This window comes from Passer domesticus, chromosome Z, assembly GCF_036417665.1.
Source record: "Passer domesticus isolate bPasDom1 chromosome Z, bPasDom1.hap1, whole genome shotgun sequence".
Taxonomy (NCBI): Eukaryota; Metazoa; Chordata; class Aves; order Passeriformes; family Passeridae; genus Passer; species Passer domesticus.
Window position 1 is genome coordinate 66092843 of NC_087512.1, and position 128558 is coordinate 66221400.

General features: G+C 39.1%; 1 protein-coding gene and 1 long non-coding RNA gene across 10 annotated transcripts; one reads left to right on the forward strand and one right to left on the reverse strand.

The window, feature by feature from the left end:
- Positions 1–34264: 34264 nt before the first annotated feature.
- On the forward strand, positions 34265–121492 carry SNCAIP (synuclein alpha interacting protein). 9 transcript variants are annotated; one of them, XR_010352203.1, is made up of 13 exons: positions 34265–34526; positions 69047–69149; positions 78820–78892; positions 89197–90059; positions 91700–91879; positions 93334–93447; positions 98645–98770; positions 104167–104336; positions 110853–110945; positions 113358–114426; positions 116259–116326; positions 119151–119351; positions 120548–121492. XR_010352203.1 is itself a non-coding variant. In XM_064403031.1 (13 exons), the coding sequence occupies exons 3-13, from the start codon at positions 69093–69095 to the stop codon at positions 120630–120632; spliced, it is 2898 nt and encodes a 965-aa protein (XP_064259101.1). In that variant the 5' UTR covers positions 34265–34526; positions 47084–47162; positions 69047–69092; the 3' UTR covers positions 120633–121492. The 9 variants fall into 9 exon arrangements, 8 of the variants coding, with proteins under 8 accessions (XP_064259101.1, XP_064259100.1, XP_064259108.1 ...); XM_064403031.1 differs by lacking the exon at positions 119151–119351 and adding an exon at positions 47084–47162; XM_064403030.1 differs by lacking the exon at positions 119151–119351.
- On the reverse strand, positions 69264–71099 carry LOC135289450 (uncharacterized). Its single transcript, XR_010352204.1, has 4 exons — positions 70915–71099; positions 70739–70802; positions 70353–70408; positions 69264–69285 (listed from the first exon to the last, which is right to left on the reverse strand). It is a non-coding gene; the product is annotated as an uncharacterized LOC135289450 (long non-coding RNA).
- Positions 121493–128558: the final 7066 nt, after the last annotated feature.

Here is a 128558-nt window from a genome sequence, read left to right on the forward strand (position 1 = left end):
TGATTTGTGGAGTAAGTGAAACAAGAAGCAATATCTTTGTTCTGTTATTAGAGAAACGCTCCTGGCTCCAGCCCTGGCGGGCTGTTAATTCAGACTGGAGAAGTACCAGCATTCTTTGGTGAAAATAATTTCCAAAACAATCAATGGTACCTCAGCAGCCCTTTCATCTTTGGAATGAGGATTGTATAGTCTGAAGATAGATATCTTCAGGAGTCAAAGGTTCAGTTTCTGTTCTACAGAACAAAGCTGTGTAAACCCTGCAGATCTGTTCTTAGTGTCTCCAGCTTAAGAAGAGGTGCTGTCAGAGCTGGACCAGTGCCACGCCTCCTCCTTTTGGCTGGAAGAAGGCATGTGGTCTGAGGACAGAAGAACAGGGGTGCTAGTTTGTGATTGCTAGACTGGCTCCTAGGAGCTGCTGGCTGGCAACATACACTGCGAGCCACTGAGGTTGTTCTAAGTCACACCAAATGCTGGCCCACTGACAAGTGGTTTGGTAATTGGAGGATTATGGATATCATACAATCTCACCTTTGTGATCTCTCTTCCTTTTCTTGGAATACTCTCTTTTCTTAGGCACAATAAGCATTTTTTCCTCATTGGGTCATTGAGATTCACTACATCCACTTCAAAAGCAAAATCATATTGTAAAGAAATTAAGCCTTTGCAGAGTCACTGCAGTGTTTGGCATTAAAAATTCAGCTCTGCCTCTTGGTGGAATTCATATATTGGAGTCCCTTAATGATCATTTTAAATCTGTCAAGAGATTTCACCCAGAACACATTTTCTGTGTTTCATTGTCAGCTCTACAGTTGTATATTTTTTGGTTTCTGGAATTTTTTCTCAAAAAGCAGTAAAATCTGTCTGATGAGCTGAATATTTATGAATGATAAAAAAGTACCAATATTAAGTGTATGTTGTGTCTTATCCAGAAATACTGTTGCAGGGGAACTCCTGAAGCCATAAACCTAGAGTATGTTTTCCACATCGCCTTTAAAAAGGGAAATGAGGATCTGTCAAATTAAGAGCTGTCTCTGCTAGCTGGTAATTGCTGCTGAGTTCTGAATTCAGTGTGGTATTTGAAAAATGGTGAGCCTTACCATTCACAGAGTAAAGTCATCATTGGGCTGTGAGGGCTGATGGTGAGACCAGAGCATGCAGAAACTCAGCTGGAGCCAACAGCCCTTGGAAAGATCTCAAGGGTTGTAGCATTCCCTTCCCTCCACAACTTCATGGAAACAATGATTTCGAAAATTTATAGAAATATAAAAATCACTGACAAAGGAGTGCATAATGTTTCATTTCAGACTGTCACTCACATCCTAAGGTTACTCTGTCACAAGCTTTACTGCTGTGCGCACCAGTGCTGGTGTGTTTGCCAACCTCATGATAGAGAAGTCAAAGCAAGCTCTCTTTACTGGGAGAAGCACTGAAAGTGCCTTCGTGGCTTGCTGTCAACAGAGTCAAAATGAGCTCTTATAAGCATTACAATTATTGCTTGGCATGTATAATTTTGACTTTTTTTACAGGAGGGGAAGAGGAAATGAGAAATTGAGCTACTTTGCTTCCTTTGTTTCTGTACTTTAGTGATTTGTCATTTAACCTTATGTCATCCACTGTTGGTTCAATGTTATTTCCAGCTGAATCCCATGTTTCCTACTGCCACAGCACATTTAAAGAGCTGAAAAATACCTTCTGGTACTTCAAAACCAGTGACATTCCCCCTAGTTTCCCACAATTGTGCTGATAACAGCTAAAAGTATTCCTGGACAAAATATACAGAAAGTCAGGACATGGACTGACAAGGACAATCACATTAAAAAAATGAGCATGCACTTTCTGATTATAAATAAAAGCCATGACTTATGTTTTAGTTCAGCCATTTGAACCTACCAATTTAAAATTTAAAAAAGATTGATCAGAAGATCATAGTCAAGCTAGAAGACTTTAACTGCAGACTTGAAAAATTGGGCATTATTGAAAGAATCCATAACTGTAGTTAAGTATTATATGTAAAGCATTATAATTTCTGGAGCTGGGAATGTCACAGTTACCATACAAACTTCAAAAGGTCCTGCATCTCTAAGGGCAGTACTTAAAAATTCCTGATAAGCTTGAACAAGACAGTTTCATGGACCCGTTTTCTTAAAGACTACTAGGAGTCAACAGACCACAACTTGCAGAACAAAAATGTTTGTAAATGTAATTTCAGTTTCTAATTAAAGATTGTGAGCACTTATATGCATCTGTGAATTCTCTTTGCAGGCCAGAGACCTAGAAAGCATATAGCTTTCTATGTAGAAATGATGTTTTCAGTATTGACTACTGACAATTTGAATGCCTAAGCTTTAGTCCAGGATTTGTAAGCATGATTTTTGATGCTGTTTCTGATTTTTGATACAGTTTCCGTACTGTATGTATGTATATACTGTACTGTATGAGTGCAGGATGATCAGATGCTGACACATGTATATGTCTTAATCCAATTAGGTTGTGCAGTTTTTTATGATGGCACACACGCTTTTAAAGCCTATGTTTGCTTAACAATAGAATTTCATATTTGAGAATTTTGGGTTTATTACCCAGTTCACGGAGCTGGTCCATGAAGAAAGAATTCTAGGTGGTCTTTTTTCTGAATTAGTATTTTCTTTGACGGTCCTGTGATTAGTTTTGCTTCACTGCCAGTGGGGATAAGGCTTCTGAATTCTGTATTTCTGAACTGTGTCTACCAGAGCAGGTACAGATTAGTTTGCTGTATCTGGAGACATGCCACCCCCAGCAACATGGTAGGACTGATTGTGCAAAAGCAGAATTCAAGAGGCGTGTGAAGTCCACCAAAAATCAAAACCTGCAAGCCTGGAAAACCCTCCAAGAGGTTGCCTGAGGGACTTGCATGCTGTTACTGTTTATTCCTTGGTCAATAACATAACTGAAATACACAGTATTTTTGACTCTGGAGCATGCAAGAATGTGGTACTCCTCCTAAATATATATTTCTTTAAAAAACTTCTGTCATTTTCAGTTGAAGAAAAATTTTTATAATCTTCATAGAGTTGAGAAGAAAGACTTGACAACAGAGGAGGAAAATGTTCCTGACAAGAGAGACTCCAAGAGGCCAGACTCTTTAACTTCTCCAAAAAACCCCATTAAGTGGCTTTCTGATAGCCTGTACATATCCAGATTAAAAAGACTTCTTTCCAAAAGAAAACAACTGAAAAATTTCCAAGCAGGAATTTGTTGCTAGTCAAACTCAGAAGTAAGAAACCCAGAACTTTCAAACTGTTTACTGAGATTTTCAGTAGATTGTCTGTGACAGGATTTTTACAAACAAAATCTAAAAAAAAAAAAAAAAAAAAAAAAAGTTATGCATAGGGATAATATTAATAAATTTAGGCCAGCCTTGTATTACTGTATACCTTTAGAACACTGGACTCCAAGATTTTTCCAGATGATCATGAAATATGATAACTGACATATATTTTTCAGAACAGAAAACAGTCTAAGAAAAATATTGCAAGTTGTGGAGACCCAAGGACCACTTAACTAAAATCATCCCTTGACCTAAGTAATACATCCCAAGGTTAGGGTTATAAAAGCCTCTTTCCCACAGGCTTCCCATTTGTTAATTCATATGTTAATTCTCTCAGAGCTCTGTTGTCCCATTGGCCTGTTGGCTCTGACTACACCTGGATCAGCTCCCATTTCTGTTTATGTATATCCTCTAGAATGTTCTCCCTTCCCTGAATCCCCATTGGTCCTGTTTTACTGCATTGCTCCACCCTGTCAATCCCCAATGGCTCTCCCTGAACCTAATACCTCTTTTGCCCTATGCCCACTGGGCCCTAACCCTCTGGGCTGCCCCTTCTTACCCCATAGATAATCCTGGGCCCTGAAGCCATCCTGGTTCTTGTCCCTGGACTATATTTGAAGCTGTATCCTGTTTTTCAATAAACTGGCATTTGGATTTTCAAACAAGAACCCATCCCAACACTGTCCTTTGTCAGCTTTCTAGTGGTTTCATGCTCCAGGTCTGAATGCATTATATGCCTGGGGACCTGTTCGTAGCATGTTGCTACAACTACAACTGAATATCTCTGGGGTAGATATTCAAGAACTCAAAGTTAGCAAATAGAAAGAAGAAACAGGAAGATGCATGTATTTTAAAAACAGTGCCATCTCTCCAAGAATGTATGCCCTCACCTGCGAAACCTGTATAGCAAGGCTTCTTAAGGTAAGAGTGTTTCAATTGAGTGAAAATTTCAATTTGTACCTGTATTTGGAAACTGAATCAGACTGCCAAGTCAGATTGTGATAAGGAGGTGTTTAGAGCACCAGTGAGAGATCTCTGGACAAAAAAAAATTTAAGACTTTAAGTTTTAAGGTAGCCTCAAATGGAAGATAAGCTAACAGTCTTGTCAGAAAGAGGAGATTGATTTCAAAACAATTAAGTGCTTTGCCTTCCTTGCTTTCTCTGGCACCTTAAAGGGAAAAAGATTTACCTAAGTTAGCTCATAGGACTTGTAAATCTAAATAGTTGGGAAACTGGCTGTTTCAGGTTAGTTTCACACTTTATTGTTGTAATACATCCAATTCAAAACAAGTAATACTTACTGCCGTCTATTTATATCTGGTTTAAAGGCTGGAAAGATGTAAAATAAGGGCTCTGCCAGATACAGCTTGTGACAAAAGCAGATTTCCAAGACCTCTTTCTCCAGTCTACTCCCTCTTTGTAACAAATGCTGGTTTGTGTTGTGGTGTAGTTTTGGAATTTTAACCTTTTAAACTGTAATATGTTAGATTTTCTTAGGTTATGAAATGGTTTGTTCTACACCCCCTTGTTCAGTTTCAAAAAAATAGTTCTTCCCACAGTTGTTTACCCCTATTTTCCCGCCCTTCCTTATGTCAATCCCCTTTATCCCTCCCATACTTGTAACTCCTCCCTTGTCAATCCTCTAAAGCCGTTCCCTGCGGCTTGTCAATGAGGGTCTTGCTGTACCCCTTTGCCCAGAAAGTTCTGTGTCACTTATGCTGTTTCGTCTCCCCCCATTTGTGCATGATGTATTCACATAATGCCTCCTTCTGCCTCATCGGTGTTATGTCAATGTAAGCCCACCCGATGCTCCTCCTTGCTAATCTCTAATTAGTTGTAGGCAGTCTCCTCCCGGGAGACTGCCCCCCTTTACAGACTGTTGTCGTCCCCTTCTCTAGGCTCTCTGCTGCGTGTGCTCCCTCCGAGATTGTTTCCTTGTATCATGCTGCCACTTCTCCCTCGGGAGAAGAATAAAGGTCTGGGAACTTTGCCACCAGAGGGTCCCTCTCTCCCTTTGTGTCACTCAGCGTCGAGGAGGAACCTCTCCGGGTGCCCACCTTCGGCCAGGCCAGGTGGAAGGGGAGGTTCCAGCCGAAAGGCCGAACCGCTACCCTGGGCCCCGGCTAAAGGAGCTGGAGGCGGGGAGCGGCCACTCGGTGGCGCCGCTCGGAGGAAAAGGGCTGGGCAGCTCGCCGCTTACGAGGCGCGCCCTCTCTGCCGGGATCCAGGCCGCGGCGACAGGTTTGTTAGCCACCATAGCTTTCCCTGTAGTTGTTTTCCTCCCTGTGTTCTCTGGTCTACCATTTAGACTTACTTGATGCATTCGGACAGAGGTATCTTCTCTGAAATCCTCTTGCAGAATAGTTTAACTTCTCGGTTTATTGCCATGAGGCTGCAAAATGTGTGCAGCATGGAAGAAGCCAGAGTCAGAAAGGTGGATCACGTGCTGCACTCCATGTTACAAACCCGTAATCTGAATACATTCAAATAATACAGCAGAGCCACATGGAGGGGTTTTAATCCCTTAATATGAAATATTTACATTTTATTATGTAGAAGATAAGATGCAGAAGAAGTATGCATCTTAAAAAACACAGTTGAGGCTACGAGAATAAAGAGGCTCAGTCTGTTCAGCTTCTCAAAGACAAGATAGGGAGGCTGTTTGATCTATCATGCATGCCATGTATCAGCTCTGAATTTTCATAAACCAAGTACAAGGGTGGAAGTGAGCACCCATAGAATTCCACTTTTGCATACTTAACCTTGACATGCCCAGGATCCCAAGAATGTTTTACAAACTTCATCTCACGTAGGTAACATAGCAGACTAGATACCAGATTCCTCATTGATGTGGCACTACAAACACCTGGTACAACTTCCAGAACATCAGCTTTAGCAACATTTAGACTTCGGAAAAGACAAGGGAGGACACCATAGTCATCTTGTCTTGGATCTTTGAAAAAGTCGGTGTTTTCCATTCAGTTTGGTCTGTGAAGCTGACCTGAATGCCAGAGAGAATAGAGAGTGATCCTCTCAAATATTAGTAGTCTGCTATTCTAAGGGAAAGTTTGTCTATGGAGAAGGGGAGTTGGTAACCCAAGTCCCAAGGTCCTTATTCAGTGACTACAGATTAGCTTCCTAGTCTAGGGGCCACACTAAATGTCAGTGTGTTCTAAGCAAGCCTAGGAGTTTCACAGCACTCCAAAAAAGATCAGGGAGGACAACTCTGACCCTTACAGTGAGTTCCAGCAATCCAGCCTGAAATAAATGGAAAGATAAACTGAGTTATTTGAAGTCAAAGTTTAATAAAACACAGCCCTTTTTCTGTTTTTCTGTTTCTTGAGAGTGTCCTTAATCCAGTTTATAGCCTCCATCTCCATTATCCACAGTTTGAATCTGCATTTTTTTCGTGCCCAAAACCTGTTTACAACACCTCTCTTTGTAGATTGTTGTTTTGCTTATGACATAATTGGCTTATTTATGGGGTAGATTTTTGTATTCTCTTTTCAAATTTATTTTCATTCTGTGTTTTCATTCATTTAAATAAAATCAGATAATAAAATATTGTATAGTAAAGTACGCTGATAGAAGTAATTAGTTTCAAACAGCCATATAAAGTAGCCATTCTTTTGTCATCCAAAAGCTGCAGTATCATCCTAGCAAACTGAACCAGCCCTTGCAAAACCATGTAGAGATATTTTCTATGGATAAAATCGACATGAAGGTATGTCAAAGTATCACTCCTCTCATTAGTGAAAATGGATGTGAAAACCCAGCTTAGCTGGTATTGGGAGTGTCAGTCTCCAATGCAAGCAAGATGTTTGTCATGAATAAAGAGCAGGAAAAGGATACCAGCTGTTGAGAGCAGAGTTACAGAACATACCCAGTGCTTTTCCACATTGTGGTGATACAGATGTTTCTGATCTGTTCTGCTTGGGTCAGTGAAGAGGTTTTTGCCTTTCTGAGAGGACAAACTGCAACTGAAGCTGTCCAACCACACTGCCATGCTGCAGCTGCAGCACTGCATGTAAACATCCAGCTAAGATCAGCTCGCCAGGTTCTGACCATGAAAGTATTCTAACCATGGTGATCCAAATAGTCTAACACATTGTATTCGCAGACAGATTTTGCAGCATGTGTGATGTCCCTTGTTCTGAGCTGCACATGTCTCAACTGCCTTAAAAAAACCCAGCTGAAAAAACCCAGTTATTTCCACTCATGTTGCATTTCTCAGAGTGCATCCCCTAAAGTCTAAGAGAAATAGAGGATTACAATCCTTTGATGAATCCCAAATATACATGTGAAGCACGTTTTTCAATCACATGTTTTGCAAGAAAAACTTGATTAAAGAGCCATAAATCCTCTGACCTGGAAGTGGACAGAATAAAGCAGATACACAGGTGAAAACCAAGCATTTTTAGGGTTGGGTCTTTTGCTAGTTTTAGGAAGTTGTTTGTCCCTGTTCAGTAGCATAGTGATCAAGGGACCAAAATCTGTTTAGGAGTAAAAGTAAAGGGCCAAACCACAACTTTAACTTTGATTTTGAATTTTTAAAAGTATTCTTCCCACCTCATTTTTATTTCATCCAAAGAATTTTTAGATTAAAAAATCCCCCAAATATTCTGTGTACTTAGAATCAGTTTCACTTGTTTTCTAAGATCTAGTTTTGTAGAAGAAAGAATATGTTTTTCACAGAATGTATGACTCTTAGTTTGCAAAGTCTCATATGCAGCAATTTTCTACTAATTCCCATTCTCTGACTTTTCTAAATCTAAAGAGAGAAAAGGTGTTCAGGAAGCACTTTTCTTGCTACAGACTTGCCACAAATTTGGGCCACCACTCACATTTATACCAGTTATGCTGCATCATCTTGTAGATGAACTGCATTGCATAAAACAGAACTAAACAATTGCTGCACTGACTCAGTTGACTACTGCTGGAACCTGATACAGTCTCACGGTAGCAGACACGGCCCTCTACAGTATTTGTACAACAACAGAAGCGACAAAAACAGCATAGAAGAGATGTAAATTACTCTATTTAAAAGGATTCAAATACTTACTGTTATGCTGTCTTTGTAGTAGATACCACATTGTAGCAAAACATCTCCCCTATTCAGTATGTCAAATATATTTTTGTCTTGTCTTGTAAACAGGTACATTCACATGTGGTAAGAGTGACCAAACATGGACCTTAAAAATGGATTGACTTGTATTTTAACAAAAACCAACTTGTATAGTTAGTTTTCTGAAGAGGGGTTTGGGGATTAGTGAGAAGTAGTCTGTTGGAACTGCAAGCACATTAATATTGATAAGTTTTTAAAATATTTTTTTTCTGTGACTCTCTTTGTTCATTCAACATTAAATTGTTGGAAACCCCATATCTGCAAGAGGCACTTGAGAAACAGTGTGCTTTCTGAGCTGTCTTGTGTGCTTGTGAAGCAATGAAGCCCAGCAGGTGGCAATATAAGCACTTCTCCTAATCTGAAATTGTTGAACTCTTGTAATCCAATAGTATTATGATTTAGTCTTTCATAGGTCTGACTTGCATGGAAAATAAGTCTCAGCACTGAAGGTGATTCTATTCACTAAAATAATGCAAATACCACGTGTGAGAGTCTGGTATTCTTTCCATCTCTTGATCCTTCTTGTGTCTTTGGAATTTACCAAGTACTATTGCAGTCATCTCAGACTGAACAGTGTCTTGTAGCTGTGACCAGATTACATGTACAAACACACCTCAGATATTTTCTTTATTTCTGTATGTTGAAAGAATGACGTCTGACCAGAAATTTCTCCTCAAGTGCTGTTCTAAGCAGGTTTTACATATGAGTCAACATGAAGTAAATATTCTCATATGGTTAAGGTTTCAAAAGGTCTGCTCTATCTGCAGTTAATCAGCTTCATTCAAAACTATGATCTCCTTCTGCAGTATGACTTCAAGATCATGTCTGCTGGTGTCTAACACTGATTTCCAGCTCTTTTTGTACATAAATGTACTGTTTAAAGAGGAGTGAAATTACTTGACATTGGACTAGAATAAAAGTCTTTCTAAAAAGACTCAAACAGAGAGTTTCTGTGAAAAGATATGTGAAGGGCACAAAGGATACATTGAGAGAAGATGTTCATAGCCATAAACTACTCTCATGAAGTGTCCTGATTATCTGTATATACATAGAGAAATATATTGAAAAAGTGAGTTGTAGTGGACATCAAGTTCTCTTCTGGGCTTCTGGGTACTGAAGTAACTGGAGAGTTCCCCAGGATGAAACTAAGAACCAAGAGAGCCACTAGGAACTCCACACAGACTGCTGAGGCACCTGGCAGCCCCTAAGAAGAATAATACTTTGCACTAGCACTGCACCTTCTCTTCAGGACTCTCCAAAACCAGACATTGGTTCAGGCTTAGAGCCTTTGCCAGGCAAGGCTCATTACCACCACTCTAAAGCCGATGAAACTGATTGCTGGAGTGCAACGCCACAGCTCAGTCCTGTTTTCCTCTGCTCACTCTAACCTCCAAGAAATGGTTCACTCCAACCTGACTCTGTGGTTTGCTAGGTACTTGAAGTTTGCAGGAAGCCTGATCTTCTGAACTATAGCAGACAATGTAGAAGCTGAAGTGAGTATTTAATGTTGCAAACCAGTTCTGGGAAAAGTCAGATGCAGATAGACCAATATGACTATGTACAATCTTCTGCATTTTTCTGTAATGCTGATGAGAATCAGCTCCTTGCAAATGCATTCCCAGGCAGGGATTGTGGAGAACATAACTGGTTGCTTCAGCAGCCTGCTCAATCCCAGGTCTTCTATTCCTCAATACTATTTATCTAATATCTGCTACTCACTCCTGTCACATGTTCAGAGAGAAAGATGCACCCACCACAGACCAATGTAGGAATAAATGTACGAAGGAGAAGACAGTTCACTCCCAGCATTCCTCCTGACTCCCAGAGGCCCCTGCTCAAGATCCTTATGCTGTATATATGTACAGGATCCTTATGGTGTATGAGAACAATTCAGAAAATGCTATAAACACATTCATCTGACATGCTGCACGGTATTTTCTTAACATTTAGAAACTTAGCTTTCTGGTATACTATTTGCACTTTTGGCTGTAATTATGTTTTTGGTTTTTGTTTCCTATGTTTCTCTTTTGTTTTCCAAAAATAATAAAATAAATAAATATTTAAAAGGAAAAAAGAAGGACATAAACCCCACAAAATGTGCTTTCTCAGGCCCAGTCACAGTCCTAGTCACACTCTAGGGGCTCAGGGGAAGTCACTGTCTGCCTTCTGACCAGGCTGTATCTCGAGAGGACTCATGATTTTCAAGTTAAGATTTGTTCCCAGAGGCAGCACCTTAGCAGGTTGCTTCTGCTGGCTGTGACAAGAGCTGAAGCACTGTCAGTGAGAGAGATGAAGACCATTTCCTTTTTAAGTCAGACTGTCTCACAGACTCTCTTGAGAAGAGACCACAGTCTGACAAGCAAATCTCAGTGCTGTGTCGCAGTGCTACTCATGGTCTGTGACTCCCTAGCCTGGGGGCCCAGACACAGACCCATGTGGAAAAAAAGCACCAGGACTGTGCTGTTTTCATCAAACCCATCTGGGTTTGATGAAAAGAACTGAGAGGCAAGGCCACCCGTTAAGCGTTGGGCACTGGTACCACCCTCTCCCCAGCTGTCCAACATTACATGCTGCCCTGTGCCTGGGAGGATGCATCTTGCCTGGCATGCTTCGACCTGGGGAAAGAGAGGTGGGAGGTGCTTGGGAGAAGGAGCAAATTTGGGAGTCGCTGGGTGGAACATGGGAACTGTCAGCAGCTTCCAGCCCTTTCCCATGTCACTCCTCCCCGCTGTGTACCACCCACAGGCTGCACAGAGGAGCTCATTGGCTTAGTGGCAGCTTCCCATGCCCAGAATTGCCACCACTGTGTCGCCACTTGGCTGCCCCTCTCACTGAGTAACGCACATGGTGACAGAAGCGATTTCTACTGCATGCTGGTCTCCCTGACAGCCCTGCCAGGTATCCACAGCCTTCTGCAGACCGGGCACACATGGGAGATTCACAGGGACCAGTCACAAAGGATTGGATGAACATCTCTAAGAGATTTGGATTCCCAAGTTTTGAAATATATTGAAGGACTATAATGGTCCTTAGGTTACTTTCCCTAAGAAGGGGAAATGCACATCATGCTCATCATTGTAGTGTCAAGAAGGCTCAAGTCTCTTGCTGCCCAGGCTACATTTGTTTAAAAACCTGGGTGTCAAAAATAAAAGACATACTAGTCATGAAGGTGAAAAGGTGAGCCTTTTGGATTCTAGCATTTTATTTTCTTCAAGCCCTCCCCTTTCATCTGTTTTTTCCCCTCCCTCCTATTTTTATTTATTGTCTATATATCTACCATGTTTATATTATCCTGCTTTAAGTTTCAGCAGATATACTTTAAATATTGTCAAATCTTGGTGGGTAGGATTTCATTGTGTATATCTGTGTATGCCACAGACTCAGAATTTCTGTGGATCAGAAACTTGGTGGAGTATCATGTTTTGGAGAGGAAAAAAAAGGAAAGAAACTAAAGCCTGAACTTTGGTCTTGTTTATATCAGAAAATGAAGTGAAATTGTTTTTGATTTCTGTGCATGTAATTTAGATCAGACTTTGGCTGAAGCCATGTATGTTGTCAAAGGCAGAAGACCACAGTCACCTTTGGGATATTGATTAATTATAACCACCAGGCTGTCTTTCCGGTGCAGGTGGTGCAGAGTTATAGCATGTGTTTTTTCTCCCTGAGTATCTAACTTACTAGATCTGCAGACTTCCCAGCCTTTATGAAGTGTTTTGTAACAAGGAAGAAATTAATGGCCAAAATCAGCAATGAGCCACAGAAGTCAAATCTAGACGGGATCTTTCTAAGAGCTGTGGCTGGGCTGGAAGGTATGGTTATAAGGTTTCATCTAATTACTATGGAGAATAATGGATTGGGGGAAGGTGTTAAGGATCTGCCAATGCCGGCAGGTGCTGAGCACCCGCTTAGGTAGGGCCCAGTGTGAGTACACACAAGTGTAAAAAGAAATTGGACTATTCCCCACACATGCATGTAGGATTACAGAGAACAGCAGGAATAGCATTTACAGAATCCTCCTGACCTAGAATTCACCTCATCCTTTTCAGTACATAAACTACTGTAAATATCTGATGTGACATACTGCAGCTTGATGCAAGCCAGTACAAAATTGCATTTAAAGAAGTACCTCCTTTTTTAGCAACTGGGTAGAATCAAAGATGACCCAATTTCTACTGTTTCTTACATGCACCAGTTATTTGCTTCTACAAGGTCTCAGTTGCTACTAGAAACACAGCACATTTTCTGCAGTAATGACAAAGAGAAAAGGCTTGCATTGTACAGGAGAGTACATATTTTTATCCTAGCAATACAGTTCACCTAAATACCTACAGGAAACCCCAAGCTGAGTATTATTTTAAAGGGTGGTGAAAAGATACTTTTAAAAGACAGCCTTCCTAATTTCTGCCCCATTTCCTTACTGAAGACAGGAGTGGGAGATGGGGTTCCTGTGGTGTATGAGAACACAGGTAGGGCCAGTGAAGGTCCCATAGATGCTGCTCCAAGAATATAGACTCAGATTTCTTAAAATGCTGAGCATGTACAAAGAGAACCCCTGAACCTGGTTGTGGAGAAGAACGCGCTAGATCCCAGATGATTATCTGCATTGATTATCTGATTGCTAAATGGTATGTTAGCAGTGATTCCCAGCAATCCCTCTGTATTTCCTTCCTCTGCAGTATCTCAGGATGCCAGGAGGAGCAGCTGCAGCTCTTGGAGGCGGACGTGTTAACCAACTCCACTTCTGAGATCCATCCCAGTTTTCAACAGCAAGAATGGCCAGCCTCTGTCTCTGTGCCAGAGTCTCCCTGAGGGAGATGATGTTTCCCTTGCTCACCAGGTGTCTGAAGAACTAACACCCTCCTTGATCTGCTACATCAGCCTCAGTTTCAGCTGGGTTTCTTTCCTCACCAGTCTCTGTCAGGAACAGTCTCCAGCAGTAACTCTCCATGTGTTACTGTGATGGCCCAGCATGGGAACAGAGCCTTTAGGTCAGGCTGAGAGGTGGAGACAAAAAAAAGGATTATAAAAGCTGAAAGTGATTTCATAAAATGCATCCTTTTCCTCCAAAAGAATTAACTATATGTGACTTAATCACTACAAAATACATTTGAGAACAAAACCTATTATCTGATGTGGAGAGGAATACTTCTAACTCAACTCATCAGAAGAATTCCTACAGAAAATCACAGCTAAACTATAATGGGCAATGTCAGGATTTTACAAGTGATAACCAGTTAAATATTTTACAAAGGATCAGCTGAGAGGGAGACCGGATATTAAGAATCTGAATTATGGGTTAGCTTTTGCCAAACACTTGTCTTTTATCTTTGTTCATATCACAAGCTCTGGATTCCAATCTCTGTATCTAAAAATTGTTCTAGGAACAATAATAAAAAAGTGCAAGTACTGTGCATCACTAATGTAATTGATGCCTGACAGGTATATGGAAAAAATAACATGCAAGTATTCATGCAAGTATTATTTTCTGTTCTATATTGCAGGCTTGAAAAATATTTAAAATTTTTAGTTTTACTAATTTTAAAAAAAATTATTTAATTAGTTACTAAATATTTAAAGAGAAAATCACCCAACTTCCAGACTCTGTAGTTATACGTCTGCAAACAAGCCAATATACAGTAGTAGTATGCCTCTGTGTGTTTGTGGAAAAAAATTAGGCAAAGAACAGGAGGAACCAAAGACTACTTCAGAAGTGCTCTAGGGAGATGAAATATGTATGCTAGGCTTTTTTTGTTTCAGCATGTCCAAGGCTGTTTGTTATGTAGCTCATTTGCTGCATTTTCACAAAGAGTGAATTTTTTTCACAATTCTGGGTGCAACGCAAACCTGTCATTGTTTAAAAGTTGATGTATAGTACCAGGAAACACTACAGGGATGGATTTTATCAAAAAATGGGCTGGGCAAACCTGGCAAGTTGAATGGTACCAGTAGCCAAAAGATTATCATTCCCTAGTGGTTTCATTTTTACAATACCAACTGCATTTTATCTTTGTTGGAGCATAAGCTATATGCTGTTGCTGGAAAGAGAGGCTCTGCTTTGAAAACGAGGACAAAATCTTGTGACAAGCAGCCAAAGACTATTTGCTGATGTCTGGAGCACTCCAGAGAGTCTGATCTCAGCTCTACCACTAGTGTGCCATGCAGAGCCATGGAGTGCTTCACTTCCCACGTGGGATACTGCTGCTTAGCCTTCCCAGTGATGTTATTTCTCTGTCTCAAGCATGCATTTCAATGAGGGGATTGCAGAAGTTCAGTTTACAGCGCTGCTCTTGTTAGTCACAAAGCATAACAAAATAGAGACTAACTGCTTTCTTGTGCCACTGAAATGACCTTTTCCTTTCTTTAGGGCCTTCGATTTTATCTTTGTGTCTGCTGTGCCTTTGTGTAAATTTGGGTAAAGTCTTTGTAGCAAGAAGCCCCTAAAGCTAAAATCCTGACCCTGGGAGCCAGAAACAAAAAACTGCTATTGATTTTGATGCTGGCAAAAGATTCTGGGACATTTACCTGACATAAATGAGTTGGAAGTATATTAATTGATTGTCCTCTGAATGGTAGAATTTTCTGTCTTTTTATCAGGAAAGTAGCCATTATTTTCTTCTGTGGCATGGAGTTGCAAAACAGTCTTGGTTCATTACACACACACAAAAAGTTATGATGTGTTAGCAATAAATGCTTAAGTGAAGCAACTCTAGATTTTCAAAACAATACCCATAATCTGCGTGGTTTTGAAAATTCTGCTTTTTCCTGTAGATCCAAATTCCTTACCATATCTTTTCACCTTTTAAAAAATTGCTGTAGTTACCTTACCTCTAGAAGACAATTTATTTATATTGATGGATGGCTTGCTGTAATTTTCTTTAAATCTAAGTGGACAATAATAATAAGTGAATAATTCATTCCTTTGAGCCATGATTTCAAATTTTAACAACATAAATTTGCTGATACTTTTCAAACCAAATCAAATCAAATCAAGTTTCATGTTTTTTTCTTTATTAGAAAATTATAAGTTCCACTAATTATTCACTGTCCTTTTATGCAAGAGGTTTTTCAGTATCTTTGATCATTCTTTATTTCTTGTCTTTATTGCCTAATGTGTTTAATGTCCATTAGTTTTCTCTCCTTCATGGCAGTGAAATAAAACTGGTGATGCTGCACAGTTATAATCCCTTAAGTGCTTTGTAGGAAAACACAAAAAAAAGAGTCACTGATGTGTGAAATAAATGTAAAATACTGGTCTGTATAAAAATTGTTTTGTGGCACAATAAGATGCTTCAAAAATAACATTTTTCAACAGCAAAACAAGAAAAGAAGTGGTGAAATATTATCTCACCATTCTCCTAATGCACCAGTGCCCTGCATAACTCATGCCAGCCTTTAAAATGAAGCTCTGATTTTATCCCTTTTATTGTTGTTTTTTTTTTTATATTCCTAATTTGCCAGTGTATATAGGAACTGCTTTCATTAAAGGTTTGGAAAAGAAAAGATGTTTTGTCTTGTTTTCTTTTTATGCTTATACAGTGTTTACACTGTCTTGGAATGTTTCTCCAAAGCATAGTTGTTTCCAAAGGATAATGGCACTAGGGCCTTCCCTTGGTGAGGTGGGCAAACTAAACAACATCATTTTTCAAGGAAGCAGCGTCAACAAAAATAAAAATACAAACATCTTATGGAAAGTACCCGATTTCACTGTTCAGTCCTCCTGACTAACTATTCCTTCCAATTTGAATTTGTGCCCACTGAGACCTCAGTTCTGCAGTCCTCTGCATGTTCAGACACCAGCCCATCAGCAAACATCACCACAGCAGAAGTCACAACATCCTTTTTCTCTATATGCAGTATTGTTCACCTATATTAAAGTGTCGCATTTTAAACACTTAATTTACAGTGTATGAATAGAGGGTTTTGCAATTGCAACTAATGTCTGCATGTTGAAAACTTTCAGTAAGAATGATATGGAAAATAATTCACAGAAATAAATTAAGGGTTTTTTCACTTGCACTTTGAAAGCAGTTCCAATACTGCTAGATGAGGATTTACATTATTGCTGTGATCCTCATTAAGCTACAAAACATAGGCAGCTACCTGCACCCAGCTATTGGCTTCTCCTTGAGTGGCAATGCCATTTTGTGTGAACAGAATCTGGCTTACTGTGTAACACAGTAAAACCTGTCCTGCAGCTTCTGTGTATCAAAATACTGACACAAAATGCCTCTAAAGATGCTATGGCTTATTAGAAATTTCTGATAGTTCAAAATAATAGTCAAGACTTGATCGTCACAGCCTGTATGAGCCTAAAATAAATACAACTAAAAAGAGGACATATATTGAGTTTTCTTGCAGTAAAACAAGCAAACAAAACCACCTTCATACTTGGCATTTTATATTTCAGAGCCTGTTTCATGCTTAAAACCAAATCAGAACATGCCAAAACTTACACTTGTCAGAAACAATGTACTTCCATTTTGGAGTTCTTTTAAAAAATAATAAAACAGGAAAAGACATGGCAGGCTGGGCAAGTTGACAGCAACCCTTTTTCATGGCAATTTGGTTATGAGAAAATACACCAAGACTTGCCAATTCCAGGATTCGGTCATGTTGTCTGCTTTTGGGGATATTAACAGTTCCCTTTCGTGTATTCCAGCCACCTTGCAATCCAACACCTGGGAAGTCTGGAAATGGGCTTGTGAACTGTTTTGTTTTAAAGCCTTTCACTTTGTATAATGAACAAAGTAGTTATTGGAAGACAAGCTTTTCGTCCCAAGAGAATGTCAAAGGCATTCATTGATGCAAAGAGCATCTACATCCTCCTCCACAAAAAAAAAAAAAAAAAAAAAAAAAAAAAAAAAAAAAAAAAAAAAAAAAAAAAATTCATTCTGCAACATGAATAATCTCTCTTAGAAGTAGAGAAGTAGAGGAACTTTCTTGTTTGCCTAATCCTTTCTGAAGTGACCCGAAGTTCAAATCTAGTGGGAGCCTGAATAGTGTCAAGCTGACCTTGTCAGTCATTTCAGTATGGGCTCTACCATATTTGTTGGAAAAGGATAGTACTGCTCACTTAATGCCACGCCATTTAGATTGTGACACTGCAACCACTGATGAAATCTTCCAAATTTGGCCTACTAGTCATTAACATCAGCAGGATGCTGGATGTTCATCAGCAGGACAGCTAACTTTGGAAATGGGGGGAGAAAAATGGGTAGCAAAATACTTTGCTTTTTTTTTCTTCTGATTGTGCATGAACTCAGACACAGTTGAAAATGTGTGTTTTTTCTTTTTAATTTTTATTATTAAATATACACTGACCAGAAAAAGTGGATGTTTAAAATCTTAAGGTCCGACTTGTCTTTCATTTCCTCAGTCCAGTGCTTCAGTAGGTCTAACATTAGAGCCAGAACATCAGCTTACTGCTTCTTTCAACACAAAGGAAAATATTTAGGGTCTTGATTAAGCCCTGCCTGCCAGTCATGCCCATTTGGGAGGCTGAATCACACCATGATTAGTGAGACAGCTGAAAGCCCTGGTGACAGACACAGAGCACAGCGCAGAGCTTCTGGGCAAGGCAAGAGCCAGAGCATCAGACAGAGCTGCACTGTGAAGCCTGAGCCCTCATTAAGTTGGTGGGACCAAGGAGCAGCTTCCACCCTTCCCTCCCTGCCAGTAACAACTGCAGCTGACAGAGCCAGAGAAGCCAGAACAAGTCTTCCTTGTGGCCTCCTCTACCTCGTTTTAGGAGGTAAGGGATCTTAGGGCAAAGGAATGTCTCAGTGTACCAGCAGCAGGAACTTGCTGCTGTTGTTGCATGCTTCCCATACCATCTGATACAAAGGATAATTGATGTAGGTTTTCCTTAATTTTAAACACTGCACATACAGTAAAAAAAGACAACTCTTATTGTCCTTGTATACCTTCCAAAATCCAAAAGGATCACTTGTACCCAGGAAGCAAAGCCTCTACTACTGACACTTGCCTGCAGCTTCTTTGAACCTGATACATTTGGATCTGACACATCTGTGGAGCCATTAGCAGTGAGTGAGTGCCTTTTATGAGACATTGCCTCTGATATTTTTATCATACTCCCCAGACATTGTATCATTACAGCACTGTCAGTGTGGTGCTCTGATACAGCGTGACACGAAGTTTTTCCATAATGTAGCTGAAACTGTCACAAGAATAGCTTAGCATGGGTGGTATGTGAGGGCATGCAGCTTGTGTGCTGGGGGAGTTGTTTAAAGTAGTGAAAAGCATAATTTTGTAGTAAGAACCAAGGGATTTAGTCTGAATTTCTTTTATTGTTGCCAATGGCTGCTTCTTTTATCCAAAGAGATTAAAATATGCTCTTAAGTGCCTGCAAAGCCCTGGAATGTGTGGTTTACAGCAGTATTAAGAACTGACCTATAATTACAAATAGACATGGCACTAGTAATTTATTTGGTAAGCTTCTGAAATGCTGACTGTTTCATTCCTTCTTACAGATTGAATTTAGGTTGTACAAAAGCAGGCAAAGCAGGAGGTCATGGTTTCCCCCCACGTCCCCTTTCCCCAGGAGCTCAAACAAAGCATGTTATTTCTGGATGTAGTCTGGATCTGAATGTTTTCTTTCCTTCAGAATCCATGGCACCAAAGCATCCATGGCTTCGTGTAACCCAAGCTAAAGCTGGTCCGTTGTTTCTTGTATGATACTCTTAGTGACAGGGGTTGTCCACTTTATAAGAGTGGTTTCTGCACATAAAGCAAGAGGTCAACAAGGAGACTTTACAGCAATTGGGAATAGCTTATAGACACCACCTTGCTGTAAAACCACCTTTTGCAAGCATCAAAGTCCAGGCACTCACTGCTTTCTCTGTGCCAAGTGAAAAGACTTTGGCAGAGACTAGTCAGCAGAAAATGGAGGCCTTTGTCTTTACAGCTCACTTGATGTACTTGTTGTGTTGCTCATGTAAGACTGAAATGTACCCAATCACCTATAGCCTCAAAATAAGGGAGTGAAACTGTGAATTCTGTCTGACATAGAAGAACTGGTGACTGACCTTGTGGCTATTGTTCTAAATCATCTCTTCAATTTTTTTAAAAGAAATAAGATTTTTGGTAGTATACTGGACATTAGTAAGTGAAATACACTGTTATTTTCATCTTGTATGTTGACCTACTTACTTCAGCAATGACATATGCCGAACTGGAATATCCAGAATTAAGTATTACAGCAATACAAGCAAACTAAGCTAACAGTGCAGCCCTGTGTCAAGAAAGAATAATTTGAGAATTTCAGGTTTAAGAGTTAAATAAGAATTCTCAATGTCAGTCCTAAATAATGAAATTATTTCAGGATCAACATTTTGGAAAGAATCAGTAATAGCTGGATCAGTTGCTTGCTCTTATGCTTTTCTGCCACTTCCTTCTTCATGGTCTTCATAATTAATGAAATTACATTAGCTGAAACTCTGACTGCTTCAAAAAAATTTGCTTTTAACATAAAAAATTATCTTTAATGAATATTATGACAGGAAACAAGGTTGTAAAATATGTTTTAAATGTTGTTTACTGTAAAGTAAGTGTAGTGATGCTGTACGCTAAAGAAGAATCTTCTAATGGAAGATGTCCCTAAAGCTTGCTGGAGAGAAGGCTGGAAGTGTGTCTTCCTACACAGGTGCAAGCCCCACTGCCTGTGCCCCAACAGGCAGGTGGTGATGGGCCTGTTCCCATCTCGAAGTGACCTCAGTAGTGCCAATCAAGTGCTGAAATTCAGTAGGACCTGCTGAGAGTTTTGCTGAAGGGCAAACCTCAGGCCCACTGCAATGCCAAGGCACTGTAGCTTCAGCTAGCCAATATCAGAGTCAAACTCAGAAACTGAGCTCTAATTTTGCTGTTCTTTTGATATATTTAAGAAATTCCAACTAATTCCATCACAGATTTTTCCCATGTATGGTTTTTATTATTATTAATGGGAAATTAAAGCAACAAAAAAGAGTTCAATTTTATGGTTATTTGTAATAAATAAATAATGGAGAGCATCCAGCAGCAGCAGAAGACAAACTTCATCATCTTTTCTTCATGGATATAAAGGAGGTAGCATGACAATCTTTACAGGAAAAAAATTGCAGTGTAAATAGGGAAGTAACACAAGAGATTTAACTTACAAATAAAACTTGTTGTCAAAGACTCCTAGAAGACAAAGTATATTGGTTCTGGTATATGGAAGAGCTTTACTCATTCTAGTTACAGGCATTAAGCAAAGCTAGGTCCCAGAAAAAGAGAATAAATGTCCATGCCTCAGTTAAGATTTATTTACCGTGCCAAAGGGTAGCACAGAAACAGCAATGTGGATATTTTTTATCTCCATACTGTCCAACCTTGGTTCAAGTTCTTCTATAATGCATTTCTAATTTGCTATCTTTTCCTTCATTTTGCTGCCCATTTTGTCTGTGGCCTGCTTTTTGGCTGGTTACTCCTTCAGTCTTCTCTACCATCCTGTGCAGAGTCCTTCTTTAGTCTAAAATAATCTACTTGTTACTGCTTTCTCCATGGATTTGTCACTTTGAATCAAATTTCTCTAAGAATATAATGAAAGATACGAGTGAGTTTTTGGATAATGTTGCTGGATATTTATAATTTCAGAAAAGGTGAATGCAAAGGACAGGTGAACTTTCCATGGTATTTTCATGATGTTTCTGTTTTCCTGAGGTAGACCAGTTTGCTGTGATTGCTCCAGCTGACCAGAAAGTGTGAAAATTCTGTGCTTGCAATCCCTTAATACACTGAGTTATATGATTTTGTCAGGAGGGAAGCTGGGAGAACAAGTAAGTACGTTCCTTTTGCTGTTTGTAGTCACCCCCAGTAACAACATATGCAGTGCACCCAACCATTAGGGTCTTCGAATTTTCAGCTCATTGTAGAGTACAGGTGCTTGCATTTGCTCTTCTAACATAAAAGCAAAAGTTATTGAAGTAAAGAGAAGATTGGTCTGATGTATTGTCCTTTATTTACCGCAAAAATTCCTTTTTAAAGCAAATGAATGTACTTGCATGTTCAAACATGAGCTGATAGATCTAACTCCTGCCCTACTTTTTAGACTGTTAATCTCCTTGACTGAAAATCTTATGTGATAAACTTTTCATGAATTAGACTTCAAGGATTATAACAGAAAAACGCTGACTTATAAAGGTGTTCTTTCATGTGTAAGGAGAAAGGTTTATCCAGCTTAATCCTCTCTTTGCACAGCTTATACTATTACCATGGCATGGGTCCTTAATACTTCTGTAGCTAAAAAAATCGGTCAGAATTTCTCCAACACTCACTTCATTGAACAGCACCCACCTATTCCTTTATGCCTCTTACATTTCATAAGGATATGTGTTTTAAATAATTTGCCTCAACTAAACAAGGCCCATAGGTATTTATACCTCTAGTTGTGTGGGACTGTACGCTGCTTTATGTAGATTGAAAATATGCACTAATGTCACAAACATGAAAAAAATAAAACCAAAACCAAACCAACCACAAAGCCACCACAGAAAACCAAAAAACCAGGGGTGATGAACTTATTCCTTGGTTATTAATAATGAAACATCGGTGGAATAAATATTCCCATCAACTATCTGCATTTTTTTGCCTTTTCACATAATTTCCTCCATAAATCTAAAAGAAAATAAACAAGCCTAGACTTATTCCACTCTGAAATAAAGCATTTTTAAGACTATCTGGATACCAGAACTGAGAGACCTGATACTACCAGAGTAACCTGAAATCTAACCCCATTACTACAAACCTGAATGCATCTTATTTTAAACAGTGGCAAAAGCTTAATTTCAGAAGTATAGAACTTTATCAAATAAACTTTTTTTTTAACTTTAGCAGGTTTTTTACACTCTGAATCCCTCAAAAAGAGCAGAATTTTATGGGTCTGTTTCACAGGATATGCAAAAAGCAAGCACAGATTAAGGGCCAAATGAGTTGACTTTTGCAATATGGAAACATGACATCTTTCAAAATGCTGACCCCATTGAAGCCAGTGGAAATGTTGTTTTTTTTCCTTTTCACTAGAGCCAGAATTACATTCTGTGTGGGATCTTTCAACACTTCTACCAATTACTTGTATGTAATCCTGTACGTCTTCTTAAAATATATTATATGAGAGAGAGAAGCATGATAAAAAGGATTATTTTAACTTAGTTAAGCCACTTCTTTTAGTCATGGATTTACTGACCGTGTGCTCTTTACTCTGAAGAACAATGTCAAAACAGCAAAACAAAACAAGAATTGGCAACATAAAATTACTAGTAGGTATTTCTTGAGACATTGAATTGCCACTATCCATTGTAGAAGTTGGAGCTGTTACTAGATGTTTCACCCATCAAAAAAAAAAAATCATTATTCCATTATCTTAAAGCACAAAAAATATTCCAACAGGGCAAAGTAAAATTCTCCAACAGGCAGATGTCAGGTGAAGAGAACTCAAAGAAGATCTTTCTTATTTCTGTATAACATTTTTCCTTTATAATAGTGAGGTCTCTGTAGCCAACCATAAATTCGATTATAACATTCATCCGCTTAGCTAGTGGCAGAATTTTTCAGTGGATCGTGATGTTCACAATATATGTAATACCTTCTGTGTTTCTGACTCCTTATGTTGGAAATCTAGTTTGACTCTAACTCTGATATACAGTGCTTTTTAATGAACGTGAATATCTAAGCATATAATGAATTTGTCTTGCGTGTTGTTGATGGAGTAGTTGATGGAATAATTGAAGTAGATTGGAAGCTGAATTAATTCTTCTGCAGGATGCCCACCAAACACTCTATGCTTCCCTAGCAAATTTAGGCTAAGCCATTCTGCAATCAGAATGAAGTAGAAGAAACTCAGCTCTAAGTGGCTTGTCTACGTTGTCATTTCTTTCCAGAGTGTTGTGAGCCAGATTCTGACTGTGAGGAAAAATGCAGGATAATATGTAGTGTAAGTACGGAAAGGCAGGATTCCATAAATTATACATCAAAATCAAAGGAGCTAAAGCAGGAGAAGGAGATACAAGATACGTGATAAATAGATAATGTCTATTAGGAAAATTATTAAGGAAATAAATTTTTTTATTTAATTTCAACAGCAAATATCTGCATAGTTATGTTGGGTCAGATGAGATTATTCTGCTCATTATATTTTTCCTGATAATAGTCTTATTGGGTTTGGGGTTTTTTTGGTTTTTTTTAAATTATTTATTCCATATAGGAGAATGACATAAACTAGCAAAAAAGAAGAAGCAAATAATGCAAACAGAAGGGATATGTCAAGTCAAGGATATGAAATCTAAAATAGCAGCTGGCTGAGACAATGTTTGGCAAGGAGAACAATGCCAGAGATAGACATCTCACTGCTGGGTCAGGATTACTTCATATTCAACTGCATGAAATATTTTACCATTTCCTTTAAGTCAATAAGCCATTGAAAAATCATCCATCAGTGCAGGAACATCTGCTATTTCTATGCAATGTCACATGAGATATTCGAGAACAATCTGACACTGGCAACATTTTTTTATTTTTGTGTAGAGAAACAACCAAAGAAACATGTGGAAGAATTCTTCTATTTGAGGTGAGGGGCATCCTCACTTCGAGTGCTGGGGGCAGTTCTGGGTGCCACAACACAAAAAAGACATTGAGCTGTTAGAGAGTGTCCAGAGGAGGTCACGAGGAAGGTGAAGGGCCTTGGGGTGAAGCCGTGTGAGGAGTGGCTGAGGTCCCTTGGTCTGTTCAGCCTGGAGGAGACTGAGGGGAGACCACATTCTAACCCTGCAGTTTCCTTGTGAGGGGAAGCAGAGAGGCAGGCACCGTTCTCTTCTCTGTGGTGACAGTGACAGGACTCAGGAGAATGGCATTAAACTCTTTCAGGTGAGGTTTAGGTTTGATATAAGGGAAAGGTTCTTCATCCAGAGGGTGGCTGGGCACTGAACAGGCTCCCCAGAGAAGTGGTCACAGCACAAACCTGACAGAGTTTAAGAGGGTTTGGACAATACTCTCAGGCACCATGGGGTGATTTTGGGGGTTATACTGTGCAGGCCTAGCAGCTGGACTTGACTGTCCTTATGGATTCCTTTCAACTCATGATATTCTATAATTCTGTGAATACATTTTATAATTACTCCATATGGCCTGGAATACCTTAAAGGAATTTCTGTTGCAGTTAACACTGCTCTGACCTATTTTCTCTCTGAATCTGCTGACTGTGTTCCCAACCCTCTTACATGCCATAATCATATTCTCACCTTCTCACACTGGACACAGTAAACTCCTTTTCTTAAATGTTTTGTATATTTCTAATTCTGTCTTCCTTTTCCTATTTTCAGAAATCCTTCCACTTTCTTGTTTTAACCCATGTTTGGAAAAAAATTGTGAAGTCAGCCTGTAATCTTGACAGGTGCTGACAGTGCAAATTCCACAGCTTTTCTTAAACTGTGTGGCTTCAAATGGAGATGCAGGATTTTGGCACACATCAGTGTCAGATCACAATTGCTCTTGTTGTGTCTATTTTATCCTTGAAGTTCATAAATCCTTTTTAGCTACGTTACAGTTACCTCCATGATCTCCAGTGCTCCAACTTCCACTTACATTTTGTTTTTACTGATATCATCCTTAAGTGAAAGAACTAACTTCACACCCTTAGGTCCAGTTGTAAACTTTGCCTTTTCATGCTTCACTATTTAAAAGAGACATCCAAAAGCAATAGCTGGCAAAAAAAAAAAAAACAGCTTGGGAATTTTGGCTGGCCAGGAGACAACCTGTTTTGGCTAATGGAGGATGGATGTCCCATGACCCTCTGAGCCTTCAGGCTTCATAACTGCAATGTACAATACCTGGCCTGGGATAATCTCCCAAAGACCGAGAGATGTGATAGCCTATTTCTGTACAAATTCTAATAGTACAGATAGAGCATCTGACTCAGTAGGTTTCTGGGTTAAACTCTAATTTTTGGCGCAGATTGTCTGAGATGTTCAATGTGATCTTGTCAATCATACAAAGGGGTGTCGGGGAAGGAGGGCTGAATAGCTTGGTCCTCACATTGATCCAAGGCCAGCTCCCAAACCATTTCAAGTGACCAAAAGGCATTTGTAAACTATACCAGCTGATAGTAGCTCTGGAGGAAACATCTGCCAGGTTGGCATATCCCAGTGCAATCATCACAGCTTCTAGTTCTTGGACTGGGAGGACAAACTGTATATAGGGATCCACCTAGGTGCTAATATAAGGCTTCCTTGGAAATTAGTAAATTCTGTTCTGGTAGATGGTAAGTTTCAAACCCATTGGTTATCCTTTCATATTCCTAAGCGTATAGAACCAGGAGATGATATAATTTCACATCTTCATTTTCCAAATTCTCAAGAGGCTATGTATTTTGGATTTTTTTCTCATTACGCAGGCACACCATAATTACAACCAGTATGTAGAACAATGGAGTTGTCACAAAGCACACAGGCTGGTACTTGCATGGTGGCCCATAAGCAGGGAACTTGCTGCCAAGAGAGATTCAAATAAATCTGTTTTCTTCTGAAGAAAAAAAAATGGAACCTGTTTCTTTGCCATTTCAAACAACAATTATATATCAAGGAAAAAGGCACAAAAGAAAGAGGAGGAGAAACAGAAACAGCTGGAGAAAAGAGAAAAATAACACTAATGTAGTACACAATACTAGTAGGACAAATACAAATAGAACAGGAATACCATGCAAGATGTGTTATCATTGGCTACTATTATCCTCCTTATGACACATTGTAAGGAAGAAAATGAAATATCAGAGTTGGAATCTTCATGATTGTAAATCAACATTATTCTTCTTTGATTAGAAAAGTTATGACAATTTAGAACAGCTGTTATTTGGCCCATATTGTTTTTAGACTTTTTTCTGTCTTATTTTTGTAAATCACAGCAATGATCACGGGACAGAGGATGGATTGACAATACGAACTGTGAATCCCATGGGACATGACTGCTGTTTCGAGTTTTCAAAGTCTTTTGAATGCTAATACAATGCCACTTGAATAACTAACAAAGTTTTCTTTGGCAAAAACCCTATTTGGTATCAAGCAACTAAATGATGCCTTCAAATGATGATTACCAAATTGTGTTATTGCTGGTTGATAATTGCACATGTGAGTGTTGGGAGGGGGAAACATTGATTCTGTGTTATTGACCATGTGGGCAGAACATGTATTCCAGGTTTAGAGAGTATCCTGAGTTTGGAGGGATTTAGTTTAGACTTCAGTTCAGCTTGTGCTTTGAAAATATGCCCTCTTCCTCATGAAGAACAATATGTTGTTTCTTAATTAGGTTTTGGTCTATTTTACCCACAGTCCTTATCTTGTTGTCAAGGGTCTTTACAAAGAGTACCACAGTCTAATATGCCTTTATAATTGTGATTCTTTATGAATTATTTATTGCAGACAAATACTACTGAGTAGCAATGGCAGAGTAGTACAGAAAAAAGGACATAAATTGTTTCTTCTTTAGTTCCCAACACTTTAAATAGGTATCCATTAGATATCAAAGATGGCATAAAGATAGGTAATTACAACAGTGGAAGAAAACAGCAGTGGAATAGAACACAGAAGAGCCAAAGGAAAATGCTGTCTGAAATAAGCTTATTTGTAACTGCCTCTATATAAGGTAAGAAAAGCAGGTTTTCCTGTGGTTCTGCCCTCTGCTCTGCTCTGGTGAGACTCCCTGGCACACCTCATCCAGCTCTGGGGTTCCCAGAACATCAGCCTGTTGGAGTGAGTCCAGTGCAAGGCCACCAGGTTGATCAGAGGGATGCAGCACCTCTCCCACATGGAAAGGCTGAGAGAATTGTGATTGTTCAGTCTGAAGGAGAGAAGGCTTCAGAGTGACCTAACTGCAGCCTTCCCTTACCTGAAGAGAGCCTAAGGGAGAGGAATGTTTTCCAAGAACATATATTGGCAGGAGAAGGGATAATGGTTTCAGATTGGAAGAGAGCAGGTTTGGTTTAGATATTAGGAAGAAACTCTTTGCACTGGAGGGTGTGAGGGTGGTGAGGCACTGGAATAGGCTGCTCAAAGCAGCTGTGGATGCCCTGTCCCTGGAAATGCTCAAGACTGGGCTGGATAGCCCTAAGCAACATGGTCTAGTGCGAGGTGTCCCTGCCCATGGAAGAAACTAGAGGATCTTTGAGGTCCCTTCAAACCCAGTCCATTCTATGATTCTGTGATTGTACAGAAATCAGCCTAAAACCTGATTTCTTAACCTTAAAGCAATCAGGTTAACTCAGCTTGAAGATTCACAAGACATCTTCCCTTTTCCAGTAGGAATGTATAGTAATATGTAAAAATCTTTAATTCTAAATGTTAATTATGGTAAAGGAAAGCAGAATTTTCCCATGTTTTTCTTTGTTCACAGAACTATTTCCAGTCTTACAGATGGAAGCTCAGGCAGACAGGTGGTTTTAGTAAGCTCTAGTAAACACAGATTTGCCAAATAAGGAGTCATGTGAATGGGAATTTTTATTCCTTTTGTGAATATTTATGTTCTGAGGCATCTTGTCAGCAACTGAGAAGGTGGTAACTCTCAACATCTGATCACGGCAATGATCACATGCTACAGAACTAGTCTTCTTCCAGGACAAAGCAGCACCTTTACTAAAGGTGGCTGTAGCCTTGTGTTGGTGCTCACACACAAAATGCCTGTACTCAACCATCTGTGCAAATGCCACAATTTTTGCTGTCATCTCTCTCCATATGTTGAAACTTTGTTACTATTTTTACCCAAAATAGTGCCTTTGATAATGAAGAAAGCCTTCTGAGAGGTTAAGAAGGCATCACAATTAGAGTCATCCATAATGGGAGTAGTGTGGCCACTGTTGGCATCTTTACTTTTATAAAAACCAAAGCAGACCACTGTATATTCTCATTTGTTGAGCTAACCCAGCAAAATGAACCCCCTCCTCTAAGTGAACTAAGAAGGATAAAGAACCGATGTTTACTTTCCATGGAATAACTTCAGGGCTAGTTTTAGCTGCTATTGTGTTAGGTTCTTTTCATATAGGCAGACATGCAGACAGAGGTGTGTCTGTGTTCAACTGCAAGTCCACACATGTTACCTGAGATTCAACAGGACAAGAGAACAGGAAGCAGCCACCTCTCTAACTGCTTAGAAACACTTTGTTTTCCTCTCTGTCCCCGAGTTCCCTTTACAGAGAGTTATTGTAGAACTCTTCAATTCAACAGAGAAGTAACAGGCCCCAATACACTGGTCAACCCCCAAAGTTGAAGCTTTTCTGCCCTAACTTTTTAATAGGAATTTGCCTTCCTTTCAGGCTTTTATTATAGGCAGCTGGTTTACAGAGTGTTTTCTCTAGAGTGTTTTTTTAATCATTATTTTAGCAATTACTTAAAGACTGTTTGAAATGTCTTGCTTTGATCTAATTCAGGAAATAGAGTCTTCTGCCAAGGGATTGACAGTAAGCACAGATTTAAACTTTCTCAAAATAATGTTATTAATTGGGGTATCTTCAAAACAGTGAAATCAGTAGTGGTGTACTGGTTAAAGCTATAAAGTTTTTTATTAATTCACAGAGTTGCTGTGACCGGAATTCACTTCTGGCTCTTACAATAAGTTTATGGCGGTACAGATTTTGCTTGAGGCTCAAGTGAAACATAATATTTGGTCTTAATCCAAGTTAATGTGTTCCCCAGTCAGGATTTCCTCTAATGACTCATTCATACCCCTAATGAATTGAAAAGGATATGTGTAAATTGACATTGAACCTAAACTCCAAGGCTTTTGGCTTTTTATCTTATCGCTGGATTGGCACCATACAACATCTTTATATTCAAATCACATTGAAAAAACAACTCTTTTTCCTTGTTTTTCTTGTCTAATGAGGTCACATCAGAAAAAGCATGTCATATATACAGGATGGGAGAAAACGGGAGTGTAATTCTGGACAGCCAACCCCACGTATTCCCAGTATAAAACAGTAGCCAAGTAATCCCACAAAGCTCTAATACTGTAAGATAATGCAAAAACCGGTCGGGTTCAGCTGCTTTGTGGGATCTGCTTCTGTGCATGCTCTCATCCTCTGAACAGTGCAAACTCACCCACCCCTTAAACAGGAGCATTCCCCTAGCAAGTGATCTGTCTTCAGCATGGGAGGGAGAAGGAGCTACACCAGGGCAGTTATGGAGCAGACATGTAATCCATTGCTTCAAATTCGCCACTTTGCCTTGTGTTAGCTTGCTATTGTGGCCATATTCAAAGGTGCTCTTGGTACATAAAGCAGAGGAATAATTTTAAGGGAAAAAAAGGAGAAATATTTATTATTATCGGTAATTTGTTGTGAGGATCACACTTAGAAGCTTTCCAATTTGCCAAAATTAATTTTCAGAATGAAGCTCTGTAATGTCAAATATTCAGAAATTCAAAGTTGTGGGCTTGTATTACTGTCAAAATATCAGGGAAATTTTAAGAAATCCTTTATAATCTGTCAAAAAAACTTTTGGAAGGGGGCTTGAAAACATACTGTAAATAGATGGTAAGAAAACCTATGAGAATAGACAGCTTTTTATTTATATTGTGCAAGGTCAGAATTTCAAAACTCAAACAAGCTGAATGAGAAGATGGACAAAGCATACATAATTTAACAGTGAAGCTAATGATCTATTACCACAACGTTGTTAGGAGTATAGTAATCAAGATTAGATCACTTTCTGAAAAACATTCTCTAGTTCAACCAGGAATTGTGGGGCTTTATGCCAGAAATCATAGTAGCTGATTATGGTAATTGTCCCTGACCTTTTGATGCAGTAATGCCATGTACTAGCTTTCCAACCATACATACTATGTTCAGTTCTTCTGCACAGCTGCGCCAAATGTGTGAGCAGGACCTTGGATGTCACATTGTGAAATTCTCTGTGTGATTTATCCAGCACAATAGATCAAATAAATAAGCATTTAATAAAGCCCAGGCTTGAGTCTCCTCTCCACCCACAATGCTGCCAACTAAATGGCCTTTTAAGATTGCAGAAAATACTTTCTGCCCAATCCCAGAAACAAAGCTGTATGCGCTGAAAGATGGTTTTGAACTATTTATTTATGGTTTTGTAAGCCTCTCTCTTCCTATGGATGAGGAAATGATCTGCATTCTTTTCAAGGCAAACTCTTGTTTTCTAAATTCTGCTGATGTGAGATTGGCCCACTGTGGGCTAACAGATCAGGTTCAGGCATTACAAGCACTGGAAACAATGCAGAAACACAGCAGAAAAACAATTGTTTTATTGCAGTCCTTGCTATGTAGTCTCAATTTTCCTTCTGATATAGCAGTTCCATGAACCTCAGATGGTCGACTTACTCATCAGTGTATGTGTGTATGTGTTTGTCATAATCAAGGTGAAACAGTAAATCATTACTTCTAGCAGTCTATGAAATATTGTCATCATTTTCTCAGCCTAAGAGAATTGTGCCTATACAATTTTTTGCTATATTGTTTTGTGCTTCTAAGAATTAAAGTATTTAAAGATAAAAAATTAAAGAATTTTTTTCCAAATTGAGCAAAATATTTTATATATATATGACAGGGTAGACTGAAGATGAGAAAAATTAGGAATTATGCTTTTCAAGAGTTAGATGCAAGGGTGACTTGATCTGTGTCTCAGAATCTGAAAGGTGAAGCCAGGAACAATTCATCTGGTTTGGACTCACTCTTTTGAAATCAGTAGATAAATTCTGTCATGCTCCAAAAATGGTAGTTGCTCTTACTGATTCTAAAAGTGTTTTTAATATTTTTAATTTTTTTAGAATGTGTTTTTAATATTTTTAATTTTTTTTAAGAGAACATCTAAGTGCCCTGATGACTGCCTTGAATGACTGTGAGTCATCATGGTTCATCATTTGACTGAACCAAAGCTTGTTCTTTGTTATTTCAGGAGGTACTCTTAGATTGCAATTGCTGGGTTTTGCTAATATGATACTGTTGGTGATGTTAATTGGTGGAGATATTACATATCAGCAGTCGTAGGTCACCATGTAGAAGTTCAAAGGCTGCCTGTATGTATTAATTACATAAACTCCCTAAGGTTACCAACTGTTAGAGTTACCTGTACAACACTGATTCCCAGCCTTAATGCTCTGGAAAAAATGGCAACGTACTCTCTGTTGCTGGGCTCATCTCTTCCAGGCTTCTGCTGCCTCCTTTCTGTTCCTGCCTACCTTTTGCTTCACAAGACTGCTGCACATACCAAGGAACAAATATAGAGATACTACCATTGGTCCTGTATAGGCATAGAAAAAGCTCCTGCAGGAAATGTCTCCAAGGGCTTTGTGCCTTAAGTACAATGTGGTCATGACTTCATGAGCAGTGTCACCAAGCACCACACTTTTAAATCTGTCTCAAACTCATCTATTAGAAGAATTTCAAAAGTAATGGAGGGTTTTGTCTTGTGTTTATTAAAGTCAATGTATGTGACCACTGATGGATGCTGTGATTGCTGCTGACTGCCATGGGCCCTTGGTGTGGGCCGCAGATCAGTCTGTTCTCATGTGCATCCAGCCATACTCTGCAGCTGACACAAACACTGGCCTTGGCTTCACCATGTAGGAATACCGAGGTTCAACAAGCCACTAAGTGATCCTGCAGAGACACACCTGAAGAACAACAGGCAACATATTTTTTAATCATTTTACTCCATTGGGAATAGGATTATTAATGACAAGCTTTTTACTATCTCAGTAAATGTTTGTATCTGCACACACAAGAAGAGAGCTAACATTCTGTGATTTTATTTTAGACAAAAAATAATGATGGGGCCATATAACTGGAGTAAAAATCCATCCTGAAGTTCTTCTTACAAGAACTGAAGTTGTGTAACATAATATAAGGGGTTTTTACAATCATACAGCCTAATCAGCACTTCTTATTTAAACAGTATTTTCAGCAATCATTTCAGAAGTACATACACAAACAGGGTTATCAGTACTAATTGCAACACTAATATATAACACATACAAAGACACTGGCAAGCTTTTATCTTGCAAATTGTATTTGCATGTGAATGGTATTCATAGACTAAATTAAATTTTTTTTTGTTTTGTTTTTTTTTCATCACCACTATTTGAGGAGGCAAGTCATACTCCTATATGACATTGTATTCTGGAGCTGACCTGCATTCCTTTCAAACCGTTTAATCACACACAGCTGACCAACATTCCTGGATAAAACCACCTAATCAAGTGAATTACAAATACCCCAAATGGCTACTAATCTCCATATATGTACAAGTGTGAAACTTGCAGTATCCAAATGTCCCTTTCTTAAAGGTGAATTACATAAAAGCAGAAGACCTGCCCAAAGCACTCCTTTCTCCACATTCAATATGCACTGGTCCTTAAGATACTGTTGCACCACATAGTTGTCTTTGCACATAAACGCTAGAATCCATCACTGTAATTCCCATTCAAGTTTGTTTTCTACACAGCTTGAAAATCTAATTTAAAAATAAAGAAATATAACAGCTTTCCACTTCTGGGCAACTATGTTAACTAAGCTGAAAATGCATGATGCTGCAGCTCCTAGATAGCTCAAGTAATGTATCAAGGAGGATTGTATTTCCTTTCATGTCCAAGTCACTGGGTTCAGATGACAAGCTTCTCAAGGTTGTTACTGCCTGATGACTTTGTCTCAGGACTAAGTAAAATTAAAATGGGGGAGTAGGGGAGTTTAGGCACTTTCACTTAGAAATCCCTACACGAAGAACAGAGACCTACTTCGCTGGAGACTAGAGCATTTTCTCCATTTCCAGAGACACACATCCAGAGCAGTGCTACGTGCTGACTGATGTGGGCATGCTTGTGGTAGTGCTGAGTGAGCTCTGTGGGCAGTAGTTTTCCACAATGCCAAACCCAGGTTTTTAGCATAAAGTCTCTTAAATTTCCTATATGCATCTCTCGGGCTTTTGCGCTCCTCACTCATCCAGACAAATGAAATTTAAGATGTTCTGTGTTGGAAAGGTAAAAGCACACAAAAGGAGCGGAAAGGTATATAAAGGGATACACAGGATGGAAAATGTGCCTATGAAAAGTAAGGGGGAAACAAAACAGGCTGAATCACAAAGAAGAAAACCCAGCCAAAGGGCTCACTTTTCTGTTCTCCTCCCGCTGCCATCAGATGCCTGGGTGGCAGGGCTAACCTATTTGGAAGATCCATTCTTCCTGCACCCCTGCAGTGCCCGAGGGACAGCCGGAGGGTTTCTACCCGGTTCATCGGGCCCCGGCAGCGGCGGGGCGCAGCAGCACCCTCGGCAGCGCTGTCTGGGGGAGCCTGCCATGTGGGACCAGCGGGGCCGCACTGCGTACCCGCGGACGCCACCGCCTCTGTCCACGCCAACCTGAGAACAAGAGCGATGCAGCGAGCCTTTCCAGGTTTTATAGCAGATTTAAAAAAAAAAAAAATCTACCCCAAACCCATGGAGTTTTATTTTAAACAGACGCGAGGGGATTGAACTCGGCATTTTCACGCTCCAGCTCTGCATTTCCATTATTTGTAGCGCAGCGGCGTGCCACGCGCTTCGCACTGGTCACGCCGGAGCAGCGTTTTCAGACGCCGCGGGCACTCGCTCCCGGCGATTCAGGACCCGCGGGGCGGTGGCGGCGGTGGTGGTGGCGGTGGTGGGGAGGCAGCCCGGGGGCAGCGCTGAGGCCGTGGGCCCGTCCCGCCACCTCAGCGCGGGGTCCCGCGCAGCCCCCGCCCCGCGCTGCCGGTCACGTGGCAGCGCCCCCCGCATTGTGACGCAGCAGAGCCGGGCGGAGCCGCCCCCTCCCCTCCCTCCGTCCCTCGCTCCCTCCTTCCCTCCTTCCCTCTCCCTCTCCCTCTCCCTCTCCTTCTCCTCCTCCCGCTCCTGCCGGCCGCTGCCCGGTGGCAGGGCAGGGCGGAGGGCGGGGCGGCGGGAGCCGGGCCGCTGCCGGAGCGCTGCCTGCACCGGCGGGGAGTGGCGGGGGGCGGCAGCCGAGAGGCGGCACCTGGGTCCTCCCCCGTCTCCATCACCCTGGCTGCCGTGGAGCGGCCGCGGCCGAGCGGAGCGCGGGGGTGAGGTGAGCGGAGCGGAGCGGACGGGGGCTTTGTTGCCGCCGACAGCGCTGCCCCCGGGGCGGTGGGAGAGGCAGCGCGGAGCCGAGCCCCGGGCGGGGCGCGGGTGGCGCTGGAGGCGCTCTCCCCGGCGAGGCGGCCCCGGGGGCAGCGCAGCGGGGCTGCCGGGCGGCGGGAGGCGAGGGCGGCGGGCGGCAGCGAGCGGGGCGAGCCCGGCCCCTCCAGCCCGCCCCGGGGAAGCGCTTTCCGCATGAAATCAGGGCTGAGCGCGGGGGGTTTCGCTGGGGCTGAGCACGTCCGTGATGTCAGCCTTGCGGAGTGCCTGTGGCGGGGTGTGAGCCGCGGACACTCACCCCCGCCGCAGATCTGCCGCTGCTCTGCTCGGAGCCGGGCGTCCGGGCGGGCACCCAGCCCTCAGCACCCTCCTGTCCCGCCGGGCAAGCCGAAATCTGGAAGAAAATCAAGCAGGGGTTGCATGTTTGTAACTGTGGGGAAACAAATGCCAAGTTGCCTGGTAGAAACATGCTCCAAGGCTTATACTTGGGTCAGTCCAAAATCGTGTTTTTGCGGCAGCGGGGATCAAACCTTTTTCATACCCGTATCAATGAGTGCTTTATATGAGCAGATGTAATTTATATAAAGAAGAGCTCGAGGATCAGGTTCTGATGGTACTGGATATCTAAAGAATATGATTGGCTTAAAGCCACATCTCTTACAGGGTTATTAATCAGTCACAACCGGTCCTCAAACAGTCCCCTCACCTCAAAACCCACCGAAAAACTGCTAGTGCCTGTGTTTCCCGTGGAAAATCTTAGCATCTTAGCCTCGTTTTGTACCTCAGCATTCCAACAGCAAAAGGTAGCTGAAAAAATGTTTAAAGAAATAATACTGAAGCAAATTGCTTGACTGTTGGACCCTTCTCTGTTATTTAAATGGCTGAAGAAAGATACACAATCATACCAGTGGGAAATCAAAATAATTTTATATTTTGTGCAAATAGCACCGATCCTGTAGTCAGAAATTATATTGGATGATGTGTGTGCATTTAGCCTTCTGTAGCATGCTGTAGCAGACTTTTAATGGTGTCCTTGCCCTTACTGAATTTAGGAGTTATACGCATTGCATGTGCTTCCAGCAAGCCATAAAAAGCATGACCTCTTGTCTTACTACCACCCATAAAAATGAGATTCTTCACCCTAAAATCCTCTGCAACTTGCTCTTGTGTGAGCTCATGGTTGGTGAACTTGGTAAACCACTTCAGTTTTCATGACTGCTAAGCCTGCAAATATGCCTTGTGGAATACTGGAGGCATATTTTTAAGATTTAGCAGGTAAGCTGAAAAACTGGTTGCAAGAGCAGGCTTGGGGGATTGCTCAAGAGGTAGTTCAAACACAGTGAGGAGCACTTTTCATCTGAATGAAACAGTTATAATTTGACCTGTTCAGTAGTCAAAGAGACACTTGCCTCATCACTATAGCCCATTTGTGGAAAGGCCTGTAGTGAAAAGGCTCCCTTTGTAAGGGGTATGTGGTATAAGACTGACTTGTGCAGACTGACCATTCTGCTTAATATGGTCACTTACGCTGTCTTCAACTGGCAGTTCACTTATTTTTCAGGTGTTTGTGATCTGTGGTCTGTGATTCAGGGTGCTGCAGAAAGCACGTGTGTGACTTGCAGCTTGTTCAAAAAGTGAGTAAAATAAAACTACATCAGAGTACTGGCCCAGTGTAAAGTTACCTCCAAATTCAAGGAGACTGGTTTAAAAAAAAAATCTCCTTATTTTTTTGAGCAAGCAGTCCAGTGCAGGCTACTCAAAAGGCTTTTAAGTGTAATTTTCGAATAAGGAGCTGGGCAGTCTTTCAGGTAAGGAAGTTCTGTAGAAGATAGTAGCTTACATTAGCTAGAAACTGCTTGTCTTAATATCTTTTTCTCTGATGACAGCAACATGGAAAGTAAGTATGTCATGTGTTCTTTGGGGCCAGCTTCCAAGTTTACAAAGAGCTGTATGTAAAATGAGTCTGCTTGGACAAGGTGACTGAAGGTACCCTTGAAGATTCAGTCCCTTAACGGAGTACTGTGAATCAGCAATAAGTAATTTTTTTCATAATTGCAAAACCACAATCCCAAATGTTAGGTATTTTGTAAATGTTTCTTGACTGGGCATCAACAGAGCTTGAAGAACTGTGAAGTGTACCTCTGCTTTCCAGTTGTCCATTTTTCCTCGCAGCTGAAATCTGTTCCCATGTGGACTCCATAGGTGCAAGAAGTCACACGCACATCTGAGGTGGAATACCACCTGCATTGGCACAGCTCTCTTTCTTGCAGTCCTCTTCCAGGGTGTCTCAGACCTTTGCCTAATTCCACAGCAGCTCTGTCCTTGGACACTTGTCTGATTACAAGCAGGAAAGGCAAAGCGTGACAGCCCCGCTAGAGCTGCTGTAGCTTCTGTCCTCTGAAATGCAGACACACAAGTAGCACTGCCTCTACGTGCCGGATATGCCAGCAAGAAAAGGAGAGCAGACAGCCAGAGACAGTCCCGTGGGGTGGCTCATCTGTCACAGACAGCAGCACAAAAGTCCGGTTGGCAGTGGTGCAGAGATGATGGTCCTGTGACATAGTTTGGTGTCTTGAAGTGGTGATGCTGCACCTCACGAGCACAACGGCAGTAGTTCAGCGGCCTTTGTGGGATGCAGCAAATTATCTCCCTCATCTGGTGTTTAAATGTTTCAGCTGACTAGATGAGGTGTGTAGCAGAGCTTTATCTGCACCCTTGTCTGTCTTTGATTGTGTGTGTGAAGCTCTAGAGGCAGGCAGGGAACTAAGGAGGCAGGGAATAATTATTTTTTATTTCAATTTTACTAGAATAAACCATCTCTTTTCAGGTAGATGTCAAGAGGAGAATATTCTCATCCTTCCTTATGCAGGACAAAAATTAAAATTAAAATAAATGCCAAGTAAAAGTTTATATTTTTCATGTGCAAGTCTGTAAGTAATCTATTTGCCAGTGCTTTACTATGTGTTGCTTAGCAAATACAGTGTTTTTTTTACAGTTGAAATCTATATGATCACTGTCAAAATGAAAAATATGTTAGAAAAAGTTGAGAAACATTGGATTTTGGAAGGGCAAATAGTAATTCTTTTCAGCACTTTTCTGAATAGGACCACAACTAAACTAAACTGAAGGAAATGGTGCTTAGATAATTGGCAAGAGGACTTGGAGTGACATTGTGTCTGAGCTCCCCCTGTTTCTGGCAGATCTGTTGTTTCTCAAAGAAGGTAGAAAAGATAGGCTTACATGAAGCAGGTGCATAGTAAACACAAGGGAATTTCTCTTTAAATGCAAATGTGGTTCTATGATAGATTTATATGCACATTGGAATCATTGGAAACAAGAAGATAGAACATATGCATCAGATACTTTATTGATTTAAGTCCCTAAGAGAGTTCTGAACTGAGGGAGGAAAATAATTAATTAATTTTTGTGGTAGAAATATTGTGTGCTGTTTACCTGTCAAAGGTGGAACTATGATTTCCTCATCTACAATAAAGCACCCAGTGATTCAGAGGTTTGAAGGTCTTAGACTTATCAAAGAAAAGTACAATTCAGCTACCACAGTTTGGAAGTCAGGGCAATCCTTCATTTGGTATGTTTTCTTGTGTGTTAAGGAGTGGAAAAGCTTATTTTGAGTATGAATATGGCTGATTTGCACTTCATAAAGAATTATGAAGCAGTGCTTGAAAGTGTATTTTTTCTGGTTAAAGCATAGCATTAGGTTTGTGAGGTTTGCTGTAATCATTTCCTTTTTGGTTCAATTTCGTCCTCAGTTCTTGTTTGTAGTCAAACTGCTGGCATTATTTTTGTTTACACCAGATAAAAAAGCATTGTCTTACTTATCTTTTAAACTCAATACCATGTACTACATGACCTCTTCTTACATATAAATCTTCCCCCTTCTCCCCCCTTCTGTTTTATTGTTACTGCATCAATCTGGAGCTTTCCATTTAAAATAAAATTCTAATCAGGAACTTAGCACTTCCCTTCAAACCCTCCCCCCCCCTCCATTTTAACCAACTTGTTTACATCTGTGACTAAAAATCAGCCTGTGCTGCATAGCTTTCTTGGAACAGGATGCCCAGAGAGGTTGTGAAGTCACCTTCCTGGACCAGCCTGGACATGATCCTGTGCGGTCTGCCCTGGGTGAGCCTGCTTTATCGCGGGGATTGGATTCTATGATCTCCAGAGGTCCCTTCCAATCCCTGCCATTCCGTGAATCTGTGATGTGCATGACAGGGACATGCATGTGATTGTGATTTGGAGTTCTGCTTCTCTGCGGGTTATTCATCCATGTCATTCTTTTGCAGGATCTTGCCATACTGACTCGCCTCTTTTTCTTATAGAATTAGGAAATACCTTTAACTGCTTATACGTGCGTGTACATTCCTCATGTTCTCTTTAACTAAAATTTGGATGTAAATATTCTGCCTTTTGTATGCTATGCTGTCAGATCCAGTTGAGTCACAGTAGTAAATATATGAAGATCCCATGAGCTGTTTTTGAATGGGCTCAAGATTTTAAATATTGAAGTTGTCAGCCTGTTAAGATGCTTATTTGAATATTTGTAAAAGCTGTCTCCAAGATGCTTTTAAAAGCAAACAAAAAAAAGGGCCAAACAAAATGAAGCAAAATACATCTCGGAAATATACCACACACAGAAGCAGAAGAGTGCTAGTAAGATAAATAAATGGTGTCATATTCTCTGACCCATATTCTGCTGTTCTAAGTGTACTCACTTCTCCTCTTATTACATGGAAAGACTCTTCAGTTGTGTGTCTGAATTATCTTAATATCTAGGATATTACCATTTTGCTAACTCATCCAAAGCTGAGCTCTGAATAAAGCACAATATTTGTGTTTGTTGCTAGGACATGGCCAAAAACTTACCTTGAGTTACAAAATGGAATCACCAGGAAAGTGAGTTTCACTTACATCATTAATTATTTGCTTCTCATTAACACTGAAACTCTGACAGGCTTGGTGCTGTGACCACTTCCCTGGGTGAAGAACCTTCACCGTCTGTGTGAAGAACTTTTTTCTAATATCCAGTCTAAACTTCCCCTAGCACAACTTCACGCCATTCCCTTGCGCCCTATCACTGTCACCACAGAGAAGAGAACGGTGCCTCCCCCTCCTCTTCCCCTCATGAGGAAGCTGTAGCTGCAGTGAGGTCTCCCCTCAGTCTCCACTTCTCCAGGCTGAACAGACCAAGTGACCTCAGCCACTCCTCACACGGCTTCACCCCAAGGCCCTTCACCATCCTTGTTACCCTCCTCTGGACACTCTCTAACAGCTCAATGTCTTTTTTGTGTTGTGGCACCCAGAACTGCCCCCAGCACTCGAGGTGAGGCTGCCCCAGTGCAGAGCAGAGCAGGACAATCCCCTCCCTTGCCCGGCTGTGATGCTGTGACTGATGCACCCCAGGATGTGGGGTGTTGTTCTTTTGTTGACAAGAACTGAGGGTAGTGCTTGTGTAGTCACTGTCTTGGTTTGAAAAGACAGGAGTCTGTGAAGGAAGGCAAAAGCCTCCTGTGAAATGGAAAAGGTAAACCCCCTCCTTCCGAATTATCACAATTTCAGAATTAAAAGGGCTCTCAGGCAAAGATATGGGAATGGGAATAACAGTTTTTTACTAGGAAGAAAAAAACTAAATAACAATGTAATTTAGCATAAGCAAAAAACCACTAGCAGAGTGAGAAAAACCTGACACCCTGAGAAGTCAGGGTGTTGATAGTAGTCCAGCCAGATGGTGGCTGCTCCTCCTGGAGCGGCGATTTGCAGAAGGGTGTAGATCCCTTCCGAAAATGCGGCGAAGGAGCAGCTGGGCCTTGGTTCCTGATTCCTCTGGGAAATCCAGCGAAGAAGGCCGTCTGTGGTCTCAGAAATGCTTGTTTTATGGTGGCAGGGATGCTTGGCTCCTCCCTCTGGGTGGAGCATATCCCAATGGGATGATGTAACTAATCTTACCAGCCACAGTGAGTAATTCAATAGCCCATTAGCAGGAGATTATCTTCCTGGCAGTGTCATTGTTCTTGAAAGAGATAAGAAAAACTGCCTAACCCCCAACAGATGGCAAAAATAGAATACATGCTTATTTTACAAGCCAGGACATTAGTCACCAAATTCACATTTATAAGGCAGAGAAATTCTTCCACGTGCTTGATGCACCCCAGGATACGCTTGGGCCTTTTGGCTGCTAGGGCATACTGTTGACTCAATAGTCAACTTGCTCTTGAGCTGAACCATCAGATACTGTTCCATGGGACCTTCCATTCCTTCTCCAGCTTCTCAGTCTGTCCTTACAGCCAGGAGTGCCATGTCCCAGGTGCAGAGCATGGCTCTTGCCCTTATGTTTCATATGGATGGTGGTTGCCCAGTCTTATAATTTGTCAAGGTGTCTGCAGGGGACCTCTTCAATGGAGTCAGCAGCTTCTCCCAGTTTAGTGGAATCTGCTGGAATAGCACTGCCGGGTGACTGGAGGTTTTGCTGTGTTTGAGTGCTGAGATGCTCAGGTCCACACAACTAATTGGAGCACAACTGTGCATGTGCTCAGGGTTTCCACAGAGACAGGCAGCAGCACAAAATGTTTATCCCTGCACCCACAATTTTATGTATTTTACTACCTTGATTCTTCCCATGGTAAATTGGCCTGTATGTAATCCCTGCTGCTGTGATCCAGTTCCTCCCAGGTCTTTAGTTGTCTGAGTTAACATTAGTGTGTCTTTATACTCTCATGATAAGGCAGCAAAATATGCTGAATAACTGCATTCCTTCTTAACTTCAGGTTGTGATTTAGCAAAATGCACACAAAATCTCCTCAGAGTGAATAATTCGCCTATGCAGTCAGTTTAAGAGCATGCGTGGATCCCTGTGGTCACTTGCTGGACAAAAGATAGTAAGCCATCCTTGAGAGGACGTAGTGTCTGTCGTGGTTTGCTTTTTGTAGCCAGTAGAGTAGCTGTAATGTTACTGCCATGCAGCAAACCGCTGTTGGAGGAGAGGAGGTCCTGAATTTGAAGGATTTTATCAGCTCTGGGTTTCTGCATCACAGTAAGTTCTCTATTTGTTAGCAGCACTAATAGATAAAGAAGGGCATTGGTGTCTTGATGTTCTTCTGGAATGACTGTCCTTGAATCAGTAGGTAGCTAATATGCCTGCTTAGGTTAGGGGCTCAGATCCCAGCATTGGCACTGCGTTGGAATAGAGAGGAATGAGTGTTGTTTATATGTCACAAGGTTTCTCCCAGCTGCCTGTAGAGTGTATGGTGTCTCTTCTGTAGATGGTAAAACTGGGTGAATTGCAGTCCTTGAAGGTTCAGGTTAATCTGGCCTGACTCTGTGAATCCCCACAGGCGAGGCCAACCGACACAGGGTACAGGAGTATAAGGGAAGTCCTCCACAATTCCAGCTAATAGAATTTAGCAAAATGGACACTCTCTCCAGCATATGTTCCTCATCAGGTCCCATATGCTTTACAGTATGCTTCCAGGCTTTTCTTTTTGCAAATGCAGTTTTTAGATGAACATATCTACAGTAGCACTATTTCTGGATGTGTCTACACTGCAGTCGAGTAGTGTGATTGCAGGACATGCAGACAGCTCTGTAATTGCTTTGATCTGTATGTGATGTGAAGACATGCCAGCCTAGACTTAAGAGAGGGCTTTCCAAGCCTTCTGGACAGATTATTAAACCATGCTGAAGTCTGCTTTCATCTGTCTTCACTGCTATTTTTAACTGTCCTCTCTGGATCTGCACTGTCATGGATGCGCCTACACATGCTGACATAAATTCAGGACAGCATGCCTGCTTCATGCCCCGTGCAGCATTGCTGGTGGATGCTCTGCATCTGGCTGCACATCCATTATTCTTTCTACTGAGGTAGTCTGCTTTTCTATGGAGTTTAACTGACTGTCTCACTATTTAATTCCCCTCTCTAAGGAATTGTAGGAAGGGCAGTAGAGTGTCAGAGAGACTTCCGGCAAATTTCCACTCCAAAAATTAATTTTATAGTCCCTGTTCCAAATTTGATTATTAAGTTTAGCCTTAAAGAGCCATCATGTCCAGGCAATTCATTTTTGCAAGTGTTAAAATCTAGATGAGAGACCGGGTTAAAGGGGCAAGTTAGAAAGTGAGCATTTTAAAATGTTTCACTGTATCAAAACGTTGCATCTAGAGCACAGTTATGAAGGGAAAAAAAGTGAAATTATATAAATGATAAGAAATATCAGCAATAACACTAAGGTCATTATAATATATAAAACACAATTCAACTCTGTTAAAAGGATTTAGAATTATTTTTAAGGAAAGGAATGTGTATGTTTTTTCAGCATTTCAAGGAAGATCATTGCACTGCTAAGAATTTCTTGGTTTGGTTTGTGGGGGTTTTATTGTTGGTTGGGGGATTTTTTTTTGTTTTTAGTTTATGTAGTAAGGGATATTTTTGGTTTGTCAGATTAATTGTTAGGTTACTCCATTTGCTTGAAAATGGAGTCAGTGAACCTTATTATTAAGGTACTCTTAATAAATGAAGTTTGACTACAGGTATAGTTGCACATCAGATTTTAATAAATTTTTTTAATGCAGAAATTGATTTTCTTTCTGCATTAAAAAACAATCAACCAACCAACCAACAACAAAAAACCCCTGTTCTGTATCTAAGGATATAGTCTAAAAACATCTGTCAAGTGTCTTACTTCTTTCACTATGCACTTTCCATGCTATTTAACAAAGGCAAGGGAGAAAACATAGCTTAAAAATGAGAACGTGAAAGGATTAGTTAGTGCAATGGGGTTTTTTTCATGCCATAAAAATGTTTCACATAAAATCTGTACTGTCAGACAAAGAGGAATACAAAATAGACTCTCATTTGTTACTGTGATATGAGATATGCTGTAGAGAAGTAAGGTGAAACTGAGCTTTTCAGCCTGGTGGAATGCTACAGCTTACTTGTCTGCCAAGAAAATATTTTGTTTCTAGATAAATGGTTAAACTGAAATAAATAAAATATTCTCTTATCTTACATCAAACAGTTCTTTAAAAGATGTGTTTCTTACTCCTGTCCTTGACACCTTTCTGAGGAAAAAGAACAGCCTTAGTTCATTGGATGCTGTACAAGAATGCAAGCTAAGCCTGGTTTCTGCCAGTGGTCTTGAATATATTATCTAATTATTTTAACTTATGAGAAGAAAATATAGTAGAGAACTGCAAATTAACAGTAGCAACATCTTTTTGTAATGTGGCAATCAAACAGTGCCTAATATTTTTGTTATGAAAAGGATTAATACTTTATGTTGAACAGCTCCAGCACCTTCAAACTGTGAGGTTCAGGCTGCGGGACAGAGAGTGGGACATCCATCGCTTCTCTGGGTAACCTGTTCCAGTGCCTCACTAGTCCCACAAATTCGGATTTGTTCCTAATACCCAAACTAAACTGCCTGGTTTTTAGTTTGAAACTGTTGCCTCTGGTTTTATTTTCACAAGTCATGGCATAAAATGCCTCTCCAACTTTGTTGTAGGCCTTCTTCAAGTACCAAAGTCCACAATGAGGAGATTTCCTCAGGGCCTTCTGCAAGCTGAACAATCCCAGTTCTCTGAGGAGGCATATTCTATTCTTTTTATCATCTTTGTGGCCCCCTTCTGGGCTTGATACAGAAGGTCCTTGTCTTTCCTGTGCTGGGACCCCAGAGCTGGACGCTGCAGTGGGGTCTCACCAGAGCAGAGCAGAGGAGCAGAATCCCCTCCCTCTTCTGCTGCCCACTCTGCTTTTGGTGCAGCCCAGGACGTGTTTGGCTTTCTGGGCTGTGAGTGCCCATGGCCAGGTCATGTCCAGCTTCTCACCAGTACCTCCCAGTCCTTCTCCTTGGGGCTGCTTTCAATCCCTTCATTCTCCAACCTGGATTGATACTGGGAATTGCCACAGTCCAGGTGCAGCGCCTTGCACTTGATCTTGTAGAACCTCATCTCAAGCCCATGTGCCCTCCTCTTGAGCCTGTCCAGGTCTCTTTGGATGGCATCCCACCCTTCAGGAGTGTCAACTGCACTGTCAGCTTGATGTCATCATCAGCCTTGCTGAGGAAACAGTTTATCACGGTGGCCAAGAACTGGCACAGGTTTCTCAGAGGTGGTGGAATGTCTCTCCATCCTTGGAGGTACTCGAAAGCCACATGGTGCAGACCTGGGCAACAGGCTTCAGCTGAGGCATGGGCAAGGAGTTGGACTGGATGATCTCTAGAACTCCTTTCCATCCTCAGCTGTTTTGTGGTTCTGTGAAACCCTGTGAAAAGAAGAAACCTTGTTGTAATTAATACACTCAAGACTACAGGAAATACCCTGTGTCTCTGTGATGGCAGCCTTGCGAGCTGCTAAGCACAGCCCAAATCATGGCATGGCTGTAGCCAGGAAAGATATGTGCTTTCTTATATAGGTTGTCTTCATTGAACCTTTTGGTGTCAGGTATGTGGGGTGAGTGAACTGCAGTGAGAGGCACCTCCCACTTCTAGCAGTGATCAGTACAGGCTGGAGATGTGGATAGATACACAGGAACACCTGTGTGCTCCTGTGCTTCTCGTTCTGGCCCTTCTGCTGTGGTTTTCTCTGGCTTCCTGTAAGCCCCTTTGTTTCCAGCCTCTGGATGGGGATAATAATGCTTTCTTACCCTGTAATAGGACTGTGAATGAGTTGAGGAATGTTAGTGAAACACTTAGACTTTACTGATGAGCATCCATGAAAAAAGCTGCAAGGATATCTTCCGCTTGCTATTGGGCTTTTGTCAGTCTAAAATTTTAAATAAATTTAGACTAGTTAAATGCTGGGTGGGGGAACGCAGGAAATGAAAATGCACACCTGATATTTTTGAGTAGTTTGGGTGTGGTCTGTGTAAGACACAGACCACCTTTTGCAAAGCATTGAAGTGTGATCCTTCAGTTAGTTCCTGCATCAAAATCAGTACAAGCAAAGAAATGTGCTTATATGTAAATTTTGTAATATTGTGGGTTTTCACATAGTGAGGTTCATTTCTTTAACATAGTTACATTTTTTTAAATGAAGGGTTTTAGGAATCTCTGAAGACACTACAAAATTTCAGCTTAAAATAATAGTACTACTTCTAATTGGTATTTCTGCCACCTCATTCCGCAGTTCATTACAACAATGATAGCTGCACAGCTGAACACTAATGCTAGTTGTATCTGCTGCCCATAGCATTTTAAACAAATAATATTGGATAGCAGTGTTCTACCTAGAATAGCATTGTATAGCTGAAGAGCTGAAGTTACAGTCTGTTTCTCAAATGAGAAAATAATGATAGTTTCAGAAGACAGCATTCTGGTTTCAGGGGCATAGATGTCTCTCAGGAATAATTTAGCTGTCTTTCACTGAATATTTCAGTTTCCACCAAACTATAATGGAAATAAAAGGTTCTTTTTTGACAGTGCTTAAATTTACAGTAGTTTGCACTGTTTAATTTTTAAGAAGTTTTACAAATAACATCATAGTCTATGTCTGTGGAATAAAGTATGAAATACTTTATTATTATTATTTAATAACTATTATTATTTATACTTTATACTGTGCACTGTCTCTACTGTCTTAATTTTAATTTTATGAAAATGAAAATATTTGCATAGATGGTGGTGGTCAAGTGTCATTTCTAAGTCAGACAAAAGTTAATGTTTGCAGTAGAAACTATAAAATATATTTTTTAAATTTTCAATGTTTTTTGCTTTAAAAATAAATAAATTAAAAGTAAAACCTCTAATACATGCATATAGTATTTCTCAAAATTATTTTATTCATCAAGTAGTCTCAAATGAAAGTGGGTTGGTCCGAGTGACAAGAAGCATGAGTTCTGAGTTTTTTGAGTTCAAGGTTTGGTTTTTTGAGTTTGAGGTTTAGTTCTTTTGGTCCATGGGCACCGTGTGCACAGATATACACTCTGTATCACGTACCGTATGTAAGGCTGGCTCACATCCCAAACTGAAGTGTAGTGTTGGTTACCCACTGCTGCCCCTCAGTCCTGACTGCTAGTGGAATTCACCTTGTGTCAATGGAAAATTCAGCTGTGGAATTTGGAGTTTCAGAATTTGCTAGAGTGTAGCTCTTAGATGTTCTAGTCAGTTTCAGAGCACAAAGGATGGGGCAGTGGAATTGACAGCCCAAAAATATAAAAGGAGAGAATAAAAAAAGAGTGTAGTTGGAAGACTGGAGCCACAGGAAAGCAGTTGCAGAGAAAACAGGCCTCCCACAAGACAACAGGACAGTGCATAGGCTTCACACAAATGGTGGATACACTTGGCATATTCTGACCCTTGGCATATTCTTGACCCTTACATAGGAGTTTTCCCTTGACTTTATAATTAAAGCTTACATGAAGCAGAAAATCGTCATGGGACTGAATGTAGGATTTTGGCAGGGAAATGTAAATAAGGCAAGTTCTAAATTTCTAACTTCAAGTACAGCATTTGAATGTTGCAAACTTAAGAGCACTCTTTGGCATTAATTCTTTTCCAGGATATTTCTAGAAATAATTGAGCAGGCCACTATGGGGCTACAAGGTGTTGAAATTCTACTGGACTATTACTGAATTTAGGTGAGTAATTTAAATGGGAAAAAGAAAGATGCAAGAAAGTGTTTGAAAAATTCCTTTTATTAATCTGTGTAAAAATAATAATGATTAAAATAACCTCAAACCCTAACATGACCTAATAGATGCTTTCAACATTAAAAGTATGTTAAACAAAGACATTTTCAATTGCTTGGTTTTATTGAAACAACACTTATAAATTAAATGTATTCTTCAGCAAAAAGAAAATGCAGCTTAGGAAGATTTATGGCGATGATACACTGATTAAATTGGTTCCATATTTTTATATGATCAGTACCTGAAGAAGATAAAGTGAATAAGGATGCAGAGTACTAGGAAGAGAAACTAAAGTCAGGATTCTGTGTAGCAGAACTTAAGTATCAAATAATATAATTTAATTAAAATAAAAAAAAATACTGAGCAAAAACTTATGAAGGGTTACTGCCCTAGTGCTACTGCCCCCAGTGCTGCTGCCACTAGTTCTGAGAAAGAAGAGAAACCTCAGTTTATGGTTTGAAACAAGAGTGCAGTGAGTCACATCTGCTTTATTAAAGATGTTGACACAGAATCCTCCACCTCCCCCTAAACCAAGGCATGATTTGGAAAGGCTGAGCTCTGCTATGCTTGATTTCATCCTAACATGAATGCTGGAGCCTACATTAGCAATGGTAGTTGCCATAAGGCCTATGTTGCTCTCTCCTACTTTGGGGCCAAGTATCTGGTTCCTCGTGGATGTGGTTACTAGGGTGTATTATTTTTGGATTTTTACATAAGAACTAGGCTACCAAAAGAAGGCATATTTTTTATTTCTGTAGTTCATGAACTCACAACAGCCCTGCAGATGTTCGATATTCATTGCCTTTGCCAAAAGACTAGAAGTTGTGAGTGCTTTGACAGCGCAGTATTTTTTAAATTGTACCTCGAGTAAAAAGTTATTAAATAAAAATATCATGCATATTTTTATGCATTAGTTTCTTCTTGAGTTGATTTGGAACCATATCGAACCATTAATTTTTTAAATGTTCTGCTTGGTTCTCCTCAAATGCATATCTCCAAAGTCTTGCTCAAGTAAGTATGAGGGCAGTGTACACACACATTTTCTTCTGTGCTGTTTGTTTACTTTAGTAAAGTATTGTGCTGCTTTGAAGTGGTTCTAGGTGACACATGTGCTTTACATTTTCAGCCACCACTTAGGATACACTGGTTGAATTTTCATTTTTTCTGTCTATTTCCATACAGGACATGTAGTGGTTGATGTCTTGAAAAGTGGCATACAGTCTGTTACAAAGCCTGATAGGGAATGTAGAGATGCAGAGCAAAACATTAGCAGTATTCACGTAGTTAATTCCTTCTTATTTGACGATGTTACTGAAAGTTAGTTACACATCTGTGTTTTCTGTGTGTACATTAGCAGTGTACTGGTTGTGTAAAATACCTCAGGACTCAGGTCAGTTGATTTCCCAGTCCTTGTTTAGCAGTTGCCTCCTGAATTTAAGGGCATAAGCACTGGCTTTATTGTGGAATGCACTGTATTTGTCACTAATATTCTTTGAAATAAAAAAGAGAGCTGCAAATAATCTTGACATGTAATAACACAGCATTTTATGTCTCTCAGTGTTCCAAGTGACCATGACTTGATCCATATAAGTCTTTGGTTCAGTCTCAAATCTAGGTTTAATGAAGGATTTACAGAAATGCTTGTACTTTCATATTGATTGATGCAGTGTTCCATATATATTTTACAGTTCTGCATTATAAATTATTTGATGTTTAAGTATAAAAAACAGATGAAAACCTATAGCTTTAATATTATGTATGCAGAGAAGATGGATATACTCTCTGTACTTGTGATTGTTGAACCTCTAGATATTAAAATGTATTATTCATTTCTGCCAACAGTCATGAGTCAGTGGAAAATAATGGGCACAATCATTTGAAAAATGCGCATTCACTATTTGCTTGTATTCATCTCAAAGTTCAGACTGCAAATGTGTAACCATTCATTTTACTGTTCTCAGTGATGCATGTTAGCCTCCTGAGGATTCACATTTATGAACTTCCTGCACTGGCACTGGCAGAACAGAGGGGTAACATGAAATAAAATTTATTTCTGCTAGAGAATTTAGTGATATAAGAGGCAGTTATTAAAAAGAATCAACACTCAACCTGATTTTGTTAGTTCAGCTGCTGAATTTCCACTAGTAAAGTAATAAATTTAATTTGCAGTGGACTTTCCTAGTAATTGCAAACATTGTATGTACATTTTCTCCAGGGAGTCACACTTCGGAATAGCAGTGGGGATTTTTCCTGAAATTTTGCAGAAAGTAGAGAAAAAAGATGAATGTCTTTTAAGATTAGCTTGTAAAGAAAGATTTTCTGGTCAGATTTCACTTCTAAAATGACTGAAGAACAGATTTGTTAAATTCCTGATGTTCTGCTCAATCTTAATTTTCCATGGAAAATTATGTCATATATAATCTCCAGATCTATATGTGAATGTATTATTTTAACCTGAGTTTGGTGTTAGCATTGAATTACCGGTACTCAAAACAAATGTATTTGAAGACTCTTTGGCTAGTTCTGCTTAAGAAAATATTTTTAAAGCTCAGAGGAAGTACAATGAACTAGTTACTAGCTGCACAATTTATACTTGAGCCTTTGTACATTCAGTGCTACAAAATACATCAATGGCAGGTTTCCCAGTGTTGTGTATGTTCTGTTTTATTTGTTTCAGATTCTGCTTTTGGTCTAGTTTAACATTATTCATGGCTTGATAGGATATGTAATTTTTTCCCTTTGGTTCAGTTGCTTTTGTTTTGGTTTAGTGTACTCATTGATATGATGTCCTTTATCATATCAAAAGCAAAGGAAAAAGCCCTTTCACAGACCCTGACAGAACATGTTGCTGAGATCTTGCAGTTTCAGAGGTTGTGCTGATTATAGGGTAGTACAGTGTGATAAATCATAAATTCAATCTTACTGGAACCTCCATAAGAAAATATTGCACTATCAATTCATTGCTCTAATATTGGCTCTGGGAAGAGTTTGGAATTCAAATTTTAAAAAAGGCTTTTTTTTCTTCTTCTATTAATATTTTAAAACATGTTAAGGCTCATGGTTATGATGAGGAAGAAAGCAAAACATAATAAATAAACTGCTTTGAGGGAGATGGCTTCTATGAAATTGAGAAAGTGAGAAAATCTCCAGTGCTGATATTTACATCACTGTAATTCTCCAGAGCAAAGGAAGTAATTCTCTTTTTTTGCTTTGTCAACTAAATCTAGTGTGCATTAAAAAAAGAGATATAATTTTTGTTTTGCATCCCTCACTCAAACTCTGTGGGGTACTTTAAGGTTCCCTGTCCTGTTGATGGAAGTGGTAATGATTTGGAGTCAGCATGGCTGCTTATAGAACTTCTACATCATTCACTGGTGAAAGTGGAAGGGTAATCAGTGCTTGCTCTTTTCTAGACTCAAAGGGAGCTTTTTAAATATCTGAATTGAAAAGTATGTATGTGTTACAAGTTCACTTAAGTTCATTTTTGGAGGCTGGCTGATGCAGCAGCTCTGGATTTCAGGTGGGTGGGTGGATCTTTTACATTAAGAGCAATTACTGCCTTCTTCGTCAGTGTAAATCTGAATTTTAGGTTCTTTGGTAGATTATGTAGAGTGGAATATTCTGTAGAATTGCTTATTATATTCAGTCCTGGTTTCTATATGCACAGAATTACACAACGGTGTATTTTCTGTCCTAGTGAGAATGCCAGCTGATTCTGGAAGATCTTACTTAGACCTGGCTTTCCTTATGGAAAGAGCCACTCCCCTCAGCATTAAAGGATTAAGCATTTCTTACTTAAAAGGTCCTGCTAGGGCTATAAAGAATTTGTAGAAGCATTAACTAACTTGGAGGCAAAAGGAAAGTTGCTATGATCATGCAGCGAAGAATGGAGCTTCCTAAGTATTTTGGTGATAGGTTCTTTGGATCTATCAGTTAAGGGAGAGATTAGTGTCTTTATCGCTTACAGTTCTACAGATGTGCCTGATCTCTTGTGGAAGCTCTTTCATAAGCTGCTTAGTAGTTTCTTTGTGTGACTCTCCAGCACTTTATGGCTCTGCATGCATTTCTGGAAATCCTCAGAGAATGGTACTGCTACAAAACTCAGTTTTGCTGATCGGCACTTGTGATGGTGGTGGATCTGTGAGTGTTTGAACAGCCAAAGAGGGTGAAATCCTTCATTAATGGTCAGAATTTTAAGAACTTGGCTCTGAGGGCTGGAAACAGTTGGATCCAGGATGTCAGACAGATTGGACTCTGACAGCTGCAGACAATATACTCTTTTCTTTGCCTAGCATGGTTCTGCTGGAATTGTAAGGCATCGTCTCTTATCTCTTAAGAGCATTTGTGAGAGTAGCAACTGACTTTTGAATAGCAAGACTATACTTTTTCAAAGATAGATTTGCTAGACAACAAGCAGCCTAAGATTATATTCATCAGTAGCAGCTAACTCCTTAACTGACATAGCCATCCAAAGTTCCTTTTCAGACTGTATGGCTATGATAAATATCAGTGAATCATCTGTGTAATTGAAACACCATATGAACATCCTGGACCACATAAGGTTCATAACTTTGTCAGTATTCCAAAATTCAATTTCTGGGATTGGCAATGCTTTCTTCTGTGTAGTAGGATATACAAAGCAGGAAATCCTTATTCCTCTTTCCCACCAGATGTAATGCCCCTTTACCTTGCAACAAGTGAATGGAAAGGATTGGAGCTTATTTAAAAGTAATAATCTCTTAAACAGTTGCAACTGGCGCTGATTTGCTCTGAGTGGTGTTAAAGCTGTTTTCCCTTCCTGAAACTGGGAGAGATCCTAACTGATTGCTTGTTTCAGTGTATATGTGGGTGAAAAAGAGGCAGTAAAAGAAGTACTCCTCTGTTGGGAAAAAATGGAATAACAACAGTGTCTTACAACACTGCCAACTGGTTGTTGTATAAATGCAGCCAACTGCATTAATACCCAGTGAAGTGACTACTCTTGTACCTTGGTCACATGCCAAGACTAATGATTTGTTTTATAGATGCTGAAAGTTATGTTAATAAAACTGCAAATTATCCTGTAGTATAGTAATCCACGAGCACAAGCTTTCTTATGACAGTATTGTTTACTGAAAAACTAAACATTCTAACATTGATTCTTAGTTGTTTGCGTAGATTTTTAAACCAAATCTAGCCAATCAGTGTTTCTGCTTACTTCTCAGTTGCAGACAACTACATACTTACTTGTCATGCTAAGCTGCTGTTTGCCAAATATTGTCAATTTGGGATTGGGGGGGGGGGTTCTTCTATTCCCAGTTTTTAATTTTATTCTTTTACATCCTCCTAGAACTAGGAGTAGAAATGTTCATTGGCATAATTTTTGAGTGAAAAAGCAAGAGACTGTGGTATTTGGCCATACATTCATTCAAATCCCTGTCAATAGATTATGCTAAATGTAACAGCTGTTCTTGGTGGGCCCAAGAGTCATGACTAGAAAAGAGTTTGTAAATGCATTTCAGGCCATCACAGTGGAGGTGGAGGACTTGAGGAGGTCTGGAAATGAAGATGATAGTTCATTGGTGAAAGATCAGTTCTTCACTATGTATGATAAGCAATTTGGGAGTACAGCTTATATATTTTAAATTGCAGTCCTTCTCAGAGGTCATCCTAGGCTATATGTTTGTTTCACTTGTGAAAGCCAGCAGCTAGAAACCAAAATGGGGTATTAATTAATATAACCAGAGATCAGAATTACCTGGCGTACTTGGTATGCTTTTGGCATGCTTTTCTTGTTGCTGTGAACAGAAATGTAGTTTGTGTGGATGAAAAATGAGGCTACCACAGAGGAAAAAGCTTAATTTCAAATCAGTCAGTAAGTAAGTACGTGTGTTTCTGTTACTCCCTAGTGGTTTACTGCAAGGGCCTATCTGATCATCTTTAGCTATTAAACATCCTAATTCACTGTTTATAGCTGAACATGTTTTGGTAGGTTTGCAAATGACTACAGGTATGGTGAAGTTTGAGTAGGACATATAAAAGAAAAAATATGTTTTAATTTGCACAGACTATGTAAAAATAAATGAAATTTCTTTTAAACAGTTGTGATAGACTCATCCTTATAATGTTTTGAGGGATTTGGGTACATTTGAAACTTTGAGGTCATTGCCTCAATTTTCCATTAATTTGTGGCTAAATTTTGTTCATTCAACTTCATATGCTTTAAAATGAGGCTCTAATTAAACTGTTTCAGTAAGCTGCAAACATTTCCTGTTATCCAGCTCTGATTTTCCTACCGTTGTCACCCATGTCCATGTATTCTGAGGTTTTTCCAGACAACAAAGCTGCTTTTGGCTCCTTCATTTCCTTTCCATGTGTCGTTGATTAACAGTGACACCCACAGAAGTATCTAGAGCCCTCTAGGCAGAGCACTTCAAACCTTGGGCTTTAAAGAGTAACATGTAACGCGGAGAAGTCTGAATAGTTTATGGAGAATGGAGTCCTGGATAGAAAGTAACAGAAATGCAAATGAAAAGTTTTCCTGTTTACTTTAGTCATTTATAGTGTGGAGTCAAAACCGAGAGATAGATTTAAACTTTAGTGGTAGAACATTTGTGGTCTGGTTTCCAACTGTAGTAGCAAGTCATTGTGGCCAACTAACATCCAAAAAGTTAAAAATACTATTGCAATATTTTTGCATGTGGTAAAGGAAAGCACAGTAGTTCAAAAATTAATGTTACCATCTGTAGTATTTCAATGTGGAGGACATTGGTTATGAGTTTCTGTATGTTCATTAAAGATCTGACTTTTTTCTTTCCCTCCTGCATTTTCTGCAGCTATTTCTACAAATGCAGCCTAAGTATGAGCATAACACTGGTAAATCAGAATAGAGGGGTTGTAAATCCACTTTTTACAGATTTAGTAAATTACACAGATCAGAAGTGTACTATCCCCTTTGTTATCTGTGCTGTCTTTTGAACACATAATTTGAAGTTGCACAAATTGTAAAGGTCAGTTTTGTTCCAGTGAGTACAATACAATGAGGCTTGACTGTTCATCTGTCTGATAAACAATTCCGGAAAAAACAACATTTGAAAAAGAAGATGAGGCATGAGACAATGTACACAGTAATCCTGGCAGACTTCTCATTGCTACTGATTCTGGTTTTGACAAAAATAGATAATTACAGTAGGTGATACTGGATCATAGAGCTTTTCAGAAAGACTAATTGCTAGGTTTCTGATTTGGAATATCAAAGAAACTATATTTAAAATAAAAAGCTCCAAATACTTCTTGAGTTTTTCTCTGGTTGCACTGAGAATTTTTCCATGTCTATAATGTGGTCTCATTTTTCTCTAACTGAATTGTCATGTTTGACGCAGGAGGGCAAAAACCCAGTTAAGAAGTAGTGAAGAAAAAATAGTTGAGAAAATCGTTCCATTCATTTTAGATTGTGATGATTGATCTACATTTTTCAAATGGTGAAGTTTATTAAAATTTTCAGCAATGTTAGTGTTCCTCATCCAGAAATTTGTGACTTTTATATGTCCCTAATGGCTTATAGATATTTAGCTGAATGACAATTAGTAAGAGAGCTGTATTGGTCTGTTTGTGTTCTTTTTGACATATCAGTCAATAGTAATAAAAAAAAAAAGAAAAAGAAAAAAGTGAGTTCAATTTCAAAACTTCTTAGCAACCATATAAAAAATAACTACTGTATTGATTTTCAAAACCTCTTAGCAACCACATAAAAAATAGCAGCTGTATTGATTTCTCTGATAATTGCCCTGGAAGAATGGTTGGAGCTTAGTGGTACAAATGTAATGAAATGCATTTATCAATAGTCTGTGTGTTGGATAGGCTGCATAAGAAGCTGACAGTAAGACACTGTCAATAGGCAGTCTAGTTGTAAACTTTCACAACTTCTTTTACAGATTCATGGTAGTGCAGAAACCATGAAAATAGGAGAGGAAATAAATATTACAGAATACCTGTTGCAAGAGGTAAACATTTGGAAGGAAAAACAAGAGTAATGTCCTCTTCATTAATCTTGTAAGTTCCTTAAAAGGATGCGAAGCACAGTCTGCTCTACATATGTTGTAGATTTTATTTAAGAGACTTTGTGAGAAATATTCTCAGGGCCTGCTGGGATATAGTCAGGATTATGGCAATTTCCCATAAGAACATGTGTTTACCAGCTACAGCTTCCTTCTGAAACTATTAAAGAATTACTTTCATAAAAGGTTGGGTTTGAACAAACAGGATATTTTGGTCATAATGAGCAGCATAATGAAATTATAAGTACAGTCTAATTGCAGCTTGTTTATGTCGTGATTATGCAAACAATTCTTTTGATAGGTATTTCTGTTTCTACATCTGTTAAAAAGCCTTTAAACAGCATTATCTCTTTTTTGTTCTAATCTCTACTAAATACTTCAATATATAAAAAGGGCATGAGAATGAAAAAGCATTGAAACCCTGTCATCCTGAAAAAAATGCAAAATTAGTCCTCACCTCTGCCTTGGATTTGGTTCTCAGTGTTCGATATCTTACAGTACTCACATTATGATATCCTGTTTGAAATATAAATTTCCCATTACTGAGTTTCACACATATTTACAAACTAGCAAAATAATAGAAAATAAATGCTTAGAGGAAGAAGTCATTGTTAGTATAAAAGCCACCAATACTGTTCCATACATAACTTCAAAGACCTGCTTAAAAGAATCCCATGGGTACAGCCCTGGAAAGAAGAGTTGGAAAGCACTTGCTGATCATAGAATTGTAGAAAGGTCTGGGTTGGGAGGTACCTTAAGGAACATGGGCCATGGTGGGCTACACCCCAGAATAATGAGGGAACTGGCAAAAGAACTTGCCAAATCACTCTCAATCATTTAACAGCAGTTCTGTTTTAGTGGAGAAGTTCCAGCTGACTGGAAATTAGCAAATATAGTGCCCATTTACAAGATAATCCAGAGAACTATAGCCCTGTCAGCCTGCCACGAATGGGAGTGGGAGCTTCAGCTGAAGTTTATTAGAGAAGCTGTCCCATTGAGTCATGAGGTGCAGAAAGGACCTCCTTGCTTTCTAAACTCCTGGTAAGAGGGGCCTGAGTGCAGCTGAATCCAATCTTAGCCCCAGTCTTTTGTCAACAGTTTAAATAACTGTCTCACAGAATTAAAGGCGGCACATCAGATGTATATGTTATTTATGATGACAAATGATCAGACAAAATATCTTAATCAGAATCATTTACTACACAGCATAAAATCTAATCTAGTCTAGTAGCATATAGTATAAAATAGGATACTGCACTATATCAAAGGAATTATATTAAAGCTAGCAAAAAGAAACAATTATTAAGTAGAGATTGATGTAACTCACCATACCAATGCTTCTGGGCATATCTCTTGCAGCCTCGAGGAGTATCCTTGAAGGGGCATTCCCACTTTAGAGGAGGAAACTTCATACATACTGCAAGAAGAACCTAACCACATGAGAGTAGACTGGACTTTTGTAGTATAAAGTGATTGATTGCTAGTCACATGTCTCCAGTTGCCTCAATAATCAGGATGTTAATTCGGGTTTAGTGAACCAGACTGGTTTTAGCATAATTCAACACCAAAACCAACACATGATTCCCCCTCTCAATCCACTACTGAGAGCCTTGCAAATAGGATATAGTCCAGTGGCTGAACCACATTCCAGGGCAGAGCATCGTGCTACACATCCTAACCTTGGTCCTGGGCAAGGTCATTAAAGAGATCATCCTGAGTGCTGTGCCGTGGCACATGTAGGACAATCAGGGAATCAAGCCCAGCCATCATGGACTTACGAAATGAAGATCCTGCTTGGCCAAGCTGATTCACATTCTATAACAAAGTGACCTGCTTAGTAGTTGAAGGGAAAGCTGTGGATGTTGTCTCTCTAGACTTCAGTAAAGCATTCTCCATCTCCCACAGAGAAAAGCTGGTTTGGATGGGTGTATTCTTCAATGGGTAAAAAACCGGCTGGATGGCTGGGCCCAGAGAGCTGTGGTGAATGGAGCAAATCCAGTTATCAGTTTGTCCCTAGCAGTGTTCCCCAGGGCTCAGTTTCAGGGGCAGTCCTGTTCAACATCTTTATTGATGATCTGCACATGGGGATTGAGGGTAGTCTCAGTGAATTTGCAGATAGCACCAAGTTGTGTGGGCATGTTGAACTGCTGGAGGCTAGGAAGGCTCTGCAGAGAGACCTGAACAGACTTGGTCAGTGGGCTGAGGATACTGCAGGATGTTCAGCTGCAGATTCTGCATTGGGATTGTGGTAATCCCCTGCAGAACCACAGACTTGGGCAGAAGAGCCTTGAAAGCTGCAGAGCGGAAGGACCTTGGGTGTTGATTGATCAGACAGTGTATGTGCTCATCTGCTGTACTCAGCAGTGATGAGGCCACACCTGGAGTTCAGTTCTGGGCCCCTCACTTTAAAGAGGACATGGAAGTGCTGGAGCACATCCAGGGTCAGGCAGCAAGGATTTTAGAAGGTCTAGAAAATATGTTTTATGAGGAACTCTTGATGGAGATGAGTTTGCTTAGTCTCAAGGAGAGAGAGAAGCCTCATAGGTCTCCACAGCTCTCTGGAGGTTGTGGTCAGGTGGGCCTGGTCCCTTCCCATGCCTCCAGTGAGAGAACCAGAGGAAATGGCCTTAAACTGAGACAAAGGAGATTTAGCTTAGATATTAGAAATTTGTTTCCCTGTTAGCAGGGTCAGGCATTGGGATAAGTTGCCCAGGGTGGTGGTGCAGTCACCGTCCCTGGAAGTGTTTAAAAGAGATCTGGATTAGGCGCTGGATCATGTAGCTTAGTGGTTTCGGAATTACAGTGGTGGTGCTGGGTTGATGGTTGCTCTTAATGACCTTAAAGATCTCTTCCCACCTTGATAGTTCTCTGCCCCCAATGATGGGGAGGGACAACGTTCACTACCTGAGATTCTTCGCATCCAGCTAGGCCTTAAGCCTTCCAGGGATGGGGCATCCACCACTTCTTCCCACAACCTCTTCTAGTGCTTCACCACCTTCACATTGAAAAATTTCTTCCTAATATCTAATCTAAGCCTCCTCTCTTTCAGTTTGAAATCATTGTTCTTCTCCTGTCACTAACTTATTAGTAGTCCCTCTCCATCATTCTTGTAGGCATCCTTCAGGAACTAGAAGGCCACAATAAGGTAATCCCTAAGCCCTCTTTTTTCCAGACTGAAATAAAGTGAAGAAGAGTGAGGCTCTTCTCCGTGAAGGCTTCTGCAGTGCACGCTGACAGAACGAGAGGCCATTGGCACAAAGTGAAACACATGAAATTCCATCTAAACACAAGGAAATGCTTTTTCACTGTGAGGCTGGTCACATACTGGACCAGGTTGCCCAGGGAAATTTTGGAGTGTCCATTCTTAGAGATACTCAGAAACCAGCTGGGGAAAGTCCTGGATTTAAACTGCTGTACCTGAACTTTTGTGAGCGGAGGGGTTGAGGTAAATGAACTCAGGCAAACCCTTTCTGCCTTTTTCATGCTGCTGTTTTGGGTGATAATGTTGATCTATCTGCTGGTTATTTTTGAGGATATATAAAACTATTAAAAATGTCTTTGCTCATTTTTAATTTTTTTCTTTGAGAAAATGAATTTTCTCTTTTATAAAAATCAAATTTTCTTGATGGAAAATAATTTTTAATTGAGTTTTTGCTGTTACAGTTTTTTCTTGTAAATGCAGTGTTTACCTCAAGTGTCCTTTTTGAAATTACAAGAACATTTCGTTTGAGAAAATAAATTATATTTCATGGAGGTGATGCTGGTCTTTTCTGTGGGAAGTGGCCATTTCATTCATGAATGATAAGAATTTCACATTTAAGTAGATTGCTTTATTTGCAACTATTTCTTATGCCTCTGGGTGACTGGTCTTTAAACTTACAAGTAGGTAATTTCAAATGGACATTATTATTTCTCTTGTAATAGAGATTTGAGAATTGTTATTTTCTGTGCTAAACAGAAACACTTTGTTATTTTAGAGTCATGCTGTCACAAAAATGTTTACGGGAAGACTGAACAAATCCATTTTGAGAACAAATAGTAACTGAATGTAACATGACAATAAATACATATTCACAGAGCAGTATAAAGGAAGAAGCAGAAATTCATACTTCCATTTAAAGATCGTTTTTAAACAAGTGAAGGGAGCAGCCCTCATGCCCAAGTAGGGTCAGTGGCTGGCAGGAAGTAGTACTCCACTTCTTAGGTAAGTGTCATGAAAGCAGCAGTAGAAATAAGTAGAACTACAGGCTGTTTTCCATGCTTGACTAGTTTAATGGCCATTAACAAAAAAATGGCTAAGAATGAATAGTGCATTGTTTCATTTAATCTCCTCTCACAGGTAGAGCCTCTTTTTTTAATATGGAATATTACTAAAAAGGGAATGAGCTTATAGACTTCAATGGTTGAAGTTACTCTGTTGTCCCTGTGTACAAATATAACAGCATGTCACAGTGAAGAGGAGAGGATGCTCCTGCAGCACACTCCACAGAAGCTGTACTTCTGTGTGTGGTACCTGGATAACACAATGCTTTTCTTACTGGCATCAGTTGACAACTGGGAAGTGGCAAAGCCAGACCCAATTCCACTTCTAGTGCAAAAGTTAAGACATTAGAAGTTGAAGTAAACCCCACTACCTGCTTTTCTTGCAGTTTGTCTGGGACTACATCCAAGGCAGCAGCTGTGTGTTTCACTCCAAACACAGGGTGTCCAGTGTGGGAACTGTCCCCCTGGAGATCACTACCAACAGTGGTATTGTAGAAACAAGTTGTGATAATGGAGATAGCGTTTGTTCTTGCTCTGTTTTCTAGTGAGGTTTTTGCCCTGTCTTTCCCTGCTTTTACGCGTATATGTACATGCATTATTTACAAAGGGAGGTGGTTTGATCTGGATTTGATCTGCATGTCAGTAAATCATAAAGCATATAGAAGGAGTTAGCTGGTCTGAAATAACTGAAACAGTTGCCATATAAGCAAGATTGCAATGAGATAAGCGTATTACTTTTGCATGACTGTGGGATATTTCATATTAAGAACAAATAACCATGTAGTACTTCAAAGGGAATAAAACCATAAATTAATCAACTACAGCCAATTAAATATGCTTGAATAGATCAGTTGACCTCTTATTTGTTTTGATCCTGTCATCAAAGTTAAGCAGACAGTGTATTAACTTTTTTACAGTGCTTGAATCATATGCTGGGGCTGTTTTGAAATAAAAGTTACTAATTTTCAACTCCTAAGGTTTCTCTTTCAAGGCTAAGTGAAACAAACAACTTTATTTTTCTAGGCCTTACTCCAAATGCTCAAGTGCATATTTCTGGCTGAATGCTTGGAGTCCCTGTTTCTTTATGCTTAAATATTGAAGGAATATAAAATTATTGAGTGGGAAGAATGTTTTTTAATAAGAAATCTGAGGTGGTTTGCAGTGAGCAGATGCCTTTCCAGCTGGGTTATGGTAAAAGCAACTCTTCGGTTTGTCAAATTACTCAGTAGCCTGAATATTAGTTTCTTCTTGCTAAGTTGCTATGTTACTTTGGAAATGAAGGAGTAGAATCACTCTCTTTTAATACAAATGTAATGGTTGTTGATGAGACAACTAAAAGGACCAGAATTTTAAAAGCCAGGAGATGCTTCCAGCAGCCAAATAGACACTCCTTGCACTAAGGTGGGTAGACACCTTACATTGGTAGATATCTTTCTTAGACACACAGATATCAATGGCAAAACTTGCTTTTATGTTACTGCAGCTCACATGTAGTAGGGTAATACTTGCAGGAAGTTATCTGAAGTACTATTCAGTGTGCTAAAAGAAAAAACCCAAAACCATGAGGAACTGTGTCTTAATAAGCATGCTTTATCTTCACTCTTTGTATGCTGACACACATCTTACAGATGTCAGTCTTTGTAGAAGTTAAATATATTTGATGCTAAAATGCCTGAGGTTGTGATGAATTTTCCATTCATTTCATGGAAGTAGAAGACTACGTGAACCATATGTTATTACCTACTTCCACATGACTTCTTCAAAATCCTAGAATCATAGGGATTTTGAAAGGTCATCTAGTCTAAATCCCTTGCAATAAGCAGGGATGTCTTCAACCAGATCAGGTTGCTGAGAGCCCAGTCCAATGAATGTTGGCAGGGGTAGTTGGCAGATGACAACGTGCCAACTTGTTCCAGTGTTTCACCATCCACACTGAAAAAAAATTATTCCCTATATCTAGTTTAAACTAACTGTTACGTTTTGTTGTATCTCTATAGTCCCTACTAAAAATCTGTCCCCATCTTTCTTGTAAGCCCCCTCTGAAGTATTGAAAAGCTGCATAAGGTCTCCTTGGATCCTTCTCTTCTTTAGATTGAGCACCCCTGACTCTCTCGGCCTTTTCTTGTAAGAAAGTTTTTCCCTTCCTCTAGTTATTTTCTATGGCCTGTAGACCCATTCCAGCAGGTCCTTTCCTGTGCTGAGGATCCTAGAACTGGTCACTATTTGAGCTGAAATCTCATGAGAGCAGAGTAGAAGGGCAGAATCTCCTCCCTTGACCTAGTGGTCACTCTGCTTTTGGTTTGGACATGTTTGGCTTTCTGGGCTGCAGAAATTGTGCAAATTGTGCATCTCTCTTAAGGCTCCATGGGATTGAATAATAGAATCATAGATGCGTAGAAAATCCCAAGTCAGTAGATAAGCATGAGAATCATCAAAATCCTGCTCCAGACCCTGCACAGGACAGCCCCAAGAATTGCAACCTGTATCAGAGCACTGTCCTAACACTTCTTGAGATCTGTCAGGCTTGGTGCTGTGACCATTTCCCTGGGGAGCTTGTTCAGTGCCCAAGCACCCTGTAGTTGCAAAATATTTTCTAGATATCAAACCTAAACCTCCTCTGACAGAGTTACATGCCATTCTCTCAAGTCCTATCACTGATCACCACGGAGAAGAGATCAGTGCCTGCCCGTCTACTTCCCCTCACAGGGAAACTGCAGCACTGGAATGAGGGCTTCTCTCAGTCTCCTCTTCTCCAGCCTGAACAGACCAAGTGACCCCAGCTGCACCTCCTATGGCTTCCTCTCAAGGCCCTTCACCATCTTCATACCTCTCCTTTGAACGCTTTCTAATAGCTTTAGATCATTCTTATATTGTGGTGCCCAAAACTGCACACAGGCCTCAAGATGAGGTCACCCCAGTGCAGAGCAGGGAGGGACAGACCTGCCCTTTATATGCAACCCATATGGAAGAACATGTGTTCTCAAGGTCTGGATATATAATCAGGAGAAGTTCAACTATGTTTGGCCAGGAATAAATACATTTGTTCTTGTCTGAAACCAGTCCTCTATATATGCTGCTTCACTAGGAACAGAACTAGGCTCAGTATTTGGGACTATTCAGGGCTGTAGGTGGATTGCTTCCTTATGTCTGGAATACAGAATTTTTCTGAAGTAAAATTCTGCAAACAGCATCTTTTGATCTTGGAAAATTGTGCTCTGCTCAGTTCTGTCTTTCTGTTCTATCTGTGTAGCTTGTGCACTGATAGTATTTGAGTGGTGATTAAAAGCAGTGCTTTTATTTTTACTTGCCTTAGGGGTATCATACTATTATGAATTGCTGTTGTGAACTTTTAAACTCAGGAGTATTCCTGAATAAGTGTGATAAGGGATTAGGTAATCTTAGTTGCAGAATACATTCCTTCACTGAAATAAATCACATAATTTTCCAGCTTCACTGTTACTTCTTCTTTTTTTTTTCCCAATAAATTGTTATTTAAAATTCATCTTAACTCTTTAATATCTCCTACCACTCCTATTGAGCCTTCCCTTTATATTTTTGTGTTTAAGATCTGGCTTGATAGGTAATTTCAATGACAAGTTGTAGAAAAAATGTTACATCACATAATCAGAAAAAAATACTTCGGGAAATCTAGGGGGTAACAAAAATTGGTTGAACAATGCAGTTCAGAGTACATTATACTATCACAAACCCTTATATCACTTAAAAATACTGATGTAGTCTAATGTGTCATGTTGCCATTTTATTTGAATGCATGAAGTTATAGTAGTATGTTTGCAAGGAAATCAACCTCCATTTAAGCTTCATTGTCGTTCTTTATATTCCTAAAATCACTCCTTAAAAATTTATTGATTATATCCAAGTAATTTCCCCTTTAGAGATGATGAAGATAATAGAAATATGAGTTGGAAGCTGGGGTCTTCTAAAAGTGGATAATAGGTATAGTGTTAAATTTAAACAATTACTCATACCTGGATGATCATGGCAAGTCCCTTCCAACTCAGCTATTGTCTTCTATTCTAATGAAACTGTATGCTTCCTATGTGATCGATGCTTTCTGTCTTTGATGCTTTCTCCTTGACTTTGCCATTATCACCTGCACTGAATAAAATATTGCATGTTGTCTACAAAGCTTCAAATGTGTCCTCTTCCAGGGCCCACTCCAGTGTATCTGTATTATGTTTGTATTTAACTGGATTACTCTTGCACCACAAAGCTTTGTTAATGGATAAGGACACCAGCTATACGAAAAGCCAGACAAATGCAGAGTGACCATGCAATCCCTGTCTCAAATAACATGTAATCTTTAATAGGAGACAGCACACAGCCAGGTACCAGGGAGCATAAGAAGTGGTGGCATAACTAGAGATGGTAGCCCAGAGTAGCTAAGCTTTCTTGCCTTCATTGGGCAGTCCAGTTCTCACTCTCTCCAGCTGTGGCAGTGCTCATGGGCTTACTGTACTGCTGTCTGCACATTGTGTATTAAATAGAGGTGGAAGGCCAAATTAATTTTTGGTAGACGTTGGATGTTACAGTAGAATATGAGGATGGAGGAACCGAATTCATCTTTAGGCATTTCCTTATGCTGGCCCTTCCTCAACAGTAGATTTTAATTGTGTGCTGGGTTTTTCATTGCATGCTGAATAGATTTAACATAATGTAATGTTACACTTCTGTGTTGGTTTGAAAGTGAATAAATTTGGGGTTGTGATCTTGGTATTTCTTAATGGTAGGGAACAAAAGTCAGACGCTTACCAGATTTCAAGCATTAGTTGAAACTCATAATGTGTGCTTAAATTAAAGATGTAGTGTCTTTCATTTCTGCCCACAGATTTTGTTCATCTTGAGCTACTATAGCTCCTGGTGCTTAGGAAACGACCATATGTTTATTTTGTTATCTTAGACCTATAATTGGAAAATGTAACCTTATCCCCTAATTAAAAGGCAACTGTCATGGCATTCTGGCGTTTAAAGCCTAAGTCTTTAATATTAACTGTGCTAAAGGAAACTTAGAAGTATTTTACATCTGATACACTTTATATTTGATTGAAAGTTTAAGCAAATCCCCAAATATTTTGTTAAAGTAGTTCTGACTTGTGGAAAATAAAATCCCATGTGGCATTTAGGAGGATTTCTTTGACTTACAAGTGAAATAAATATTTAATTGACAGCAGATCTTTTATTGTTATTTATTCTGGGTTTTTATGTATCCATAAATAATTAAAATTATGCTATTTCAATTACACATTTTATTTTGGATCTGTAAAAGGACATTTTCCCTGTGCTCCCTCTTGGATTTGGCCTTTCACATGCTATATGCTGAGACTGCTTTTGTCTGAGGCACTGGATCAGTTTCTTTCGAAGCTTCTGAATTCACTGCAGCCTTGTGGCAAAGGCATTGCTACAAATCAGTTACACTGTTTTGTTCCACAGTTTTGTACTGAACAGTCAGAACAAGAGCCTGAACCCAATATTTGCACATATCCTGCCTCCTCTGTCAGTCTTCTCATTCACTCAGTTAATTGCCCGACAGCAGATGCTCACCTGTAGGGCCATGTTCTTGCCTATGAGCACTAGTATGGGTTATGTGATGGGGCTGATCTGACTCTTAAAGCATTCCTGTGTCGAGCCTACTTCATCCTCAAAAGGCACATCGGGCCCTAGGGATTGCTGATGATGTGACTGTTTGTCTGAGACTGTGTGGAGAGAACAACCCAAGGCTTGATCTACCTTAGAAACTAAATCTGTGAACAATTATAAGCATTACACCTTGGTAATATGTACCATCAACCCAGAGTGGGTTTTTAGTGTTTGCAGGAGTTGATGGATTTGTTCGCCACATCTCATACGCCATTGCTACTATTATTAGTAATATTAATATTTTTCTAGAAATTGCTCTTTTTGTCCCTTTTTTCCCTAATTCATCTGATTGTACTGAATGTTAGCAACAGGATTTGAGCTCAGGTGTCTAGTTTTAGCTGAGAAGGAAAACAGCAGAGGAAATCTGTTTTTAAAAAAAGTTTGAAAAGGAGAAGGATGAGTTTGGTTCCAAATACTGCTATCTGTTGCAATGCAACATATGTAATATGTTATTGTACTGATAATCCTAGTATTCCCCCATTTCTTTGTAGTAGTTTTTAGCTTGATTTCTCCTGCTGAACTGGTTCACAAAATTGTAAAAAGTTGCTTTTTTCCCTGAGTACAATTGGATGATGTTTATGTGGTTTTCTTTTAGTTGTGAATTCTGAGAGTCGACCGAATTTCATGAACCTGTATAGAACATACATGTGTGTGCATATGTGTCTCTGCAAGTCAAGTTGCCAGATGGAAATGCCCTTTTTGGGGCTAAAATTTTGTGGAATATTAAATTACTAGCTTTCAAAATACAGTTAGGAACATTTATAGGTTAAATATCAGGCATTTCTGCTGACAAGCTAGAGACAGTCATCTGTATTGCTTTGATGTTGGTACTGGAAACACATTATTCATCTCATGTCAGCCGCTGCTAACAGCTGTAATTTTGGTTGCAATTATTTCTACCTTGAATTTGACCAGTTGTGCTTATGATCCTCCTATGAATCCTATTCAGATTGTTTGTGCTTCTGGTGTTGTGCTGTATTCAGCCATCATCAAAGCTCTCAAAATAGTCACAGCTCTGAGTGCCATCGTTACCATCTGGTTTGGATTATGCATGGTGGAGTTCTGCTGTGTTGAATTGTATCCTAAAAGTACACCTTTACCATAAAACTCCAAGTATAGTCATGAACAATCTTCTTTAGTAATAATAATTGAATTGAGGTGCTGTTCAATTTTACTTTGTTAAGAAAAAAAATTAAAATCTTGTGGTAAAGTGAATTTATTAATCTCTTTCTTTTCATGTAACTGAATACTATTTTCAGTAAGCTTTCCATAGAGAAAATGTCTTTGTTTTGGTTCTTGACTTCCTCTTCAGCCTTTGTGTGTTTCATAGTCTTTAGTTTTGAAGACAGAAGATAACATTTTGGGGAAGTAATGATGCAGGACTGTGGACTGACTTTATGGGTTTTGTATATCACTAGATGGAATGAAGTCCTTTTGTCAACTGTGCATGGATACAGTGAATTTCTTTTCTTTCGATGGCTTCTTCCAATTTGGAGTGAAAAAGTGAGTTTGAACAGTTGAGATCTCTATCTAAATCTTGAGATATGTGGTAACCAGGAATAATAGTTATATTACTAAAGCTGTAGAGGTTTTTTACTGGAGTTTTTGATGAACTGAGTAATTTTTTAAGTGACTACTTTAATTTTACTTTTAGAAAACATTTCAAAATTTTATTTTAAAAAATTTGTCATTTAATTTTTAATTTAATAACTTCAGCTTTAGTTGAAAATAAAAGCTCTGGATCACTTCTTGGTTCTTCCTTACGTGACATGTGTAAAGTAGCTTTATTTATCTCTTCTGTAGACTTCTAAATATAGTGCGTGGTCAGCTTTTAGTCCATTTAGTTCCAGTGGAAAATGGAAACTCATTGAAGCCTTGGTTTGATTTCAGATTATTTCTATGTTATATGGTCCATATATGTTTTTAACATTTAAACTTATTTTTAATGCTCATTCCTTCTTCATGCATTTATCACCTTATGTCATAACGCAGTCCTTTAATTTGTCTAGGACAGTACATACAGAATCATGCCAATATTCTGAGTTGAAAGGGGACCAAAAAAGGATCATAGAATCAGCTTTCTACACAGAAAGCCCCAAGAGTCACACCATGTGTCTGAGCACATTGTCAAATAAATAAACCTTGAACTCTGTCAGGATGGGTGCTGTGACCACTTCCTTGGGAAACCTGTTCCAGTGCCCAGCAACCCTCTGGTAGCTGGCACATAGAGCCAGAATTTGTCAAATACATTTGGCATAGACAGTCAGCCTTTGTCTTGCTTCAAAAACTAATAATAATTTAGTTTGAGCTGGTGTCAGTAGTCACAGTGATAGACTGACAGCTAGTCTCTACTTCTCTAGAAGGAGGTCACAAGTCCTGCCTGCAAACTGCTTCCGTATGGTCTCCACTCTCCATATGCTCAGCAGTGACTAAAGCATCCCTGAATTATCAACTCTGTTTCCAGCACAAGTCCCATTCCCAGCCCCATACTATCTGCTGTGAAGAAAATTAACTCCACCCCAGCCAAAACTGGAACATTCACTTAATGAGAAAATTATGCTGATAGAGCTTCAGTAACTTGGTGAGAAACAAAAAAATTGCTTTTCCATCTATTTCAGCGTATTACTGGAGTTTTGCTTGCTGGTTCTCTTTCTAATAGCTTCTCAAGAGCAGGTGTATTAAGGCCAGCTTTGTGCTTGGATAGTGTATTATTAGGGAGATAAATTACTGAGGTTTTGTTTTGTCTGACACTTATAGAAAAGTTTTTTTTTCAGATCCCGTATCCTAGGACATTTTTAAATGCATGTGAAAGTTTCACACAGTGATTTTATTTAGGCCTACACAGCTGATTTCATTATTCATAAACATATTTTTTTGTAGTTGTCATATGAATAAATTGGGTTTGTGTATTTTTTTTTCTTTAAGGTCTTTCCTTTGCTATATACAAGTAGTGGAGGATTTAATTTTCTTCAGTAATAATACTTAAACTTCATGTGATGACTCAGATTATTTAAAAATGCATTGTGCTTTTGTTTTTCAGCTTCCTTTAAAATACCTTCCTTTTTTACTTTACTTCTGTGGCAGTTGTTTGTAGTGATAACACATACCTTCGTTGTAGTTAGGATTGACAAAGAGGGGTTTATTGTCTTTGTTCTTCTGATTGTTGAAGCTTCAATTTATTCAGATCTAATATTGACTTCCAGACAAATTTCTTGCTTTGCAAGAGAATTTGCTCTTCTTTTCCTCTTGCTGTAAAAAATGGTTAATGCCCCTGATAGTTAGTGCACATGATACAGTTCTGGTATTTAATTTGTTGTCCTTCTGGAGGATGTGCACTCAGAGCCTAAGGGGTGGTAAAACATTAATCTGTAAAGCACTGGCTACATTGTGTGTTAGTCTGCTTGTAAGCAGAGATAAGGTGTGATAGGATTTTATTGTCTGTACAACAGCAGGAATCTCAGTTCTTTTCTGCCATCTTGGGCAGAGGAAAAGTACAGTAACAGGAGTTGTTGTGAGTAAATGTCTCATCCTTATGAGAAGGCACGTCATTTACACAGCTATGGTTGCAATGTCGTGAGGGTGTTCAACACCCTAGGTCTTTATACCTGTATTGAACTTCTGTGGGGACTGAGTTGTGCTGAGCCAAGTATTTTTTACTTCTACTTCAAGTAGCACTTAGCTGTTCTCCCAGAAAACTGGAATGTCTGCTTTACAATATGCAGAATAGCGGTGGTAAATTGTATTTGCCTTCTAAGATTAAGTTATGAAACACTTTACTATTCAAGTTAAATGATTCAGTATTGTAGCAACTATATGAAAATTTTTCTGTGTGATTTTGGCTCTCTAAAGGCAACACATTTCTCTTTTCTTAATTAGGTCTTTACTAATGTGCTGACTCACCCAAAATGTCCATAAGAGAATAATGGAAGCTCCTGAATATCTTGATTTGGATGAAATAGATTTCAGTGATGATATATCGGTAAGTACAAGTCTTATTTTATTTGTTCAAGTTGAGACAATCTTAGATATCTCAGTCCTGATGTAAAAAGCAGTACTCTTGTTAGAAGCCACACTTCTTATTACTTCATTTAAGGGAATGTTTAAATAGGTTGAATCTAGAATAAAAATCAGATGTTTTGTAAAGGAAATCTCTCCACAAATGAATAAATCTCTCCTTGGAATGAAAGGAAAGCTTGATTCCTCCCTCTCCTTCAGGCAGTAAAAATTACTTGTAGACAAAATTAATAAATTTGTTTCATTTCTGGGTTGCTTCTCTCCTGTTTCATCCTGAATCAGCTATATGTGCTGTAGTGCTGGCCTTAGACACCAACATCTTAAGTTTACTTTTTTTAATAGAATGTATTTCAGTTGCAGAAAACCTGTTTCTCTCACCTTTGTCTTTTTCACGAGTAGCCATTTCCCAGTACAGCTCAATTTTATCTATAGGTGTGATGTGGTAGTGTTCAGAAAGAGGTAGAAAGACTTTGAGGCATTCATAGGCAGCAGTGATCATTAGAGTCACAAATAAATTAGCTCTAATTGCAAGCAAAAATATGTATTACTTTCTACATTTTTAGTGTTTTTTATAGGAGGCACTGGTACTGTATATTTCTCTACTACTTATAATACTACTTCTACTGCTAGTATTTCAGCTTTTTGTGTAGTGGAGTTGTTCATATGTTTTATCAATGTTTGATAAAAAATAGACTTGAATTCATCAATTAAATCTCCTGTAAGAGAATATATTAATTCTATTTTCAGATTAAAGTATGCCACCATCTCCCTCCACATGTTTCGTAGTTTTATAGTAATTTTTTTTTCCACAAAGGTCCTGGTTTTCCAGTTAGCATTTGGGACTCCTGATTCATTTTAAAACATTCCAGATGCTTTATTCACTGACAAATTCCTTTTGAAGAGAATTTTTTTTTCTACCTATTGTACTATTGAATTTTTATTAAAGCAGAATATGGCAAATGCCCAAAATATTACAAGACAATGAGCCAATCTTGAGTGAATACCTTATTGTGGGCAACTTTCTTTATATTGCTGTTATATGCCAGATTATGTCCTGGTATCTGTTTCTATACTCAGTTTAGTAAAACTGTAAAACTTAATAGATGTAACCTTTCCATGTCCCTCCCATTGTGGCTGTTGCTGTGTATTGGTGGGTTAGGTTACTCACTTTTCTGCTGGACAGCCCAGGCTGCCTGCTTTCATAGGCTGTTCTTTCAGTGGATGCTGAACATTTAAATAAAAAATCACCATAAGTGATTGAGGTAGCAGTTTTACTCCCTGCTTTAACAAGTAAGAGGACAAAGGATTTGTTGCCAGAACTCAAATCAACAAGAGAATTCATGGTTACTCTAGTGCTCTACTCATATCTCATCATACACAGTTTAGAAATACCTGACCTTCGCATTTTATCATTAGCCTGCTCTGGTAGGAGCAGCTGCATAACATCTGTATTAGCAAATTATATTATTCATGTTAGCCCTCTGGTTCTAATCCAGTGCAGAAAAGTGACTAATAATAATGGCAGCAAGAAGGCGGTTAAAATGATGCACTTACAAATGTACCTCATTTAGAAAGCCACTGTTTGTAGCCCAGATCCTTGTCATCCATTTCAGCAAACCTGACCAAAATGCAATAATCAAAAAAGATAGAAAGACAGGAAGTAGATTTAAAAGTCAAATATATAAGTAAGTAAGGGAAAGAGGGTGGGAACAGTGTGTTTGGGTTCTTACTTTATTTTCCTTTGTTTTGTTTTGTTGGTTTTTTGTGGTGGTTTTTTTTTGTATTTTTTTTTTGTTTGTTGGTTTGTTTGTTTGTTTTTATATTACATTTGTACATGAGAAAAGGAAACTACATGTCTCCTATATCATGGAATCCTAGAATGGTTTTGGTTGGAAGGGACATTCGAAGGTCATTCCATTCTAATCTCCCTGTCATAGGTAGGGATGCCTTCCACTAGATCAGGTTGTTCCAAGGCTCATTGTGATGGGTTGACATTGACTGGTCATCAGATGCTCACCAAGCCAGTCTGTTAATCCTACTCCATCAAGAAACTTGTGATTTAAGGAGAGGGACACCACTCACCAATTAATGTAATAGAAAAAAACCTCCTCTTGGTGATATTAATTTACTGCCAATCAAAGAGCACAGGATTATGAGAAACAAGGACAAATCTAAAAGCACCCCTCCCCACCCTTCCCCACCCCTCCCTCTCCATAGTCTCAACTTCACTCCTGAGTGCTTTGCATTGCCACCTCGATAAGCACAGGGGGATGGGGGAGGATGGGGTTTGCAATCAGGTTAGGTACTAGTTTGAAAGCAAACCAGTGGGAAATCCCAACTCAGAAATACAATTTAATAGGAAAATTAAAATAAATGCAATAATACAGAAACACTGACAGAGTCCAAATACGACCCGACACCCTGTTGGTCAGGGTGTTGGTAGCAGTCTGATTAAATGGTGGCTGCAGTCCTCTTGAAGTGATATATGTGGTTCTGTTGAAGCAGTAATGCTGTAGAAGGGCCTGATGTTCCTCCAAAGATCCAGTGGTGGTTATGGAGCTCTTGTCCTCTAGGAATTTAGTGGATAAAGCTGCCTGTGGTGTTCCAAACTTCAGATGATATCCAGGTAGAAATGCTTGGATCGTCCTTCTGGGTGGAGCATCTCACAATGGATGATGTAATTTTATCAGTCTTGCAGTGAGATTTGATGGCTCATTAGCAAAAGTTATCCCCTGGAATTATCAGGGATGTGTCATGAATTAGATAAGGAGCACGGCCCTACCTAGTTTTAACAGCTTATGAAGATGGTGATAGAATACATACATTTTTGGGAATATCTTATATTGTGACCTAAGACAGGTTATTACAGAGTGTCTCTGCTGTTCCCTCCTCATCCTCTTCATGCTTGTACCAGTGTGGGGTCCCACCCACAGAAGTCAGTCCTCTGTGAACTTCTCCAGTGTGAGTTCTTCCCAAGGACCAGCATTCTTCATGGACTGCACCAGCTTGCATCCTTTCCATGAGATAGATAGAATCCTTCAGAAGCAGACTGCTCCAGCATGAGTCTCCCACACGGTCACAGTTCCTGCCAGAAAACTCCAGTGTAGTCTCCTCTCCACAAAATTTAGTTCCTGCCAGGACCCTGTTCCAGCACTGTCTTTCCACAAGCTGCAGGTTTCTTCAGGGCACATCCACACACTCCAGTGTGGGGTCCTCTGTGGGCTGAAGGCTGGATCTCTGCCTTTCCCTACTTCTTTACTGACCTTGGTATCTCACATTTTATGGTTCCTCTCTTCCAGCTAGTTTTATGCAGTGGTTTTCTTAAGTCTGTTATCCCAGAGGTGCTACCAACATCTCTGATGGGCTCAGCATTTGCCAGCAGCCAGTCCTACATGGAGGCAGCCTTGACTCTTAGTTTGCCACATGAACCAAATACAATCACATGTGGTGGGCATCCACAACTTCTCTGGGCAACCTGTTGCAGTGTCTCACTACTGTCATTGTAAAGAAGGTCCTTGTTGTATTCAATCTAAATTGATGCTTTTTCATTTGCCCCTTGTCCTGTCACTACAGGGCCTGGAATATAGTCTTTCTGTATTTTTCTTGCAAGCCTCCTGTATATATTGGAAGGCCGTAAGACAGTCTCCCTGCAGCCACCTGTTCTCCAGGATGAAGAATCCAAACTCTCTCTCAGCCTTACTTCACAGAAGAGGTGGCCCAGGCCCCTGGGCTATTTTCATGAACTTTTTGTGGATGCACTGAACATGTCTATGTCATTTTTGTCCCAATGGAGACAGTACTCCAGGTGGATTCTCCCAAGAATGAAGTCCATGGGAGGATCGCCTCCCTTACTCTGTTGGCCAGACTTTCTGTGCAGCCCAGGGTATGACTGACTTTCTGGTCTACAAGTGAGCATTGCCAGTTTATGTCAAATTGTTCATCCTCCAGTATTCCTTGTCCTTCTCTTCAGGGCTGCTCTCAGTCTGCAGAGTCTATGTGGATACTGGGAATTGCTCAGACACATGGACACAGGCTCTTGACCTTGTTGAACTTTATGATGTTCACATGTGCCCACACCACAACCTGTCCCAAGGTCCCTCTGGATGGCATTCCATCCCTCCGGCAAATCAACCACTCAGTTTGGTGTCATGTGAAAACTTGCACCCGATCCCATAATTTATGTCCTTGACAATGATATTAAATGCTACTGGTTGCAGTATGCATCCTTGAGGGACACCACTCATTGCTGAGTTTCACTTGGAGACTGAGCTGCTGTAACTCACTGGACGTGGCCAATTCCTTGTCCATCTATCTGTCAAACTCATATCTCTCCAAGTTAGAGGCAAGGAAGTTGTACTTGGTTACAGGCATTACAAAAGCTGAGGCTCACTTTGTAGCTCTCTCACTATTGTAGGAGGCCTCTATCTTATCAGGCACAATTTTCCCCTTGTGAAGCCATGCTGGCTGTCTCTATTCACCTCTCTGCCATCCATACAGCATAACTTCCAGGAGGATCTGTTCCATGCTCTTACTGGGCACTGAGGTGTGGCTGCCCTGCCAGTAGCTCCTGGGGACCTTCTTTTCATCCTTCTTAAAGGAGAATGTAATATGACTTTTATCCAGTCATTGGAGACTGACTCCTAGGACTGTTAAAATACTCTTGAGAGCGCTTAGCAGCTACATCTACAAACTCCATCAGGGTTCTGGAATGTAAATATGATGCTCATTTCATAAACTAAGATATTCCTGATCTAAATGGTATAGTATATTTGACTGTGGTTCAGACAGCAGAATAGGTTTCTGGGGGTCTTGTTTATGTTACACAAAAGTAATATTCTATGTGCAGTGACATTAACCTACCCAGCTGAATATTTTCATTTATTTCTTCATTAATAACTGCTTACAGAAAGAAAGGTGGGGGGGAAAGACCTTAAGGTTGCATTAAATGATAGATACATTGTCCAATGTATGTTTTATGCTTTCACCTTTTTGCTGTTTCTCCTGATTTTGACTATAAATTTATTCCTGCTCTGAAGTTTTATGCTGTTGGTATGCTTACCTGAAGGCTTCCTAACCCTTTGATTGGAATGCAGGATTTATATTGCGCTGGCAAACTGAGGAAATTGAAACAATTTTTTTTTTGGTTTACAGAAATAGTACAAGATAACCTCATCATAACCAGAGTTCCTCATGCTAAGATACTTGTAAACTGCTAGAGATTGAGTGTATAGATAATTGCTGTGATTGTTCTCTTAGCTCTGTATGAATGAAAGCCAACTACAGTGGTGCCAGTGTGAGACTGCACCTGATTTAAAGGTTTGTGAAATGCAAGTGCAGTAATTGAGTTCAAATCTAAGTAAACAGCTGTTGAATCATCAAGAATTTTTGAACAGCTTTAAAAACTTCTTGTGAATCCTTGCCTGGCAGGGAAGACATAGACTCTATGTGGTCAGGAGTCTGCCCAAGCTGCTAGCCTCCCATTTACTCAACAGAGGGCCCCTCCTGAGCCTGCTGCACCCTTTCTTGGCCACAGGAAGAGCTGGGTCACCCCTCAGGCTCACACACAGCCACCAGTCCTGCTGGGCTCAGTGTGCGGGGTCCTGCATCGCTGTGCAGGCACAATCATTAGCTGCAGCAGATTGATTCGTTTACCATCCAGCTGAAGCTCTCTCTTACATCTCTCTTTTCTTCCTGTCTCCTATTTCAGAATGAAGCAAAATGCAGATGTCCACTGGGTAGTTCATAGGAAGTGTTCATTTCAGACAGACATTTTGTACCCCTAACATTGTTAGTAGTGTCTATATAGGTCCCCTTTTAAGCTAAAGGGAAGAATAACATATCAAGTGTCTATATAAGATGCACAACACATAGCACAAATAACTTAACTAGTGCTCCAAAGATGTTCATCACTGCTGTAAGAAAGACATTTAGTTTGAGGAGGTGATATTTCCCACATGCACCATACCAGTCTAATCTCTTTCCTTCTCTGTTTTTTGTTTGGAAGCCACTTAAATTGACACTGCTATTGAGAAAAATATTCCTGCAACATCAGGCCAAGTATTGTTCCTTTGCTTTTTCCCAATATATCTTGCTATTCCCAAATAAATGTCTCAGAAATATGATGGCATTGCAGTTAATAAATGATTAAGAAAATGCATTGTAAAGTCACTAATTCAATAGGTTTTTAATATCAATGAAACTTTTTTTCCCCCCACTATCACAAATAAACTGAAATGAGACTATTTGCTTGGACACACTTTGAAAGAAACTGCTGTAATGGAGGAATGTGTCTGTTTTCAGTACCAAAATGAAAACAAAGAGCTCTGCATTTAGGATCGGGACAGAGTCATTGGTGGTGGTAAATTATTTGAGTTCTGATACTCCAAGCAGTTGTATATGGTCCTTCATGCTTTGGGGGTGTTATGGTTATGACAATTTGGTCTGAAAATCACATTATGCATACAACTTAGCACTTGGAGTCCATTTAGGATACAGCAGAATGTTGAAAAGTAACTTTTGTTTCTTACTTTACTTGGGGTCTTTACAATTTTCTGTAATATTTCTCTGCTACTATTCATGATCAGTATTTTCTTGTTTCTGATACTTCTAGACCATAAGTGCATGTGCAAGTGGTGGACAAGTGGCACAGAGCAGAACAGCCCTATTAAAGATATTTTTTCTCACGTGTCTTGTTTAAAATTCATTGCATTAAAATTTGAAAACCATGTGAAATTTGAAAGGTTAACATTGGCATTAATTCAGATTCTGCAGTGCAGTGTTACATAATGAACAAATGTATTGTATTATAAGGAAGTCCCATTTTTCCCTGAATTAGCAGTGTCTGTTGGAAAAATATCTGGGAGTATCTTGCATTTGCATGGAATGCTTGCTACTGCTCCTTGTCTCATTTGCTGTTGATACTGCTCTTCCATCTTAAAAACTTCTTTAGGGGCTTATTAGAATTCACAATTTTGGCAGGCCTTAAATGCAGAAAAGGAGCCCAGACCTCAAACAGTAATCAAAAATTCCGTTACATGTGTTATCTTAGGAGCAAGCTCTTTGTTACTGAAAGTCACCATCAACCACAACTTTAATTAATTAAATGCCAAAGACTTTAATTAATTGCCAAAGATCACAGTAAGCATTAACTAAGGAAGTAACATGATGTTCTCAGTTCTTACATTGCCAGTTATGCCCTTTGGCATGTCCCTCAGGTGTTGATATGTGAGAAGTAGTGTTTAATTTTGCATGGAAAAAAAATGGAAATTATTGAATGAAGAGTTAGAAGTAATTAATTTAAATGCAGATGAATAAGCATTAAGTCTTAAATTCTGTTCCAAGGGAGAGTTGCAATCTCAACTTCTTTTAATGTCCTGTGTAACCTTGAAATTTACAGTTGAAGAAAACATTACTGATTGTTAGAACTGGAGCTAGATATGTGAGAAATCAGTTCTAGTAGGAAGAGTTACTAGAGGGAATGGATTGTTTTTATGGTTGGGAAAGGTCCACTTGAAAAAGTAATTTTATTTGTTTCATGGACCAAAAGCTGGTTCTTTACATTTTAACCACAAAATACAGAAAGCAGAAATGTAAATTTGCAGAAATATTTTTGAGAACAGAGGTATGTGGGAGGAAATCTGTTAATGAAATCAAACCAATATAATTAAAATGCATAACAAATTTATAAACATTCAATAGATTTTTTGGTGGTGGGATGACTAACCGAATACATTTTAGAGCAATGTTGAAACAGAAAAATATCTGGTTTTCCAAGAAAGAGCAGGAAAAAGACAAAAAGAAAGACAGCTTTCTGTTTTTGAAGTTTTCTGACAAAATACATAGCAATAGAATACAAAAGGCCTCTTTCTAATTGAATTACAAACTGTGTAATAGTTTAAACTGCAACAGCTGGTCTTATGAAGCTACCATATTCCTTGGAGACATGCTCCTTGGGTTCTTTTAAGAATCTTACTAGACCAGTTTGACATTGCATTCTAAGTCTTTGCGCGGAAATAGCAAGATGTATAGCTTAACAGCTCAGGCTTTATTAAACAATAACTAAAGTGAAGCACAGCACATGGTGTTTGTCTGTGTATTAATTTGTCTTAGCAGCATCCTTCTCCCTGTCAGCTCTGTTCTTTTTTGCTTTAGGCTGTCATATCCTGAAGCAGTCACAGCCTTATAGACAACTCCTTGTTTAATGGGGATTGGAATCACTGGGTAGTTCTGGAGTGCTGCTACACATTTTAACTAATAAGTTCAGTGTTGATCCTGGTAATACTTACGAGGGTTTCTTCTTGTGGTTGAGGTTTCTCAATACATCCCTGAATAGGTCAGCAAGGGGAAAAGTAGGGCCTGGGAGATTTTCTAGGCTTAATGCAGTAACTATAGTCATTTCAGTAACAGTCTTAAACTTGCACCAGAAAAGTATGTTAACTCTGCAATTGGTCACAAATGAGCTTGAATTTAGATTATTTTGAAGGAGATTGCCAGCTGTGCTTTAGAAGCATTCAAATGTCAAACACCGAGTGACAAGCTGTCAGCAAAACCCAAGACAATGTATCACCATTTCGGGGTTTTTTTGTGTGGAAAGTTCATATGATTTTATGTGTAGTTGTTTTGCTTCATTGGTCAACAGCACACCAACTAAAAATATCTGTTTCTTTGAAAACATATGGTGTTTATGTATTCTTAGAAAAATTTCAGTTGTGCTAATCCTAAATGCTTTTTTTTTCTATTTATATTTCCAAAATACTGCTTTTATAGGGTCTTTTTTCTATAAGCAAAGTAATTGATATTTCTTTCACAAACATAATGATTTTCATTTGTTTAAGTGGAGATTCCTGTAACATTTGAGCATTCAATTTAGAAAAACTTGCTGTAAAGCAACTGCATATCAGAATGTATGGTTTTATAATGCTGGATTCTGTGTCTTTCTAAAGGTATTCCACTAAACAAAAAAATTCTGTTTAGTAAAATACTTATGGCACCTTTGGGTTTTGGGGTTTTTTTCCATTTTTGAATGGTCAGGGTGGAGAATAACATGCTGATTCATATTTGATGTGTTTTATTTTGTAAAAAATTTATTTACCTCAAAATAACAGTACACATTTACTGTAATAAAGCCCAGGTTAAAGAAATGAGCCTGTTGTCTGATGTGTGTAGGTACACACCCTCCTCTCTGAAATCAAATCTCTGCAGTGCAGATATTCTGCATCCCTTTTACATATTGGTTTGTGACAGCTTGAATTGTAATTTTTAAACATGGTAATTGTTGCAGTGCAACACCATAACAGATGGGCAAAGTGAGACCCTTGAAGCCTGAATGTGGTCTGACCTCCGTGTATCTCACATTGTATTTGTGCCTTGAGTAATGGTGACCTGCAGGAAGGAGAAATCTGAGGTGAGGAGGGGCTTTGCTCTGGCTTTGAAAGTCTGTTTCGTATGTCTCCAGGTGGGAAACAAAAAAGCAGGTGCCATCTGCTTTTCTCATGCAACCTAAGACCATCAGACTGCCAGGAGCAGCCTTTGTTTGTAGATTTACTTAGTGTCCATAACACTTGAACCTCTTGAAAATCTTAACTTTTTGTATTTTTTAATTATTTACTCTATATATTTTTTCTTCTTTTTTACAGTATTCTGTAACTTCTCTCAAGACCATCCCAGAATTATGTAGAAGATGTGATTCACAAAATGAAGACAGATCAGGTATGATGCCCATTTCCGTCCACCCATAATATTCTAGGCATTGTTTAATCATGTACAATTTGGCAACAGTAACTTCTTGGCAGTGTCCTGTTGTTTTGTTTTTTCTCATTTATGTACAGTGTTCTGGAAACATGAGTTTCTTTTTTCAACAGATGTTAGTTCATTAGAAAGAAAGTTCCAAAAAAGGATTTGGCTGTATACAGATAAATGTAGGGCTTCATCTCAGCAGCTCCAAACCACAGTATGTGCAACAATTTACTTGAAAACCCGAGAAACCATTGGTGACAAGACGTAATAATGTAGGCGCCAATGAAAAAATGTTGGATACATTTACTACCCATATGGCCACGACCAGTCTGAGGGATGATGTTTTGCCAGACTCTGAAACTGTATCAAGGATGCTACATGATAGAATCTACTCTAAGGCATACTGTAATAGTTAAGATTAAAGCAGAGTTTTTTAGTTTAATAGTGTAAACTAAATGAAGAATCATGGCATATAGATGAAAACCAGCTGGAGACCTTCCCCCTGCCCCCTGACAAAAAGTGCATTCAGCGTTGTTTTTCACTCTGTAAATCAGATTAATCCACTTTTATTTTTCTCTTCTGATGGAGGAGCAATGAATTGGTAAGAGAAGCATTTTTGTCGAGCTATGAAAGTTTATTGTGCTTTTTTGATCTTTTAATTGAATTTTTGGTAATGTTGTTTCATCAAGTACTTTTATAACAGAAACAGGAGATCTGGAACTGATGGGATGATACAAGGACTTAAGAACCATGCTATACTTCAGCAACTTTTATTTCTATATTTCCTTTCAGACTTTTGAAAATTTCTACTGTATTTAACTTAAGTGATTGCTGCTTCTTCTAAGAGTTATTAGAGGCCAGGTCACCACGTGCCACTGTCCTTGGCAATAAAGAGATGCAAAGCTCTCCTTACAATACTTATTTGCGTATTACTTTCACAGTGCTCACTTGCCTACACAGGGCACAGCAGTGATTGAACACACAGTATTACTTGTTGCAAGCAAGAGCAGGGCAGAAGTACAATGGGTGAAGACTCCTGATGCACCCCCCTCAAATTGCCCTATCTCCTTCTACCCCACTCTCTCCCCATCCTCCCCTCCATCTTCCCCTGCACATTCCCCTCTTTCTTTCCGTTCTGCCCCTTCACATCCTTCCCCTGACTCATTCCTATCCCTTTTCTTCTGTCTTCTTCCTTCCTTCTTGCTGGTTCTTCCCACCTTCCTCATCCTTTGCATCCTGCTGTTTCCTCTTTTCTTCCATTTCCTTCCCACCTTCTTTCTGTCTCCTTCCTTTCTTACCCATTCTTACTCCCGCTCTCCCTGTTTTCCTATTGTCACACCATTGCTCCACACTATTCTTCTCCCACTCATCTCTCATTCCTCCTGCCTCCTTCTCTCCTCCTTTCTTTGTTTTCACCCACTTCTTCCCCCTTCTGCTCATTCTTCTTCCCTGCCATTCTCCATAGCATTTAATCCCTCATTGCTTCCCACATGCTCCCACTATTCTCTCCCAATATTCCTCCTCTCATTCTTCTTTCTCCATTTAAAATTAAGGTAGTAGTTATAAAGTGAAATGTAATCCAATAGTAAGGATGAAATTCTGGTTATGAGCTTCCTTTAGATTGTGGGATGCTGACAGCATACTGTGTATCTCTCTTGTTCCATCGTTGTCTCTGCAGATGTACATTTTTTGATTGATTTTAATTACTTCAGTGCTCCTCTGTTCCTTTAAAAAGGGAAGACAGTAGTAGCCCTGGGGAGTCTGCCAGTAGAAGTTAATTGCAGATTGGTTAAAAGTCTTGAGTAAAAAAGAGGTCTTTTGCACTGTTAGTAGTATTGGCAAAGTGGAAACAGTACTAAAAGCTGGGTTTTCTTGTACTTACCACTTATTTTGGTGAATAGGAGATAGTACTGAAATCTTTTTATTTTTACCCTATTTATATACTGAGTAATAATACAGTGCTGAACAGGAGTGTATCACTTTACATGTCTGTACAGACATCAGTATCTCAGTATCTTGAAATATCAACAGAGCTGGATTAGTAAACATTATATAAGGCTCAATTTTGTAACTTTTCACAATTGCTTTTGACACAGTCTTTTGCCTTTCCTATACTGTAGATCGTTCAAATAATGTTGCCAAAGTATTGATTGTATGTGCTACTTTTTATGAAAATGGATTATATAATAAATCTTTCATACTATAGCATGAAGCATTCATACTAATTTGTATCTGCATTCCACTCTTAATTCAAGTAGTTACGAATAGAAAAACTCAGAGGCTTTACAAAGTGCTGATCCAGCTTTTTACCTCATACTGACTCCTGCTTAGTTAGAGGTTGCATTTCTCCTTTAAAACAGAGAGAACTATAAAAGTAGCTATCCAATAATTCTTTTTTCAGAAGAACTAAAAGGTAAGCAAATATTGACCATAGATAAGACATAATCTAAAAAACAATTGTCTGTCATCTTTGTCTAAGGAAAATATTTAGTTCACTAATACAGTTAAGACAAAATTGTGGAGAAAGTAAGATTTGAATTTCTACTTGGAAAAATAATTATATATATGTGTGTGTGTGTGTATATATATATATATATATCAATATATATATATAGAGGCAACTATTTTCACCAGCAGGATTGATAGAACAGATATAAACCAGACCAGTTTCTTGTTATGGAATTACATTTCTTAACTATATGGCCAATAATATAGAAGTGTTACCATTCATTGTTTGCAGATAAGTTTGGTAAATAGCCCTGTCATTCTGATTTTCTTTCCTCTTTCATGTAACATTTTAAAGTATTTGGTTACATTGTTTTCAAATTACTCCAAGCACTTTTAATCCTAAGCAAGTACTGGTGTTTATAAACCAGTGTGTCTTCTCAAGCGTTTCACATTCTTTCAGCAGACTTTTTGGGGTTTTTTAACTATTTCTGATAGTCTATAACTTTTGCTCGGATTAGTTGTTCTTTTGGAAAGGGAGATATTAGAAAGTTTTCTCCATGTGTAGTTTTTCCTCCTTGAAATGCCACCATTGCCTCCTTTTATTGGAGAGCACTGGCAGATAGAGTGCATTGTTGGGAAGGTCCTGTTCCTGCCTTGCTCTTTTGCAAGATGTGCATGACAGCCATGAAGCAGCACAGTCTCTGTCCTGACTCAGAATCAAAGAATCACAGAATATTCTGAGTTGGAAGGTACCCACCCAACCCATTTTGAGTTGGAAGGATCATCAAAATTCCAAATCTTGACCCTGCACAGGACACTCCAAGAGTCAGCCCATGTGCCTGAGAGAGCTGCCCAAACAGTTCTTGAGCTCTGTCAGGTTTGTGCTGTGACCACTTCTCTGGGGAGCCTGTTCAGTGCCCAGCCACCCTCTGGGTGAAGAACTTTTCCTCATATCAAACCTAAACCTCACCTGAAAGAGTTTAATGCCATTCTCCTGAGTCCTGTCACTGTCACCACAGAGAAGAGAACGGTGCCTGCCTCTCTGCTTCCCCTCACAAGGAAACTGCAGGGTTAGAATGTGGTCTCCCCTCAGTCTCCTCTTCTCCAGGCTGAACAGACCAAGGGACCTCAGCCACTCCTCACACGGCTTCACCCCAAGGCTCTTCACCATCCTTGTTACCCTCCTCTGGACACTCTCTAACAGCTCAATGTCTTTTTTGTGTTGTGGCGCCAGAACTGCCCCCAGCACTCGAGGTGAGTGCAGAGCAGTGCAGAGCAGAGCAGGACAATCCCCTCCCTTGCCTGGCTGTGATGCTGTGCCTGATGCTCCCAGGGCACGGGGCCCTCCTGGCTGCCAGGGCACTGCTGGCTCCTGTTCAACTGGCCATTGACAGGATCCCCAGGTCCCTTTCCATGGCTCTTCTCTCCAGCCTCTCATTCCTCAGTCTGTCCATTCATCCAGGGCTACCCCATCTGAGGAGCAGAATGTGTTCTTTCCCTTCTTAAACTTCTTACAGCTGGTGATTGCCCTCTGATTTGTCAAGGTCTCTCTGCAGGGCCTCTCTGTCTTCGGAGGGAATAACCTGCTCCTCCTATTTTGCCTATTTTGTATCATCTGCAAACTTCCTTAGTATTCCTTCAAGTCCTGCATCCAAATCTCTTATGACTTCTCTGAGTCCTTCTTGGATTTAGGGAATTCTGACTCAGGAAAGTTCCAAGGGATCCTTGGAGCCCAACTATATATATCAGTACCCCCAGATTACAATGGGAAAGAGATACAGTATTGGCAAGAAATTGCAGGGAAAATTATGGCTTATCCACAATAAAGTGTGATTAAGGGTAATTGTTTTTTCTACAATCATGCATTAAGATAATGATCTTTTAGGTAGCATAATAACCTGTAAGGTGGACATTATGTCAGCTGTTTAGAGCAAGGTGCTAATTAACTCCTAGACTGTGGGTTTAAGCCCTGTACAGGCCTTTCACTTAAGAACTGGACTCAATGATCCATGTGGATCCCTTCCAGCTCAGAATATTCTGTGATTCTGTAATTCTTTTATCTTCAAAGATAGAAAATTAAAAAGTGTGGTTTAGAAATAGACCAAGCTGGCACATTTTTCTTGAAATGAAATGTTAGCCACAGTGTCCATTGATTTCCAGCATTGTTTAATATAGGCTGATGAACCAAAACATAAATCAGTCCTTTATGCTTTTGTTATTAAGCATTAAATTGGTTCCATTCTTTCTGGTCAAATTTTCTAAGGGCACTTGAACAAATGGTTCAAGACAACAGTGTTCAACAAGCTTCACTGAACCATGTCATTGTGGAAGTATATTCTGTCATCTGTGACAACTTTCAGTTGTCATTAAATGGCTGTTTCCAGTGAAGGCAATATACTACTCTAGATCTTTATTCACTGATTGGTAAAAACAAATTCCAAATTAAAAACTTTTAGTGTCGAGCAGTTATCCTTCTGCACTGCTTTATTCATTCCCAAAGAAACTGCCATTTGAAAAATTATTCAAAATGTTAGTTTCCTAATTGAGAAAAATAAATGAATGAGCAGAAAAATTGTGTCTCAAGCTCTTGGTCGTTTTTAGTTGTATGAGAAAATAAAGTAAAATTTGGTTTGGAAGCAGTGTTAAAAACCATCAATTTCACTGACTTCTTCTCCAAATATCTCCCAGGTAAATATGTCTGAAACAATAAAATACTGATTGGATCATTCCTTGGCAGAATATGAAAGAATTTTCTTAGTGACAAAACAGTTGTGCTAGCTACATATAAGTTCTTTTCCTACCTAATTTTTGCATCCTTTGTCTTCCTTTTCACACATTTTGTGCCAGAATAACCTCTTCTGATTTTTCATTGGAACTTTGCTTGCTACCTTCCTTTTACATCCATAGAACACTCTATACAAGAGTAAACCAAATTTACTGATTTCAAAATTTTATTTTCCTTTCATTTATTATCTATTTGAGAATGACAGGTTTTGTATTATTCTTCCTCAAGCCAAGATAAGAAAAAATACTAATTCACTGAGATACAAAATGTTCGAATTACCTGGAAAAGATGCACTGTTATTTAAAAGCATTTAATTAATATTTACCCTGTATAATCTTTCTTTCTTCTTTAGAGTGACTTGATATTCCACTTAAATGGGAGCAAACCTTCTCCATTTTTATCTGTGCAGGGTTGTTCTTTAATTGAGATTCTCATGGTATAGAGTTTATGTTAAAGAACTCCAGTATGTATTCCTGGTTCAGGTTATTGATATATTAAAACTGTAAAACAGTGCCACCTTCAGTCAAAATGAATTCAGTTAAATATGAATTTTGTGATAGTAATAAAGGAGTAAATAGATATTTGGATCTGGCTCTGATTATCTATTGATTTGTAAGAGACACCTCTTCCTCTATCACATGGAGCCCAGATATTTCTCTAAGTATTGGAAATACATTGGTGATAACAAACATGAGTTTTTGGAAATTTTCCTTAGTGTAGTCAACACCTTAGCACCTGTATACAAAGTCAGAATCACAGTGCTTTATTTAGACCTGGGCTGAAGGCATATCACAAGGAAGAAGCTCAGGCATTTCTTTCAGATGACAGTAAAACTCCAAATATGAAAACTTTGTGTAGACTTGCTGCAGGTCCCCTCCTAATATTACATGAGCAATATGTTGAAATATTGCATTTAAAAAGTATGGGCAGTTGTCACTGCTATTCACAAACTTTCTTAAAGTAAAACATGATACTACTATTTTCATTATACTCAGGACAATTTAGAGGCATTTTGATGTTTGGCATTAGACTCTAAGTATCACAGAAACTGCCTATCACACCTGGAAAATTTCATCTGTGCATGATTTCCATCTTGATGATTGGAAGTTCAGTTACCCTGTAGTTCTACAGATGCTTGTATACCAGACAAAACTCCACCTCTCAACATGCTCTAGACATAGAGATGATTGAAAAATACTCTGAAGTCAACAGGTGCTTCCAACTGGAGACATAAGGATCAAATTTTGATTCCTGGAAAATGGAATCGGGGGGATTAAATTGAAAGATAAGTTGCTTCCTAATTGCCCCCTTTTCAGCTTATTTGCCCCCAGTAGTTCTAGGACATCTCTAAGTAAATAAATATGTAAGAAAATCTCTAAATAAGCCTGCAGGCCTCTGGACTCATTTGCATTTTGTCTTCCTCAAAAAAACCCCCAAAAAACAGAGGACAATATATGCTGAGGAGCTACATCTGCAAATTGGCCCTTGCAGGTTTTTGTCATAAAGTTTTTTTTGTGCCAAAGAAATACTTTGACACCTCAGGTGTATCAGGCAGCTAACACTTGTTTACCGATGCAAAAGAAGTCTGCAATTTTTGTTCCTCACTCTTTTTACCTCAGTGATATAATAGTAGGATAATCCAAGTCTCTTATATTAATGAGTAAAAGTTTGGGAAACAATTTTGACACATAGTTGGGGAAAAAAAACAATTAATCACCTTTTAGGATTATACCAGAATTATTTGTCAGATTCTGGAATCAAACTAGCTGCTCCACATTCTAACTCTTTGCCTTAAACTCAGGCCATCTTTCACTGTTGTTTATAAAATAATCAAACAGTATTTATTTGACCCAGACTTTTAATGGCCCCTGTCTGAGTTCATAAGTATGGAGAGATGAGCAAGAGGCTTTTCCTCTGGAGCAGCTGTTCAAGACTACTCAGTGTAACTCCTGCTGTACTGGTGCTTTGGGAGTTATAGGCAACACTTGCTTTTGCTTCTTTGGGGAACATCTGAAAGCAGAATGAAAGAGATTTAGGCCATGTCCTGGTCCACTCCAGCCTATGGCTGCGGTGTCATGTAGAGGGAAATCATGCTCTAACTGCTTGAGGACTGATGCAGCTCCCAAGGAGTAAATGGCACAAAGAAATACTGTGTCTGGTATTCTGACTTGCTGGCTGTCCCTTCAGCTATATGGTTAAATGCTATGTTCTAGTCCTTTATTAAAAACAATGGAAATTCATCATCTCAGTTAAGTGAAGAGAATGCTTTTAAGTCAGTAAAAATATTGCTAACTGGTTTTGTTACCAATACAGCTAACTGTTCCAGTTTGGTTATTTTTCCCAGGAAAAGCTGTGTTTGTAAGGAGATTTTGGCAAAGAAAACCAATGAAAAATGGAAGTTCCTTACTCTGCTCTAACCTTAATGAAAGGAGAAGTACATGACTTCACAATTATCTGAGGCAGATTTGTAACAAACGTCATTGCTTCTTCTCAATGCCTGATTGTACAGTTTGGTCACCAGTGGTTTATGTAAATGCATGTTATTAAAGTTAAAAAGTGGAGAGAGTCAAGCAGCAAAATAAATGTAATCTTAAATAAAGTGACGACAAACAAAATGTTGATGCCTTTTCCTCTGTCTAGACCCCTGTGTTGAAAGCAGTGTTTTCATAAAACTCAGACAGAATTCATTTCCATACTGAGTGCTTAATAGTTCCTGTCAGAACAAAACAGCTGGGAAACATATGGTATCCATTTCCCTGTATCACTTGGAAAAAATTTCACATGTAAATAAAACCAACATAAAAGTGTAGGCCTTTGAACCTAGAATCTTATACAATACATAAATAAGTCAGTACAGTGCGTTCTTTGTATTGGCCCACTAAGTTACATGCCTTTTGATTATTATTATTTTTATTTCTTTTTCGGAAATGTTTTCTTAAGCACTTCCAAAAGTATTAATGTAATTTTTAGATATCCATAACTACTGAGCCATACTAATCTTTTGCTTCAGATATTAATGTGGCACTGAAAGTGTATATATCTGTTTCCTTAGGAAGGTGTTCATGGCAAATTGTGTGTTTTGACCACAAATTAGATCCCACTGATACGCAGTTAGCACATGTTATAAATCTGCTTAGTTTAAACAGTATTCTTGACTTTTAGACTGCATTAACTCTTAGTGTACATTGAAAGAGGGGTAGTAACTGCCTGCCTAAATGCTTTTGTGATTTTAGTGCTGTCCCTCAACTGAAAATAACAAGAGAAAGAAAACTATTTGCCAGAATTCCACTTATTATGAAGATCATCAATATTACAGGATGATGTAATAGGATGCAGACGGCAGTATTTCTGAAAGAGTACAAATTCACTAGGATTGCATTCAAGTTCAGTAGAATTAAGAGTTCAATTGACTTGAGCTCCTTCCCTTCTCTCAAGTCAGATTCACTGGTCAAACTGTCCTGTATTGCACTGAAATAATTGTCTGGAAGGTCCAGATCTGTAGGTGTGGATGTGGGTGTGAGTGTACACAGGTTATACATATAAGGGATGGAAAATTTGACAGAGAAGCCCAACCTGGAGAGGAGAAGTTCAGAAGGAACATCATACCTCAATAAGTAGGCTTAGAGAATCAGAGAATTGTTTAGGTTGGTTAGAGCAGGTTAAGCCAGGTCTGTGTCCAGTTGAATTCTGAGTATCTCTAGTGATGGAGATTTCAAAAAGTCTCTGGGCAACTATGTCAGTGTTTGACCAGCCACACAATTTAAAAAGTGTTTTCTTGTGCTCAGATAGCATTTCTTCTATTTCACTTGCTGCTGGTTGCCTCTTGTCCTGTCATGGAGAAGAGCCTTGTTACCTCTTCTTAATGATGAGATTCCTCCTGACCCTTTCCTTCCCAAAGCTGAACAGTCCCAGTTCTCAGTTGATGTACATGAGTTTCTAGTTCTTGTAAGAAAAATACGTCTTCCAGAGGAAAGAGGCCTTAAAAATTGAATTGTTTTTATTGCTGCTGTAACAAATCCACTAAAAAGCTTTGGCTAACTTTTTTGTTGCCCTTGCAGAAAATCATCCTACTCTTATGATGCCTCTCAATGCAGAGCAGAGTACAAACTAACATAGTTGGACAGGACCCCTGCAAATGCCACTAGGCTATTACTCACAGAATGGATCAGGTTGGAAGGGACCACAGCAGGTTATGTGGTCCAATCTCCTGCTCAAGCAGGGCCATCCCAGAGCATATGGCATAGGATTGTGTCTAGGTAATTCCTGAGTATCTACAGTGAAGGAGATTCCAAAACCTCTCTGGGTAACCTGTTCCAGTACTCAGTCTCCTGCACAGTAAAGAAGTTCTTCCTCACGTTTGCGTGGAACTTCCTGTGCATCAGTGTCTGCCCCATTGCCTCTCCTGCTATTGCTGGGCACCTCTGAGTAGAGCCTGATCCCTCCTCATGAAGCCGTCCCTTTAGATAGTTGTAGACATTGATGAGGTCCTGCCCCAGTTGTCTGTTCTCAAGGCTGAGCAGGCACAGCTCTCTCAGCCTTTCTTGGTAAAGAGAGATGGTCCTGTCCCTTACTAGTAACAGCCTTCTGCTGGACCCAGTCCAGGAGCTCCATGTCTCTCTTGTACTGAGGAGCCCAGAACTGGACACAGCACTCCAGGTGTGGCCTCATCTAAAGTAAAGGGTGAGGAACACCTCTACACCATTGCTGGCAATACTTTTCCTGATGCACCCCAGAATGCTGTTGGTCTTATTGGGCACAAGAACACCTTGTGTTGGCTCACAGACAACTTCTGTTTTTGGTTAGAACTTGATTAGAACTAATTATTTGTAATGATTACATTATACATCCTTGAAGAAAGTTTCTTTTAGGAATTTAAAATTCTTCAGTTTTGATAGAAATGCCGTTAAGATGTTTAGATACTAATCTGGCATGTTATCATATAATTCTTGTTTCTGGTGTTTGGCCAGGTGTATCTTTAAAGCATGCTAACATGTCACATATCAGGTAGCACTCACTGCTAAATCAAATTCCTTTATTGCTCTAGTTTCCAGCAGCAGCTGGAACTGTGGGGTCTCAACTCTCCTTGGAAATGCACAGAAACCAACAGGAATTGCAGATGCGTGCAATAAATTCAGACCTGTGAAGAGGGTTTCTCCATTAAAGCACCAGCCAGAAAGCTCTGAGAACAATGAAAGTGATGACCAGAAGAACCAGAAGGGAGAATATCAGAAAGGCAGTGATTCTCAGTCTGCACCTCCAAATGATGACCAGAGTCCAGGAGAAGGAGAAAGCCTTAAAAGCAAAAGCAGCGAGCCTGCTGTTCTGCTTGGGGAGCTGGAGCACTATGACCTGGATATGGATGAAATTTTGGATGTGCCTTATATTAAATCAAGTCAGCAACCCGTTCCTTTCACAAAGGTAGCTCCTGAGAAAAAACTTCTAAGTGTGTGTTCAACCGTGAATGGTCTAAGTGTCAAGACCTGTCCTGCAGGGAGCACAGAAAGCTCGCCTGCTGGCGGGACGCAGTTCTGTGTGCTGTCTCCTGTGAAAGGCGCTCAGCTGAGAAAAACGCAGCCCATTGTCCTTGATCAGCACAAGCATTCAGCAGAAGAATTAGAGCTTTCCCAGCCTTTAGTTAAGTGTAGCTCAGCCCATGAATCTGAAGCCCAAGGCAAGGGCTTCTTCAGCAGGACACCTCCTGATCCTCTTGCTCACAAAGCTGAGAAGAATATGCCAAACTGCCACCGGAGGACTTTCCACCTGCAGACGGCAGTGGCAGAAAGCAAGCAGCTAGAGGAGCTGACTATGACCTGGAGCAGTGCAGGGGGGCAAGAAGAGAAGAGCGAAGAAGTGAAAAAAATTAAGAGCATCTTAAACATCGTAAAGGAAGGCCAAATATCTTTACTGGTAAGTATAATCTTTTGCATAAGAAACATGGAATAAAAGTGATTTATGATGGTGATTTATTAAGCTAGCTAAGCTGATGTTAATATTTTGAATTACTGCCCTTTTTATCTTGTAGACTCCTTAGGAATTAAGTTTATAGGCTTCCAAATGAAAAGTATCAATATTTAAATAAAATATGTAGCACAACCAAGATACTAGGTTTTATGTATGCATGGCCAAGATTGCTGTTTTATGCAGTACACTGAAATTATAAAGAATGCAGACAGTTCAACTAATAGGATCACCTAAATATCAAATTTAAATCCTAACGGAGTTTTGCCTTTCACATTTGTGGGTCACTTTGCTCAATTATTGCTGGTTTATCACTGTTGTTAGGTAGAGGTTCATGATGGGAACAGAGAGGCTTCTGTTGTATTCTGATTATTATTCAGGAGTGTTTATGCTGTCTTGTTGCAGCAGCATTCTCAGGGAGGAGCTTTCTGTAAAGCCTTGTTGGCCTCTGACCCATATGAAGGTTTTCTTAGTAAATTCTAGCACTGTGATCAGGCGCTGTCAATGATGGTTTCCAAAGTAACTGGCTGCAAGTTAGCACAATGATGCAGAGCATGTGATCTCCACACGGAACAGCTGGTGAAGGCACAGTGTATGTATAAAAACTGTTTTTGTTAGATTTTTGTTTAGCTTCTCTGTTTAGCAGTCTAGCTCAAGCACAAAGGCATGCCATTAACATAGAAGCAAGGACAAAGGAAGATATTCAAAACTAGACAGAGGCAGAAGAGAGTATTAGATTACTCCTTAAAAAATAAAAGCAAGTTAAATTCATCCTGAAATAGAAATTAGGGGGAAAAAAGAGGACATCATAGGTAAGAAAATACTTATTTTTTCCAAACTGGTTGAAATCTCTTCATGAAGTACGCTCATGGAACAATACGCTGGCAAGACTACGTAACTCTAGGAACTTTATTATTGCTACTTCTTGACTCTTCAATCTTCTGTTTTTCTTTTGGAGTTTCTCAATTCAATTGTTTTGTCTTTAAATTAGAATTGGGCAGAAATAATGTATTACATCATAGTGGTGTTGAACTTTGAGTAAGTATCTCATCAGTTTTTTTTCACAGAAACAAGCTATCACACAAAAGTCTTCTGTCATGTGCTTTAACTACGTTTTAAACAGTGCTTAGCATAAGCTATCACTTTTGTGATGAACAGAATTAATCTGGAATGTCTTTCACAAGGCATGAATATTTTCTCTTCAATTAATTATCAATATAATGCAAAAAAAATTAAAAAGGAAAGAAAACTCAAAATATACAGAAATTATTAAAATGTGGATATTTTTGCAGCTACCTTGTTGATTAGACTAGTGCAAAGACTTAAAGGCAGTTAAGGTCCTGCACTGTTGCATGGCAATTGCATGAGAAGGAGAGAAACTTCACAATTAGTCAAGCCAGTGAACATCCCACTTCTGTCCTTATGCTAATAGTACCCAGGTTCAATACAGTGAAGTGAAAAGCCCTGGATTTTGACCTGCAAAAGAACATGCCTATTGGGAAACCTTGTGTTTGGCTTGTGTCTGGGGCTGTGAGGGTAAATGTATCTTTTTATCCTTAGTTGTAACTAATGTAGGCTTTTTTTAACAGCCACATTTAGCAGCAGATAATCTGGATAAGATCCATGATGAATGTGACAACAATCTGTTGCATGTAGCAGCATCAAAGGGACATGCAGAATGCCTGCAGCATCTCACTTCTTTGATGGGTGAAGACTGTTTGAATGAACGAAACATTGAGCAGCTAACTCCAGCTGGGTTAGCAATAAAGGTAACGGGCCCTTTCTCTACTGTAACGTCACATAAAGGTCATTTAGTTTCCTCCTGCGATGGCAGTAAGAAATGCTTCCAGCAGGATGTAATTTTTCAAGCTTTATAAGTGAGGAAAAAAAGCCCCTGTTGGCTGGTATTATATAAGCAAAGTAAAATGGATTACTACCCAAGATGTAATATCCAGTGTATAACAATGACAATTTTTACATTGTTATCAATGCATATGCATTAATTTTTAAATCAGTCTACTGAATCTAAAGACTATTTGTTATATTTCAAGCACCTTTCACTTAGCTTGGATTCAGTTGTTTCTTTAGGGAGCCTAACAATTTCTTGGTTTTTTGCAAATACTGCTGTTATTGTGTAAGGCAAGTGTGAGATCAAGTTTACAAAGCATAAAAGCACCTTGAAGGAGAACATTTCTGGTTGTCTAAAGCAGTTGCATCAAAAAAATTCCCAGTTGTCTAAAGCAGTTGATGATTTAACCATAGTGGTTCTTGTTCTTTAGTGAGAGTGAATGGTTAAATGACATTCCTTTTATCCTCTAAATACATTAAGAACAAAGAAGGGAAGGGGTGAAACATAATACAAGATTTTCTGTTTCTTTGAGGAGGTTTATTGTTACTTGCTTCCTGGGAAAGTTTTGGAAGCTAAGAAGACTGATGGATTCCAATCTGCAGTTTTGCATACTTGAGGCATCATTTCAGTGATCTAGGGCTCTAGTGCAGGTGGCAGGGTTGAGTTTTTTTATTTTTCTGGGCCAAGCCATATGATTAGAAAATTAAACTGATCCTGGTTGTAGTAATGAAATGCTCTGAAATCTTGGCCTGTATAAAACTGTATGGTTACAGTCTGCCAGTTTAAAGAAATTTTTTGCAATTTTTCTTTCTTGTTTATTCAAGGTAGGTATATGATATATAAGCCAGTAAATTCTAATACTTACCGCTTTTGTGGAAAAGAGGTGCACACCCCACATAGTACAACATTATGGGAGTTACAGTGATATAAAGGAAGAGCAAGAACAATAAATATCATTGTATCAGTGTTGAAAACCACTCTGGAAGTAAGAATCAAGAGCCACAAGATTTAGTTAAGCCAGATGACTTTAAGGCTGTTACAGAACTTTGCAATGACCCAGGATGTATCCATTTATGTAGGTCATCATTAGAAATACTTGTGCTGGGGCACCCTCACTTACAGGAAGAACTCCAGCACATTCACACTCTTTTCTGTGAATGACAAAGAATGCTCAAGTATTATTGGAAGTAAAGGAACCAATTGTTAAACAAACCAGCCTTTCTGCAGAAAAAGACAAAAGGTGTTTTTGGCTTATTCTTTAAATTCTTAAATAAACTGGAATTTTTAAATAATTCTGATAAGATTTTTGCTCTCTAGTAGATGTACTTGGAATAGAAACAGCTGGAATTTAGACTTTTTTATTTGCTTGTTTAGAATGGTCAGCTGGAGTGCGTTCGGTGGATGGTGAGTGAAACAGAAGCTATTGCAGAACTCAGTTGCTCAAAAGACCACCCAAGCCTTATTCATTATGCAGGTTGCTATGGCCAGGTATGACTTTCTTTTACTTCTTCAAGTAGATTACTTGGATGCTTGTACAAGAATTTGAATTAAAGTTTGTGTGTCATTTTGTGGCTTTTAATTACAGGTGTTCTGAATAAGTGGAAGTATATCTAATCTTTCCTAACTTAACCTGTATAATTTTTTCAGCATTTTCCCCTCTAAAGTTGTTTGTTTCTTTCATTGATTGTTTTTGGTTGTTTGAGTTTTGTTTTGTAAGGTTTGAATAATGGCAAGGAGAGGATTAGCTGGCATATTAGGTCAACCAGTAAATCCTAAGAATGTCTACAGAGATTACCTGTCATCTTCAGGACTCCCAGGATACATCAGAAGAGCAACAAAATTTTGCAATTTAAGAATTCATTGTATTGGCAGTGAAGTATGGTGGAACTTGAACATCATCTGTCTAGCTTTAGCCACTTTAGTTGAAAACTACATACAAAAGTAAGTTGTAAATTCACAGAATATTCTGATTTGGAAGGGACCCCCAAGAATCATCTAGTCCAACTCTTAAATAAGTGGCCCATATGGGGCTTGATCCATAAGATTGCTGTTATTAGTACCATGCTCTAGCCAGCTAATTGTAAATCAATCCTGTTTCATACCTAACTTGTCTATTAATATAACAATGAGACAGCACTGAAGTACAGTATTCTAGTGCTTTGCTAATATCTGGAGAAACATATATGCCACTTAGTTACACTACATTCTCTTCCCACAGTGTCTGTTTTCTCCTAAGTAGATATTGCAATAACCCATCTTCAAGGGACCTTCTCCAGGATCTACTGTGAAAGAAATAGTGATCAGTTATTCTTCTCTAATCTCTTTGGCAGATGACCATTTTATCCCACAGATTCTTTGACAGACATTTAAGATAAATAATGGAATTACAGAATTATAGACTGTTTTGGGTTGGGACCTTAAAGATCATTCAGTTCCAACTCCCCAAACATTGGCATAGACACCAAACATCACTGATTTTGTGCTAATGCTTTTTACTTTTCTTAAGAGACAGCAAACAAAGTATAACCACTGAGAAAATAATTCTTTGCTGTGTGCGGTTTTCTCATTCAATGCCATACAATTATTGTGGCATATTTCTGCTGCTAACTGCTTCTGTCCAAGCATGAATTTACTGTAGGGGTAGGGAAGGAGAGGAGGCAGGTTTGGATGGCTATGGAGCTGGGAGTCGACCTTTTCTCCTGCTGTTTCCATAGGCACAGAGATGCCCTTGTTTTCATGCTGTGCAAAGATCTCCTTTTTTCTGCACTTTCTTACTATACAGATGTTACTGATGCAAGATAGGACACTGCTGGATATACAGATTACCAGTGTTAGCAAGTTTGCAGTAAAGCCAGCGCTGAGGATAGAGAACATGTGAGCCAGATCAGAACTGGATTAGAGAAAAGAGTGCTTGCTACTGGGAAAAAAAAGTTTGGAAGAGAAAGTTGCATGTGGACTTAAATTCATATCTTCACTTGATTAACCTGATTTTGTCCTCATCTCTAAAGATATTGATATAAACTAAAGCCAATGAAGTTTCTGAATGGCAAACAAAGTTCATATGTAATGCCTATTATCTTTTTTTTTTATAATCGATAAACAACCTTCAAACTTGAGGGAATATTGAGGCTGAAGAGGTGCCAGACTATCTTACCCAACTGTTTTAAGAACAAAAAAAACTTCAAGAAATTTAAATGCTTACTTGGCGCTGTCCTGGAAGCTTTAATTTATTCTACCATTAGTTACATGAGAGATAATCTATGTAAACACTGGTCTTGGCAGAATTACAAGAGTAATATTTTTACAAGGAAGACCTGTTATTGAATCCTTTTCTAAGAGAGTCAGTCCATCCATTGTTTCTCCAGGCATTAGACATGCATGCCATATTTTTCTTCAAGAATTATAATTTAGAATGGGCAGCAGAAGGGAGTTCATAACAAAGTTCCTATGTTAAAGGTCATCAAACTACAGTCACGGCCTGCCTCCAAGTACATGTCAGCAACATTTTATTTTTCCAGTGGGAGAGGGGACCACATAAGTTAATCTGGTTGAAGAGAACAAAAGCTCAAAGTCAACCTGTAGCCTGGTCAGCTCCTAGCTCCTAGCAAGGGTTTCTTTAAGCATGAGATTGTGCAAGAGAAACCGTGATGGCTGGCAGGCCTTTTCACACTGGACATGCCAGCTGTGTCTGACTCAGTTCAGCAGTCACAGGAAGGTAGTGGTGCAGTCCTGGGTGCACATTGTCCTAGTCCTGACTTAGAGCTTCCTGGGGCTGGAATGTCTTTCCATCAGGGATGTTGTGGTAGTATGGACTGCACAGGTAAGAGGCAGAGGGTGGGGAATGCCAAGGGTTTGTGGTTTCTAATTTCCAAAGAATCTAGGGAGACTTTGGGTAACCAGCATGTCTGAGGATCTAGAAGGGATCCTGTGCACACCTTGATGGTGGTACAGTTCTGGAGAGCACAGTGGGAAGGAGTGTATGACATTCAGATATGCAGATACCTAATTCATCACCTTTGTTTTACACCTCAGGACATTTGCCTTGCTGTCTAATGTCATTATTACAAATGCAATGTGTTGTTTTCACTCACTCCTACTCCTCTACTGTGAAGGAATAGTTTGTGTCACCAGTTTATTTAGTTAATATCAAGTGGTGGGACTAAGATTAACTGTAGAGTCAGTACTCTTCAGCATGCTAACCCTTCCATTTGTCGGCCATGTAATGATTTAAGTGTTTCATGTTGAAAGAAAGAAGTTGTACTTTCTTCTCCAAAAGTCATCTGATGGAACCAAAGTCAGCAGCCTGTCCCAAATTTTCCGGAAATCTTTTTGTAGAGAGATTTGAATTATTGTAGGTCTAGAATATGCCAGAGAGGTATTAATAACTGCTAAAGCATAAGCATTGTAGGTCTTAAAAGTAACAGATATACTGAATGATTTATCAGTATATATCAGTTCCTATTACTTCACAAAAAAGTGTTTATTTTTCATTGTCTTCATCTGATGAATTTTCTTACTATCTTTCCTTTTGTCTGAATAAATTGAAGACTGTAAACATTTTTCCTGTAAATACATATTATGAGTGAAATGTGGCATATTTTGATATATGATGGTTTTGTTTTCCCTAGTTTTAAGTGAAAAAAAATTGTTTTCTTGGATTTTTTTGGTCACGAATAAATTTGTTGAAACACAAACTGTTTCAGTAGAGCTATGGTGTGATCACTTGCCTGTGATCACTTAGTGTACAGGTAGTCCTAAGTACAGATTATTGAATAGGGCCACACAGCCACTTGATTTCCTTGTTGATAAGATAAATGACTAGAAAGCATCATTTGCTCCATGCTGATTTTTGATCATAAAATTACAGAACATGCTTAACATTCTGGTCCCTAATACATTCCAAAGAAATATATGATTTCAAAGCTATGGTTGTCTTCCAATTCTGCAGATAAGTTTTGCTCAAGTATTTTAATTATTAAAACATAGGGGCAATTCACAGGAGTAGTATAATCCTTCTTCCTTGCTGGCCAACACCACTGGCATATTGAGAAAGGCTCAAAAGTATTTTTAAAGGGATATGTGATCTGTAGTCATCTCTCCATGCTGGATGTCAGCTGTGTTGGACATTCAGCCAAGGAGAAGTGAAAATACCTATGTCTTCACCTTCAGAACAAAATTGCTGCTAAAGTGAAGATAGGAATAAGATAAGCATCAGACAGAGTAGCCCTCTGAAGTACTAAGCAGAGACCCAGATGCATGAATGGGCAGAATCATCCTGGAGTAGCTCTAGAGGGGTCCTCTCCTTTTCATTGAGATTAAAATTTCTGTAGTACTTTTACACAAAAAATGCAGGTTTATATCCAACCTTTTTAGAATTTTCTTTTTTCATTTTTATTCTTTCTCTTTTCTACTTAATTACTGCTCAGAGTCCTATGTGTGCTTTCAGTACTGTTTTATTTAGGTCTACTTTAGTTTTCCACATTTCTATTTTTGGGTGATTATGTAGTTATGTGTCACTGAAGCTACTGAGGTGCTGCAGGTTAAGTTTGTGGATCAGTATTTGCCTCAGCAGCACTAGAATCCACAAAGCCCCCTTGAACTGGAGCTCTGAGTCAGTATATCATGATAGATATCAATGCAAGGTATTAAAAATACATGTTTAATTAAAAAAGTTTTATGCTAGGAAGTAATTTAGTCTTTTCACTTTTTTCAGAAAAAAACTGGGAAAGCAGCTGTAGTTAGCTTTCATGAACCCCAGTTTTCTATGTAATCTGTAGATTTAGTCTAGATCTTCAATATGTATCATATTCATTATGGCAAAATGAAATTTAATCTGGAATGGCATGGGAAGTTCCTAGAGAGAAGAAATTTTTTTCCAAATAAACTCCCTGGGGAAAATAAGAAACCAAAAAAGCTTAGTGCACATATGTAACTCTCCACTGTTTTAAAAGAATACCCAAATAAATGTGTATTGCACCCACATACACACAAAAAAGGTGGTATTAAAAAAAAAAAAAAAGTTTCTGCTTCAGTTTTGGCTTCCAGACCTTCAGTGACAAGTTTCTGCAGTCCACATCTCCCCACCCTTCCTAACATGCAGGGCATACAAAATGGTCCATGAGTCAATACATTGAGTTCTTAGGTTAGCTTTATTTTCTGGTTTTAGTTGTGTTGCTTCTTCTTTAGCACAACCATACAGAGATGAGGAATGATTATAGATTTTAAGAGTCTAACCCCTCATCTCTGTGATCTGGGCATAATCCTATTTTAATTTTCCAGAGAGGCTTTTGTGAGGTCTGACCAAATTTCTCAACCTGATTTTCAGCTTGATATATGGGTTATTCTTCCTCAGGTTTCTTCACCAACCTAGAGGATCACACAATCTTCATGTACAGTTTCTCAGAATGCGCTACAGTACTCATATTTTTCCTATTATTTCTTCTTATAAAATAAAGTATTTTATAAGAAGAAATAATAGGAAAAATATGGGGGGGAAAAAGAAATGGGGGGAAAAAAGAAACCCAAAACCCCCCCAAAAGACAAACCAGATTTCCATGATGCATTAAACCTACAAAGTTAAGAGAGACTGAAAACAAGGAATTATTGGATAGTATTAGTAATAGATGACAGCACCAGTATTTATTTTCATTATTTCTTCTCTTTTGTGACATTTCTTTGCCCTTAGGAGAAAATCCTTCTGTGGCTTCTTCAGTTTATGCAAGAACAAGGGATTTCGCTGGATGAAGTTGACCAGGACGGAAATACTGCTGTTCACATAGCTGCTCAGCATGGCTATCTAGGATGCATACAGGTAGAATTATAGCTATAGCAGAAACCTCTAAACTTCAACCTTGAATGACCAAAAAGAATTATTAGAAATCTAAGTGGGAATAATTATTGATACATTAAAATATATCAGAAGGAAGTACTTTAAACCAGGAGTCAGACTGAAACACTGAAAAGCTGCAGGTTTTGATTCTATTCTCAAGTATGGTGTTGTAAGCCTAAACTAACTTGTATTGCAAGATGAAAGCATGATTATATTGTTTATATATAAGCAGCTAGTGTGTATATTTTTGTGTTACAAAAGGGCAGCCAGTGCAGATATGCATACTTTTGTCATTACTCTGATATTTTCCTTCTGTTTCTTTTTCCATTGAAAAAGGATCATTGTAGCTATCCAGCTCAGAGGAAGTATAAAAGATAGGTCTGTTGAACAATTTACACCTTGAATAAACCATCCTTCTCAGACTTACCATCCTGGAATGAATCTGTGCTATACAATGAAAAGTGATGCTGATTTCTAACTAATTTTCAGTAAATCATCCTGGCCACTGAAAACAATATAGTTCTGTTTATAGAGGTGCTAAAAATGGTAATATGTCCAGCTGAGAAGGCTTACACATCTACAGTACTTACAGGAGCCAGACTAAACCAGTTTAGATACCTCCGTCCAGTACCTGTGTTCAGTGCAGATGCACCAAAAAAGTCATGGAGTTGAACTGGATGGTTCACAGAGTCCTAGAACCATTGGAGTGTTATGGCTGGAAAAGACCTCAAAGATTATCAAGTCTGACCAAACTGGCACCACCACCATGTTCACCATTAAAACACATCTTCAAATGCAACACCCACACCGTTTTTTTCTGTCCACTTCCAGGGACAATGACTCCACCACTTCAGTGGTCAGTCTGTTCCAGTGCTTAACAGCCCTTTCCATGAAATTTTTTTTTCCCAATAGCTGTTCTATACTTCTCCTGGCACAACTTGAGGCCACTTCCTCTCATCCCATTAACTTGTTACCTGTGAGTAGAGGCCAATTCCTACATGTCTACAACCTCTTATCAGGCAACTGTAGAGAGCAATGACCCTCCTCAGTGTCCTTTTCTCCAGGCTAAACAACCCCAGCTCCCTCAGCCTCACAGGGCTTTTGCTCCAGACCCTTTCCCAGCTCTGCTGCCCTTCCCTGGATTTGCTTCAGCACCTCAATGTCTTTCTTGTTGTGAGGGGCCCAGAACTGGTCACAGGGCTTAAGCTGTGGCTTCACCAGTGCCCAGATCACTGCTCTGGTCCTGCTGGCCACACTGTTGTGGACACAGGCCAGGATGCCCTTGGCCTTCTTGACCACCTGGGCACAGTTGGCTCATATTCAACCCTTGTCAGCTAGCACCTCTAGGTTCTTTTCTGCCAGGCAGCTTTCCAGTCTCTCTGCTCCAAGCCTGTTGTGCTGCTTGGGGTAGTCCAAGTGCAGTTGAATCTCATCTAGTTGGCCTCAGGCTTTCAATGCAGTCTGTGCAGAGTGCTCTGCAGAGCTTTCCTGCCCTCCAGAAGATCAACACTCCTGCCCAACTTGACATATCTGAATTTATGCACTTGTTCCCCTTGTTCATGTTGTTGATCACATTAAACGGGACTGGCCCCAGCTCTGAGCTCTGGGGAGCACCACCACTGACCAGACACAATCTGGAGGTAAATTCACTCACCACTGCTTTCAGAGCTCTGCCATCCAGCCAATTTTTCACTCAGTGAGCACCATAAGCAGCCAAATTCTCCAGGAGAATACTTCTGTGGGGAACCATATCAAAGGCTTTACTAAAATCTAGGTAAACACATCCACAACCTTTTCCTCATCCATTAGGCAGGTCACTTTGTCACAGAATGAGATCAGGTTGGTCAAGCAGAGCCTGCCTTTCATAAACACATGCTATGGGTGAGATTCCCTGGTTGTCCTGTACTTATTGCCTGAGGATGGTCAGGATGATCTGCTTTATGAACTTTCTGGCACTGAGATCAGGCTGACAGGCCTGTTCTTCCCTGGATCCTTCCTTCTTCAAATCCTTGTTACACATGGGTGCCAAGTTTGGCAACTTCCAGTCGCTGGAACCTTCCTGGTTGATCAGCATTTCTGGTAAATTATTGAAGGTGAAGCAACTTAACTTTGCAATTGCAAATGTATCCTCTGTGCTAATTGCAAATGTACCCTCTGTCCATCAAATTTGCTAGAATCATTAGTCACAGGAGTACATTTCAGTGTTTGTGTTGTCTTTGAGCAAAAGCTTTTTGGAGAAGAAATAATACTAAAATTATTCCAGGAAATTGCAGAGAAGTATTTGATAAATAAACGAGTCATTGCAGAATAACAGATAAAAAAATAAATAACCTCTTGGCAGAAAGGCAAGAAATAAAAATTAAAGTTATTAAGTCAAGTTAGGGAGGAAAACATGTCTAAGAAGGAGCAGGAATTCTCCAAGGACTCAGATATGTATCAGTAAACATGTTATTCCTGTTACCACACAGAACCAATCCACGTTACTCTTCGGACCACCGCAAATACAGAACATTTGTGTTAGTCTAACCCTAAAAGAAATACAGAAAGTTAATTTTCATTGGCTAACCTCTCCAGAGAGCTAAGTATATTTGTGCACACTGTTATGCTGGATCTACAGCTGCAGAGCTACTATTATTATTATTATTATCATTATTATTATTATTATTGTTGTTGTTGTTGTTGTTATTGTTATTATAGTATATTTATATATTTAGTCACCCAGAAGACATAACTCTGTAAAAGCCAGTTTGAGAATATCACATAATAAAAAAAAGAAACACAGGTTGATCTGAGTGAATGGACTTGAAAAGAAGACAGTAAAATAGATTTGGAGGACATGGTCATCTCTGCCTTTTCTTACTGAGGGAACATGTCTTTTTTCTTAAAGACTTGAGGAATGGATCCTGTAAAAACTCATATGAGAATAAAATAAACAAATCATCACATCCATGCTGAATCTGGTGGGTTTGCTCTTGTATTGTAGCCAATTGCTATGATCAGTTGGAAAAAATGGATAGAAGAAATATTTATGATTTGTTGGTGGGGGGCACTGTTGTGGTAGAGGGTGTGCTTAGGGTTCCTATGGAGTGTGTGTTTAGGGTTGCTATCTCAACAGTGCCTCATCAAGATGTGCAGTGCATTTGAAAGAGAAATGGGTATAGATTACTTTGAACAGAGTAGTGACATCTGCAGGCTGTTTTCATGGATAAAACTAAACAAAGAAGAGACTAGCCCTACTTTTCCTGTGAAGAACAAACCTTAATAAATGGCTTAGAATTCTAAAGATTACTTTATTTTAGTAAATATGCAATCCAACAAGTGCTTTTTGTTGAAATGAGGCCATGAGAAATAACTTATAAAAGTATCTAGTGGTGATAAAAATATACAATGTCAGTAATATCACTTCACTAACACCTCACAGTCTTAAGTGTAGTTGATATTTTGGGCTGTGAAACAAAATAAGCTCTGTGCCCAGTAAGCTTACAGTCTAATTTAAAATAATGTACTGTGAATAATCTGGTAAGAAGAAAGAAGTGATAAAGGAAACAGAGAAACTATAAGCAGCAGCATAAAAAATGAAGAATCACAGGCTGTCAGTGATTCTCTGGCCTGCTTACTCATTGTGCTTATGAGCACATGACGCTCCTATCATGTTTCAAACTGTATGATTACTTTCTGCAAGGTCATAACTCTCCTTTGTTTTCTTTCTTGACAAATTAAGTCCAACCTATTGACACGAGATGCAGTGCATAAGTTCATAACTTTCCTTTCTGTATGGTTTTAGCAGATCAGACAGACCACCCATTCCACTTCTCTCTCAGCAGATGTCAAGGTCTCTGTGTCTGCTGTTTGTGATCAGCTGAGTCACTCCATCCCTCAGTGGTTTACCAGCTCTGCTTGGATAAGTCAACCAAGAGCTCAGCCAGGCAATTCCTCTTCTGCATGTGTATGCATAAAGTTAATGATGCTGTAGCTTCTGGCTGAATAGGATCACAAGTTTTCCTAGGGGTTGGTATCAGTGCATATGAAAACGTTGCTGAGAATATTAAGGTCCTATTTTACCTACTCCATCAATGCAAATAGCTCCTAACGCTGATTATCACAAACAGATCATAAGGAGGGAAGACTTGGTCTCAAATCTTGCTTCAGTTATTGGATATCTTCAGGTCAGCCAGACAGAACATTTTTTGCACATAGAATCAGAATAACTCAAATGTTATGCTTACAACCTGGATGGTTCTCCAGCAGCAAGCTGGGTTCTCTGCTGGTACTGTGAGTAACACAGGGTTATACATCAGTTTATAAGATTTTATTTTTCTTGAAGACTAAAAGCTGACAGTATGTCTTTAAAAGAAAATAGTGACTAACCAAGCCAAGTGAAAGCAATGAGATTCTCTCAGCATTAAAAAGCCACAGTGACCTAACCCCTGCAAAATTCCAACTAGATTGATATAGTCATTGTTCTTATATATGATGTACAGTTCGTTATGTGCAATAAGAAATTTGTGCCTATCTGATGTAAAGTATCTGCCCTATCTTTCATATCTTTCATAAGCATTACTTAGTTAAGGAGTCAGGACACTGAGATTTCCCTGTGGAGTGTTTTAAACATAGGGATTCTGCTGTGGTAGAAAATGGAGAGTTAAACAACAAAAGGAGTCAGCAAATACTGTAGCAAAAACATTACTAAAATGAGATTCTAAGGGCATGTTGCAATACCTTGCAGTGTGCAGATCCCAAGAAAAGACCTGGTAAGCTATTACGGCTGATCACTACCCACTATAAACTGGCTAGCAATGTGTTCATGCTGCTGCGGCGCTGGACCCAGATGCCATCTAGAACAGATGTCCTGTGCCTTCTTTTCTAGATCTGTCATGTGTAAAGTTATCACAATGTTCTGTAATGCACAGATAGGTGTATCTGCAAAAGTTTGTTATTGTGGTGCAGGAGAGAATCAATACATGGCCAAACAAAAGTCCTCTGTTTTCATTTGGTAGTCCCACTCACTCTATGAATGCTATAAGAGACGCAATGCTGTATAAATGAATGAACAGAAAACAAATTAATTTAGTAGAACTTCAAGGGGAGAGGAAGGAATAACATATAAAACATAGTCTCTTTATAGCTCTTCTGAACTGCAGCTCACTCTTCTATGTTACTCTTGCACCTGAGTGGTAGATTTTATTGGTATGTGGTTTGAATTCAAACCGCAAACAGATTTGTCAGTGACTGAGTTTTAAAATATTACTGGCTTAGACTAATGTTTTTCAAGCATTTTACTCAGGGGTGCTTTGTGTTCAACCATTCTTGTGCTGATCAGAAGTTACAGCAGAGATTTACACTTAGAGATGTCACTGTTCCCTTTTATGTTTTTACAGACATTGGTTGAATATGGAGCAAATGTCACCATGCAAAACCATGTGGGAGAGAAACCCTCTCAAAGTGCTGAGCGACATGGGCACACCATGTGTTCCCGCTACTTAGTAGTTGTGGAGACATGCATGTCACTGGCCTCTCAGGTTGTCAAGCTGACTAAGCAGCTGAAGGAGTAAGTGTCTCGTTAGCAAGGGGGATCGATCTTAAAACAATACCCTAATTCATCTTCAGTTTATTAGCAGTGTCTATTTTCTTCTTCTTATATATGACATTTAAAGTTGGATTTCTGCCTTATTCCTCCACTCTTCCCTGCTGTTCAGTATTTGTCCCTTCACCTTTAGCTGCTCAGTTTTTCAGCTGTTCTTTTTGTGGCAGTTTGCTGTGGACATACATGAAGGGAGTGGCAGCTGAAAAGGGTATGTATGAAGAAATCCAGTCCCTTTTCACTTTGCATATCTGGCAATCACATCATTAAAGATCATTGTTTCTGCTCATATATATCATGCTTTTATCTACAGGTTACAGTGCTGGGTGTTGATGTTAGGAGGAATAGTAGAGACAGTAAATGCAAGGAATGTTTTTTTGGTCTTGGAAAGTCACCCAAACCTACAATGGCTACTCAGGAAGTATCTTCTGTTCTATATTTCTTCATATGAACTGATTTTAATATTTTGGTATGGTTTTTATTAAATAGTCTGTAAAGAGACTATTATTTTGAAACACAAATTATTCTAGTTGCTTGCTTTAATTGTGGATGCAGTTACTGTGGCTTAACATGTCAGTATCCTCATAAGACTGTTAGAAATCATCAGCACTGACCTGACCTTGTTCCATAGATATGTGATATGATGTCAGCTATCACAGTCCATGAAAGTGACTTTTAATAACCCATGTTTCAAGGAGACCATATCATTTTATGCTGATAAATGTGTAGCTAATTGTATTGAATATAAATTAGAGTACTCTGCTAGCAGGGGAGCTGCAGAGTGGCCTCAGTGAGGATGAGTGAGGGATTTCCCTTTGCTAGACAGAACTCTCTGAAACAGACCCATTGCAGGACACAGCTAAGCCCCACCAGTCATTCTGTGAAAACATACCTAAAAAAGAGCAGAAAATGCCAGAGAAATGAAGGAAACAGAGGAGTGACAATCAGAGGGAACAGCAAGGCCAGAGGAGCTGGAGGTGCACCAAGGTGGAGAAGGCTTACCCCCAAAATGGTCCTTGGACTACCCATGGTAGAACAGGTACATCCGTCCCTTGAAAGGGCTGCAGCCCATGGGCAAGCCCAGAGCCAGTGACACCCTGATTGGAATGCAGCCTGTCAAAGACCCACCCTAGAGAACAGGAAAGGGTGGGAAGAAAGGAGCAACAGGGAAAAAGTGCTGCACATGACCCCTGACCAGTGCTGCATGTTGGCTTACTGAAAAGACTGGGGGTGACCTGCAGCAATGAGAAGAGGGCAAGAGAGGTGTCTGGAGTGAAGCCTGAGAAGGGTGAAGAGGAGCTAGGTGTGCAGATGAATCTGGGAGGGAAGCTGAGCATGGAAAAGGGGAGGATGTTTTAAATGTCTGTCCTTCTTTTTTTCCCAATACCTGAACCAGTAATGAAATATTTATGCTAATAAACCATGAATTAAGTTAAATTCCCCATGTTGACTCTCTTTTGTCCATGACAGTAACAGGGAAGTGAACTTTGTCTTTACATTTATGTTTTCCCTTTGCAATATTTTTGTGCTTTTACATTTATACTGTCAAAAATACAAACACTGAACTGAGGACCATTATAACATTTACGATTTTCGTAATTTTATAGCCTGACAATGTTCCCTGGATATGTAAATGCACCAGGTTGTACTTGGTCCATTTGCTGAAAAATACTATCATCTGATATAAAGGAAAAAAATAAATATAGGGCTTTTCCCTAGAAGACAGAATTAGCAGCTGACTCATATCATGAGTAATATAATGAAATATATTTTCTCCATAATTCAGTAGAAAAAACCCAAACAAACATACACACACACACCAGGAAGTTGAGGCAGCAGCCACAGAATACCTGTGTTTCAATTCTTTTCTGTTCTCACCCAGTACTTGAGAAAAGTTTTCCCCCTCTTTTGGAAAGAAAGGAGTTAAGCAGGCTGGTTACTCCCACAGAAATAGTCTAGTTTCGATTTTCATGACAAAAGCATTAACACCTCACCAAGTATCCCTGTTGTCTCACAGACTGTGTCCATAGGAAGTATTTTAAATTATTCTTATCTGGATCCTGATGAGTTTCTTTGCTTGTTTCAGCTGGAGTTAAACCTTCTTCCCTTCAGCAGCCTATTTTTTCTTCAGGGTTCATATTAGTTTCAGTGCAGCAGCAGCCTTTTCTCCCTCTTCTACAGAGATACGTCTCTTGCGGAACCCTGTTGCAGTTTACTGAGGCAGTGAAATAATCTGTTTTCTGCTTGAAGGAGCAGCTTCTGCATGGCTATTTGGGCTGCAGACCCAAAGAGATTTTGATAAATGCAATGGACCATGTTCAGAGGCTCGTGCTCAGGAGCTAGAAGGGATGATGGAAGAAGACTCTTGCCCTGTTTTGCAGTCATCATCCTTCTGAAAAATCCAAGGATGGTACAAAGTGCATTCATGGAGCAGCTTGTCAAGGGGGCTTTATTCACAGCAGAATTCACTGTCTGCAACACCTCTGAAAATCCTGAAAGCAGTTCTGAGTATCCTGAAGACATTAGGTGTCAACAGATGGAAGTCAAGTTTGCTATCTAATTCTTTGAAGTGTACGTGACAGCTGTTACGTAGGAATAACTGCAACCTGGGCAGTTGAGCTGGCTTTCCTGGATTTTCACCAATACTTCTGCCAGGGTTAATGAACACTGTTCTAGAGGCAGAAGAGGTATGATTGTATCATGATGGATTACCTGAACCGTCAAAACACTGAGGGCTCTTATGTGTTTCCCAGCCTTCCCTCAGCTTCCATAAACACAAGCTGATCATGCAGTCTTCTTTGTTGTTGAGTGCCTTGTTGATAAAATTAATGAGCCTCATGTTGTAATACTGTTTCTCCACCTAAGAAACACTGGAATGATTGATATTCTGCAAGAAAAAAAACAGTACAGCAACTCTCTTAGACAAGTACTTATCAAGACCTATATCTTAAAAAGTTTTAACCCAAAGAAGGATGTATCATCTTCCATTCCCTTTGTATGAGTTCTTCCAGTCATCAAGCAGTCATCAAGCAAGGAGTTCTAGAGAGAAGTTATTCCTAGCCATCATACTATTTGGAGCCAGTTATTAACAGAAGACATAAAATCAAAACAATAACATCATTTATTTCCAGTCTTCATGTCTTTCAGCTCTTTGAACCAAAGCAGCTCAGATGACAAATAGAGAGGAGTATAGAAAAATATTCTGAGTATAAGTCTCCATTCAGGGACAAAAGCCTTTATATTTGGAAGAAGAAAATTAGTGGAAATTACTAATGTTCCATCAAATCTTCACAAGAGGATTAGCTGAGGGTTCCCCTAAAAGGGAAAATTATTTCCAAGCAATTATTTCCATAGCTAGAAAGGAAAGTGGCCCACAAAGACCTGGTGTTACTGGTTTCAAAATGCAAGCTTTGCTTTAAATCTCTTGCTAATTACAGATTTTTCTCAATTGAGTATGACTTTCTGAGATAAACAAAATACTTAGAACAGTCACAAAAGTTTCCTATAGAGGCTATACAAATTAATTTGCTTTCATTTTACTTCCTGAGGTCTTCCCAGGTCTTGCAATCTTAATTATTCTCTCACTTATTTCATCTGCCCAAAAAAGTCCATAGTTGCCAGTGTAGAAAATTCCTACCTGCAGTATATTTTGCATTATTTGGGCTTTCCTGGTCTGAAGAAACCATGTCAGAATTAATGGCATAAAGTGAGTGCTTCTATAGACTTCTTTTGCAATGCTGCCTGAAAATAGACCTGCATTTCCAGATGGTACTCTCCTGCATTTATGGACCTGGGTGGACAAATCAATTAATGAGTGAGACACCTACTGATTCTGCTGATCTGCTGTCAAGCCAAAATCTGTCAGGTCAAAGATCAAAACAAACCATGAGTCAAAAGATGAGGTTGAGAAAATCAATCTGATTTTCTGTTGTAGGCACTTTTTTGTATTGTATGAAAGAAGTCCATTTTATTTTCTGGAACATCTTAGGAACAGCTGTAAAAATAACTGAATAAAAAATTCCGTAGTGGTATGGTAATGTGTGTGCAGGTTTGTGGTGGTTTTTGGTTATGTGGGGTGGAGTAGATCATGTTATATAGACATATAGTAAGAGACCCAATATAAACTTTGAAACGTTCATCTCTTTTTCACTTAGTTAAACCATTTTATGTTCTGCTTTGTAGCATATTCATTCTTGTTATTTGGAAAAAAAAAAAAAAAAAAAAAAGAAAGAAGAAAACAAAAAAAAAAGAGAAATAAAAAAGCATGCTATGCAAAATACTCCTGCAGAGCCCAGTGCCTCAGCCTATTCCCTCTGCAGTTACTGAGCTCCCTGATTCCATAGGGAGGTATTTGGGGTCCCCAGATGTCTTAACTAGACACCAAAGAGTCTGTACATATTACTAACTTGGAACATTGGCTAAGCTAAGATCCCCAGAATTTGGCCATCAATTATAATAAAACTAGTATGCCCTCTTACCTCTGAAGCTTCAGTGATCTTGTCTCCTAAATCAGTCTGGCTTTAATACTTTGCAGTATTGCTATTCCAAGAGGTTGTGATCCCCTGTTTCCATTTTATCTTGGAATATGTATGTGCATGTTATTTATCGTTAGGGATAGTGCTGGCAGGAAGTGTGGGTGTCTGTGACTTGTGTACTAACTAGTTAAACTGTGAAAATGGAGTAAACTTCAACTCTTTTAGCACAATAAATTGTTTAAGTGGAATGAGCATTACCTCAAGAGGCAGACGTTACAGATCTCCACTGAAGCTAAAAGCATAAAAAACTGTTAGCTGCATTATTTAGAAAAATCAATTGCAGGAATGATAAAACAAAAAGAAAACAGATGAATTGCACCACAACCTAAAAAGAATTTCACTGGCTCTTATGGGAGAGTATCTGGGGATCTGCAATATAAGCTAATGTTGACAGATGGTAGAAGTAATTTTAAAATAGTCTAAGGAAGTGTGTATGCCAGAGGAAGAAAGATGGAAAATTAAAGGAAGAAAGGATCTACATAAAGCATGGCTGTGTTGTAAAATGCAAGGCAGTATGTCAAGATCACACCTTTATTTCACTTTTCAAACTCACTTTGATATATTAAAAGTAAAACATATTTTTTCTGCGAGCCCTGTAAGTACAACCTCTAAAAAGTGATCTGGATTCTTTCTGGCCTTGACATTGCCAGTTATAAGGACTGCATTTGGAACACAGCTAAATCTTTTGCTAATGGCATGTGAGCTAGGAAAGTGTCCAGCTTACTGGTAGAGAACTGCCTTAGTTCTGCATATCCAAGAAGAATAAAACTACAAAAAACATAGACAGCAACAGAAGCAGAGCCTGGGGGAAGCAGGTAAAAAGTAATTTTCCCACGGTCATTTGGTGGCCAGGGGAATAAAAAGGTCAGGTCCAGGGAATAAAAACCTCTAAATCTCTAATTTTCTAGATGTTTTCAAATAATTCTGTCTGTGCAGTGTTTAGATGCACTGGAAATTACTGATCACTAAACAGATGTTACCTGTGGTGGTCAACTAAAAGGGGTGTTTTGATGTGAGAGTGGAATCTCTGAATTGTATGGAAGCAGGGAAAAGATGATCTTTTTGTGGCAAATTGATCTGTCATTCTTGTACTTGAGAGTTTGCAGGTTGTAATGCTCAACTTAGACTATTAGGGAAATAGATATGTTGCAGGACAAACAGATATGATTACAGTTGACAAATGGAAAATGGAGTTTGTGCTGTGGATATCACTCTCATTAACAAATTTTAGGTACTATTGCAATTTTTTAAGTGCTGGTCTGTAAAGTTATTTGAAAAACAGTGTAGATCACAACATCACACTGAAAGTGATAAAATTTCATAGGTATAGTACAGGGATAAGTTGGATGCAGAGCCCAGGTAGGACCTTTGAAAAGGTTGCACAAGCAGATGTAGTACAGACATCAAACACCCAACTCCATACTGCAGCTGTAGTTTGGACCAGTCCTTTCCAGTGGGCAGAAACTTCTCTCTGAGTTTATTTGCAAATAGAAAGGGAGAGAGCAGTTTCCTGAGCTGTTGCTCAGATGATGAAGGCCGTCCACCGAACACAGGAAGTGACTGCTTAATCCGTGTGCTTTCTATTCTTTTCCATAAACAAGAAAGAAATGGCCCTAAGTTTACCATATTCTTCTGTCTGTGAGTCACTTTCAATTCATTGGTGCCTATGATCATACACTTGTCCTTATATGAGTATAATAAATAATCTGACAAATAAGTTTTTCTCAGTTGTTCTTTTACAGTGATCACAAAATGTCAGCAGAGATTCAGACAGAAGCACAAATTCTCTGTGTTCTTAATTATAAGTTCTCTATTCAGTATATAAAGTACAGGTGAAGAGGACTCATTTCTTTAATTCAAAGTTGAAAGGGTATTATCAGTTTTCCTGTAGATTACTTATGCAATCAGTTTTACAATTTGAGGTAAACAGTATTACATGTTCTTGCAGGCAGACTGTGGAACGTGTGACATTACAGAACCAGCTCCAGCAGCTTTTAGAAGCCCAGCGGTCAGAGGGCAAGTCACTGCCCACATCCCCAAGGTAAGGTGACTGGAACTGTACTGCTGCCTGTATTTGCACATTTTCATAATATATCAGTTATCAGAAGGAGTTGTGATCTGGCTAAATAGTAGATGTGTTCTGCAAAGAAAATGTGGGGCTACCTCATGGACTTGAAGCTGAGCTTCTAGAGTTTGACAGTTAGTAATGCTGATAAATATTGGAAATTTCTGAGTGTATATAGTCCCTGTTTCCCAATAGAGTGAAAGCCAATTTTACAGTGGAATGTAGTATGTTTTGAATTAGATGAACAGCAGAAGATCCTAGAAACCCTAGAAAATATGTAAAGTTTGATGATTTGTTGGTCGATCATACGTTACTTTTAGCAGTAAGTTATAAAAAGTTACCAAAAAAACCTGCTTTTATATTGAGAAGGTTTCTTATACTCATTAAATCTTCTACCTGCTCTGGCTTGTATAAAAAGTCAAAACTCTGGAAACTATTGTTTACGCATCCTGTGAGAAGTCACAGAAAGAAACACAAGTTTCAGACATTAAAAGAGGAAGACAGAGGACTGTGTCTGACAGTGAGAGATCTGCATGTAAGCAGACGACTTCACTCTCACAGCAATCTGAAGATGATTTTGAAAGAAATAAAGTGACTCACATGCAAATAGAGCTCGGTTTTTCCTTATTTTTTAATCTGTTTTCCTCTCTGGAAGCCATATACAGTGCTTTTCCCTATTTCAGAGTTTTTAGGGGTCTACATATATGTGAAACTGTAAAGCAAGCATAAAAGCTTCTGCAGCTATTGACAGTCAGAGCTGTGGTCATAAAGTATGAACTGGTAGGGTCAGTGACTGCATTTTTTCAATTCTCACGTAATCCAGAGCATTTTGCTGTACAAGTGCTCCTGGCCCTGAGTTTCATGTGTCACTATTTCAGACAAGTGCAAAGAGTTGCAGTTGTAGATAACAAAGACATTAGGATTGGAGACGCATTTGTGTAAAGGAACTTCAGCTGGAAAGGGTTGTAAACTCCAAACTCCTGCTGAAGTAGAAAACCACACTGGAAAAAATGGGGTTTGCCTTTTTTTAGGAATCTTTCTCTTCCCTGTGTGCCAGTTCAACAGAGACAATGGGACAAAAAGCTGTTTTCCAGCTCATTTGGTTTCTGTGATTTTTGCTGCCTGATCTTTCTAAGTGCTCTCACATCTGAGTTCTAGTGTGCACCAGGACTGTTTTACTGTCAGTATCAGATAAGATCAGGTGAAAGCAAATCCCTCATCATTCATTATTCCTGTAAAAGAGTAGACTTCAACATCATTTTTTTTTTTAAGTCACCAAGTCTGAAAATTACAATCTATTTATTTTATTTCATAGTTGGCTGCTACTTTTCCCTCTAGTTGGAGCTCACTTGTAGATATTTTCATCATCCAAGGAGGCAGTAGATAAGAGAACATATCCCTTTTATTAGGAATGTGCACTGTAGATAAATGCATGTTCTTCAGAGTATGTAGGTTTGCCTCAGGAAAAAAAAAAAAAAGCATAAAATTTATTGAAAATTAGGTGTTTAGTATAAGCATGTGAATTTTTTACTCTGTGAAAACTATGGACTCATCAGAGCAGAAGGTGCTTGCCAACCTCATAAGAACCTAAACTTTGTCACCTTGTCCTTGCTTATAGGAAAAGTGGTTTAAAGTAAGAAGGTGAAGTGTTATGAGCTCTAGCATATGTCACAGGAAAAGAAAAGGTCTATGCAATTTACATTCTTCACAAGTCAGGCGTTGTTGAAATTGCTGTTTCCTTCTGTAAAACTGTTGGAGTTCTAAATTTAATTTATTATTCTGTTAGTATTGAAATACATTCATGTCACCTTTCTCTTGCTTTTCAGTATTTCATATCTGAAAAGGTTTTCAGTGCAAATTACCCTGATTTTTTATGAGGTCTTGTATAGTTGTTATTATTAATACCAGATGCAGTTTAGATTTATGAAATCAATGCTCTGCAGAGAGGTGGTACTTTCACAGGACTTCGAATAAGCTACTTTTATGTTAATATGTGACTTGAATGGCAGGCATTAGACCTTGTGGATTTTTTTTGCATGTCAACTCACACAAACAGGAGTCGTTTCTCTAGAGTTTTCCTCATAAAGTCACATTTGGTGTTTGAATAACCATTCTAAGTTTTGATTTTAAGCAGGTTTGGGTTTTGGTTGGTTTTTTGTTTTTTTTGTTAGAGAAAGTGAAGATACTCAAATTCTGCATAGGAGTAGGAACAGTATTACATCCTTCTCTATGGAATCTTTGCTAGCATCACAGTAATGAATTCCATGTGAGTAGCGATGAAAAGGATAAGTAACAATAAACTGAGACAGACAAATATATTGGAAATGCCAGTTTCACATTTAGATATACCTTAATTTTGCTGTGACATTTCCTCTTTATTTCTTTAAGCTTGCCATCATCTCCTGCTTCTGGCAAACCCCAGTGGAAACCATCTGAAGCAGATGAATTGTCTCCACCAAAAAGTAAATTGAACACCCAAGATGGGATTCAGATTCTTGGCAGCTTGGGAACGAGCACATCTACTCGTGCTCGAGCTAAGATAAAAGATGAGGACTCCGATAAAATCTTGCGCCAGTTGTTGGGGAAGGAAATCTCTGAAAATGTCTGTATGCAGGAAAAGCTGACTTTGGAATTTCAGGATGCTCATGCATCCTCCAAGAACGTGAAGAAGATTTTGCCAGAGAAAAGGGAGCTGAAATTAGCCCGACTAAGGCAGCTGATGCAGCGGTCTCTCAGCGAGTCTGATACAGATTCAGCTAATTCTGAGGACCACAAGACCACCCCTTTGAAAAGAACTGACAAACCAAGACCTCAGCCTATAGTGGAGAGTGTTGAGAGCACAGAGAGCTTGAACATGATGCTTAAGAAGCACACTTCCACGGCAGGACGGCGCTTCCCCTTTGGTATCAGGGTTTCTAAGTCTGTGGACGGCCACAGTCCTTCCCCTACTTCAGAGAGCAGCGATGCAGATAATGAAGGCCCATATCAGTGTGGGACAGTACCTCCGAACCAGTTCTGTGGAGACAGCTCTCCATCCAGCACAGACAGTGCTACTGCCCAGAAGGTTGCCACCAGCCCAAAGAGTGCTCTCAAGTCTCCATCCTCAAAGCGCAGAACCTCTCAAAATTTGAAACTTCGAGTAACTTTCGAGGAGCCTGTGGTGCAGGTGGAACTAGCAGAATCAGAACTAAATGAGGAAAAGGATAAAGAGCGGAGCAAAGGACTCATGCGGGCTCCAGCCAGCTCTGGGGAGCATGCAGGGGACCAGCTGAAAAGGCCTTTTGGAGCCTTTCGGTCCATAATGGAGACACTGAGTGGCAACCAAAATAACAACAACAACTGTCAAACAGCAAACCTCATCAAAACCTCCTCAACGCTGCCTTTTACCTCACTAGGAAGGAAGACAGCAGAAAGCAAGGGAAATCCAGCAGTTGTCTCAAAAGGAAGAAACAAGCCAGTGAGTACACTGAAAGAAGGAGGGGCCTTTTTCTCCTTGTCTCATTAAGTAATGCATAAGTTTGACAGCTTCTTCCTTCTGCCTTTCTGTTGCAAAATGATACACACAAATATTTTATTGTATTTGACCTACAGAAAGCCCATCCACTTTTCAGTTTTGGAAGAATTTTCCAAGGAGTGTCAGGTATTGCTTATGTATAGAGTCTCTGCTCTTAGGGCACATGATTCTCATGTTCTGTGTTGAAAGCTTTTCACAGAGATGTGATTCACATGGAAATGATGTTTGGTGTTGCAGTGAGTGACAAAACACACAGTGAGAATGCCAGTCTTGAAACAATGCATTTTCTTAGGAGTAAATAACTGAAGGACTATCCCTGTCCTGTCCTATAAAGACTGATGAAGCCAACTAAATAAGAGAAATAACAAGGAAATATTGCAGAAGTGGTCCTTCCTGCTTCTGTGGGAGCTACAGCCAGCCCTAGGTGTTGAAACTGTCAGCAGCAAGTCTTGTTAACCACCTTTTTCTCATAACACAGATTCTTCTTGTGTCAGAGCATATGGTTGGCCTTTCAGAAAACATACTGGGTTCAGATCGTTCCCTCTCCGCAGTGAACAGAGTGCCCTTTCTGAGAACCTAAGGGAATGAGGGATGTGTGCACTTAAAAGGCTAGTCCTCTTGTTTAAAAGATAGGAGAAAATACTTGGAGAAAATGCCTCTTTCAAGGTTTTAGGTCATAGGTTGGACTCTGTGATCTCAAAGGTCTTTTCCAACATAGTTAATTCTGTGATTCTATGATTTTGTACTGAATAGAAGAGACAGATGTAGGAAATACTGTGGGTGCAGTATGTTTGTGGAGTAGAGAGAAGTGTGAGCATCTGGAGATACAATAGAGATGAGTGAGAAGGAATTGCAGATGATTTAATCCTCTGTGGAAGACAGGCAGGGAGGGAAGCAGTAGGTGGAAAGACATGAGGCGAAACAATAATCTCAAGATGAAAAAACCCATAAAGCAGGCCAGTAGGAGGAGGGGCAGCAGTAATGAATTATATACTGTAAAAAGTATGACAAGTTAATGGGAGAAAAATACAGGAAAATCTTAGGCAAAGAGGACGCAAAAGAAAGAGTGGAAAGAGAGAATTGGGAAATAGTGAATAGTCCATATTAGTGGGTACTGTTAGACCAGTAATGCTATTGCAAACTGAAATGAAATTAAATGAAACTGAATGAAAAATTCAAAGGAGACCTAAAGGGCTAAATAGAACTGGGACTTTTTAAAAGTCTTCTCTTAAAGTGAGTACATCACTCTCGCATTTCTTAAAAGTCTACTCAAAATCACAATATGAACTACTGATTTGAGTCTTTAAAGACATGCACCATCTAGTTGAGCAGCCAATTTAACAAAGAAGTTTTTATAACACAAATTTTTTTTTAATGGGTGATTCAGATTTTGTAGTGACGGGAAAAGACAGTCTGTTTTCAAAGATGTTCTGATAGGTTGCAAGGCCATGAGCATTTTTTGTAGTTCCCTAAGGAATTTGAAGGATTGGATGAGATAATTCTAACAGTATTGATGATTGCAATATAAAATGCTTGTTCTGTGAAAAGGCCATGTTTGCATGTCACTGCTGCCAGCATCAGAACTGTGGAAAGAATAAAATTTTCATACCAACCCAAAGGATCACAGCACATGTCTCAAAGAGGCAACAGATTCAGGTGCAAAAAGAAATTTGTTTAAATGTTGCTGTGGCTATCTGACTGCATGTTTTTAGTAGATTATGCATGTGGGAAGCTCTGTGCATGCTCTTAATTGTTATGATGTTGTACTTCTTTAGGATCCTTACTTCAGCTACACCAGTCTTTCTGCTAGCACGTTGAATGAAGAGCTGTGTAACTATGCTTGGTATGTGCTTACGCATGGTAATGTTTAGCATCTCTGTTGCCTTCTTTTCTCAAATTGTATGTGTTTGTTAACATTGCAACTGAAGCACTCAAATTGATTGATTTGCAAGAGGGGAAGTAGATGAACATCTAAATTCCTAGAAAAGCAGAAATTTATGATGGATTTCTGCTGATGTCACCATTGAACTGGCTACAGGATTTCAGTTCCAAGCAAGTACAGAAAGTATTCATGCTCATAAATCCACCAGGGTATGTAGCAGACTTTGGCTGAGTATTCTGCCTCTGTTGAATAAAAGTCAAGTACCAGATGAGAATGGAAATTAAATTTCCCCTCATGAGAAGTACAAAAAGACCACAGTTCATCTCTAAAGAGAATACAGAGAACATGAAGCAGAATGCTTTCCCGTAAGTCTAAGTGCTCTTCTGTTTTCACACATTTTTCTTACTTTTCTTTAGACTTCGAAGTTAAATCTATTTTTTAAAATTCTGATTAACTGAGGCTGTATTCAAACTCCTTAACTTAGTCCAGTTCCATCCATTGCAGATAGAAAGCAACCCCTCAATTCCATAAAGATATGTTGGAAAAAACAACACTTGATAAAATGTTTCTTTTATAAGCAAATGCTCTCTAAAAATGACCTGTCATTTTCACTTAACTCTTAACACTCATAAATTCCTTTTTTCTTTTTCTGTTAAACTGAGATGTAAAGTTAGTTTGATATTAGTTATTCTGCAGTTCAAGATCGTACATCACTTTCAAGTTAAGTGTTTTCTAAACATCTGATGCATGGAGAAAGGGGGGCTCCATTCACTAGTTTTCTGTTGTCAGGACCTTCCCATGCTTAAAAACTCCATTTCTGTAATGGAAATATTAGTCTTGTTCAGAAGCCATTGGCACAGTGTATGTGAAGCCAGAAACTGTAAGATTTCCAAGAGGTTTCATTCTCTCCTGAAAAAAAAAGAGGGAAACTTCTGTGCAGAAAACTGGATAGCAGCAGTTTGAGGGAGCATCAGTGGGCAGCTTCCAGTCAAAACATCCAGCTGCCTGTCCAGATCGTAGAGTAATACAAAATGATTAATCTCATCCTTATGTTAGAGACATCTCCTAGGTGTAGGCAGTTGTAATTTGTCACTTGCCTTGTGTAACTGCTCTTGTGTGGGAATGGCAATGTGGCATTTTCCCAGAAATGAGAGACAGGAAATGTCTGGCTGCCACTGCAGGGCTGTGGAGTCACTTGCTCGGGGAGTGATGGTTGGCATGAGCTCCAGGCACTGCTGGTCCAGGCACCATGTCCTAAAGCTGTCCCCATTACCATGGACACTTGAAGAACCAGAGAGTAGGAAGCAAGGAGCAGAGTGCATGAATGGTGCAGCTTGAGGAGGCTGTTACAGTACCCACAAATCAGGACATGGGCAAACTATGTGCCAAAGTCTGTGGCATGAGATTTCGAGATGTCACATAAGAATGGAAGTTGTATTTTCTTTTCAGAAACGAGGACACAGACCTGAAGGTTCTCAGAGATTCTAAGCTAGCCTTTGTAATGACCTTTAGCATATTTTGTGATTTTTGTATGGCAAAATGGGTGCCTGTCATTTGTCAGCTACATGATGCCCAGTAGCTGTAATATTTAAATCTTAAAAGAACATCACCATTGTGCACCACAACCTCCTAGATACTGCTTGAGTTTTTCCTGGATAGTCTGAGGACACTATGTAATTACCATTTCAGAACTATCTTGAAAAAAATTTAAAAACCCACCATTTTTGGAAAACAGGATGGTCTTTGGTGGTTAAAACCTTAACAGATTTTTACATTGGGCAGTTATATTTCTGAACACTGGCCCAAGCCCATTGTGACACTACACCCTTATAACAGGGGATTTCATTAGCATTTTCTGAAATCTGAAGTCATTATACAAAATCTGCTTTCAGTGAGATTGCATTCCTGCCAACTGATTTCCAGCACTTTTTCTTCAGCTTCTGTTGTTTTAATTTGGTTTTGTTTTGGTTAGGTTTTTTTGGGTTTTTTTTGTTTGGTTTGTTTTCATTCTAAATACCCTAAAGTACATTAAGGCTTTGTAGTTTACTTCTTTGAGTTGGTCAAGCTTAATAGTAAAGGACTGTGCTAAAATTTTTAGTGGCCTATTTAAATTTTATATACTCTATTTTTCTTAAAGCCTTGGAGGGAATTTTGGATGTGCGAGGTGGTTTGGGATATTTTTTTCCTCTTCTGGAGGGATTAGCTACTTTTTGCACATTACAACTCAAAGCAAATACTTGTAATATTTTTCCATCTCACATGTATGCTAATGAACTGTTCTTTCCTACACTTTGAATCATCTGAGATCTGCATTACATTAAAATAAGTAGTAACTCACCATATCAATATAAAACCCTGTATTAGGTATAGCTATGAACAGCAAAAATTGCTTTCTACCTGAGCGTGCTCAGCAGCGTCTATCATCAGATGTTTGTCAGATAGTAAAATGGGCATGCTTCTAAAACAGCAACTTTAAACTAATACATATTCCCCTCCTAGGCCTAATACTGGATAAATTACAACTTCAAATATATTCTCCAGAAAAAGAATGCCTATCTATATGTCCATCAAAGTAGTAACCATTCATGTTAGTAGAGTATAACATGAATGTGAAAGTAACTTTGTTGCAGAAGATTTACATTTGTTCTCTTGTGAACTGTTGTGATCATACGTCACTGCTTGTTGCATGAGATGATGTATTAGTGATACAGACACTAGAATCTGTTAGAAATTCAATTAGAAATTTGGTTACTAATTAGCAATATTAATAATACATTTTCTCCAGATCAGGAGCCACAGTTGTAAAAAGCATATCTCTTCAGTATTGTCACCTAGAGACATCTGCATTGGTCAAAAACTTTCTTCTTTGAGGTCACACTGCAACTGTAGAGCTGCCAAAGGGGCTTTTGGTTTGCCTAGTGAGCCTCTACATGGGGAAATCACCCACAGGCTCTTTCAACACTGCAAGCCTAGGCCAATGCAGCAGGTTAGTCTTGGCCTTATAAAGCATCCTTTAGTAAAGATACATGGTTAATGCTATGATAACAGCAATGCATGTGAAATGCCAACATGTAGGTATGGCAAAGAGTTACGCTCCTCTTTTACCTCCTCAGACTCAGTCTTGCAAAATCTGTCTTGTCTGGCTCAATTCTGTGCCTTTTGCTCTTGTTTTGGGTATGTGACAACTGTAATTTAGATGAATAAAGGGGGTTTTAAAATGGAATGATCACTCATGCACTTCTTATTAGGACCCAAAACCATTGGTCAGCTTCTGTTAAACCCTGAAGTAACCACCAGGTTAACTAACCATCCAAAGTATAAGTTTCTTGTGAATATTAGGTTCTTTGTGATGGTTGTAGAGTGAAATAAAGCTATTCTGGCTTACAAGAGTCAGGCTTATGAGTTAAAGGTAAACTCCTTCATACACACTCTTGCTCTCACTCTAGCGTCTGTCCTTTGCAGCAGCAAACCAGCTAGTCATGGTTGTATTGTTGGAGTTTTGGTCTTCAGTAGTAATAACTAAAAGTGAGGCTCTTAACAGGTTTGAAAATTACCGTGGCTTGGATGCTTAGTGAACAGTCAGTTGGAAGGTTAATTGAAGGGGAACATGCTGGGAATACAGAACAAGAGCATATGAAAGGAAGTGAAGAAAATAAGTGCTACAAATACGTTGCGCTTAATTTTTCTACTCTAATTGGCAAGTTGTCGTTCAAATCTCCTCCACAATAGATAGATAGGTTCTTTTCTCTCTGATGATTATTAACGTTGATAATTCTTTTACAGGCAGAGTCAGAAACCAATAGGATACGTCTGATGTTAGTTGTAGTGGATCCTTCTGTCACTGTGATACTTTTCTCTAAAGTACAAGGAATTTTTTAATATTATTTGCATTATTACCAGAATGTGACAACAGCACACTAATTAGTGCTGTGACTTAAAAAGCACCTCATCATCCCATTGTTTTTCAGGCTTGATTTCAGAATGAATTTATAACTCAGAAAAAATTCGTAATATTAAAAAGAGTTTTGTTTAGCATATGTCTCGAAAAATAAGCCCAGAGAGAAAGATTAATTCAGATTTGAATACATACAAGTGAAACAAAACAGGGTAAATAAACACACTGCCAACCCCTTTATATTTTTAGTGTTACCACTGAGTAATTTTCTCCTTTTTTTTTTCCAGGCATGATGACATCAACTGGAAAATCCAGAAATCTGACAGTCAAATGAGTATTGAAGAGCCAGAGCTGCAGGAATTCTTCCTCTAAAACATGTCATGATGTCTCACTTTGTTTGAGATACCTGAAATATAGCCTTTTGAAACACTAATATGAGACATACCCCTCACCAGCAAAACAGCAGCTGTTAGGATGCCTTAATTTGTATCAGTTAGACCATATACAAATCTTTTTTATGATATATGTGTATATGTAACTTGTTTGTAAGCTGTGCTGTGTAAAGGCATGGGTGAGCAGAAGTAACAATTTGAAAATTGTTATGACACTTGCAACCTCCAAAATGTTTGTTTGGCCACAGAACACGTTTTCTACTTTGTGTCTTGCATGGATATATTGTCATATATCTTTATTTCCCTTTGTCAACAGCATATACTGTCAAAGTTTCATCCAGGACTCTGCCTGTGCAGCTCCTCAGTGAGATGAAGGCAAAAGCATTGATTTTTTTTTTAGTATGTTTTGTCTGTTGTTATTTCTATTTTTTGTAAAAAGGAAATAAAGACAGTGTTAATAGGATACACTGTGCAGATAACTTGCTGTAATTAATTTCCTGTTTGAGGTATAAGGTTTTTTTGTTCTTTTTGATGTTCATTTGATAATTAGACAACATTTGATAATTAGACAACATCTGGATTTCAGTCAATTAGTTGTGTCAAGAGTTGCTTTAATGTTTAGTAGTCCTTTATCAGCTTTAAAACATGTAGAAATAAAAAGTGTAAATGCAGTTTTAAGTTACCAATTACTGCTGCTTTCCAAGCGCTGGAAGTGTGCTCAGCTTTGTTGAAGTTACTGCATAATCTGCTGAAACTCTAATCCATATTCTCTCAAAGCTGTCATGATTCCTTTATTGAATGTTCTTTTAACTTTTCAGAGAAAATTAATTAATTCACTTTGTTTCTGGTAAACTATGAGTACATTCTTCAAATGCATCCTACAGCACAACATCCAAAAGCAGACTACTAGGCAATCTTTACTTGTCAGCATTTATTTATACCAAATATGTGTGCATATATTTGCTTTATTTTGTTTTGATTATGTTGATTTATTTCCATTTGAAGACTACTACAGTTTGCTGAGAAAGATTCAAATTCATGAGGATTTGTTTTGCTGACTGTTCTGATATAACACAAGGAAGTCAAAGGAAGTTTGCCAAGGAAATTTTTTCTTTGTCACAAAGCAGTCATAGAATCATGAAGTGGTGTGGGCTGGACAGGACTTTTATAGATCATTGAGTTCCAACCTCCCAGTAGTGGGCCAGGACATAAAAATTATGATCTTGTGATAATTAAATTCCTGCAAACACAGAATTAGTAAGTAAAAAAATGTGGGCACATGAGGATTTTGATTAAGTACGATGGGGTTGATTTCTGTGCTGTGTCTCTTGCCCTTTTTTTTTGTGTTTATCTTGACTGTTTGGCTTCATTTATGGTCAGTAAGGAGAGAGAAGTTTCCTCTTTATGATTCATTCTACCTATTAGATGTCATATTTGCCAGGAGAATCAGCTAATCCCTTCCTATTAAGGGAAGCTGAGATAGTAAAGCTATAGGAATAGTTACTTACTATTTGGATGCCTTTAATTAGGTGTGATAAATGTCTTTTTTGATGTCAGTCTTCAGGGCAATGTCACATTTGGCCACACAGCTTGCATGGACCAAGATGGCTGAATGCCCCGGGCACCTTGGGTAAGCACAGAGTACTACTGGATAAATACCGGGGCAACTGAGACATCAGAAAAACAGATAAACAAACAGGAAACAAACAAACAAAACCCCAAACAAAAAACAAAACAAAACAGAACAAAAAACCCCAAAAAACAAACAAACAAAAAACCCAAACAAAACAAACAAACAAACAAAAAACAAACAAACAAAAAAACCCCCCAATATACACAAAAAACCCACCCCAAAGCCCACACAATATTAAAAAATAAAAGCCTGAACTTGCAGAAATGAAATTCAGAAATTCTTTCCACAATTCTTATCTGCCACTTGGCAGCGCTCTGATTTTTTTAGCTAAAGTGATAAACCTTGCACGCTAGCTGACCTGTTTAAAGAAACAACCAAACCTCCAAAAATATCTGTGAGTCAGGAACAGCAATACCTCTAACTGGGCCTCCTGTCATCTGTGTGCATATGAAAAATCTGAAAGAAAAATGAGAAGAGACACATGTGCTGCAATTGCCAGAGTGGTGAAAGAGAGCTGAAAAGGAGAGATTCTGTGTCTGGTAGAGAGGCTTAAAACAAAGTGGCAATCTGCATTTTTGAGAATGTGAAGAGAGTTGATAGTGTTCACGTGAATGGCTGAATGATCGTGACTGACTGGAGATGTGTAAAGTCTGCCACAGTCTGTTGTACCTAGCTGAAGCAGGGGATAAAACTGAATTTCAGTGTAAGGATTTGAAGCAGACCAAGATGTAAATATTGCCAAACCCTGGAAGTAAGAAACTGCCTACTCTAGAGAGTAGGATTTAAAAGTTATCTGCTCTCTGCAATGCAGCAATTTACAAAGTATATTCTTACACAGCATGTGGAGAATCTGCTGTATAATGCAAGTATGGTAGGGCAATGCAGATTACTACATGAGATAATATGATGCCAGGAGATGTTTGGGATCTGTGCTTAAAGATATGCATGGCTCTTGAGCACATTGCAATAGAAAGATATCTGGGGGCAAGCTAGTGCAGAAGAGAGGCCAGCTTGATATAAACATGAAAAGTAGTGTCTGGAAGGCTTGTGAACTCATGTTGTATAAACTGCTGATTTTATTTGTATTATTGTTCCTTATTTGTAGTCTTTTTCCTACCCAGAGCCCCAAAGCCTGCACATGGTACAATCTGATGTCATGCCTTTTAGAGAAATGCTGCTTCTGTGATCTTCAGCTGGCTGATTCCTGTGTGCTTTGTGTATTTGTATCCTTAGTAGCTATAAAATCCAGGTGCTGTTATTTCTCCTGTTTAGTTTATAATCCTTGAAGCATATCCCTTCTGGCATGAGTCTAAATCAGGCTTCTGTCAGCAAAGCATAAGCATTTCCCAGAGGCAGAAGAGATGATCAGGGAATTTGCATCAAACATCTTCAGAAAATGCCACTTACCCTAAGCTTTTAGCAGGAACATAAACCCCTTATGATTACAGCTCTTACATAAAAGATCCTCCTCCATCCACTCAGAAGCTTTTGATCCAAGAAGTCAGTGATTTGCTAATGAACCAATGTGTGTCTTAGTAAAACTGTACCTGTGGACACCACAGATACAAAGAATAACTTTTCACGATCTGTCACCCGAAGATGTCAGAATAAGCCTCCCGGTGTTTATCCTGCTGTTCTGTACCAAAGGTGATAAACAGGGCGCCAGAGAGCAGTAGTGAATTCCCAATTTCAGGTAAACTCTGACACCTTTTTTGAAAAATGAAAATAATTTGCTAAGAGCCTTGTGATTTTTTCATGGTTGACTGATGTATTTTGTTCTGGTATTTGATACAATCAGCATATGGACACACATGCAGCATCAAAACTGCAAGAATGGTGCTTTAATTTAATCAGCGTAATGGTGGGTTGTACTTTGTCCTGCATTAGTAAAGCAGCATTTTCATAACAGTCCATTTGTCTACCTTACAGTGTCCAAGGGAGAGGTCAAATACGTTGGTTTAGAAAGGTATTAATAAATAAACTATAGTCAGCATAGTTGTATGATGGAAGAGACTAGTTAGACAGTTTAGATTTAATATTCACTTCACTTCACTGTAACTGTCACTCAGAAACCGTTTTGTAACATCAAGCTGGCATAAGATCAATGGCATAACAAAATATGACTGACAGCATAACAGTAAAAAAAATACTCCAACATCCACTTATTTATAACAAGGTGGTAACTGTCTCAGAAATTGCTCTCTGAGAGCTGATTTGTTGCATGTTTCATCACCTAACATCACAAGAAACATCAGAATATGATCATGCAACACGATCAAAACTAAAGTAAAAATGTCAGCACATCATATGCCAGGTATGAGTTAATGGATTAGTGAAGGGATCTCAAAGGTGAGACAACTTTGCATGTAGACTAATATTCACCTCCTCATACGCTTGAAAGATTTCTTAGCCTTTTAAAAACCTAGTAAATGAAAAATCAACAGAAAGATTTGTTTTAAATTTAAAATTTGTTTTAATCCCTATATTGTAGCATCAAACTGCAAGGCTTAATTGTCTGTCATGAAATGTTTTTTCAATGACATAGTAGGAATAATTTCTCAAAATATATTTCATTTCCTATCATAAGTTCTGAAATGTCTTTCCCACTGTACAGCAGTGCTCAAGTATGGGCTGTTACTTAATTAGCTTTTGTATAACTTTTTATCTCTGCATTTTGAGGTTGGAAGTAAGCAAACAGTTATGCAGGAGAAGTACAGCACATGCCCTGCAACCACAGTATCTTTCAGACATAGAACTACCATGAGCACTCTGTGCCCAAGTGTAAAAAGCCCAGACAGGCGATTACCCACAGTCCATCCTCTGCCTCTGCAGAATATCACTGCCCTATCACCTTCCTGCATACACCAGATGTACTATTCACTATTTGTACCCATCTTTTCTTCATTATAATGGCTGCTCAATATGTAGCTTTGATCCGAGTATCAGAGACTTTAGACAGGAGAAAGCAGATAGGTTCTTAATATGCCACACAACCTCTTCCAAGTGAAAAGGGTGCTGCGTACACAGCACCAACCCGTCCTCTTTACACACATTCAGTAATGCAGCACCACTTTTCCAGATACTCCAGATTTTGTAGCGTGGACAGCTTTTGTCTAACTTATATGATCAGCTGTAAATAATAGCTCTAGCCATCTGTTTCCTGGAGAACATTTTTTTGACAGCTGCAGAGTCACTTCCTTTCCCACTCTAACAGTTAGGTGTTTTGCCAGTGTGCTTACTGGCAAGCAGTGTACAGGAAGAAGGAAAATAATTATTCAGTGTATATTTGGGAAACTGATAAGAAATCCTGATGCTGTTAGAACACAGAGCTAGCTTTTTATCTCTGTTTTCAAAAGGCAATATGGCTCCAAGAAAAGAAAATCATGCGGGTCTGGAAGTGAAAGGAAAAGGCCCAAAAAAGAGTTTGCCCTCTTTCCTGTTCAGACATTAACATAACCTTATGTTTAGATAGGGTATGGAAAAGCTGCAGCTTAGGGACAAATTCAGGGGCTTTGCAGTTCAAAAAACTATGGCCTGGCCATATGCCTGTGTGTTTGCATATGCATGAAAATGTTAAGACCACTATCTTCTAGTATACAGCTAAAAAGGAGGATGAAAATAATCCTTCCTTGGAAATAACCTCTCCTTGTTGGTCTGCACATTGTCTGCTAGGGGCAGAACAAGAAGCAGTAAATATAGAGCTGTAGCAAATGATACGGAGGTCATGTGTTAGCAAAATTTTCCACAAGTAATGATAGCACTGGAAACAATAGCCAGGGGGATGATGGGAGAGAGTCATAATCAGAGGATTTTAAGAACAGGTGGGAGAAGCAACTGTCTGAAATTACATGCTACCAACAACCATCAGAAATGCCATCAGGCAGGCGGGCAGGCAGCTGGACTTGGGTGACATCCCTCTGAGATCCCTTTCAGGCAGCTCTCCTTTAATGGATCTGTGATTCTAGTGTGATTTTGCCTTTTAAGAATCAACTTAAAAGGGAAAACTGTGAGGTCTTCAGACCTTGTGACTTTTATAGCACTGTCAAAACAACCAACAATTCTGCCAGTGGTCCATGATACGGCATTTTTTTTCTGAGAGCACTGGTCAGATAAGATTCACCTACAGGTTTGATAAGGAATCAAAGAAATGACTTAACTTTAGGCTTTCTTGAAAATGTCTACCCAAACGTGACAGCTTCTAAAATATTCTTCTGGTCTTTTAAGATAAAATCCTTTTGTTCAGTGCAATGCCCACTTTTCACCAGGCACCAGGAGCTATAAGAAAAGGGTTTTTACAGGAGTCTCATGTTTTACTGTACACGAACTGCTTGTTTTCCTAGCAGTGGGAGCAAGGCCTGCCCCGAAAAGAACTGCACCCTAAAAGTACATGTGTAAAACAGGCTGTTCACAGTTTTTTTCCTGTTTTTCAGAGGGAATTGTTTGTAATATGTCACTAGTTGAACTTGCCACAGGTACTACTAGCTCTCTTGGGTGCAGTGCCCTCACATGCTGCAGTGCTCACTGTTTCCTGCTGGTGTCAGGGAATAATTCACTGGTATTGCTCAAGAAGAACTCACTTGGCAATACATGATAGAATGCTGATTAGATCTTTGTTATTCCAGGTCCTTTATTTACCAAGTAAAAAAGTAAATAAATCAGCCAATTCTTTTATTTCCTGGAGCATGACATCTGACAGTTGACCTAGAGGAGACAATAAACTTCCTCTTACCGTGAAGATTTAAATCCCAAAAACATATTTGAGGGCAGTTGCATTTGTGTGAACTACTTTCTGAGACACTTGATAATGAGAAAATCCTTTGTGTACCCCTTACAGATCACAATGGTCCTTGGATTTCCTAAAATCTTAACAGAAGAAAGAAATAGCCTCAAAATCTATAGCCTATAATTTCTGGATCCACTGGGAATGCATTTGCAATAAAGAAATTTACATGCATTGCTTTTAAAATAGTACAAACAAAAAAAAGTCGGTTTTGCTGACTTTTGCCAGTCAGCAAAAGTGCTGACTGGTCTCGCCTAAAAGTCACTTGAATGTCTCAGTGTCTTCAGTGTATTTGCCTAATATGTTCCTGGGCATACTCTCCTAAGCAGCTTTTCTGAAGCTGTTTTCCCTCTACAGTACGGAGTAGAAAACAAACATATTCATGAGCAGCTCTAATTCTGTGGTAGAAAACTGCCATCCAGTGACATCCAGTGTCAGCATTGAGGATAATTTTTGCCGGTTTTTAGTAGAATGGCAATATGTCTTCATACATCTTTTGATACTGAAGGTAAGCACTTTAAAGCATACTTCAAAGAATTAAAAGAAGTTAAGAACAAAGATTACTACAAAGAAATCTCATTGTAGATATTCACCTTGAAAGCCTTTGCTGTCTTCATATGAGCAGGGTAAGCATATGCTGAAACAGGGAGAAAATCCTTTTTATGCCATAGCAATTAAAAACCCCAGATCTTCTCCTAGTTTGCCTTTTTTATACTTTTAAAACTCACATTAAATAGGCACATATTTCATTAGTCAATATTAAAAAGACAAAATATTCATCTGGATATCAAATGTATGTTTCAATTTAATTTGAGGTTGTGTTTGTGAAAGTCCTCTACTGGAAAAGTAGTGAACTTGCTCTTTTGGAATTTCTGGTTTTGTTGGGTATAGAAATTTGCCACATGACAAATAGCCATCTGTAGGGAGGCATTTCAATGCCTATTTCAGCCTTTTTCCTGAAAGACAGGAGAGACTTGCGCTTCCACATGAACATTTTAGATCAGAATCCGTGTGTTTAACATGTCAGTTATCTGTTCTGATCAGCCCTTAGAACAAAGACTGGACCATATCCAGTAGAGACTAAGGAAAAGAGAGTTTGATGTTGTTTAAAACCAAAGCAGCTAAGCCACGTGGAGGTTTCCACTGCTGTCTCTCAGATAAGTGCTTGGCAGTCAAGAGGCCACTCATGCTTCTCCTGTAACTGCACCTTTTGAAGCAGTTGGAAGCCACCACCTTTACGACTATTAAGTCAGGTAGGGGAAGAGAATGAATTTGTTCTGACAGTAAGAAGAGTACAGATTTCCAGAAACAGGAGAAATCCATTTCTACAGAGACTGATTTTTCATTTCTACCCTTGTCCTCTAAGTATGTGGATGGATGGGGATAGATATACACTCTTTTATATGTATATTTATATGTAAATGTATAGATACACATCAGAAGAACTTAAGTTGTCACACAGGCATAACACAAAATATAACTTGGCAGCTACT

Bases quoted from the DNA above. Each gene is read 5' to 3' on its own strand.
- SNCAIP (XM_064403031.1), top strand. From the start codon at position 69,093: ATGGAAGCTCCTGAATATCTTGATTTGGATGAAATAGATTTCAGTGAT. The intron at 69,150-78,819 runs GTAAGTACAAGT...TCTTTTTTACAG, and splicing joins ATTTCAGTGATGATATATCG to TATTCTGTAACTTCTCTCAA. The intron at 98,771-104,166 runs GTAGAATTATAG...ATGTTTTTACAG, and splicing joins GCTATCTAGGATGCATACAG to ACATTGGTTGAATATGGAGC.